The 144,179-nt window shown below is 37.7% G+C and overlaps 1 protein-coding gene across 1 annotated transcript; it reads left to right on the top strand.

Annotated features, from left to right (window-relative positions):
* Window positions 1–85,642: 85,642 nt before the first annotated feature.
* On the top strand, window positions 85,643–142,023 carry SLC38A11 (solute carrier family 38 member 11). Its single transcript, XM_065931672.1, has 13 exons — window positions 85,643–85,694; window positions 85,839–86,090; window positions 86,751–86,868; window positions 89,013–89,087; window positions 94,957–95,091; window positions 96,072–96,137; window positions 97,322–97,428; window positions 99,599–99,678; window positions 121,743–121,813; window positions 122,479–122,640; window positions 125,523–125,635; window positions 132,159–132,290; window positions 141,259–142,023. Exons 2-13 carry the CDS (start codon window positions 86,052–86,054, stop codon window positions 141,550–141,552), a joined length of 1,392 nt encoding a protein of 463 aa, XP_065787744.1. The 5' UTR covers window positions 85,643–85,694; window positions 85,839–86,051; the 3' UTR covers window positions 141,553–142,023.
* Window positions 142,024–144,179: the final 2,156 nt, after the last annotated feature.

Below are 144,179 nucleotides of genomic sequence, written 5' to 3'. Positions count from 1 at the left end.
CAGGACTGGTCTCCTTTAGGATGGACTGGTTGGACTTCCTTGCAGTCCAAGGGTCTCTCAAGAGTCTTCAACACCATAGTTCAAAAGTGTCAATTCTTGGACACTCAGCTTTCTTTATAGTACAACTCTCACATCCATACATGACCACTGGAAAAACCATAGCCTTGACTAGACAGACCTTTGTTGACAAAGTAATGTCTCTGCTTTTTAATATGCTGTCTAGGTTGGTCATAACTTTCCTTCCAAGGAGTAAGCGTCTTTTAATTTCATGGCTGCAATCACCATCTGCAGTGATCTTGGAGCCCATAAAAATAAAGTCTGACACAGTTTCCACCGTTTCCCAACTATTTGCCATGAAGTTATGGGACCAGATGCCATGATCATCGTTTTTTGAATGTTGAGCTTCAAGCCAACTTTTTCACTCTCCTCTTTCACTTTCATCAAGAGGCTCTTCAGTTCTTCTTCACTTTCTGCCATAAGGGTGGTGTCATCTGCATATCTGAGGTTATTGATATTTCTCCCGGCAATTTTGATTCCAGCTTGTACTCCCTCCAGCCCAGCGTTTCTCATGATGTGCTCTGTATATAAGTTAAATAAGCAGGGTGACAATATACAGCCTTGATGTACTCCTTTTCCTATTTGGAACCAGTCTGCTGTTCCATGTCCAGTTCTAACTGTTGCTTCCTAACCTGCATATAGGTTTCTCAAGAGCAGGTCAGGTGGTCTGGTATTCCCATCTCTCTCAGAATTTTCCACAGTTTATTGTGATTCACACAGTCAAAGGCTTTGGCATAGTCAATAAAGCAGAAATAGATGTTTTTCTGGAACTCTCTTGCTTTTTCAATGATCCAGCAGATATTGGCAATTTGACCCCTGGTTCCTCTACCTTTTCTAAAACCAGCTTGAATATCTGGAAGTTTACAGTTCATGTATTGCTGAAGCTTGGCTTGGAGAATTTTGAGTATTACTTTACTAGTGTGTGAGATGACTGCAATTGTGTGGTAGTTTGAGCATTCTTTGGGATTGCCTTTCTTTGGGATTGGAATGAAAGCCAACCTTTTCCAGTCCTGTGGCCACTGCTGAGTTTTCCAAACTTGCTGACATATTGCGTGCAGCACTTTCACAGCATCATCTTTCAGGGTTTGAAATAGCTCAACTATTCCACATATCAACTATGTGATGAAATTCCATCACATCCACTAGCTTTGTTCGTAGTGAGGTCCACTTGACTTCACATTCCAGGATGTTTGGCTCTAGGTGAGTGATCAAGCCATCGTGATTATCTGGGTCATGAAGATCTTTTTTGTACAGTTCTTTTGTGTATTCTTGCCACCTCTTCTTAATATCTTCTGCTTCTGTTACAGCCCTACCATTTCTGCCCTTTATTGAACCCATCTTTGTATGAAATGTTCCCTTGGTATCTCTAATATTCTTGAAGAGATCTCTAGTCTTTCCCATTCTATTGTTTTCCTCTATTTCTTTGCACTGATCATGTAGGAAGGCTTTCTTACCTCTCCTTGCTATTCTTTGGAACTCTGCATTCAAATGGGTGTATCTTTCCTTTTTTCTTTTGCTTTTTGCTTCCCTTGTTTTGACAGCTATTTGCAAGGCCTCCTCAGACAGTCGTTTTGCTTCTTTGTATTTCTTTTTGTTGGGGATGATCTTGATTCCTGTCTCCTGTACAATGTCATGAACCTCCATCCATAGTTCATCAGGCACTCTGTCTATCAGATCTAGTCCCTTAAATCTATTTCTCACTTCTACTGTATAGTCATAACGGATTTGATTTAGGTCATACCTGAATGGTCTAGTGGTTTTTCTCCACTTTCTTCAATTTAAGTCTGAATTTGGCAATAAAGAGTTCATGATCTGAGCCACAGTCAGCTCCCAGTCTTGTTTTTGCTGACTGTATAGAGCTTCTCCATCTTTGGCAGCAAAGAATATAATCAATCTGATTTCGGTGTTGACCATCTGGTGATGTCCACGTGTAGAGTCTTCTCTTGTGTTGTTGGAAGAGGGTGTTTGCTACGACCAGTGCGCTCTGTTGGCAAAACTCTTATTATCATTTGCCCTGCTTCGTTCCATACTCCAAGGCCAAATTTGCCTATTACTCCAGGTGTTTCTTGACTTCCTACTTTTGCATTCCAGTCTCCTATAATGAAAAGGACATCTTTTTTGGGTGTTAGTTCTAGAAGGTTGTAGGTCTTCATAGAACTATTCAACTTCAGCTTCTTCAGCATTACTGGTCAGGGCATAGACTTGGATTACCATGATATTGAATGGTTTGCCTTGGAAATGAACAGATATCATTCTGTCGTTTTAACCACCAGGCTAAAATTTATCTTTTGACTTTCCCACAATGCCATAAAATTTATTTCACATATATAAAGTATAAAAAACTATGCTTGGAAGTACATAGTTTATGCCTTCCAAGATAATCTCTGCTTTTATATCTGCATCTTAATGAATGTACCTTAAAATGATGCTAATTAGGGAATTCCCTAGTTATCCAGTGGTTAGTACTTCTAGATCCACTGCAGGGGTCACAGATTCAATCCTTGGATGGGGACCTAAGACCCCACATGCTGTGTTGCACAGCAAAACCGATGCTAACTAAATATGTGATTTTAAAGGGAAAATAAGATATGATTTAGCATTTTAAAACAAAGACTAAAATTCTGATTACATCAAGTTGATTCAATCAAAGTTGCCCTGTATGTTCAGTATGTACATGAGGTTACTATGCCAACAAAACAAGACTCTTTTCCTTGGTTGTTTTCAAGTACCAAGTCTTAGAAATATGAAGTCATCTGAGGTTTATTACATATTAAATAGAGACCAAATCATATTCTTAGAAGATAGTTGAGAAGATAGCTTACTAAGAAATAGAACCAATCTTCTAAAAGAATGCTTTCATTTGCTCAAGTTCATTACCCCTATTATCCTAATTAACAACTTGCCAAGTACAAGGGATCTCCTGGTAATACTTAAATGCCCCAGAGCATGAGATGGCAAGAGAAATGGAATACACGCCTACAGATGGTTTCTGGCTAATTGTGAATGTCGAAAGGTTAACATCTAAATAGGAAAAGATTTATTAGCTACTTTTCAAATAGTAGGAGGCAGTATTATAACTTAGACTTAAGAAGGTAAGACTTAAACAGGAATCTAAGATTATATATTCTGGAAAAATATTTTTTAAAGGGCTCTTTAACTGATAGGAAGGGTTGTTTTGGGTTTGGCTTTTCTTTTTCTTTCTTTTCTTTTTCTAAACAATTTCCATTATCTTTTACTACTCAAATAGATACACATTTAAAAATTAGAACTACTATTAATACTAATACATACAAATGACATTCTCATTAAAATTCTATTCTGGGAAAGAAAATTTTGCAGTAGAAGCTGAGTACTTCCTTGCCAGTTGGCAAAAAGTTAAAATTTTAGCCTCAGAAGTAAGTATGAAAGTACTTACTTATTAAAGTACTTACTTATTAGAATATTTAATACTTACCAAAAGTATTAAACAAGACCTAGAGAGGATGATGCTTGCTAAACCACATTCATCTCTACCATTTAGACCAAGGTTGATGACAATACACTGAAGCATATTTTTTAAAGGTGGAAATATACTTTTATTCAACATAGGTTCTTAATTGCTATTTTGTAAATTTATAAAATCTTAATTGGATTTTATAAATTTCAGCCTTTATACCGCTCCTTTGTCTCTTAATGAAAGAAAAGTTACAAACTTACTCTATTTAGAGATGAAGTACTCAAGTTTACCAAGTAAAGTAACAAGTGATTTATCTAGCAGAGACGGTTTAAATGGGTTATTTCCTATGTTCGGTCAGTTTGGGAAAACCATTTTAGCACATCTGACTTATTCACAGGTGGTACAAGATTTTTTTCCCATTTGATTTTCGAATTCTATTAAAGTTAAAAAGCAGAAAGGGACTGCTGATCTGTGACTTGTTAGCATCACATGGTAAAATGGCATGCTAATGAGTAAAGTAAAATTTAGGATGAAACAATAAGAGCATTCTTCAGAGGGTTATCCCAGGAGAGTAAGAGTCATCATTACAAGCTTCAACCATCTCGTCTACCAATATATAACAGAGTTTATGATTTGAGATCTGACCTGGACATTACATCCAACTCTGAGCAGTTTTTGGATGGAGACCCACTTGCTATTAAATGTTAATGCAAGCTCATCAACAGTGAAATACAGCCTGGAGCGAAGCCTGTTCTCTGACACTGCAGCACTCTCTGTCTTCACTGGAAAAACTCCTATAGAATGCTGATGACAAGCAAGCAAAACAAGCAAAGGGTTATTTCCCAGAAGTTCAAACTGGTGAAATTCTGAAAGGATAAGCTGAATTGAAACCATAGGGAACACTGGTTAATTTTTGCCTAACTATGAAATAACAGTATAAAATAAAAATCAAAATGAGTATACTAATAGTGAGCTCCACTGTTGGAGAGGCACCATGTTAAGGGCTGCACAATTAGGCCAACCAATGGTAAGAGGATGTAACAGAGGCGCTATTGTGATTTCCATTTTATAGACAAGATAACAGAGATGTGAAGAAGTCTGAAAATATGAGTTCTCCAAGATCACACTGTTTTTGGCAGATTAAATATGGTGACAGGGGCTTCCCTCATGGCCCAGTGGTAAAGAATCCACTTGTCAATACAGGAGATGTGGGTCTGATCCTGATCCAGGAAGATCCCACATGCTGCGCAGCAACTAAGCCCAAGCACCACAACAATTGAGCCTGCGCCCTGGAGCGCAGGAGCCCCATGAAGCGCCCATGCCCTTGAGCCCACGCTTCCAGAGAAGCCACCACATTGAGTCCATGCGCAGTGACTAGACAGGAGCCTCCACTCACCACAACTAAAGAAAAGCCCATGCAGCAACAAAGGCCCAGCACAGCCACAAATAAATTAAATTATTTTTTTAAGATAATGACAAATTCCTTTCATTTTTCCCATAGAGAATTGGGTCTATGTTCCCCACTTTTACATTTGGATGGGTTCTGTGACTGCTTTGACCACTAGATTTCAGCAGAAATGACATGATGCCAATTTCTGAACTGGCTGTCTCATTGCCATCTCTTAGAATACTCTCTCGGGGAGAAACCAGTCAGCATGTGAGAAAACCAACTACCCCAGGACCATCATGATATGAAGCCCAAGCTGGCCAAGTGGAAAGGCCACATTGAGAGATGCTCAGTCATCCCTCAGCTATTCCAGCCCTATCTTCACAAGCAAACATGTGAGGGCGTGTGATGGTTAATTTTATGTATCAACTTGACTGGGTTGAGGAATGACCAAGTAGCAGGTAAATGTTATTTCTCAATCTGTTTGTGAGAGTGTATCTGGAAGAGAATAGCATTGGAATGAGTAGACTGAGTAGTGAAGATTCCCTTACCCATTCAGGTGGGCATCATCCAATCCATTCAGGGCTTGAACAGAGTGAAAAGGTGAAGGTAAGATGAATTTGTTCTGTCTGTTTGAGCTCAGATAAGCATCTCCTCCTGCCCTCAGGCTTTGGTGCTTCTAATTCTCAGCCTTTTTGCTAGGACTGGGACATAGACCATCCTTCCCACCACCCTACACACACATCCCTTCCCTCTGATTTTCACAGTTTTGACTGAGTTACAACATTGATTTTCCTGGTTATCCAGTTTGCAGATGATAAATTATGGAATTTTCAGCCTCCCTAACCATGGCAGCCACTAATTTTCTCCTTTATATATTTATATTTAACTGTACATATTATAATGATTTCTCTGATGAACCCTGATGAATACTGGGAGGAAGGCTTTGGGTGATTCTGCCCTAGCCATTGACGTCAACTGCATTAGAAACCTTAAGTAAAAGTCAACCTTATGAAGTTAACTAATTCACAGAATTATGAGAGGAAATAAACTGCTGTTTCAAGCCAATAATTTTTTAGGTAGTTTATTGCCTGGCAATAGGTATGGAGAATGTGGTATTAAGTGGTAGAGCCAGGGTCTAGACAGTAGTATACAAAATCTCTTTGAGGGTCTACTATTTTCATTATAATACCAAGTCACCCATAATACAAGATGGTATCTGCCTTTTTCACTATGTTGACATTTGCATTGATGGTGCAAAAACATAGGTAGATAAACCTGGAGATGTCTTAGTCTGAGTCAAGGCAGTGACACCAAATGGTATGAGTAGGTATTATATTTTAAAAATTCAACTTTACTTAAAAACATGCTAGATGAAGCAGTAAAAAATATTAATTTTATAAAACTATGACCACTGTATACATGTATTTTGAGTATTGTGTAACAAAATGGAACTACACACACACAAAAAATCCTTCTGCTTTATATCTGCCATTTTGAGGAAAAGAAATAGGTGATTGAGTTTGGAGATAAACTAACTGCATTTTTCATGGAACAGCACTTTTACTTGAAAGAACAACTGACAGACAAGCTATGGTTATTCAGACTTCGGTATCTGACAGGCACTTTTTTGGAAGTGAAGGAAATAATCCTGTCACTTCAAGGAAAACAACTGACACTATTTTGCCAGTGGTGAAATTTGAACTTTCAAGCAAAAATAAAAATTTTAAAAACTGTATCTGCTGCAGCAAACCTGACAGCATCCCAATACTTAAAAACTTTTCTGATGAGTTCAGTAATGGTATTAACAAATGTATTTTTTTTGTGCTGTATAATGAAATGTGTTGATGGTAGGAAGATCAGCATAACTCGGTGAAGCCTTATTTTCCAACTGACCAATCTATGATGGTTAAAAAAAATCACATAGGAGTGAATATCCATTCCATGTGCAAGACAGAGCAATAGATTTTAAATGTCACAGAGTATCCAATGTTTACTGATTTAGATGGCATGTTGCAACTAATTTTTAAGAAATACCCTCTTGTTAAATTTTACTGTAGAATCAAAGAACAATTCCAACAACATATCCAAACATATTTGAAAAGTTATTAAAATGTTTCTTTCTTTTCCAGTTACATACCTAGGTGAGGCCACATTATGTTTATACAGTTCATCCAGAACAATATATTGTCATAGATTAAACATGGAAGCAGGTGTAGGAATCTAGCTATCTTCTATTAAATCAGGCGTGAAAGAGATTTGTCTGAGTTTAAAACTGTCACTTTTCTCACTAAATGTCTTTTGTTTTGGAAAATAGAGTTGTTTTTCACATACACACACAAATATGTTATTTATGTTACCAGTAATAATTTTGCTATTTTAAAATAAATTAGTAAATATTTTCAAATTTCTTAGTTTTAATTTCTAATGTGGTAAATAGTAATACATATAACTCACATAACCAAAAGTTCATTGGAGTCCTCAATAATTTTTCATTTAAGGGAATCCCGAGATCAAAAATTTGAAAGTAACTCCTCTAAAAAAACATTACTATACATACCACTCACAGAAGCATTGATCTGATTATACATTTATCATGATGTTAGAGATTATATGGTTCAGGCAGAGAAGAAGTAGGCCAGAATCAGAACATGTTTATCAAAAATCACCCCATATGCATCAAAAGTGAAATTATAAGTGTAGTCAATGTCGAATGGTCTGATGTCACATTTTAGAAACATCTATAGTAGTGCTTTTTATTAATTGCATTTAACAATGCTATTTAAGGGTGACAAGCTCTTATGCTAATTATATACAAAGACCTCACAATTCATACACAGAAACATATAGTATTATGTCATAGAGTTGTTACCAAAGTTAACATAGACATTTTATCTCTCGGGGTTTTATTATCACTAAGCAAGAAAGCTGGATAATAAACCCTTGCATCCCATTTACAGCAATATCATTCTTAGATTAACAGCATGTCTTCTAAAAAAATTTGTCACTGTTAGCACTGTGGATGGAAGTTGTTTTACTATTCCCTGGGTTCAGACACTTAATGCTCTGGACCATCTTGAGGACAATTTTACAATCTTATTATTATATGAGTGGCAGGAATAAGTCTACCAGGAATAGGTTGTATGAAAAAAAAAAAAAACAAATTAGAGAAAGATAATAAAAAATGTGCAATTCTGCATTATGCCTGCATTCTTCTTTAGGAAAATTTCAAACAAAAATTTTTCATTTTAAGGCTTTTCTGGAACAGGGCCCTTGCTGAGAATACTGTTGCTAACTCTGAAATTTATTTATAGTCTGAATTACAGATAACCCCTTTGTTCTGTTTACAGCCCACACACCCATGAAACATGAAACATTCCCTCTTCTCCTTACACAAGAATCAGTTGCTGCAGTGCTCAGGAAAGAGGCTCATGTTGTCACTACCAGACCATGACTCATTTCGATAAAAGGCCCAAAGCGCTTCATCAAGATAGCGTTGCCATGGCAAACAGATACAGGCTCTGGTTCTGTGTGAATCAGGAGGAATAGAATTAACACTTCAAGTGTATACTCAGTTATATGAGTATAAATGCATACATGCATGCTAATTCAATGCTACTGGAGTGATGTCTTCCTTCTCTGAGGGCCTTACAGGAAATGCTGTCAAATCTATTTCTTTTCTTTCTGGCTGGCTGAAGAGTATAAACTGGCTTCCAAAAAAAGATAAAATAACAATATTTTAAATATATGTTTTCCTAACTCCTTCTGGCAACTGTCTCACAAATGGCACTTTCACACATATGGGAGATGACATACCATTAATAATTTATGTAAAAAATTCTCATGACTATATCACCAATTCTGTTTCAAATATGTACTTACTTATAGAACCCATGGCTCTATGCCAAAGGCGATAATAATTTTAAAAATGATTTCCTTTTTTTTCTATAAATATGAGAATGATATTTATGAGAAAGTACTGATTAGGTTTATGCTCAAAAAGAATTGTATATTATTACAAAAACATTATTATTGTAACCTTAACGTTTCTCTGAGCTCACTGTAAGTATAAGCCTTCCCTTACATCTACTCATTCACATATATACACAGACACTGGAAACTGAATTTGGTTCTAAATGGGCTTCCCAGGTGGTGCACGGGGTAAATCCAACTGCAAGTGCAGGAGACATAAGAGGTAAAATTTTGATCCCTGGGTTGGGAAGATCCCCTGGAGGAGGGAAGGGCAAGCCACTCCTATTCTTGCCTGGAAATTTTCACAAACAGAGGAGCTTGATGGGCTACAGACCATGGGGTCACAAAGAGTTAAACTGAACACAGTTCAGTTCAGTCGCCTAGTCATGTCCGACTTTTTGCGACCCCATGGACTGTAGCACGCCAGGCCTCCCTGTCCATCACCAACTCCCAGAGTTTATTCAAACTCATGGCCATTGAGTCCGTGATGCCATCCAACCACCTCATCCTCTGTCACCCCCTTCTTCTCCCGCCTTCAATCTTTCTCAGCATCAGGATTGTTTCATATGAGTCAGTTCTTCGCATCAGGAGGCCAAAGTATTGGAGCTTCAGCTTCAGTATCAGTCATTCCAATGAATATTCAGGGCTGATCTCCTTTAGGATGGACTGGTTAGATCTCCTTGCAGTCCAAGGGACTCTCAAGAGTCTTCTCCGACACCACAGTTCAAAAGCATCAATTCTTCGGCGCTCAGCCTTCTTCACCAACCAACTCTCACATCCATATATGACCACTGGAAAAACCATAGACTTGACTAGATGGACATTTGTTGGCAAAGTAATGTCTCTGCTTTTAAATATGCTATCCAGGTTGGTCATAACTTTCCTTCCAAGGAGTAATTGTCTTTTAATTGCATGGTTGAAATCACCATCTGCAGTGATTTTTTTGGAGCCCCCAAAAATAAAGTCTGACACTGTTTCCACTGTTTCCCCATCTATTTCCCATGAAGTGATGGGACCAGATGCCATAATCTTAGTTTTCTGAATATTGACCTTTAAGCCAACTTTTTCACAGTATCACATAAACTACTTCAAAAATAGGCCAAAAGTTTACTATCTGACAAGAATATTCTGCCACCATTTTTCACTCTTAAGCTGTTGGTTTGGGGCTTTTTTTTGTTTTTTTCCTCATGAGTCCCACTTTAGTCTCAGGTAAATCCTCTTTCTCTAACCTTTTCTCAAGAGCCTAATCCCTCCACCAGGACTTTGCAGTGTTTGTATCTATAGCAACACAATCTCTCCTTTGCCTTCATCAGGCAGTTAGTCCAAGGGTCTCTCAGAAGGAATACTGGCAAAGAGCAGAAGCTACTGAAGTGCTAATATGGCATTGGTTGACCACTCTCTAGTTCCAGGTAAGTTACGTTTTGATTCATTGATGATTTTGGTTCTTGTGTATCCAGAATAGAGACCTCCTTGGCTGTCTGGTGTTGACTTTGCCTTCCAATGCAGGGATGGTGGGTTCTTTCTCTGTTCAGAAGCTAAGATCCCATATGACTCTCATCCAAAACACCAAAACAAAACAGAAGCAATAAAAATAATAGAATAGTAAGAGTATATTAATATCAATTTTTTTAGGAATTCTATTACTTTCTAGAAACAAGAGGATTAGCTAAACATAAACATCCCAATATAAGATCTAAGGAATGTGGCTCAAGTGAAATTTTCAAACTTTGATCATCATTCGTTTTTATTGAGTTCACATTTCACATTTATAAAATTCAATAACAGAAAATAAAAATAATAATTCAGTTAATCTTTCCTTAGAATATGTGCTATTCATATTAGTAATCCTAGTTTGGCACAGGCTGTCACATAGTAGATGTTCAATAAATTATTTCTAAATTGAGTTACTTGTACAAATTTAAATGATTTTTTAAAAAATCCCTTTAAAATACACTTAGCTAGCTAATTTATCATGCCCTACATCTTACTGAAATTCTCTCTAAAGTATGAAAGTTCAAACATATAAATAATAGTGCAACTTTCTAAAAAGATTTTTCCAGTAAACAGAGGACTCACATAAATCACACCCTTCAGCCACTGCTAATAAATAAAAGCAAACAGAGAAATATTTAAAACTAGTAAATAATAAAAATAATAGGCCATGTCTAGTTTGTTCTAATATGGATCACCAATAGAAACAACTTCCTTTGATTTTGTTCTCTTCTTGCTCCATAGATATTTATAAAAGAAAAATGATGAGCAGTCAAATTGGGTTTGCTTGATATAAAGCAGGAAGCTGTTGCCTTCTGCAATATAAGGGAAATGAGTCCAAAGTCTACATTGTAAATTAATAGCTCTAGCAATTATTCATGAAACCTGCTTTTAAAACCTCCTGAACCAAAACAAGCACCAAAAAGAAATCATCCATGGAATGTGATGAGCAGGATTAATCACTCAATCTAGCATGATAATTCTCTGAAATATTTTACTGACTTGCTGAGCAATAGGGAAAAAACTATTTAAATCTTGTTTTTTTTTTTTTGTAAACACTGTTGTATAATCTCAGAGATAGAGTTTGTGCACTACTATGACAACCTAGATTCTCATATCTGCAAATCTTGGCTACAAGCTTCTGGGTTTTTTCAAAATGCAATTAAAATTTAAACAAACATGTGGGAATATGCCCTTTTGCTTTTCACTTTCTGCAAAAGACTGTGATATGAACAGTCTAATATTCAATGTGCATTCATTTCACAATCTAAAATAACTAGATGCAATTAACTCTGGTATGCTTGGTGAAGTGTTCTCCCAGGAGAAACAAATCTCATCCTACAGATCAAGGGATGTAAAATGAACCACCAACCCTACAGAGAAATATGCTGATTGGATTTTTTTTTTTTAAAGTTTAATGGCATTTTATTGCAACACTAATCCTCATTCCTCTTATTACCTTTAAATATTTAACTGTCTCCCATCATGATCTCTCTGAGTTCCTCCAGTTTGGCTTCAGCACAGCTGGGCCACTCTAACCTTTAGATCCCAGTTGTATAACTAATGAATGAAGACCATGGGAACAATGATCTTGGGAGTATGCTGGGTTGCTGAAAAACCCAAGTGCAATCAGGAGCTAGTTTCAACCTCTCTAAAGTGGCTATTTCATGTCGATAGTACTTGCTGAGCTATAATAAGGAAGAAATTTAAGTTTGGAACATGGGGTTCAGAGCAACCCAGGGCAGGTCAGTGTCTTCAAAAGTCCCGTACTTTGTATCTATCTATCATATGCATTTATCATATGTCATCATCTATCTATCCATGCAACTATTCTACCATGAGAATTTCCATATTTAACACATTCTGGTACAATGAGAATGGCAGGTATTGGGAAGATACTAAAAAGTCTCTGCCGTACATGGCCAATGTCTAACAAAGAAACTAATTTTAAAAAATCACAATTCAATAGAGTAAATAATATAGAGTATGGAAATGTAACCTTTAAATTGTGTCCCTCTTTTTTCTCATTTTAAAAGCAAACAAAAACCTATCATCTGTGAAGTCTTTCTTGTAAGAAAAAAGTATGAATAAAAGTTCTCCCTGATCTATTGACCTATCCACTTCTCACCAAAATGTTAATCACTGATTAAACACATTTATACTCATGATTTTATTAGCTCAGCTTTTGGTTGTTTGGTTCTGTGTGTACTTTTATTATACTTTCTTTTTTGTCTCACTTGATAATTGCTGACTATGTACATGGGAGGTATAGTTTTGACATACCATTAAAAAACTGAATCTCTGAAGCTCTACTATCTGGTTTGAATCCAGCTTGACCACTAGTTGTGTTCCCTTGAGAAGGTTACTCTCCATGCCTCCATGTTCATCTGAAATTCTGCATAACAATTTTTACCTCAGGAGTTTGTGACTTAATCATGGGGTTTCCTTTTCCTGTTATTTTATGATGGTTTGACATCTGGGGACTTTGTGGACCCAAGTGGGGACTGAGCCTCCCAGGGTTAGCTAATTTTTAAAGATAGCAAACAGCTTACCTGTGAGCACAACTCTGCTATGCATATCATAGCCCATACCCGCCCGGAGTACATACTTGCACCCAGCTTCTTTTATCAGGCTCCCATAGTCAAGGAGGCTTCCCAGGTGGCTCAGTGGTAAAGAATCTGCCTGCCAATGCAGGAGACATGGGTTGATCCCTGGGCCAGGAAGATCCCCTAGAGCAGGAAATGGCAACCCACTCCAGTATTCTTGCCTGGGAAATCCCAAGCACAGAGGAGCCTGGCGGGCTCCATGGGGTTGCAATGCTTTGGACACGACTGAACACACAAGTGTAGTTGAGGACACGGTCTACCCTAGATCACTGAAGGATTGAGTGCTGAACAACTAGAAACCACCCCCATAGCCCTGAGCTTGCTGAAACTATTCAAACCATCCAATCCTAAACCTTCTTAGTTTGTTTATCCTGCCTCGTCCTTTCCTTCTGGTGAAAATCACAATGAAGCCTTTTGCACTTCCTTTCTCCTTAACCTGTTTGCCCCCGACTGACCCGGGTGCTGTCCCTATGGTCCTGAGTGATATGATGAACCCCCCCTTCTTGGGAACTGTGAGTAACAATCTATCTTCTCAATGATAGTCACCCCTGATCTGCTGGCCACACCATACCCGAATAATTCTAAAACTGACATTTCAAATAAATTTTATACATATTCATGTGTTTATACATATAAATATACCAGGGACAGTTCCTTATATTATAAATATTCAGATATCAACAAATCTGTTTGGTATTATAAAAATTTCCGTAGAAGGGTATACATGTGAGCACTAAATAACTAACACCTTCACTCATTCACTCAATTTATAATTCAGAATTTCCTATTTGCCAAAAACTATGTTAGGCATTCGGCTTCCCAGGTGCCTGCCTGCCAATGCAGAAGAGGTAAGAGACAATCAATAACTGCAATGATTCTTGGAAAGAGTCAGACACGACTGAAGTGGCTGAGCACGCATGCACACACATGTGAGGCACTGCGGCAATAACAGTGAAGCACAATAGGGACCTTGTGTTATGCGCTTAATTGCTCAGTCCTGTCTGACTCTTTCTGACCCCATGGACTGTATAGCCAGTCAGGCTTCTTTGTCCATGGGATTTTTCAGGCAAGAATAATGGAGTAGGTTGCCATTTCCTCCTCCAAGGTATCTTCCTGACCCAGGAATCGCACCCACGTCTCCCACGGCTCCTGCATTGTAGGAGGTTTCTTTACCCACTGAGCCATTAAGGAAAGCCCTCCAAATGATTATGACCTTGTTAATAATTGTAATGATTTAACCTTATTAGCAAAATGCCTGGCTAGATGAATCACAAGCCAGAATCAAGATTACTGGGAGAAATATCAACAACCTCAGATATGTGATACCACTTTAATGGCAGAAAGTGAAGAAGAACCAAAGAGCCTCTTGATGAAGGTGAAAGAGGACAGTAAGAAAACTGACTTAAAACTCAACAATCAAAAAACTAAGATCAGGGCATCCAGTCTCATCACTTCAAGGCAAACAGATGGGGAAAATGTAGAAAGTGTCAGATTTCATTTGCTTGGGTTCCAAAATCAATGCAGACAGTGACTGCAGCCACAAAATTGAAAGACACTTGCTCCTTGGAAGAATAGCTATGTCAAACCTAGACAGAGTTTTAAAAAGCAGAGATATCACTTTGCTGACAAAGGTCCACATAGTCAAAGCTATGGTTTTTTCAGTAGTCATGTATGGATATGAGAGTTGGACCATAAAGAAGGCTGAGCACTGAAGAATTGATGCTTTTGAACTGTGGTGTTGAAGACTCTTTGAGAGTCCCTTGAACTGCAAAGAGATCAAACCAGTCAATCCTAAAGGAAATCAACCCTGAATACTCATTGAAAGGACTGATACTAAAGCTGAAGCTCTAATACTTTGGCCACCTGATGCAAAGAACTGACTTATTGTAAAAGACCCTGATGCTGGGAAAAATTGAGGGCAAGAGGAAAAGGGGGCAACAGAGGATGAGATGATTGGATGGCATCACTGACTCAATGGATATGCATTTGAAGAAACTCAGGGAGATAGTGATGGACAGAGAAATCTGGTGTGCTGTAGTTCATGGGGTCGCAAAGAGTCAGACATAACTTAGCGACTGAACAACAACCTTATTCCTTCTTGTTTCTGAGTAGTAATTAAAAGTTAGATTAATATTTTATGACCAAGAACATTTTTTAAATCAAAACAATATTTCCTCAATATTCTTCTCTCTGGGTTATTCTAATAAGTCCAGTTTTCACAGTATTAATTTCTGTTATTCACCTTCACACTAGTCTTCTCTTCTACCATTCGTAGGTAAAGGAGAGAAGCTCAGAACCAATGCATTATGACAAATGACCAGTATGGGAGATAGTTACATAATATCCTCTTATTAACATATTTCAAATGACAGCATTATAGTCAGTGAATAGAATTCAAATAATTTTGAACCTACATTTTCGCCTGGTCAGTCATTCTCCATCTGTATAGTTTGCTTTCTGTTCTTAAATGTCCTCTGCATATCCATATATAAATTTCTCACCTCCTCTTATCTGGTTACTAACATATTAAATATACTTTGGGGTATCTGCCATGTCATGCCCAGTGTTATGAAATCTGCCAGTGCTCACAGCTCCTGCTGAGTGAGCATCACACATTGAATAATCTTGCCACCTTCAACCTCAGGTTAAAAAAAAAAGCTGATGGAAGGATGACTAAATCAATCAGAACCTTTCTCTTCTCTCTCCCTCTTACTCTGTCTCACAGATACAAAGACTTTGGTGCTGAGCGATAATGTTTTGTAGTCCATAGATGAATAACCATGTTCAATTATTCACAAATATTTACTGAGCACATAAGGCCCTGAAAACATAAACACAATCTAAAACCTTTCCAGGTGAAGGAGATGGACAATGAGCACACAATTGCATGAGTAATTATCTTCCAAGTCTAGGCTAGGCTTTCTTTTTATACAGCCTCACTCTGAAGGAGAGGACAAGGAGGAACATACAAGGACTAGGGTATGTATGTTTGTGCACAAGTACTTGTGTATTTTGAGAGAAAGGAACATAGGAGAGGAATCCTTCAAGGAAGTAACTCCAAGCTACAACGTAAAAAATAGTGAGCCTAACGGGGAGCTCAGGCTGGTGCTCTGTGGTGACATAGATGGGATGGGAGATGGGGGTGGGAGCCCCAAGAGGGAGGGCACACATGTGTACATATAATTCATTCACTTCATTATACAGCAGAAATCAACACAACATTGTAATGCAATGATATACTCAATAAAAGCATTAGTTGGCCTGGTCAAGGGGGAGAGTAAACAGTTGAGGCAGGAGTCACTAGATGCTGAGATTGGAAGGAGTTTGTAATATGAGTAAAATGGAAGGACACACAGCTCATTGGAGTTTGTTGAGAAATGGGAAGAGCAAGGTGGGTCAAGACTTGAAAGGCAGACAGGGGCCACATCATGACAAGTCTTGTAGTCTGTCTTAAGGAATCAAAATGATATATATGTCAAGTGAATCAGTAGAAAGAGAACAAGAGAGAATGAAGCTTATCTGAGAGACCATGAGGCCCCTCTCCTGAGTAACACCTTGTACCTTAAATCTCCTGGCTTTAATTCCCAGCAGCTGTAGTTTCTCCTTTCCAATCTACCCTGCATGTGGCCATGAGTGCTATCTTTGTAAACACAGATCTCATTATACCACTTCCCAAGCTTAAAAAAAATGACCACTTTCCATGTCTTAAGGATACATTTCCAGTGTACAATACACTTTTTTAGAATCATCTGTCACCTCATCCCATACACCCTGAACTTTAGTCATTCTGGGCTACTCACGGTTCCTTAGAAGTGGAACATAGCATCATGTCTCTGCTTTTACTGATGTCCTGTCTTGTCTTCCCTGTAAATTCTCAAAAACCTCAAATGTCATTTCATCCATGAGGTCTTCCTGGACTATATTTTCTGTATTCAATAGCATTTTATCTACATTGTTTATAAAATTATACCATTTTTACATTTTAATTGCGCATTTCTACCCTTGAAATAGGAGGATCTTATGGGCATTTGGTGTTCAACTTTTCACTATACCCAGTAACTAGAACAAAATATTTAGCGAATAAATAAACATATTATCTTTTCGCTAACAGCAAGACATTTTATAACACTCCCCAAACTAAATTTTACATATAATTATAACTAATGTTGGTTTTTTCCCCTCACTGAGTCATCCAGTCACTAGACATTAAGTGCAATAGACTAAAGAGAGCTCTAAACTATATATTACAGATAATTTTTATTAGCTATGGATTTTCTTTACCTAAAATATGACTTTATTGAAATTATTTATATGTTTAAAAAGGTGAGGTAATAGATGAGAAAGATATTACTAGATTATTTTCTCTTAAAAAAGTGGTTCAAGGAAAGGAGTGAAATGGAAGATGGGGAAGATTAAAAAATTATTTCCCTTTTATATTTAGGTGTTGGAAATAACAAAATATAATAGGGCTCTCTGAAGACAATAAAAAGCTACCTGCTCAAAACAATTTTAGGAAATCTCTATCCATGAGAAGTAAAATGAAATAAATAATCTTTAAGGGATCCTAGTAGGTCTCTGAGCTTCCTGGGTAGCTCAGCTAATAAAGAGTCTGCCTGCAATGCAAGAGACTCTGGTTTGATTTCTGGGTTGGGACGATCGCCTGGAGGAAGGCATGGGTACCCACTCCAGTATTCTTGCCTGGTGAATCCCCATGGACAGAGGAGCCAGGTGGGCTACAGTCCATGGGGTCACAAAGAGTCAGATACAACTGAGTGACTAAGCATAGCACAGCAGGTCTCTGATGCTCAGATTCTGAGCCCTTACTAAAATCAAATACCCCTTCTGGACACAGTTCTAGTACACATAAACTCCTGGACCTCAGAGCTCTCTCATCTTCCTTGGAACATTTATGTATTTGTTAAACAATGAGGTTGAATTTAGCAAAATTACTTCTAGATCTTACAGTCTATAATTACACATTAAAAAATATCTCTTTGTAAGAAGATCCAAATATAAACTACTCTCCAGTAAAATGCAGGTAAAAAATGATTTTTTGAATGTTTTGCTTTGCCTTTTCCATGCATATTTTAAGAGATTTTCACTTTTTATCTTTTGTTATTATCACTCCATACTCTGCTAATGCCCACTGGTGACCACTAAACAAACATTTTGGCACATACAGTCAGCTTGGGCAAGCAGCTTCCCTTAATAATGGCATTTGCACCAGGATTCTACCCCTTTTTGTAGAATTTCAATAGCAAAATTCTCCTTTAGACGTAGCAGCCGGCTGACCCAGTTTTTCACACAATACTGCCTGCAGCTCCAGACAGTCTGCTGAGATAATGATCGCACCTCTCTCACCTTTCCCCTACTGGGCAAGAAGCTCCCTTTCTGTGAGGATTGCTGTTAATGAAAGGTAAGGATGCCCATATGTCCTCTCACTTCAGTCATCCTTTACAGAGAGCTGGAGCAGATCTCACAGTTCTTAGCACAGCCTTACATACAGCCACTAATAATCAGTTAAGGTTGGCATCTGAGATGTAGCTTGCCACCCTGGGCCAGATAGTCTCAACATCTCCCTTCTAGATTTTTTCTGAAATAACCAGAGAATAGATTTTGGATTGGTTTTTAATACTCAAGTCCAGAAATATGAAGAAAAGGCTGAGTCCTTGAGTAGTAGCTCAAGTAGTCCTTGAGCTACTTTTCCTAGTTTCATTTAATGGGTGTAATTAGAGGACATTAAGAAATCTTTTTAAAGGTTATTGCTATTTTATTTTCATTTTCTAATAGGACTCAGTATCAGAGGAAGATAAAATCTAATTGCCTTCATTTCATTTTTTAATTATGATATTGTTCACTGTATAATCTATGTGGGGTCCATAAGACTAAGGCAGAGCATCTAAAATTTAGCAGTGGCTGAGAAAAGCCTTAAAAGTTTCTGAAATCCATTAGGGTAACAAAACAAATATCTCTTATGACCTGTTCATAGTTGTCTGGGGTGTAGACAACTGATATAAAAATTTGGAAGCATTAAACTTTAGCTACCATTGTTTTTGTATTTCTTATTTTGATTAATACTTTCTTAGGAAAAAATTATTTTCAGACCAAAAACTCCCAAATACTCAAGCTGCTCTCTAGCCCAGAATAATGTGGCTAAGTTTAAACCATGTAGAAATAAGTGAACAGTAAAATAGAATAAGCCACAGATTTTCCTGGCTTAATGCATTTTGGCCTGGTTCCTCTCAGAATGTAGTTGAATAAAATCTTTCAAATGTATCACGTTATTTATCAACACTGTGGATGATCCCGAATCAGAGATAAACTAACATCCTTTTATTTCACCATGTAACTACAATATCTGACTTCACAAGAGAACTTATAGATTTTGAGTATGTGAAATAAATTAGATGAGAAACTATCATCATCCTCTTGGTAGAAAGAAAAGAATCCAATCTGGAGGAGGTACCTATCTTCTTCAACTTATTCTAGCATTAGTATGAAGTTATATTGTCCAACATGGTAGCCACTAGCCATCTGTGGCTACTGAGCACTTAAAACATGGTGGGTATAGATTATGTCCTGTAAGTGTAAGATACACACTAGATTTTGAAGATTTACTACAAAAAGTATATAAATAATGGAAAATATTTACTGAATACTTATGTTTTAAGATCCTATTCTAAGCATGTGTGAGATCATAACAACCCTATAATAACATAACTACTGGTCCCAGTTTGTCTGGACTGAGTAGTTTTCTGAAGGTGGAACTTCAGGTATAGAATCTGGAAACATTCAGAGCAAGCCAGGATGTGCTAGACACCCTAACTCTACCTTAAATATTATTTACCCCATTATATAGACGAAAACATTCAAGGCTCAGAGAGACTCAGCAACTTGTGAAAATTCACACTACTAAAAAATGGCTGAGAAGAATTCATGTTACACCTGTTTGTATTACACCGTATAAGTAGTATATTTATACTATATTCTATTTCCATCAGAGAAGATTGTTGCTTTTTATTCATTTTTCCAATGTACACATGCAAAATACATAATAGAAAGTGTTACTCCAAAATATGAAATAATAATAGTGAACATCAATATATATTGATTCTTATAACTCCATAACACAGGTACTATTTTTGCTTCCATTTTACAGATAAGGAAACTAAGGCACATATAGGGCAGGTAACTTTCTCATGTAAACAACTTTCCAGCAACTGGCCTTAACCAAGACAGTTTGCTTTCAGCGTGGTTAAACTGTTGTTAAAACAGGTTTTCTGAACCACTTGTCAAAGAATGTTGGAAGAACTTCAGAATTCTTGTTGCTACAAAGGGGTTGTAAAGAGCTGGTAGAAATATGGAAAAGCTAAGGTGGTAACCTGGATTCCAAATCCACCTGTAAACACTTAATTCGATGAGATTACTAAATTTGAGGTTCATAGAAAGTAAGGGCAGGGCCCTAAATACTTTTTATATGACATTTCATTTTGGAATTTGTAATTTTTGTCTTTTGGTTCACTAATGTATACTTTCATGTTACTTTAAAAATATACAGATAGGGAGGTTTCTGAGAATTTGCTAATGTAAGAATTACTTTTACTGTCTTTATTCATAAAAGAATTGGTTCTATATAAAATGCTTGAATTGTAACATTTTTCCTTATAAATTTTATGGAAAATTAGTACCAACTGCTGGTTTCATTATCTTCCTACATAGCAGAGGAGTCTTTCTATAAAGCAGAGGAGTCATCTGATGCCATCAGGATTTTTATCTTGTTACAAAGAAGTTACTTTTTACGACCTCAATGATTTTGAATATTTTATAACTCTACTTGAATACTTTTAATTACCAAGATGTGCCTACCTATACATTTCTTAATACTGATTTTGTCTGGAATATATAGAGAGAACTCTTTCAACCAGCATTATCATCTGATGACATTTTTCATCAATTATCTTTGGTACTTCTGATTGTTCAAGTCTCCTCCTCAGAACATGTGTAGTTTTAAGACTGACTCTCCATTTTTTGACTCTTCATAAAGATTTGATTTGATTTTTCTTCTTATTTTGCCTCTTTCTTCTACATTCTGAGAGAGTTACTCACTGCTGTTCCCATTACTGCGTGAGAGTTAGTCACTCAGTCGTGTCCAACTCTGCGGGGCCCCAGAGACTATAGTCCACCAGCTCCTCTGCCCCTGGAATTCTCCAGGCAAGAATACTGGAGTAGGTTGTCATTTCCTTCTCCAGGGAAGCTTCCCAACCCAGGAGTGGAGACCACATCTTCTGCATTAGGTGGATTCTTTACCATCTGAGCCAGGAGAGAAACCCGTTGTTCACTGTGTTATTCAGTCGATAGGTTGTATCCACCTCTTTGCGACCCTATGGACTGTAGCCCACCAGGCTCCTCTGCCCATGGAATTCTCCAGGCAAGAATACTGAAGTGGGTTGCCATTCCCTTCTCCAAAAGTATATTATCTGCACCTTAAAAATCTCATCTATGGTTCTTGAAGTCATTTAAAACTTGTCTCAGATTAGACAAATAGGTTAAGTTTCAGCTTCAGGCTGCAGTTGCATTGTGAGAATTCCCATTTATCTGCATCTCCATTGGTTTTGAGAAGTCATGAGAGGCTGCGGTGAGAACTAGCTGGAGAAATTTTAAACACAAAGCTACTAGAATATCCCTACTTCAGCCGAGACATTATGCCTTACATTTTTCATGAGTTTCTGGTATTAAATATAAAATACACTTCCCTTAACTTTCTTCAGGATTTTCAATGAGTCTTTGAAGTTCAGTAGAATAACAACTAGCACTGCTTTTGATCTTTACTGTTGCTGCATAGTGACTCTTTGAAAATGCTGGGCTAGAAAATTTACATATCAACCTAAATAGCATCAAAGATCAGTGAAGCTCTCTGCGCATTGGACAGGCAGTTCATCAGACATAACAGGCTGCTTTCGGTTTTGACACTTCTGCTGAGTCACCTCCTATGCAACTGGGTTATCTGAAAATCATAGTGGTGATATTCAACTCTACTGCTGCCTTTTAACAGGACAGTCAAATCAGAATAACTACCTTTAACATTAGGATATATTTTCCCAACATTATTGAGTTTGATCCAACAGTGTTATAGCGGTGGGGACAAAGCCCTCATAACTCAGAAATCTATTTTGCATTGGCAGGAGATGATCTAACCGGACATTTTCATCTCTGCCATTACAAGTAAAAAATTTGCATTAGCAACATAAAGTAGGCAGATTCCAAAACAAATTCAATTTAAAGGTTCATCATAATCAGAGGCACTGTGCTATCAGCTACTGTCATTTCCTTTCCAGGCTCCCTATAATTCAGTCTACATGCTTCTTCTCAAATAACTGTGCATGCATGCTAAGTTGCCTCAATCATTTCTGACTCTTCGCAACGCCATGGACTGGAGACTGCCAGGCTCCTCTGTCCACAGGGTTCTCCAGCCAAGAATACTGGAGTGGACTGCCATGCCCTCCTCCAGGGCATCTTCCCGACCCAGAGATCAAATCCGTGTCTCTGCAGCTCTGGCATTGCAGGCAGATTCTTTATTGCTGAGTCACTGTGGAAGCCCCCTCAAATAACTGTACTTTTTCTAATTCACCTGCATGTATAGCACTGACATTCTAATGATCTTGTGATGAAATCTCCTTTTAGGAATCAAGTGAAACTTTGAGTATCATGATGCATTATGTAAAGATCCTTATTTCCTAATAATATTCCTATGTGGTACGACACTGGGAAGGTGGAAGCATTTTCTCCAACTTTTCATTTCACTAACGTGAAGCTTCCACTAACTGAGTTCCTAGTACCTGAACCAAATATGACATAAATTGTGATAATAATCCTATGATAAAGGTTTAATTCTCTTTTCTTTTAATTAAATGGATTGGTATATAAGTAAATTGTTTTTTAAAAAAAGAAAAAAAAGAAAAAGAGCAGAGAAAAGCTCATAGGTTAATTGTGGTCAAGAGATATAATCTTTGTAATAGGTAAATGGAACAAAAAAATTCAAATGGTTTTTGTTATGTGCTTAGTGATGCATATCTATTGCCAGTAAAAGTATTATAAACATCATAAATTCAGAACTTCTCTGGCTCTGCTTTAGAAAACTGACAAATTTCATATCTGTACCACTACGCCAAACAGACTTAGAAACTGAATAAATGAATTTTAAACAGCATAGTAAATGCAAACATCTGAGTTTAGTTCAAAGACCTATTTGTGTGGAACATTTCTCTGACTATATCTCTGTTTGATGTGTAAGATGGGTGTACTATTTAGAATATCTGAAAAATAATGGCACAATGAAAAATAAAATCACAGTAGGGAGGTAATGATGGCACATACTTAAACTGGAAATGGTAACAGGTAAGATTATATAAAAAGTGCCCATTACAGTGATGCATTTGTATTATTCACACGTTTTACTTCCATATATCTTTTTCAGCTGAATGTACTTACAGGACACAGCCTTCTCCTGATACCCCTACACCAGATCCCCAATTCCACTTCTACCACTAGCAGGGTAGGGCGCCATGTAGAGCTTTGTCCTAGCAAAGGGTGCCGGTGCCTTCACCTAGCTTCAGGGTCAGAGTCCAGCCCCGCACTTTCTCTAAGGCCCTCTCTCTACCCCATCCAGTTCCTGCCGTGGTGACAGAGGACGGTGCTGCTCTTCTGCTGGAGAAGGAAACGCCAGCGAGCATGTGCTCTGGTAAGGGAGATGCAATCATCTGTGTTTCCTAAAGAACTTTGTGTTTATAAAATTCCCTGTTGATTCAGTAAAGTGCCAAAAAAAATACAGTAAATTCCCTACATATGAGAGTTCCTTTCTGAGAGCGCATTTGTAAGTCCAATCTGTTTGTAAGTCCAACAAAGTTAGCCTAGGTATCCAACTAAATGGACTTTAGCATTGGCTAAATAGTATTGTATTGTATTGTATTGTATATTGTATTGTATTGTATATTGTATTGTATTGTATATGTATTGTATATTGTATTGTATTGTATATTGTATTGTATTGTATATTGTATTGAATACTGTATTGTATTGTATAGTATTATATTGTAAGGCTATATAGTATTGTACTGTAATAGGTTTACTTTTCACACAAATAATACATTCCTGAAAAAAAGACCAAAAAGCTAAGAAAACATTTTTAATCTTACTTAACGTACCTTGAAAAATACTGTAGCGCATGACAACAGCTGGTTCACAGGGGCTGGCATCAAGTGAACAGGCAAGAGGGGTCACTGACTGGAGACGGGAGAGGGGAAGGGTCATCCGCAACAGGAGATGCAGGGCAAGCTGCAGTTATGCTCATGCCTGAGGCTGATGGAATGCAAGTTCGCATCCTTGAAAGTTTACAACTTGAAGGTTCATATGTAGGGAACTTCATGAAAAATACATTTTTTAAATTAAAAAGAAAAAAGAACACCGAATAAGACATTTTGAAAGGTTTTAAGGGGTTGAACATTTCCCATCTCAATTTACTGCCATCAATGACTTTATCATTATTTCTACTTCCTGTCAAACAAGTGACTGCTACTCTAGATAAACCATGTCCCCACGCTAAGGCAGATCTCTGCACTAGAGTTCCTCAACTACTGTAGTGTGCAGCAAGTAGGTTACTGTCTGAGGAGATGGTTCTATCTCTTCACCCCTCACAGCTGATAGATGAAGGCCTAGAGCACCCAGGACTCCTGGCTGGTAACCCTGGCTAGAAACACCTTCCTAAAGCCAAGTGTTTGCTGTATAAATATTAATAGTTTCTATGTTTGCGGCATCTTGAAAAGATTGGAGGCAGTAATTTAAACCAATAATTATTTAGGTGTCTGTACTGTGGGGTCCACTTCCACATACATACCCCGAGGCAGGTTTAAAATGAGGACTTCAATGTCTTTTCCATTTTCATTTTAAATATTGTTCCACAATAATGTTTACTTACCTGAAGATCCCCTGGAGAAGGGATAGGCTACCCACTCCAGTATTCATAGGCGTCCCTGGTGGCTCAGATGGTAAAGAAAACACCTGCAATGAGGGAGACCTGATTCGATCCCTTGGTTGGAAAGATTCCCTGGAGGAGTCTTCTTGCCTGGAGAATTCCATGGACAGAGAAGCCTGGTGGGCTACAGTCCACAGGGTCACAAAGAGTCAGACATGACTGAGTGACTAACCCTCCCTGTCTCTAAAATCTCTCAGGGTTCTTTTTCACATACAAGATAAACTGAACACTTTATCATGGCCCCAAAGGCCCTTTGTGATACTGTTCCTGCTTCTTTATGCCAACATCTCCCAGCAAGTCCCAGTATTTACTCATTGCTTGATTCATACTGAATGGCTAACATTTCATAAATGCACCATGTTCTTCTTGTCTTTGCTGTTTCATTTGCCTTAATGTCCGCTTCCTTTGTTAACCTGGCATATTCTTAAACACTATTCAATACTGAAAATATAAATATAAGTATCATTGCAAAGGTGTAGTGTCTTTGGTAACAACCATCTCCACAGTTCACCAAGCATAGTTCTTACTTTGCAGCTCAGTATTCCTAGGCAAGCTGGTTCACCTTCTCTAAGATCCTAGAGAACCCTGTGAAAGCTTTAATTGTTGTATTAGTAACACTGCTTTAAAAGTATCAGCTTACAAACCTGCTATCCCATTAGCTGTTGAGCTTTTAAAAATCCAAGAGTATATCTAACCAATCTTTTTTCCTGAAGTACATGGCAAATGATGGGGTAGTGATTATTTTTAGTTTTCTTTGCTTAGCACTCCTCTCCTTGAAATCAACAGCACCATCATCTTCCCCTCAAACACTCCTCCTTTTCAAACATTTGGAGCTGTTGTTTTCTTTCATTTCTCTACTTTTATGGCCACACGATTTGGTTTTCTAGTAAGTATGTGACTCAAGATTACCTTCTTTGGTCTTTTCCTAGGATAAAATATTGGTAAATTGGAGGTCTTCCCTTTCTGTTTAAACTAGGAACATATTGTCCAGGAAGCTAACAAAAGTCATGGGAACAGATAAACTTAGTTTAAGAGCACAGTGAGAGAAGCAAAACTGAGAGAGGGAGAAAAAGCATTCTGATGGCACTGCAGACCCTAACATGGGGCTATTCAACTCTATGGTGAACAAATCCTTTTTATGATTAGTCTAGTTCAAGGTAGAGTTCCATCATGAGAAAAAATGTTAAAAGAGAAGAAGATCAACAAATGATAAGTGGACTGACACATGAAGCAAGATGGATAGGAAGAAAAGAAAGGAAGGGACGGAAGGAGGGAGAAGGAAGGAAGGAAATGGAGAGGGAGGGAGGGAAAGAGGAAGAGGGTAAAAAAGGGGAGGAAAAAATTGAAAAGTTAAATGGCACAGAAAAACCTTTCAACCTCACTAAACTCACTCAAGGATTCAAGTTTTCCAACTTCTAATCAGAATTATTCATGCTGGGTGGCAATCAAGTGTCAAACTGAAACTGAGGGTAGTCATCAGTTAGATCCATTAAACTATAACTTGCCTAATAAAAAATAAACAGCACAAGAGACAACATAGGAGACGATACACATGAACATCACCAGATTGTCAAAACCAAAATCAGACTGATTATATTCTTTGCAGGTGAAGATGGAGTAGCTCTATACAATCAGTAAAAATACCAGGAGCTGACTGTGGTTCAGATCATGAACTCCTTATTGCAAAATTCAGACTTAAACTGAAGAAAGTAGGGAAAACCACTAGGCCAGTCAGGTATGACTAAATCTAATCCTGTACGATTATACAGTGAAAGTGACAAATAGATTCAAGGGATTAGACCTAACAGACAGAGTGCCTGAGGAACTATGGACAGAGGTTCATAACATTGTACAGGAGGCGGTGATCAAAATCATCCCCAAGAAACAGAAAGGCAAAAAGGCAAAATGGTTGTCTGAGGAGGCCTTACAAATAGCTGAGAAATGAAGAGAAGTGAAAGGCAAAGGAAAAAAGGAAGGATATACCCATCTGAATGCAGAGTTCCAAAGAATAGCAAGGAGAGATAAGAAAGCCTTCCTAAGTGATCAGTGCAAAGAAATAGAGGAAAACAGTAGAATGGGAAAGACTAGAGATCTCTTCAAGAAAATTAGAGATACCAAGGAAACATTTCATGTAAAGATGGGCACAATAAAGGACAGACCTGGAATGGACCTGACAGAAGAAGAAGATATTAAGAGGTGGCAAGAAGAGATAGAAGAACTAGACACAAAAGATCTTAATGACCCAGAGAACCACAATGATGTGATCACTCGCCTAGAGCCAGACATCCTAGAGTGTGTAGTCCTGGATTATCAAGCTTCGAATGGGTCTTAGGAAATATCACTATGAACAAAACTAGTGAAGGTGATGGAATTCCAGCTGAACTATTTCAAATCCAAAACAATGATGCTGTTAAAGTGCTGCACTCAATATGGTGGCAAATTTGGAAAACTCAGCAGTTGGCAACAGGACTGGAAAACGTCAATTTTCATTCCAACCCCAAAGAAAAGCAATGCCAAAGAATGTTCAAACTACCACACAATTACACTCATCACACAGGCTGGCAAAGTATGCTCAAAATTCTTCAAGTGAGGCTTCAACAGTACATGAACTGAGAAATTTCAGATGTTCAAGCTGGATTTAGAAAAGGCAGAGGAACCAGACATCAAATTGCCAACAACCACTGGATAATAGAAAAAGCAAGAGAATTCTAGAGAAACATCTACTTCTGCTTCATTGACCATGCCAAAGCCACTGACTCTGTGAATCACAACAAACTGTGGAAAATTCTTCAAGAGATGGGAATATCAGACCACCTTACCTGTCTCCTGAGATACCTGCATGCAGGTCAAGAAGCAACAGTTAGAACTGGACATGAAACAATGGATTGGTTCCAAATTGGGAAAGGAGTATGTTAAGGCTGTATATTGTCACTCTGCTGATTTAACTTATATGCAGAGTACATCATGCGAAATGCTGGGCTGGATAAAGCACAAACTGGAGTCAAGATTGCTGGGAGCAATATCAATAACTTCAGATATGCAGATAACACCACCCTTACGGCAGAAAGTGAAGAGGAACTAAAGAGCCTCTTGATGAGGGTGAAAAGGAGAGTGAAAAAGTTGGCTTGAAACTCAGCATTCAAAAAACTACAATCATGGCATCCAATCCCATCACTTCATGGCAAATAGACGGAGAAACAATGGAAAGAGTGACAGACTTTATTTTCCTGGACTCCAAAAGCACTGTGGACAGGGACTGCAGCCATGAAGTTAAAAGACACTTGCTCCTTAGAAGAAAAGCTCTGACAAACCTAGACAGCATATTAAAAGGCAGAGACATTACTTTGCCAACAGAGGTCTGTCTAGTCAAAGCTATGATTTTTCCAGTAGTCATGTATGGATGTGAGAGTTGGACCATAAAGAAGGCTGAGCACCAAAGAATTGATGCTTTCGAACTGTGGTGTTCAAAAGACTCGTGAGACCCTTGGACTGCAAGGAGATCAGATCAATCAATCCTAAAGGAAATCAGTACTGAATGTTCATTGGAAGGACTGATGCTGAAGCTGAAGTTCCAATACTTTGGCCACGTGATGTGAAGAGCTGACTCATTAGAAAAGACCCTGATGTTGGGAAAGATTGAAAGCAGGAGGATGATGAGAGGACGAGATGGTTGGATGGCATCACCGACTCGATGGATATGAGTTTGAGCAAGCTCCGGGAGATGGTGAAGGACAGGGAACCCTGGCGTGCTGCAGTCCATGGGGTCGCAAAGAGTAGGACATGACTGAGGAACCTAACAACAATAAACAATACACTGTAACCTGCCTTCACTGTTCAGCTCACTTTAATTGTTTAGATGAAAACTTGCATATCCCCCAAGCACAGCAGAGCCTAAACAGTTAGTAAAAAGGTGCCTTTACTGCCCCTTAAAATAGCGTCTCTTACCCAAGTGTTTTAAGATGTTTGCTCAAGTTGTTTTTTTGGGACTTGTAGTCAGTTGTTGTCCAGTTTGAGCTCAAACCAGTTGAGACTGCTTGGGACCACCGACCCTTCAACTAGGCTTGCACAAGTATCTGATCAGTGGCCTTTTGATATCAGAGGGCCAAAAGCTCCACCCTTACAACATACTAATGCAACTATGTTCTGAACATGCTTCCCATGAAGAAGCATGTAGCTTAGCTGCATCTGCACAGACTGAGCACTACCTCACCTTTTTCTTATCTCTATTCATCTTTCCCCACTCACCAAGCCACCCTGATCTTTGCGTAAATATCCCAAGCCCTGCACCTTTCAGGAGGTGGATTTGAGACATATTCTCAATCTCCTCACATGGCTTTCTTGCAATAAACCCTTTCTTTTTAATTCACACAATAATTATTTGAAAAGAATTTTAAAACACCTTGCTTTTAAGTTAAAATATCTCTATTTATAAACTCAGAAGTCTTCCAGAATTAAAAAAAATATTATGTGGCTATGTCAGTTTGGCCACTAGCTTCCAAAAGTTTGTAACATTATCTTGAGATGAAAATAAAAGCAAATTGCAAATTTTGCTCTCTAAATTGACCAACAATTTGAAATATTGAAAGTTTAATACAAAAGGCTCTTAAGGTCTGATGGATATTTCACAATTCTCAACAAGGCAATTATTCTATATTGATTTTTGAAATTTTAGAGTCTAGTAAGCCACGTGTAGTTTTTTTAGATATTTACAAATAGCACTAACTTATTTACACTTCCTCTTAAAAACCGATTCTTTAAATATTGGCTCTTTGAATTGACAACCCATTATATCTTATCATAGTGTAATATGCACTAAAAGCAATATGCTAGGTGCTGGCTAGAAGCAGCAGATCTGAAGTAATTTTTCAAATGGAAATTAATTCAGCAGTCTAGGGAAATACTACCACAAAACAATGCCCTGCTGAATCTCATTAAATCAATTTGGAAAGGCATATGGGTGGAAAGGTAAAAATAAATCAATAAGATTAAAAAGGAAGTATATTGCTTTGCAACAAAAAGAGAAGAGTTATAGTATCTGGTTGCTAAGTAACAAGATTTTAAGTAGGAATTATTTATCTTCCTTATAGAATAAGGCAATTTTGAGGATTAGAGCAAAATACTGTTTGCATATGGCCCAATTTATACAAACTGCATTTCCCTCAACAAGACCTCACTCCATCTTTGAAGAGGGAGATGAGCTTTCACTGGCAGAGCTGTTGCCTAGCAACAAGATGCTAAGAAGGCAAGCTGAGTCTGCTCCAGAAAGAGCTCTCTCTCTCTCTCATCACACCGCAGTGACCTCTAGCACAAGCTGATGCCCTTGAGAGAAAGAACCACCTTAACAACCAGAAAGCTAAGGGAAGGGAGAAGTGTTTTGCTAAGATCACTACAAGGTCTAAGCTGCTGCTTTTGTTTTAAACAGATGACAGTGCTCGCTCTCCTAGGTGCTTAGCACGACACAAAGCATTTTCACAAACATGCTTTTATTTCTGTTTAACCCCAGCTCTCATCAGTACTGGGTCATATGACTCATACCGGACTAGTTGTAGGCCTTGGGTCTAGCCAATCATATCTGACTGCCAAATGTTTGCTGAAAAAAATTGATCTCCACCATCTTTGCTTTGGCCTCAAATGTTACATTCCCCATCCCCACCTACAATAGGCAGGGTAACAAATCCTCTTTTAACCTTTTCTTCACAGTAGAGAGTCCTCAGCTACTCTTACCCTTCATTTATGTTTCCTTGAAAGACTTGATAAAGATTCTTAAGGTTTTGGTGTTTTTTTTTTTTTAAGTTGGCTCCTACTAAGTACACAGTGCTAGGTGCTGAAGATAAAATTAGGAACAAGACGTAGTTCCCAGAGGGGCTTACAGGGCTCGGTGGGAGGAAAGGGGAGAGACACACAATAGCCAAGGAGGTTGGAAAGCAGTGGAGCTGGCCGCCTGGAGGAGACACCTCTGTTGTGACTTGAGGGGCCTGGAGAAATTCAGTTAGGCAACAGAAGGGAGAGGCTAGAAACAGGTGGGATGGAGGTGGGGAAAAGGCATCTGGCTATGAGAACAGAGATATTCTCAAGACACAGAAATCCTGAGGCAGGTGGAATAGGTTAACCTCTATCTTCATTGTTCAGTATTCATTACGTTTCAGTTATGAGCCAAACGTTCCCAATAACTTTCTGTGGCAACCTAGCATACAGTCAGAGACAGTTCACAAATCTAATACAAAACCTGGTACATTTCAGCAATCTTTTATACAAACTACATTTCAATAAAATGTGCTTCCACATGTCTCCAAACAGGAGATGGGGTTTAGACTGTGCTAGATCAAAATAACCATTCATTCTGATATAAGACGGTATAACTGAGCATTTACTAAGTAAATCTTTTGTCCTAGATTTAACTACCCAAGAAAAATCAGGAAGTACATTCTGTCTGGTGATTGCAAATGTCTGTATTCACAAGCATTTACCTATTCCTAGGTGCAGGTCCCCTTTTTCTTTTAAAAAGGAAAAGTAGGCAAACCGATTGATCACGATTATTTAAAAAGATAAAACATGCGATTTAATTTTTGAAAGGATGTTTCTGAAAACACTACGCCCAAAATTCGAGCCTCAGGTTTCTGAGATTTGCTCTTCAGGGCGGGTGTCTACCTGCCTCTCTGCTGCCCTCATGTGACGAGCCGGAGCATAGCAACACAGAAAACCTGGTCGAGAAACCTGCCAGCTCCTCAAGCAGGAATGACGTGACAAGCACATGTCTTTCTCACAGATTCCAGGAATCTGGATTTGTTGTGACTCAATCACTGTGCAAATGGGTTTCTATCGAATAATATTTTCAGAGCTTGTTTCAAATAGAGGAGTTTTTTCAACATCTCAAAATATATGTTTAGATAAAAGGATAAGGAAACCAAGATTTAAGTGGTGAATTAAGGTTCCAACTTTTACAACTACAGAACAATTATTGCCCAAACAAGAATTAAACCGTACTGGGGTTTTTTCCCACCTTAGAAGTATTTCATCATTCTTTGCTACTGGAATGGTATATATCATGGACTTTAACCTTCTTATTTTACTTGAGCTATTCTCTTTTTTAGGAAAAAGTGATTTTTATTACCTTGTATTATGCAGAAAATGTGAAAAATTCTTCTTGAGCTAACTTTCTTGGTATATCCTTCAAATATGCCAATTCTTTCTTCTTTCTTTCCATTCTATACCTCAGAGATTGTCAGTATTCTCAGAGCTTCATTCATATATGATACTTCTGCAGATGATTCTCAACTAGTCCTACAGATTCTCTTGTATACTAGACACTAATCTTTGAACACCTCATCACAGTCTTGAAATAAAAGGACAATTCCTCTTGCCTTAAAATCTGCTTGTGTCCTAATTGTCCTGTATTTTACTTGGGGGCATTCTTGCCATTTTTCCAGGCTTTTTTTTTTTTTCAATCCCCTTGTCTACTTAGATTGTATTCATTTTCCAACCACTCAATGCTAGAAATCCTGCCATAGGTTTGCTTACAACAGATAGAAGATTCCTGCTGAAAAGGAGATGTTTAGGAAGGATTTATAGAAAGGATGATTCAGTGGATAGATGGGTGGCTGGATGGGGAGGAAAAGATAGATATTAGATAATCATAATTTTGAAAAAAAAAATTCTAAGAGGATAAGTATGCTAGAACAGGGAGATGGAATCTAAGTTGGGAGTATAAAAGGAACAGACTTCCACGATGAAGTGATTTTTAAGTAATATATGTAAGGCAAGAAGTTGTTAATCAGGTAGAAGGAAGGAGGAAAGCATTCCAGGCAGAGGGAGTGGTCAGTTCTTAAACTCTGAGGCAGGAAGGAGCTTGACATCATGAAACTGCAAATGGGCAGGATGATGAAGACGTGACCAGAGTGAAGTGGTAGTCAAATTGCTTGTCCTCTCCTTCGGCATATTTCTAATTTACTAGGTCTTATATCTAATTGGATCTGAATACCTTTAAATAGGAGATACAGTGTCAGAAGCCCCGGGCCCCACCATTCGCTACAGTCTTATAGGCAAGTGGATTCCGCAAGCAGGCCCACTGCCCATTCCCTGAAAGCAGTGGCGACTGAAGTCGAGCCTTAGAACCCGTGTGATTATAGAGATTTTACTCTCAGAGGGGGAAAAAAAATCTGTGGAAAAATTTTAACAAGGGAAGTGACACATTCTGATTTCAGTTTATAAAAATTCACTAAAGCTTTTCCATGAAGTGTGGTCTGGGATTTTCCATGGCCATTAAACGTGGAAAACATACATTAAACAAACATACCATTTGTTATGGTTAGGTTAATGAAGTTCCTGGAGGAATGCTAGGACAGTAGGCTGTAGTCATGGGCGTGCAAAAAGATCTGTCCAAACCCCTCCAAGCCGGGTGGGGCCTCATCCCAGCCTCTGTTTGGCACCAGCTAGCGGCAGTTGTCCATTCGAGGTGAAATGCGGGTCAGGATGATGATGAGAAATCCTTAGGAAAGGATTTCTAAGACAGTAGCAGCAACATCAGAAAGCTTCTTTGGTTTTGAGGAGTTCATCCAGGGAAACTGGACTTGAGAAAACTGAGGGAGTGGAAGTTCCTCATCCGCTTTCCAAGATGGGCGTTCCTGAAGTTTCCTCGCGGGCCTCGCTAGCTCCCTCTGTTGCTACGCAGTCCCTGTCACGCCCCACTCTTTCTGACCGCGCGACTGCAGCGAGCCGGGTTTCTCTGCCCTTCACTGTCTTCCGGAATTTGCTCACAGTCAGGTCTGTTGAGTTGATGATGCCAGCTCCTTTGCACCTTTCCAATAAAAAATGAGAACTTTACCTCACTTCTGTCTGAGAATGGGGGGAAGGATGGGGAAGAGTAACCAGTCACAAATTACCTTATATCAAAATTCTCATCATTACCAGTGGCTGTCACAGGTTTTTATGGTAACATTCCAGCCATTATGTGAAAATGAATCAGAGGTGGAAGAGAGGCTTTTTAGTGAGCAAATCATAAGGAGGCGATTACAGTGGCTCAAGTGACTTATGAGGGTTTATTAAACCAATGTGGCAGCATCAGAAATGGAGTAAAGGGGCAGGATATTTAGGAAGGAATATTTAAGATATTTAGGAAGCAGAATCAGCTAGATGGAGTGACTGATAAGATGCCAGGGAATAGAGGAGGGAAAGTGTCAAGAAACATCTATGATTACCCAGGTTTCTAACATGAAAAAGTGGATTACATGGCTCAGTTGACTGAAATCGTTGGGAGAAAGAGATTTTCAGGTAAATAGTGTGAGTTCCATTGGGGAAATAGGTGTTTGAGGTCCTCTGAGACACTGGAGTGGATTTGTTGCTTAAGCAAATGGATATGCATGTCTCAGAGTCCAAAGGAAGGATCCTGGCTGGAGGTATAAATTGGTGGCCTATTGCTGTATGGATGATAATTGAAGTGGTTAGAAAGAATGTGATTCTGTGGGGAATCAAATAGAGTATCAAGAAAAGAAGGACTAGGACTCAAGAGTGAGGAAAATGAGGAGAATTCAGTGTTACAGAAACCAGAAGAGAAATTATCTCCAGATGGGATGAGCAGTCAACCAAGCAAAAGCTGTTCAGAGGGCATGCGAGTCAGGACAGAAAATAGTGTGCCTGGGTAGTAGCTTCAGGAGAGTACAGGTGACCTTAGCAGGAAGATTGTATGGAGGCCGCCGCCAAGTCGCTTCAGTCGTGTCCGACTCCTAGTGACCCCATGGACTGCAGCTCACCAGGATCCTCCGTCCATGGGATTTTCCAGGCAAGAGTACTGGAGTGATGTATGGAGGCAGTGGGAATCAAAACTGATGGGACTTATTTGTTAATTTATGAAAAAGCTAGCAAATGCAAAGTCATTGTGTGATTTTATGTAATTGAGCAGATGTAAGCATTGGCATCTTGACGGTTCTTTGAAACGTCAAAAAAGTTCATCAGTAAACAAAACTCTCTAGCCTTCTGGCAGGGCTAGAGTTGAGAAGAAATTTCATTTTTAAGATGAAAGAGATTTGACAATGTTAAAATGAAAGACCAATAATGAGGGGGGAAGTAGGATAGAAAAAAAGATAGAAAAGGAAAAGTTCTTGAGAAAATGGGAAAGAATAGCATTGAGAATACAGGAGAGACTGGCCTTTGATGAGAGGAGGAAGAAGTCCTCCATTGCTATAGGAGAGGAGGGAGGTGGACCGTGGGCGCCTCATGGATTCTGTGACTGGAGTTCCCACTGGCCTTAACACTTTGTGTTTAGACACTTTTGTTAACCTTCAAACTGGTCCCCATGCATCTGGACACACTCTCTTCCACAACCCTCAGCACAGTTTGGCAAATTACATGTCATAAAGAACGGCTTCAGTAACATCACTTCTCCACTTAAATATCTTCAGTGACTACAGAGAAGGATACTGAAGAAGAGATGCAGGATACTCGAAATTAGAATCAGGTCAGAATGGGGAATTTGCCTTTCCTTCAGCTGTACATCAAGCTAAATCTCTTGACGCCTCTGTCCCTGTCTAGCCAAGCTCTTCTCTTTACACATGCTGGCTTCCCTGAGCTACAGCTACATAAGTCATGACATATCATCAACTGTCAAGGTTTATTTCTTACTTTCTCCATAATTTACACTGATGACTCATAAGAAAGTCCAGCAACACCCATTTGATTCTTCCATGTACTCACTTAGATTTCAATTGAACTCAAGACTTTACCCAGTGACTCTAAAGGCAGGCACCATATTTCTATTGGTCATTGCACCTAAGAGAAACCAGCAGGTATGATTTGCATAACATGCACACACACAGATGTAAGCAGTATTTTGCAATAGTCAAAAAAAAGAAAAAGAAGAACAAGACAAGGGGTCTTCAAGCAGTCACTTCTGTTGCAGAATTGTGCTAAAACTCACAGCTGTATTTTTAGGGGACATTCAAAACATATTTCTTAATGGAAATATGCACAAAAGAAAAGTCAAAGGAATTAAACTGAGTCTAGTACTTGTGTAACTCTAATTAGTTGTTTGACTTTGGGTAAGTTACTTCCCTTCTGGGTCTCAGAGTCCTCATTTGTACAAAAATTTAGACTAAATAATCTCTTGTTTTTCTTCTAGTTACAACATTCTATGAACCTCTTTTTGAGAATGAGGCTGATTCTGGGTGATTAGGCATTTTATGATTTAGAGATGGCTAGACAGTGTATTAAAAAGCAGAGACATCACTTCACTAATAAAAAGTCTGTAAACTTAAAGCTATGGTTTCTCTAGTAGTCATGTGTGGCTGGGAGAGTTGGACCATAAAGGCCGAATGCTAAAAAATTGATGCTTTCGAACTGTGGTGCTGTAGAAGACACTTGAGTGTCCCTTGGACCGCAAGATCAAACCAGTCAATCCTAAAGAAATCAACTCTGAATATTCATTGGAAGGACTGATGTTGAAGCTCCAATACTTTGGCCACCTGATGCAAAGAGCTGACTCATTGGAAAAGACCCTGGTGCTGGGAAAGATAGAAGGCAAAAGAAGAGGGCAGCAGAGGATGATATGGTTATATAGTATCGCTGACTCAATGGACATTAATCTGATAAAACTCCGGGAGGTAGTGAAGGACAGGGGAGCCTGGCATGCTGTAGTCCATACAGTTGCAAAGGGTCAGACATGACTTAGTGACTGAACAAAAACAACAACTAGTGTGATGGTTCTTAAAAGTCATAGTCCTTTCTTTGCACTTGGAAGGGAAAAAAGTGCTGATGCTATTATTTTTTTCTGCAAGCCACATTATCTTTCTTAAGGAAATCTATTGCTACCTTGAGAATATTGGACATAAAACAGTGAAATCATGAATACTCCTGAATTGCTTGCTGAGAGGCAATGTTTGATGATGGTTTCATGGATATTTTCTCAGTACTACCTAATAGGGAAATCTGCTTTTAGATCAGACTCTAAGCATTAAACTCTTCCCATCAAAAAAGCAAAAAAAAAAAAAAAAAGCAAACCAACACCACATCATCAGACAGCAAATAACACCTCTAGTAAAAATAACAATTAGTTCACCTCTGCAACTTGCAGAAAACTGTATCTGTGTAAAATGATCAGTTAACATTTTACAGAATTTCTTGGAAAGATGCATACTGTCAACAAAATAAATAGCTAAGAGTTTATTGATTAAACGAAGGCTTGAACTCATGAATAAATAAAAAGAACTAAACCCTATTCATTAATAAATATTGAAGCAAAGACTGAGATTTGTAATTCTGTGGTTGGAAATTAAAGCTCTGGGCCAAGGTAGCTAGCTACTTCCCAGCTCAAAGAGCAGCAGCACTTGAAGGAAGAAGTTCATTATCAGAGTATGGTTGGCACAGCAATAGCCGCCCAAAGATGCCCACACTCTAATTCCCAGAATTTGTGACTGTGTTACCCTAAGTGATACAGGAGACTTTGCAGATGTGATTAAACTAAATATTTTGAGGTGGAGAGATTATCCCGGATTATCCTAGTGGATCAATATAACTACAGGGGCCCTTATAAAAGTGAGCCAGGAGGTTCAGACTCAAAGAAGGTGATGTGATGAAGAAACCAGAGGTCAGAGGGATTGTAGGCTCATGAGACAACCACAAACTTTTATTTTCCTTCTTCTGTGTCTATTCTTCATACAGCTTTAGGAAAGTGAAAAAGCAAATGCAGAATTATGTGAATATATTGGTCCTACTCTTTAAATAGTTCTGATAAGTCTTTTCATGGTTTATTTTTAGGTACAAAAAATTACCATCAACTTAGTGAATTATAAACACTGTTGAAGATTTTCATGCAAAGAGTTATCGTTTTTTTAATTTTTTATAGTGTGCAAGTGCACACATGTGTGTTTGTGCATATGTGCCTGCTAACTTGTACAGAAAATACCCAAAGCCTTAAAAGTGTGAGTTCAGTCCATCTCAACAAGTTCTTTCACAATCCTTACCCTGAATTAAATACCTCATTTAGATGCTATTAAATATAGGAACATGAACTGTTCATATCAATTTATCACCAATGAATATAAATGTGATTTTTTTCAAATGGAAATATTTTATAGCTATCAATATTTGATGGGTTCTATGTTGTGGGGAATTCAGAGACAAGGAAGGGCTCATGCCCTCAAAAAACTTGGGTCATCCTAGAGGAAAGGATGATTTCAACTGTTTTATATTTTTTTATGAGGATAGTATATCAGAATAATACTTTAAGTTCTTTTAAATCATTTCTAGACACATTGTACCTTTGAATAAAACATTGTAGTTCCTAATAAAGATACGCAATCTATAGAAAGTATTAATTTTGAAAACGCTTCCCGATAGCGCATGGCTTACTTGTATGACTAGACATGAAAAGCATATTAAAGCTTAGTTTAGTCTCCAAAGACAGTGGAGAATATTTATTTTACCTTTTGCACTGAAACAGGGGCTTCCCTGGTGGCTTAGATGGTAAATAATCTGACTGCAATGCAGGAGACCTGGGTTTGATCCCTGTGTGGGGAAGATCCCCGGAGAAGGGAATGGCAACCCACTCCAGTATTCTTGCCTGGAGAATTCCATGGACAGAGGAGCCTGGTGGGCTACAGTCTGTGGAGTTCCAAAAGGGTCGGACATAGCTGAGCAACTAATGACTTTCTCACTGAAACCACAAAACTAAGCAGTTAAATGGTAGCTGCTGAGAGTCCATGCAACAAGTCACTTGAAGGCAGGAGGTCCCTCTCATTTCCACAGGGCCAAGGACCCTATTCTGGAACCCACAACTCAATAGCAGAAGAGCTTCAACAAATTTGTTAACCCATCAAAACTGTAAGCAACTGTGTGTGTGTGCATGTGCACATATGTTCTTTTGGCTATAGGGTCAATAAATGCCATCAGTGCTTAAAGAGGTCTCCAAGGAGAAGGACACCCTACCATAGGCTAATTTCAGTAAGCAAAAGTTTAGGTACCTGAAGCAAGTTTCATTTTTATCTTAATCGCACCATCCTGGTTATACCTAGATCAAATTATTTCATCTTTTAGTATTACATTTTTACTTGCTAAAATAGGGCTAATGATGATTCTCTGATGCCCCATATTATCCAAGGCTCCATTTGGAGACAGACAGAGGGAATAAATACCCTGACCTCACTCTCTTTTCCTCTCTGATCTCATGCTAGAAGTTCCCATCAGCTGAACTGAATTGTAAGCCAAAGTGCAAAATTGCCTCTTGATGTGCTTCACACAGCCTGTCCTCCCATGACAAAAAGAAGGGTATAGAAGGCCAGAGAGTGGATCCCGGGCAAGTGAGTAAAAGAGAGTTATCTGGTACATGTCTTCAGCTATGAAGTTCTTAAAGTTAAATGTAAGATGTGGACTTCATTTGCTCTTCCATCTCCTTCAAGTTCTTGCTCAAATGTCATCTCTTTGGTGAGACTTTCTCTCATCACCCTATTGAAGTAAGAACACATGCCCCTGACTCTCCAACTCCCTTCCCTGATTGGAGTTTGATGGCAGGACGATCATTTTAGATGAGTTTCACATTTTCACTTGCTTATTTTTTTTTTTAATTGTCAGTCTCTACTCACTAGGATGAGATCCAAGAAAACAAGAATATTTTGTCTCCTCATCATGTATCCTCAACGCCTGTATCAGCAACATCTGGTACCCAGTAAATCTCCAAACTATGGTCTGAGGTTGCTGCAAGGGTTAAATAAAATGATACATTTAAGCCATTAGTGAATAAATACTCAAGCGTATCAATTACTAGCCTAGTGTGTGCTCAGTATTTATTAAACAAATGAATGGCTGTAGTAAGATATGAAAGAATAAAATTCATACAAGATATAATCTGATCATGTTCTTGCTTAGAGATGTATGAGGTGTCTTCAACGTGAAACAAAAAATAAATCTATATTAAAGTATAGGCTTTCGAGTCAGACTGCTCACAAACAAATCCGTCCCTTATTACCCGTATGACTCTGACCATGTATTAACTTTTCTACCCTTGAGTTTTCTTATCAGGCTAACCCAGAGAGAACAGAGCCTTGGCTTACTAAATGATCAATATCACTAATTACTATAGACATTGAAAGCCAAAGTGAAAAAACAAGTTTTCTTTTAATCTGACAGGCTGTCAGACATTCACCAATTTTAAGAATTTAGTTTGCATGCTAATAAGTAAAGAGCTATAATTAATCTTTTCAGAGCTTCTCATTGCCAAGGTCTTTTCAAGATAGGACTAAACCACAGACACTTAGGAAAAAAAAATTTCAAAACAAGCAATGTTCCAAAGAGGCAAAATATAACTTCAAAAATCCCTTTTATGTGTTTGTTAAGAGTAATCCTCAAAGCAGGTGTTATTAAAACTTTCTACTTCCTGTCATCCAACAGTGTTATTTCACAATCATTAATAATTAATCATAGGTCTCTGATTCATTCTTGCACACTCTAAAAATAGCAAACCATGAATAGGCTAAGATCCTTAGCAACAGAATATTGAATCCTCTATCAGCCTAACCTGGGTACCTATTCCCATTTTGCCAATAGATCTGTCTCAGAATTGCTAAATTAAAAGGTATCTCATGGCAAAGTCAGACAGTATGTTTTTCTTATGTGTATTTATTTCAAATTCATCTCACTAAAAGCTTCAACAGTTCTCAACCCTCAGTCAGAGAGAAGAGAGCTTGTGCTGTCATCTTGATACCTTGAACACAGAGGCCAAGCGTCAGATTTGAAGCCTGCCAAATTAGCACCCAACTGGCCAGCTACCTGATGGGAATTTTTGAGATCCATCATGGGGCATATATTTGTCACTGATAAGTGACAAAAGATCATTAGTACTGGTAGCATCTAATTTTTTATTTAAATTTTAGCTTGTTAAACAGTGAAAAGCAGTACTCTATACATTTTGCAAACATGAGTTAATTTAATCCTTATAACAACCCCATGGGAAAACCTATGGAAAAGTTTCAGTATGCCTCCAAGAGCTACCATAACAAATAGAGGGTCCATGATTGAAACCCAGGCAACCTGTATCCTGAATCCAAGAGCTTAAGCCTTAAGTAACCCAACAAACCAGTATACCCTGGATTTGCTTAACAAATTTCTATATAGCTCTTGGCTTAACAGCAGGACAAATGTGGGGACAGGTTGGGTGTGTACATGTATTTCTTAGCTTAGTATTCAAAATATTCAACTTAACAAGTGATCACCTATGTTAAGACTTCACTAACATGAAATAATAACCAGGGAATAATGCAGTTGAGCATAAAGACATATAACATAGCCTTGTATAAAACAGCAGTGTGATAGCTTAAGATTCTTGACACTTTGCCATAGGTAGTTCTGGGCTCACCCAGGAGTCAAAAACATCAATTCCTTTTTTTTTTTTTTTTTTTGCCCATAAAAAGTAGTCATTCTTTCTATCTAAAATAATGACAGACAGATAGAAGGACAGAGAGAATCAAGGAGGGAAAAAAAAGGGATGCCTGCCATATCAGTAAACAAAGGATGTTGCAGCCATCAAGTTATCAGATTACAGCTACCACCCACCCCTCAACAATGTACTCTGAGGGAACTCAGGATGTGTAAATACAGAATACTGGCCCCGGATAGCTAAGATGAATATCAGAGGAATGATTTCAGTGAGCCCAGACTCTTGCATCTTTCCATATATAGAAAAGCACAAAATATCTTATCCTGAGATATCAGGTTTACAGACAATCATTGTAAACCATAAGAAAGCACAAGAAAGTAATAAAAGCAGAAATTATTAGAATTAATAAATAAAATGTTGGGCTTTGTGGGAGAAACTACTTGCTATAATAACCCTTCTGTTGTTCAATCGCTAAGTCATGTCTGACTCTTTGTGACCCCATGTACTGCAGCACTCCAGGCTTCCCTGTCCTTCACCAACTCCTGAGTTTGCTCAGATTCCTGTACAGTGAGTTGATGATGCTATCTAACCATCTCGTCCTCTGTTGCCCCCTTCTCCTTCTGTCCTCAATCTTTCCCAGCATCAGGGTCTTTTCCAATGAGTTGGCTCCTCACATCAGGTGACCAAAGTATTGAAGCTTCAGCTCCAGCATCAGTGCTTCCAGTGAATGTTCAGGGTTGATTTCCTTGACTGGTTTGATCTCCTTGCAGTCCAAGGGACTCTCAAGAGTTTTGTCCAGTACCACAATCCAAATGCATAAATTCTTTGATGCTCAGCCTTCTTTATGGTCCAACTCTTACTGGAAAACCATAGCTTTGACTACACAGAACTTTGTCAGCAAAGTGATATCTCTGCTTTTTAATTTGCTGTCTAATTTGTCAAAGCTTTCCTTCCAAGGAGCAAGTGTCTTTTAATTTCAGGGCTGCGGTCACCATCCACAATGATTTTGGAGATCAAGAAAATAAAATCTGTCACAGCTTCTACTGTTTCCCCATCTATTTGCCATGAAGTGATGAGACTGCAAGCCATGATCTTAGTTTTTTGAATGTTGAGTTTCAAACCAACTTTTTCACTCTCCTTTTCACCCTCATCAGGAGGTTCTTTAGCTCCTCTTTACTTTCTTCTATTAAAGTGGTATCATCTACATATCTGAGGTTATTGATATTTCTCCCAGCAATCTTGACTCCAGCTTGTGATTCATCCAGCTTGACATTTCATTGCTAACTTAATTAGGAATAAAAAGGATAGGGGCATAAATACTGTAATAAGAAATAACCACTGAAAGAGAGGGAATTAAAATATTTAAGTACAACTAAATGCCAAAATACAGAGATGAAACAGACATTTCCTAGTAAGTTTAATTGATTCAAATTGACCCTGTTAAATAGAGGTAGCTCAAGTAGACTAATTTACATATAAAAAAGTAGGAAAGTAATCTTTTTAAAAATTACCCAGTTGAAAACGCAACAGGCCCAGATGGCTTCACAAGAGAATTCTACTAAGCACTCAAAGACCAGATAATTCTAATTATGCTTAAATTATTCCAGAACATAGAAGTAATACCTCCAAGATTTTTTCATAGAGCAGGTAGAACACTGCTAATTAAATCTAAGATGATACAGAAAACCACAGCAAATTACTGCTCACCTCCGAATGTAAGAGACTGTACTTCCCCAACCCCAAGGCCTAGGAAGGAATGAGTATGCAAAGTCCTGAAGTTTGCTTCTCAAAAGCATTAGGTGTCTACACTGCCTCACTTGCCCTGCTCGGAACCCCTGGATTGAGTTTGCAGGCACAGAGCTTGGTATCGCATCATACCAAAGAAACAGGGGGAGAAGGTTTTAACTGAGCCTCTTACAGATAGGCTGGGGCTTCCCAGGTGGCACTAGTGGTAAAAATAAATTAAAAAAACAACCTACCTGCCAATGTAGGAGACATTAAGAGATGTGGGTTCAAACCCTGGGTCAGGAAGATCCCCTGGAGTAAGGCATGGCAACCCACTCCAGTATTCCTGCCTGGAGAATTTCATGGACAGAAGAGCCTGGAAGGCTACAGTTCATAGGGTCACAGAGTTGGACACAGAAGTGACTCAGCATGCATACACACACAGACAGGCTGGGCTGCCTCTGTCCCCGTGCAAAGCTACCATCACACGTGAGTTCACAACATCTCCCTTTACCATGTCCCTCAAATCAGGGGGTTCCCCACGATTTCCTCTGTTTTTCTCGCCCTTTTCTTCTGGGGTGGATTTGGGTGGTGGGGGTCAAAGAGTCAGTAATCTTGCTAGATCCACCTGTTGGGTAGAACTAAAACTTTTGCAAAGACAGAAAATTTCACTCGTTTAATCAAAATGCAACATTTAAAAAATTTATGTATTTTGAATTGGAGGATAATTGCCTTACAATGCTGTGTTGGTTTCTGCCATGCATCAACATGAATCAGTCACAGGTATACATATGTCCCCTCCCTCTTGAGCCTCCCTCCCGCCTTCCCCCACAATCCCACCGCTCTAGGTTGTCACAAGCACTGGGTTTGAGTTTCCTGCGTCATATAGCAAATCCCCCCTGGCTATCTATTTACATATGGTAATGTATATGTTTCCATGCTGCTCTCTCAATTCGTCCTACCCTCTCCTTCCCCCACTGCGTCCACAAGTCTATTCTCTGTCTGCATCTCCTCTGTTACCCTGCAAACCGGTTCATCAACGTTCTTGAAACGGAGTGGTGGAGGATAAAGTTAGAAAGTTGGGGCAGAATTCTAAAGGGTGGCAAATGACTTCATTTCGGTTTTAAACTAGATTTGGTAGATCCAGCAATGAAAGGTTTTCCAACAATGAGAGAGTTTTTTAAAGTGCTACAGAAAGAGCAATCTTGTGATCCTCACATAGGAGGCCTTTGTAGTATCCTGGAGAGTCCTGCTTCTCAAAGTAGGACCCACAAGCCAACAGCACAGGCATCACTGAGAATTCATTAAAATGCACCCCCCCCCCTTCCCCACCCCAGACCTATAGAGTCAGAATCTGAATTTTAATAAAATCCTCGGGGAATTTATGTATACATTACAGTATGAGAAGCAATGCCTTAGTCATCATAAAACAGAACCTGAAAAAGGAAGGAATGGATGCAAGAGAAATGGTGCTTTAAAGAAATGATAAAGATCAGAGAAGACAATAAGATCAAGAAGGGGTTGCTGGAAACATGTGAAAACTAGCCCAAGAAGCAAATTCATAATCAGTCTGATTGTAGTTAATGGCTTACAACTGCATTGCTGCTTATTTTTAAAAGAATTCAAGTTGTTAAATCACAGTATTAATATATTTCAATTTGAAAAAACAATCAATGGAGATCTGGCTATTACTACTTTAACTCTCAAAGATTTTGGATGGCTTATGTTTTAAATGAAGCTATCCATCAGATTTTCCATTTTCTCTCTTACAATGTGGTAGATTTAGAGTCTTCCCCCAAATTTCCTTTGTCACTAACCTGGGCATTCCTCCAAGCCCAAAGATAGTAATGAAAATTATAGGCTCTTCCTACATACTTTTCTTTTTTAAGCAACTAGATCTGGGTTCCATATTAGCAAGCCTCAATCTTTCCCTATTTGTAGAGGCTTTTTTTTTTTTTTTAAACACAAGCACCTCCACACTCCTGTTCAAAACAAAAACCTTCAAAAGAAGCTAAGTTTATTAGTGTGCAATTAAGGGCATCTAATGTCTTACCAAACTGACTTGAAGTGTTATAAATATCATGATAGAAATACAGAAATGTGGAAGTATCTTAGACAGTCAAATGTTGAAAAAGCCAATCACTGATCTAGAGTGTTGTCACTGTGGTTAATATGATATAAATAACATAGTTAGAAATAGGAAAGTGAGCCCATCTGTATAACACAAATGTATCAACGCCACTCTTAAGATGTTTCACCTTCAAGATAAAGTTAAAATTAAGAAAATTTAGTTGATCTCAGTAACATCCTGGTTCACTCTCAAACACAACAGAAAACTTATCTACAGACATGTTGAGCAATAAAGTATATGATTACACTTAACACTGAATAATAAGAGAAAGAAACAACTTTAGAATGATCTCTGCAGTTTTCAACTGGAAATAGAACTGCCATATGACCCAGAAATCCCACTCCTGGGAATACACATTGAGGAAACCAGAATTGAAAGAGACACATGCACCCCAATGTTCATCGCAGCACTGTTTATAATAGCCAGGACACGGAAGCAACCTAGATGCCCATCAGCAGACAAATGGATAAGGAAGCTGTGGTACGTATACACCATGGAATATTACTCAGCCATTAAAAAGAATTCATTTGAATCAGTTTTAATGAGATGGATGAAACTGGAGCCCATTATACAGAGTGAAGTAAGCCAGAAAGAAAAACACCAATACAGTATACTAATGCATATATATGGAATTTAGAAAGACGGTAGTGATGACCTTATATGCAAGACAGAAAAAGAGACACAGATGTATAGAACAGATTTTTGAACTCTGTGGGAGAAGGCGAGGGTGGGATGATCTGAGAGAACAGCATTGAAACATGTATATTATCAAGTGTGAAACAGATCACCAGCCCAGGTTGGATGCATGAGACAGGGTGCTCAGGGCTGGTGCACTGGGATGACCCAGAGGGATGGGACAGGGAGGGAGGTGGGAGGGGGTTTCAGGATGGGGAACACATGTAAGTCCATGGCTGATTCATATCAATGGATGGCAAAAACCACTACAATATTGTAAAGTAATTAGCCTCCAACTAATATAAATAAATGAAAAAAAAAAGAACTATCTCTGCAGTTTTTTTAAAAAATGCCCCTCAGAAGACAGAAAAAGATATGTCTTACAAACTAATAATTTTTAAATTAACTTTCCATAATTACATATTCTCTTCCTTCAATCTCTTAATCTTTTTAAATTTCTATTCTTCTTCTCTGAGACTCACCTATCACTTCCACACTCATCTGAAGCCTCCCAGGTCTACATCTGTTTTCTTCTCATTCTACAGTCAAGATCTACAACAAATAAACTTTTATGTAATCTCTCCGAATAAAAAATTTATTGCCAGTATTTCCAGTTTCAAAAACTCAAAAACTGGTACACAGGGAGTGTTCAGGGATTTTTCTGGTCTCCATAATTCTACATAATTAGTTTTATTACATATCTAACCAATATAGGATACACAATCTTTTCTCCCTGAGCAGTTGACATGCACAAACTCTTTATTCTTCCCTTGCTCACAGATTTTTCCCAAAAGCATATATATGCACATTCCTTCACTATATACTGCTTCAGAGAAATTATGAAGCCTGTTATGAAATGTCTCACTTTTCCTTATGCTGACTGTTCAGACTTTGGCTTGTTGGACTATGATAACATCTTTACAAAATTTTTTGCTTCATATTATTAAAGAGAGGGACACTATCAGTTCAAACATTTGTTATTATAATTGCCTCATTCTTACACAATGACAGAGACTATTCAGGGGAAAAAAAATTGTTACCAGAATACACTTTGCTCCCGATTATGCAAAATAACTATTCACCATGTAAACATTTCAGTGGAATCCAGAAGTTTTCATTAGTCAAGGCAAAGGAAAAACTAAATGAAGCAGCATTTCCTGGATATGAGTCCTGGGACTTATAATTTTCAACTAAACAACAGGCAAAAGAAGTGCTACTGAAATCAAACTGGGTAAATAAGGAAAGGGAAACAAAATGTACATTTATACAGACACATACATAGTCTTAGAAAATGGGCCAGTTATGAGTGGGTCATTTTGTATAGTCAGTGATGTGGATATTTCATAAATAAATAACCTTTTATCCATCTCTGTGGAATGGACCTAGCTAGAAATCATTTTCACTGTCTACTCTTATCCCAGAGGAACTATTAGTATCTGCAACTCTGTGCTTATAATAACATATGCTTGGGTTTATCCTCATATTTGAACAACCTAAAACTTTCCCTATAGGCTTAATTTCCTTAGCTCCCCATTTTAAATATTTTTTTTTCAGTAAAGAGAATTATGGTGGTATGAATTGACTTCCTTTGGGTTATTATTATTCATTTTCCCCACAAAATTGCTTTCTGAGAATTGTCTGATGCTTAGAGCTTCCTTGGAATAAATAAGCAAGCTCCTTTTTATTCTCCCCTATATGCTTCTTGAGACAGAAGTAAAATTTGAAAAAAATTCTAGCAAATGTAGCATCCCTCTATATTCTTTTTAGCATGTTAAGACAATTTGATTCAAATAAGTCACATTTTAAAATCTTAAAAGATCCGATAAAAGCAGATAATCTGCTTTCCATATAAACTACTCCATAGTACAGAAAAGAAAGTTTTCCAATTTATTTTATGAAAATGTGATGAGCAAAATTTTTAAACCCTAGTAATATAGTTCTTAAATGGGTAGATCAGTGTCTCTAACAAATTTGGGTGCAAAATTATAAATGAAGTAATAACAAGTCAATGCAGCAATATGTTAAAAGATTGATATGATGATAGAGTAGAATTTCTATGAGAAATAAAACTATTGTTCATAATTTGAATATGTAACATCACATAAGTAAATACAAACAAAATATATACGACCTATAAAAAGTTAATTGGAAATTCCCACAGCTATTCCTGTGTAAAGAACTCTAGGTAAAATATGATTAAGAAGAAGGTAAATATGCTAAAGACTAACTAAAAGAAACAAAGAGAAAAAAGCAAAATCTTGTAACTGTTTTTATTAAAGTCCAGAACAATGTTGGAATGTTCGAATATCGACTAATATGATTATTTAAAATTTTCTTGGAATTTCCAACAACTGCAATAGTATAAAAAAGTAAAATATTTGCTATGGATTTTGGAAGAAAAAGAAACAAAATCATCTATACTTTCAGATAAGATTATTATGTAGCCAGAAAACTCAAATCTATTGAAAAGCAATTAAAATTAATAAGAGAATTTGACAAGGGGCATATAAAATAATTATGCTACAATCAATAGTTTTACCTTTTTAATCATTAATACATACAGAAATGAAAATTAAATCAAAACATACTCATAACAACAGAAGCATGAAGTTCCTAGGAAGGTACAAGAGCCCCATGAAAATAAAAAGAAAAATCATACACTATTAAATGAATAGGCATAAAAAGATATGAAATGAGAAGATACCATATTATATCCATGTTATAACCATTCCAAATTAACAAATACACTTAACATAATTCTACAGATGTTAAAGGGCTTCTCAGGTGGAGCAGTGGTAAAGAACCCTCCTGCCAATGCAGGAGACACAAGAGACGTGGGTTTGATCCCTGGGTCGGGAAGATCCCCTGAAGTAGGAAATGGCAACCCACTCCAGTATTCTTGCCTGGAGAATCCCATGCACAGAGGAGCCTGGCAGGCTACAGCCCATGGGGTTCCAAAAGAGTCAGACACAACTGAGCCGGCACAGACATTAAAACTTACTATGAAGCTACTATAATTAGGGAAGTAGTCCTATACTGTATTAGGGCTTCCCTGGTAGCTCAGCTGGTAAAGAAATCTGCCTGCAATGCAGAAGACCCCAGTCCAATTCCTGAGGTGGGAAGATCCGCTGAAGAAGGGATAGGCTACCAACTCCAATACTCTTGAGCTTCCCTGGTGCTTCAGCTGGTAAAAAATCTGCCAGCAATGCAGGAGACCTGGGTTCAATCCCTGGGTTGGGAAGATCCCCTGGAGAAGGGAACGGCTACTCACTCCAGAACTGGAATAAATTTGGAGAACAGAGAATCTACATTATATCCAAATATACCTAAGACCTTTATGTATGAAAAAACTGTCCTAATTCAGTACTACTCAATTAGAAACCCACATGAAACAGATACCAATTAAGACTCATATATTTTTTTAAATTCCAGGTTAATCAAATATTTTTAATATAATGCAGTAAAAACACCAGAAGAAAACTCCTGGTAAATATCTTCATAAGCAAGACAGAAAATCAACCATCCTTTAAAGAAAAAAGTATAGCTTGTTATATTACCATAATTTGTGGATAACCTATGGACTGTAGAAAATTTTAACCGTATATATAACAGCAAAACAAGTTCAAAGTTGATAAGAACTCAAAAACAGGGGAAAAGAAAAGCTATAAATTCATAGCAAAGAATATATAGACCAATCATTTGAAAAGATGTCATTGGAAACATTCTTGATTGTGGTATAAAACACATAACATGAAATCTACTTCCTTAAAAACTTCTAAGTGTATAGTATAGTATTGTTAATTATATGCACATCGTTGTACGGTAACTCCTTAGAACTTTCCATCTTGCATGGCTGAAACTCTCTACCTAATGAGCAGAAACTCCATTTCCTCTCAATAAAATTCATTTTTGTTATTCAACATCAATAAAATTTTTAAAAATTCAAGCTAAACAAAAATCGCATCATTTTTCAGTCTTCAGACTCACAATTTTTAAAAAGAAGGTAACCCCAGTGCCGGCAAGGATGCAGGGAAGTCAACAGTCTTTTACATCAATGCTGGGAGTCTAAATTATCACCAACATTTTAGAAAGAAATCAAGAATTATCTATTAAAATGAAAACTTCACATACTTTTGGCCCTAAAATCCTATAGAAAAATGCAAGATTTTATATATATCCTACCAAAAGGTGTTGGATTTTAACTGTATCCCACAGGAAAAAAAAACTTTAGTATGTAGTCATATTTCTATAATGATTTAATTAAAGTATTATTTATTGTGACAAAAATTAACACTGAAGATATTTATGTCTGTAAGTTAGGAAACACATCTAAGTGAAGTGTTTATCTACCTTTTTTGGGATAAAGAAATTTACATATATTTATATATGTTTATGGGTGCCAAGAACAATGCTGGAAGAATATACAGCTATATTAATTTGATTACCTTGGGGAGTGGGTAAGATTGGAGACCCTGGAATAGGGGGATACTAATTGTTTCCCTTTATTTATATTGAAAGTCCTACTTGCTAAAAGAACACATGCTAAAGAATCATAAAAATGTATGGCCAGAATAGACTTCAAAGATATCTTGTCCATTTCCCTCATTTTACAAATGGGTAAATAGATCCCAATGTTGAGGAGCCAGAAGTTACGCAGCTGCGGCTCTAAATGAGAGTTTTGACTCTCAGGTCTGCACTCCCCCAACTCAAAATATAAAACCAGGGACTTCCCTAGTGGTCCAGTGGCTAAGACTCCATGCTCCCAATGCAGGGGGCCTGGGTTCAATCCCTGGTCAGGGAACCAGATCCCACATACCACAAGTAAAGATCTTGCATGCAGCAGCTAAGGCCTGGCACACCCAAATAAAGAAATATTTTTAAAAACTCAAATTTTGAAATTAAGTTTCCGCTAACTCTTCCGCAAACTCTTTTATGAGCCCATTGCATAATACTTCTAATTGCTTGTCTTTTGATCTGCCTGTGTGATTTCTACACAACACACACACACATTTTCTATAGTGTATACTATGTTAAAATTCCAATAAGTTAATTTAAATATCAATACTCCTTTAGAAAAGTGAAGTTATCTGTGTTGTCAAAAGATAAAAGACAAAGGTGATATTCAAAATACTTACTAGTAGGTATAACACAGCCTTGAACAGTCAGCCCTCAGATACCAGCCCAGGCAAAACAGATGCCAGCGGTCCAGGTGGGAACATTTGTCAGAAACAGACATATCAGAACTCCTTAATTTTTTTTAATTGGAATATAATTGCTTTACAATGTCATGTTAGTTTCTGCTGTACCAGGAAGTGGATCAGCTGTATGTATGCATATGTCCCCTCCCTCTTGGACCTCAGAGCTGATAAATCTTAAATATGCTGACACATTACATCTTTAAAAGGATTAGAATATTTTATTTGAAAATCCCTTACCAGGCTAAATCCAATTTCCTACTAAAGAATCATTTTTGACAAACATTTTGGTTGTCACTAAGAACAGTTGCTAATGGATATGGCTTCATCATGTTATTTGACATAAATAATAACGGAATTTAACTGATTCACCTAACAAGGTTTTCCGTGCATAGAACAAGAAATGTAAACATCCACTCCACAAATATTTACTGAATGCATCCCATTTCCCAGGATCTCCCCTAGATACGGACATGCTCCAGAATAGATGTGATTGCTGCCTTCATGAGGTTCATTATCTGTGAGTAAGACAGACATCGATCAAGTAAACAAAGAGGTGAGTATACAATTACAAATATGAACAGGGTGCTGTAAAACAGAGTAATGAGGGAAGGGGTTCATTATGTAGATTGGCTGGTCAGGAACAGCCTGTCTAGAAAATGACATTTCATCCATTAAGATTAAGAAGAAGCCAGCCTTGCAAAAGGCACTTGGCTCTTGCCAAGGCCAAGTGTTCTGCTTTTTATTTATAAGACTGACTTATTTTTTTTTTAATAAATCACAATGCCTAATTGGCATATGTGTTTAACTAAAGGCTGCATATGTGTTTAACTATGGTATGATGGGGCACTTTAAGAAGAAAGAAAATATTTTGAAAGTACTGTAAGTTTCACAGAGAGTGACAATATAAACCAGGAAAAAAGTACATGAAAAATGTACTTTGAAAACAAATCACTCTGATGAGGCTCTGTAAAATTATGAATTTCGATTTTAATTGTCATGATAATTTCTCAACCATAAAGACTAACAACTCAGTCAAATGATTTGGTTTTCTGCCTAAGAGCCACATAGAATTGTTTCTTCTGCTTTTTACACATCCGTCAAGGAGTGGTGGGTTTCCTGCAAACATCTGATCTTCCAGCCCTCGAGATACAGCTCAGCATTTTGTAGGAGCAAACCTTAAAAGAAATAAAATGCTACCCTCTAGTGGTCAATGTACAAAACTGATGAAAACTCTATCCTGCACTCTCTTCAACAAGGGGCCAAGACCTAGGCACAGAGCAGTGTCCAAATTTTAAAAGGCTTAGCAATTTAAAGGACCAGAGCGCCTTGATACGATACAAGTAAACCCTTCAAGAAATGAAATTCTGAATCAGACAGGATTAAAGTGTTTTAAATAGGGCCTAGCACTCTAATTACCATGAGTCTGCATATAGGCACATTTTTCCTGCAAGGAGTTCAAAATTGGACTTAAAATCCAACTTATCTTAATTTCTGGTCCAATCCTTGCCATATACAGACCTATTTAGACTAACTGTTCAATAGAAAATTTATCAGAACCTATCTCTTCTTGTTCCCAGCTATATGTGTTCTTTCCCTGATCTAAATTCTAGTCAGACTTGATTCAACATTTGTACAGGTCTTGTGTCCTGTTGGCGAGGAATATTTTCAGGGCTTCTGTGTTCCCTTGGGTGGACATGGCATTTGGGGTGGGCCTAATAAATGTTCAAATGAATGAATGAATGAGAATTGAATAGAAAACGGACAGATGGATATGTCATCAGGGGTGACGTAAACACAATCACCCGTGTTTATAAGGAGAGAAAAATACTATTCATTGTGCAAATACCAAGGCTCACTGCATTGGCTCAGAGGTTACACAGCACAGGTATTTTTAAAAACCCAGAAAGGTAAAAACAAACCCAAATTAAGCTACTGCACTCTGTCTGTTGACACCAGGAACGGACACTGGCTCTGCCTGCTCCTTCTGTAGGACCTACAAGGATTATGCAGGTGCTTGAGCACAAAAGCAGAGAAAACTTGAGAAGATTAGAGCAGGTTCCTCCTGCCCTCATGGAATGCTCTTCAGTGGACTGTAGAACTAAATGTACAAGTCAAATAAATGCTTCCTGGGAGCTTTGTAGACGTGTCATAAACAATGGCTCCTGTACTTCTTGACCACAAAAGCAAGTCAATCCCTGAGTTCCTGGCTCTGACTCAGGTGATGATATGTGAACAGTCATTGATATTGGTGGTTGTGATATAATAACATGTAACAGTGGGTCAGGAAGACCTCCTGGTGAAGGAAATGGCAATCCATTGCAATATGCTTGCCTGGGAAATCCCAGTGGACAGAGGAGCCTAGAAGGACATAGTCTATGGGGTCGCAAAGAGTCAGACATGACAGCAACTAAGCAATAATATTAAAATCTTGCCCAGTTCACTGTTTAAATGGCCCCTGCTTGCCCTGAAAGGAGGCATCTGGGAAAGAGTAGACAGCAGGTATTTACACTTGGCTCCAGGGTTCTCCACACAAGACCCCACTTGTCCTCTCCACAGTGGGGTTGTTTGAAACCACTCCCATTTTCTAAAAAGCCCTTTTATAGATAACTTAACACAGCAGACTCCGGGGTAGTTTTCAGGATCTGCCTCTGACCTCCAGCACCACAGTGTCAGTAAAAAAGCTCCACGTTATGGTGCGCTCAGGCACTGTGACAACCAGACGACAGGCTTGCCTTTCAGCTGGGATTCCATTTTCCTAAAGAACAGGAAGTGCTGGCAGAGACAGGACAGAAGAGGCAAAATGAACAAGCTAAGGGAAAGTGCCCCCCCACACACACCACATACAAAACAAGCAACACACGTTCTAACTGTCCAACCCTCTTACAAAACGTGTTCGAGACTACTGCCATTTTCCTACCATCTGCTAATTCTTTGCCCTCCTTTTACCACAATACTGGGACCCCTCACCTAAGGCACTCCAGTGGTCGTGGTGAATACCACGATCCTTTCTCCGTCTTTACTCCCTTTGATGCCTCTTCAACATCTGACACTTCTGATATCTTTGATTACCCATTCCCAGAAGAGCCTCCTGATTTTCCTCCCAATATGACCATCGGTTAGGAGAAGTCCAAGCCACTTCCTTTTTTAATATTCCAAACACTTTGGTGTGTTTTAAGTGTCTACTGTTAGTAAACTAAGTGTGAATACATACAAAATACAGTGGTATGATCTCACTCAGAAATCACATCACAAATCTAAATTTGAAGTTACAAGGCCTACTGTGAGAGGTATGTGACAGGTGTGTCCTGCTTTTCTATCTGGCTTCTGCGTCTCCTTCAATAACTCTTCTTCCTTACTTTTGCTACAAGATTCAGTCTTCAGTTCCAATATCAGTTCATATATGTTCCATTGGGCTACTGATCCTGCCTTCTAAAGTCCATGATCATTTCCTACTATGACTACACAATTGACTTCCCAAACCTAACCTCTCACCTAAACTTCAATTCCAATCCCTCCACAGTAACCTCTCACCTAAGCCTCAATTCCAATCCCTCCACAGTAAATTAATCTCCCACCTAAGTCTCAATTCCAATTCCTTCACAATTGCCCACAGGCCATCTAAACCTTCCTATTTGCAAAGTGAAAACACCATCCTTCCTCTGAGTGACAAAGTAGCTTTCCTATTTCTCCTGTATTAAATCTCAGCTCAGTAAAACCCAAGGATTCCATATGCAGAGAAGACGGTACCTCTCCTATTTGATGAGCAAACAGGATGTTGAGACAGAGAAATTCAACTGGAGGAGCTTGAAACAGAGAAATCCATCTGAAGGAGACTGGTAGAAAAAGATGGTTATAATGTGATGGATTGTAAGCTGCTAAACCATTCTAGAACAAGAAAGTCCTCAAAATAAAAGACAGAACTTCGAGCTTTTAGATGGAAACAGGAGCATGGGGTGGGGTGGGTGCTTCCTTGGTCGATAAGATGGTAAAGAACCAGCCTGCCAATTCAGGAGATGTAACAGACACAGGTTCAATCTCTGGGTCAGGAAGATCCCCTGGAGAAGAAAATGGCAATCCACTCCAGTATTCTTGCCTGGAAAATTCCATGGACAGAAGAGCCTAGCAGACTACTGTCCATGGGGTCACAAAGAGTTGGACATGACTAAGTCAACACACACAGAGCAAAGTAGGAAGTTATCTCCTTTATGCCACAGAGCCAAGTGCTATTTATTAATTACATGCACATCATAGTAATAAGCTGCAAAATATAATTTTAAATGACATTTAACTTTTATTTATCCCTCCATAAATTATTTATTCTGTGAATTTCTATAAGCAGTTACTAATCCCAGGATTAAAATAATGTCTCAGGAAATCTCACTATAGTCAAAGATCATCCAGTGGTACCACGTACAGTCTGACTGTCTCATGGATGCACCAGAGTCGATCTTAAGCAAGTTACTACAGGCACTCGAGTGTCTTCACAGAAGATACACTGTGCATAATACTGCAAGGAAGGAGATCAGGTGATGTCGGCAACTTCCCTGTGAAAAACCCTTCTGAGATTAGACATCATGATTGCTAGCTTTCTGATGTCTTCATCAAACAGAAAAATGTGCTCCTCAGAGTCCTACTGAGTATTACCTTGAGGTAAGATAATCATGATTGGATATCACCACTGGCCACAATTTCTGCTCTGAGAAAAGTAGGAAAGCTTGAAACTTCCCATTTAAAAGAGCCTCCCGTTCTTACTGTTAGAAACTAAGCTGTAGAAGTGGACTTTTTCTGATAAAAAGCTGGACTGGCCCAGGTTACTCATCCAATTCTATATTTGCAAAGATACTGACTCCTCATGTCTTTCCTCAATTTCCATAGTTCCTTTAACCCCTGGTTTCCATTCCCACAACTCTTTTGAAATTTTCTCATGAAGACTGTCACGAATAACCAAATTCTTGAGTCCAGTACCCTTTTCTCCATCTTCATCTCCGTCTATTTGAATCAATATTTGACCCCGCTAATGCCTTCCTTTTCATTGAAACTGATTTTTTTAGCAGTTTTATTCTGGCTTATCTGCATTTCTTTAGGATAGTCCTCTTTCAGTTCCTACCTTTTCCACTCACTAAGAGATTTTCTTTGGTTCTCACTTCCGCTCTCATTTACAACCCCTAGTTCATAGAACCCCACTTTGTATCTCTCCCCTCTCATTTTCCCAGGCTTAAACACTTGCAGAATTTTCTCTCACCACTCCTCTCAAATATGAGTTTATCTGATGGAGATTTAATAAAGCAAATGCACTCTCCATAAAGATATCTTTGGACCTCTAAAACTTCAACACTGTTCCCAACTACATTTTCTCCATTTGTATTATTAATGGAAGTTAAACACACAGTTCTCCAAAATGACAGTTTTCACTCCCAGAATTGCTTAAGAAAATGAGCACATGTAGTCCCCTGAGCTCTAAGAGATGTTAATAACAGTGCACCTCTGTACTTCTTGAGGATATTGACAGCAGTTTTCATCTGGGTTCAGGGTAAAAGTTTAAGACATTTTAGTAGGACTATCCTTTTTTCATTGGCCAGGACAGTTGCAGACTCTGCTTACTTCTTCCCTGAATTCACCCACATAATACTGAACTAACACTATGATAAAGCAGGAATATACAAGAGTTTATACCTAATAATTAAGATCTGAGCAAAGCCTTGGTGGTATAACTTAAAGGGAAACCTAGTCATTTAATATGATTAGAGAGAAAAAAAAAATGCAAATCATAGTCAACCACAGATCTAGCCTTCGTTTCAGTTCTAAGTCATCAACAGCCCTGAAACCCAGAAGCAAAGATCACATGACTGACCCTACCTGAGAACTTCCGCGTAGCCCAGTCTCGATGCAATCTTGAATTCATCCAAAGTCAGCAGCAATGGGCCCCCTCTTAAAACAGCCTTTAACAGTCACCATCATTTCTCTTAAAGTTATTGCATTGGCTCATTGTGTACTTCATTTAGGAAGTCTTTGCTTGGGTCATGGCATCCGACCCATCACTTCATGGCAAATAGATGAAGAAACAGTGGAAACAGTAGATGACTTTATTTTTCTGGGCTCCAAAATCACTGCAAATGGTAACTGCAGCCATGAAATTAAAAGAGGCTTACTCCTTAGAAGGAAAGTTATGACCAACCTAGACAGCATATTAAAAAGTAGAGAGACATTAGTTTGTCAACAAAGGTCCATGTAGTCAAGGCTATGGTTTTTCCAGTGGACATGTATGGATGTGAGAGTTGGACTATAAAGAAAGCTGAGCGCCAAAGAATTGATGTTTTTGAACTGTGGTGTTGGAAACGACTCTTGAGAGTCCCTTGGCCTGCAAGGAGATCCAACCAGTCCATCCTGAAGGAGATCAGTCCTGGGTGTTCATTGGTAGGACTGATGTTTAAGCTGAAACTCCAAAACTTTGGCCACCTGATGCAAAGAGCCGACTCATTGGAAAAGATCCAGATGCAGGGAAACATTAAGGGCGGGAAGAGAAGGGGATGATGGAGGATGAGATGATTGGATGGCATCACCGACTCAATGCACATGGGTTTGGGTGGACTCTGGGAGTTGGTGATAGACAGGGAGGCCTGGCGTGCTGCGGTTCATGGGGTCAGAGAGAGTCGGATACGACTGAGTGACTGAACTGACTGAACTTGCTTGGGTCATGAATATCTTTCATCACTCCCAGTAGTTGCTTCTATTTTTCCTTTTCAGACATGCAAGTGTTCACTTGGGACTTGAATAATTTCATGCTCAGGACATGTATAAGATGAAGTGGACTTCTGGACAAAGGACTGGCTCCAGGAATCCCAGAAGTCTGTGGGTGATCATACCAAAGTTTTAATCTTCAAAGTGATGATGGCCAAACATTTTATAGCTAAATAATTGGTGTTCCTACGCCATAAGATCTTCTTAATAGATGATCATTTGACCAAAATGGGTTATTATTTAAGCCCATGAGCTCCTACAACTTATGCTTTCAGACTAGGAGTTCTGGTTCTGGCTCATTTACAAACAGCCACAATTTATGCTCTTATGATGATCCATTTATCTTCAACATGTTTTCATCAGGAAAAAAAATGCTCTAAATCCACATTTTAAAATGTCTCTATCATTGAAGCATTATTCACAACATATAAAAGGTAGAAACAATTCAAATGTCGATCTATGGATGAACGAATTAAAAAATGTGATCTATACATACAGTATAATATTATTCAGCCTTAAAAAGTGAGAATTCTGACATGCTGCAACACAGATGAAACTTTAGGACACTGTGCCCAGAGAAATAAGCCAGTCACAAAAAAGACAGCTACTACATGATTCTACTTATATGACTAATCTGGAGAAGTCAGACTCAGAGACAGAAAGAGTAGTGGTTGCCAGGGGCTGGCAGAGAGCAAAATGGGTGATACTGTTAAAAGGGTAAGTTTCCATTTTGTAAAATGAAAACTACTCTGGAGATGGATGGTGGTGATGTTTTAAGAGCAATATGAGTGTGCTTAATACCACTGAACTGCAAACTTTGAAATGGCAAATTTTATGTTACATGTATTTCACCACAATGAAAACATTGGAGGGAAAATGACTCTGGTAATGTATCACTATCCTAGGACAAGTGTGTATGTTTCCTTTCTACTGCAAGGTTTTCTCATAAAATATGAGAAATCTCATGAGATATTTTATGAGAAAACATTGCATCCTCTCAAACACCCCTATTCACACTGAGTACACCCAGGTTCTGATTTCAAATATAATCATTCCAGTCATGGATTATAGTTAATTCCAAGTGGTACAGATTGAAGAATGACTTACCAAGCCTTCAGATATAAAGACAAGCAACAGAGTTTTGAATAACCCAAGCTGGTGATAATTTGCCCACCTGGTGTTTATATTTACTCACCTCACTGAGTGGCCATCTGTCTTCTGTCTAGTGAACTTCAGTCTCATTAACCCTCTTAGCAGCAGATACGATCACAGCCAGCTTTGAGTAAAAGGTGTTCCAAATTTAACAAAGCACTACAGAGTAGTCTGAGTCCAGACCCATGCTTTTAAGACACTCTACAAATGCCTCGATGAAACATAAAAACACTTTAAAATTATAGTTTATATTATCAGCAACATATTCCTATTCCTTATAATTATTATATTACAAAGACTGGAGTCACTAAATCTATCTAAAGAGCAAAATTTAGGATCATTAACAGTATAATCTCATAAGGGCAAAAATGTGTGAGTCAAATTTAGAAAGCCAATAGAAATGAAAAAAAACAGCAAATTAATTCCTTTACAGTAGGAGGACCCCTCATGGATCACAGCCCTGTCATGGCAAAGGGGCTTGTGTAACTCAATGAAACTATGAGTCATGCCATGCAGGGCCACTCAAGATGGACAGGTCATAGTGAAGAGTTCTGACAAAAAGTGGTCCACTGGAGGAGGGAATGAAAAACCACTTCAGTATTCTAGCTGCAAGAATCCCATGAAGATTATGAAAAGGCAAAAAGATATGATACCGGAAGATAAGCACCCAGGTCAGAAGGTGTCTAATATGCTTCTGGAGAAGAGCAGAGGGCAATTACTAATAGATCCAGGAGAATGAAGTAGCTGGGCCAAAGTGCAAATGATGCTCAGCTGTGGATGTGTCTGGTGGTGAAAGTAAAGTCTGATGCTGTAAAGAACAGTATTGCATAGGATCCCGGAACGTTAGGTCTATGAATCAAGGCAAATTGGACAGGTCAAGCAGGAGATAGCAAGAGTGAAAATCAATATCTTAGGAATCAGTGAACTAAAATGGGACAGGAATGGGCAAATTTAATTCAGCTGACCATTATGACTACTATTGTGAGCAAGAATCCCTTAGAAGAAATGGAGTAGCTCTCATAGTCAACAAAAGACTCTGAAATGCAGTACTTGGGTGCAATCTCTAAAACAACAGAAAGACCTCTGGTTGTTTCCAAGGTACACCATTCAATATCACAGTAATCCAGGTTTATACGCCAGCCAGTAATGCTGAAGAAGTTGAAGTTGAACAGTTCTATGAAGACCTACAAGACCTTCTAGAACGAACATCAAGAAAAAAAAAAAAAAAAGTCCTTTTCATCATAGGGGACTGGAATGCAAAAGTAGGAAGTCAAGAGATACGTGGAGTAGCAGGCAAGCTTGGCCCTGGAGTTCAAAATGAAGCAGGGCAAAGACTAAGAACTCTGTCAAGGGAACACACTGATCATAGCAAACACCCTCTTCCAACAACACAAGAGACGACTCTACATATGAACATCACCAGATGGTCAATACCAAATCAGATTGATTATGTTCTTTTCAGTTGAAGATGGAAAAGCTCTATACCGTCAGCAAAAACAAGACCTGGAGCTGACTGTGACTCAGATCATGAACTCCTTATCATAAAACCGCAGAAAGTAGGGAAAACCACTAGACAATTAAGGTATGACCTAAATCAAATCTCTTATGATTATACAGTGGAGGTGATGAATAGATTCAAGGGATCATGTCTGGTACACAGAGTGCCTGAAAAACTATGGATATAGGTTCATAACATTGTAGGGGAGGCAGTGACCAAAACCATTCCAAAGAGAAAGAAATGCAAGAAAGCCAAGTGGTTGTTTAAGGAAGCTTTAAAAATAGCTGAGAGACATGAAAGGCAAGGGAGAAAGGAAAAGATATACTCAACTGAATGCAGAGTTCCAGAGACTAGCAAGAAGAGATAAAAGGGCCTTCTTAAGTGAAGCATGCAAAGAAAAAAAAAGGAAAGCAATAGAATGGGAAAGACTAGAGATCTCTTCAAGAAAACTGGAGACATCAAAGGAACATTTAATGCAAGGATGGGTATGATAAAGGACAGAAATGATAAGGACCTGACAGAAGCAGAAGAGATTAAGAAGAGGTGGCAAGAATACACAGTAGAACTACACACAAAAAAAGGTCTTAATGACCCAGATAACCACGACGGCATGGTCACCCACGTAGAGCCAGACATCCTGGAGTGAGAAGAGGGCCTTAGGAAGTACTACTATGAAAAAAGCTAGTGATGGAATTCCAGCTGAGCTATTTCAAATCCTAAAAGATGATGCTGTTAAAGTGCTGCACTCAATAATATGTCAGCAAATTTAGAAAACTCAGCAGTGGCCACAGGACTGGAACAGGTCAGTTTTCATTCCAATCCCAAAGAAGGGCAATACCAAAGAATGTTCAAACTATCACACAACTGGGCTCATTTCACATGCTAACAAGGTTATGCTCAAAATCCTTCAAGTCAGGCTTCAGCAATAAGTGAACCAAGAATTTCCAAATGTACAAGCTGGGTTTAGAAAAGGCAGAGAAACCAGAGATCAAATTGCCAACATCTATTGGATCATAGAAAAAGCAAGGGAATTCCAGAAAAACATCTACAATTGCTTCACTGACTACACTAAAGCCTTTGACTGTGTGGACCACAACAAATTGTGGAAAATTCTTAATGAGATGGGAGTACCAGACCACCTTACCTGTCTTCTGAGAAACCTGTATGCAGATCAACAAACAACATTTAGAACCAGACATGGAACAACTAACTGGTTCAAAATTGGGAAAGGTGTATGACAGGCTTTATGTGGTCACCCTACTTATTTAACTTATATGCAGAGTATATCCTGCAAAATGGGGGGCTGGATGAATCACAAGCTGGACAAGCTGCAATCAAGATTGCCAGGAGAAATTCAACAACCTCAGATACGCAGATGATACCACTCTAAATGACAGAAAGTAAAGAGGAACTAAAGAGCCTCTTGATGAGGGTGAAAGAGGAGAGTGAAAAAGCTGGCTTAAAAATCAACACTCAAAAAATGAAGATCATGGCATGTGGTCCCATCACTTCATGGAAAATAGAGGGGAAAAAGTGGAAACAATGACAGACTTTATTTATTCTTGGGCTCCAAAATCACTACAGATGGTGACTGCAACCATGAAATTAAAAGATGTTTGCCCCTCAGAAAGAAAGCTATGACAATCTAGACAGTATATTAAAAGGCAGAGACATCACTTTGCTGAAAAAGGTCCCTATAGTCAAAGCTGTGGCTTTCCAATAGTCATATATGGATGTGAGAGTTGGACCATAAAGAAGGCTGAGCACCAAAAAATTGATGCTTTCGAACCGTGGTGCTGGAGAAGATTCTTTAGAGTCTCTTGGGCAGAAAGGAGGTCAAATCAGTCAATCCTAAAGGAAATCAACTCTGAATATTCATTGGAAGGACTGATGCCGAAGTTGAAGCTCCAATACTTTGGTACCTGATGTGAACAGCTGACTCATTGGAAAAGATGCTGGTTTTGAGAAAGACTGAAGGCCAAGGAGAAGAGGGCAACCGAGGATGAGATGGTTAGATAGCATCAGCGATTCAATGGACAGGAACTTGAGCAACCTCCAGGAGATAGTGAAGGACAGGGTAATCTGGCATGCTGCAGTCCATGGAGTCATGAAGAATCAGATGTGACTGAACAACAATGAAAGTTATAATGCCCAATAAAAATATAGTAATCATTAACAATCCAGATAGCATAGAAATACATAAAATATAAACTGTTAAGAAGGAAAGAAGCCATTTACTTAAAAGTTAGCATAGTTTTTAAAAAATGGATCAAGGAGATGAAACAATTTCAAGAAGAATTATAAAATACAGTAATAGGCATAATTAAGCTGGACTTTATGCAGAGAATGCACACTTTTCCACAACATTCACAGAATATAAAATTGACTTTATTGGTTTTAATAAAGCAGCACTTTTACTCATCCACCCCATAGAATAAATTCTTTTCACACCCATCGTGCAACTCAGGATGTTAAGAATATTCTTCAATCCTTAAAAGATCTTAGTCCTGAAGACAGAAGTGTTTTGTTGCTATCCATGGGGTTGCACAGAGTCGGACATGACTGAAGCGACTTAGCATGCATGCATGCTTTGGAGAAGGAAATAGCAACCCACCCCAGTGTTCTTGCCTGAAAAGTCCCAGGGACAGAGAAACCTGGTGGGCTGCCATCTATAGGGTCACACAGAGTCAAACACGACTGAAGTGACTTAGCAGCAGCAGCAGCAGCATAAGACTCTTACAGACCACATATAAACAAAACTCACAAAAATCTCTTTACACACTTTATCTGGCTATACTAGACTGAATAAAGTTCTCAAGATATGTTCCAATCTTGACTCCTGAAGTTGTGAATGTTACCTTATGTGGCAAAAGGTTCTATACAGATGTGAGAAAAGATCTTGTGATATAAAGATTATCTTGGATTATCCAGGTGGACCTTAAATACAATCACAAGTTTTTATAAGAGGGAATTAGAAGGAAATTTTACTCCAGAAGAGAAGAAAGCAATAGGACCCTAGGGGCAGAAACTGAAGCAGTGCGGCCAGAAGCCAGGAATTCCAGCAACCACTAGAGTTAGACAAGACGAACAAATTCTCCTCTTTGACTTCAAGAGGGAATGTGGCCCTGCTGATACCCTGGCTTCAGTCCATTGATACTGATTTCAGACTTCTGGCCTCCACAATTGTGAAGGAATAAAACTATGTTGTTTTAAGCTATCAAGTGTGTGCTTTAAGTCACCTGCAACAGGAAATGAACACACTGACCTTCTGACAGGTATCCACTTAATTCCTCTCTGAGATTCTCAATGTATCAGCAGTGATACTATTACTTTCCTTGTCATCCAATCACCATGAATGTCTCTCCTTCTTTATAGCCAATGTTTGGTGGTGGGAGAGAAATAGAATGAATTTATATCCTATCTCTTTCTTTTTTGGTGAAAAAATTAAATTTTAAAAAATCTCCATAAGAGATAACTACATTATCATTTAAAAATGAAATCACCTCAGTTTGTATTCTGTCCTTTCCTGGTGAAACTGCCAAAAATAAAGAAGTATCTTAGCAACCTAAAAACAGTGGCGGCAATAAAAGAAATGCAAGAAAAGCACAGCACTTTAGCCAAGTCTATAAAACAATTTCTTACATCTCTTTGTTTTTACCAAAATTTTAGGTTGGTAATACATTTATCACTATAATTTTATCTTTCATTGACATTCTTGATGGAAAAGTGACATGCTCTATAGATGTAGAGGGTATAATAAATTCATTTTTATGTCTTAAGAGTCAAGAAGCACACACTCTAACGTAGTACTTCTTTAAAGATTTCCCCCAACATGATTTACATGGGCATTAATGTTCAAAAGATTCAAGCTGGTGACTTCAATTAAAAAAAGTAGATCCTGTATTTCTTTCAATAATTAACCAAAAGGGACATAAAGCAAACATTTCTTTTGATGTCAGTATTCACTGCAAGATCTAGTTTGGGTCAGCTCAGTGCATGTATCTATGTTTATATTTTTCTTCCTCAATTGTTAAGAGCACTTTCACTGCTAAAAAGTAAATAGAAAGTAAACACTGTGGATGAGTCATAGTCTAACCAGAAAAACAGAAACCATTTCCAGTGTTCACAATAGAAGGAATGGAAAATACACAGGTTCACGGGGAATGGTGAGGCTAAGAGTTAAACAGCCACTGTAATTAACCCTGGCGATGGGCAACAGCAGGAAGGTTTATCATTCTTAAACTGTAGGAACAACAGTAAAATGAGCAATACCTGGAACCAAGAGGCCAGGGTGGCCCTGCAGAAACTGGGATGGGTCTGGACACAGTAGAGACTGGGGCCACAAAGGAGCTAAAAATGACCAGAGAAGCCATGCAAAGCTGAGAGGAGCAAGGGGTGGTCTTGATTTCTTTCGCCTCCAAATCCACTTGTTACCCTGCCCTCCAGTCTTTCACCATTGACTTGAGCCTGCCTCCCCTTGACTCAATCCTACCAGAAGTCAGCTAACGCTGGAGCCTGGAAAAGTCACCCGCAGGGAATCACCTGCACCCCCAGGGGCAGAAGAGAGTGGAGCCAACAGCACTGATGGCAGTCAGGCCCAGCACAACTCTGGTAAAATGATTTTGTAACGTTAGATAGTGTAAAATATCATTTAACTCAACCCCTTCATTTTACAGAGAGGAAATGGGATCCAGGGAGATTAAATCATTTACCCAAATACAAGCTTTTAAATCCCAGCACACAGTATGCTTTTATTAGGATCTACTATTTACTATAAAAACGTCTTCTGTTTAATTGAAGCCACATGGTGAAGAGCTTGGTAGCTGGGCCAATTTCCCATTCATCCCTAGTATCTGATTCAGCACCCACTGCACAGAAAACACTCAAGAAAATATTCACCAAACTAATATAAATTAAAAGAGAAACCATAGCCCATTGGCCAACTTAAGGTAGTTTTAAATATTTTCCAATTAATACGGGTTCCTGTGCAAGATAAACAAAAGAGACTGCCAAAGCCACACCTCTTATATGTTTTAAAGAAAGCACACATTCTCATTGGCCTGTGATGGTTTAAGCTCTCTGCCATTCAAAACAAGGGCAAGAATATGATCTTCTCTGAACTATCAAACTCATCTTTTATCTGAAATCAGTGATAAACAAGAATGTCAGCAATGAAAAACTATATAGATTGCGTAGGACAGAGATATACAAATAAAAAACTAATAAACATTTACGTGGTCATGTGTGTGAGGCGTTGCCTTGAGTGTTTCCCCCCACAGCCATGACCACGGAGTAGAAAAAACAATGTAGGGAAAAGTATGTCCCAAGAGGGATATTTAAATAGCATGGTGGGTGGGGGGGAGCGATGAGTAATTCTGCTGTTAGTAGTGGTTTGGAAACAGAAGAGACAAGTCTGCTAGAGATCTGATTTCTTCTGTTACTGTTCCTCTTTAAAGCTAATGCTGGAAATAAGGAAGGAAGTGGGAGGCGAGCAGAGAGGAAGGAAAGAATAGAGAGAAGAGAGGAGGGGAGAAACCAAGGAAGGGTAGACACTGGAGAGAATGCAAGTTGAAAACCCATTTCCTGCCTTTGGCCAAACAGTAATAAACATATTTAAGAACTCATTTTGCTGGGAACCCAACTTAGGTCAAATGAGTGCAACTCCAGCACTATCTAAAATATTAAACTTGTTCCCTTCTTTATTCATAAAAACTTGCATTGAATCAAAATACTAACACCCAACAGAAGTCAAAGAAACTACAGTTCAATATTTAGGGAAAAAGAAAATACCATTTAATTTGAAGTGAAGAGAACTGGAAAGATAAAGAGAGGATGGCTAAATAAAAAGTGTTTTATTTGAAATTACAATTATTGGGGGATTTTTTTTTTTTTTTTTTAGGAAGCATCCTAGGCATTGGAAGAGAATTTCTGATCCTCAGATCAGTCATCAGTCACCTACCACCTACTATTTATTTAGGGCTGAGAGGAAAGGAGATCAAACACATCAAACACGTAAGAAAGAAGGAGGAGAAGGTAGGAGATGGGGAGGAACTATTCTGTTTCAACTGAACTATGCAAAGGCAAGTTCTGTTCAAAATTGTTATGAGAAGTCACGTTAGGGATAGATGAAATGGTAGGTTTGCCCTTCTGTAAACAATTTTAAAATATTAAATTATTTTTAAATTTAGGAATTTTTCCAGATTACTGAAATAAAATGAAATTTTAAGTAGTTGATATGTTAAATAAGTTTGTTTTCAACAACTGATGTTAGTGGATTTAGATCAGGAGAATATATGTAACAGATTTAAGCTGAAAAAAAATTAATATCAGACCTCAGAGTAAGTGTAGTGTGTGCTCGGTTGTATCTGACTCTGTGACCTCACGCACTGTAGCCCACCAGTCCCCTCTGCATGGGATGTGCCAGGCAAGAATAAAGTGGGCTGCCATTTCCTTCTCCAGGGGATCTTCCTGACCCAGGGATCGAACTCAAGCCTCTTGCATTTCCTGCATTGGCAGGCAGATTCTTTACCACTGAGCCCCCTGGGAAGCCCAAAGGTGAGTAACTTAAGGTAATTTCAGCTACATCAGGGTTTTCCCTTTCTTATCTTATTAATAAAACTATAATTAATAATTAATTGTATTACTCTGCAAGTAAGTAAACAAACTAGGAAAAATCAGGAGAGGAAACTCAAAATGCAGAAAACAGGATAAATTCAATTTAAAAAGTCATGTTCCTATTTTATTTGAGTGCTGGCCAAAAGACATCATTTCTTAGAAGAAAGGCAATATCAGAATTTAAACATTTTACAGTCTGTATTAGAAAGATACAGCATCATCTATCTAGTATGCTTGCCAAAAATATTCTGTCTAAATATAATCATGAAGAAATAGTCAGGCAAAGCCAAGTTAAGAATAATCTGTGAATGGAATAACTTGGACTCTGTTAACATAAAAACATGAAGGAAATTACGAAGGCAGAGAAATTGTTCTTCCTCTCTTACATGCATAGGGCAGGACTGTACTTCCCGGGCCCTGGGGGTGGGTGGGCCCACCAGCTGAAGATAGCGATGAGTGGTGAGTAAATACTCCGGGCCAGACTATTTAACTTTAATGAGAAATCCACCACCATTTTCTCTTTTCTTCAGCACAGCAGGTGAGCAATTTTCTAGGTAGTAGCTGCCCTATAAAATTAGTTTCTGAATGATCACCATAGGTAGAGATTTCCTACCTACCCATGAAGGGTCATATGAGCATGCACGAGCACCGGGATGAGCAAGAAACACACATTTGTTATTTAAGCACTGAGGTTTATGGATTTTTATTTTTTCTACCAGAGAATTAGCTATCCTATCCTGACAGATAAATTAATCAGATTGAAGAATATGCTTGTGAAAGGTGTGCGCTTCAGTCGTTTGGCACAGTATACAGCAAGGGAATGGCTGCTGCGTGTATTGCTTACATGTGTAACCCAAAACTTCCAGTTTAGATGAACTCCTGAGTTCATTGTCCATTAACATTATAAGCTGCATATTTGTATAACTGTCTTTCTGTAAGCAAGATATTTCTACAGTTCTTTACAGAATTATTCTAACATTATATAGATCATTCTTCATTTATCTTTAGAACTTCCCTGGGGGAAGGCTTGAGACTTTGCTTCTCAATGCAGTGGGCATGAGTTCGAGCCCTGGTCTGGGAGCAAAATACCTCCCACATTCCTCGGGGCCAAAATGCCAAAACATTAAACTAAGAAAAGCAATACTGTAGTAAATTCAATAAAGATTTTTAAAACATGGCCCACTTTATTTCTCTTTATTGGTTCTGAGTAACTGGAATAAGAAAGAGTTACTAGGAGAACACACAAATATAGTCTCTTGAAAGGAAAAGGAAAAGTTCTATTTTGTAGTAACGTTAGTCCCTTTACCAATTAAATGAAGATAAACTATTAAAATTTAATCTTATGGGATCCAAGGACTAGAAGCTAATGGACAACATGTGGCTAAAGAATACATTCAGTTCAGTTCAGTGCAGTCACTCAGTCGTGTCTGATTCTTTGCAACCCCATGAATCGCAGCACACCAGGCCTCCCTGTCCATCACCAACTCCCGGAGTTTACTCAAACTCATGCCCATCGAGTCCGTGACGCCATCCAGCCATCTCATCCTCTGTCGTCCCCTTCTCCTCCTGCCCCCAATCCGTCCCAGCATCAGGGTCTTTTCCAATGAGTCAACTCTTTGCATGAGGTGGCTAAAGTATTAGAGTTTCAGCTTCAGCATCAGTCCTTCCAATGAACACCCAGGACTGATCTCCTTTAGGATGGACTGGTTGGATCTCCTTGCAGTCCAAGGGACTCTCAAGAGTCTTCTCCAACACCACAGTTCAAAAGCATCAATTTTTCAGCACTCAGCTTTCTTCACAGTCCAACTCTCACATCCATACATGACCACTGGAAAAAACATAGCCTTGACCAGACGGACCTTTGTTGGCAAAGTAATGTCTCTGCTTCTTAATATGCTATCTAGATTGGTCATAGCTTTCCTTCCAAAGAGTAAGCGTCCTTTAACTTCATGGCTGCAGTCACCATCTACAGTGATTTTGGAGCCCAGAAAAATAGAGTCAGCCACTGTTTCCACTGTTTCCCCATCTATTTTCCATGAAGTGATGGGACTGGATGGGATCTTAGTTTTCTGAATGTTAAGCTTTAAGTCAACTTTTTCACTCTCCTCTTCCACTTTCATCAAGAGGCTTTTTAGTTCCTCTCCACTTTCTGCCATAAGGGTGGTGTCATCTGCATATCTGAGGTTATTGATATTTTTCCTGGCAATCTTGATTCCAGCTTGTGCTTCTTCCAGCCCAGGATTTCTCATGATGTATTCTGCATATACGTTAAATAAGCAGGGTGACAATATGCAGTCTTGACGTACTCCTTTTCCGATTTGGAACCAGTCTGTTGTTCCATGTCCAGTTCTAACTGTTGCTTCCTGACCTGCATGTAGGTTTCTCAAGAGGCAGGTCAGGTGGTCTGGTATTCCCATCTCTTTCAGAATTTTCCACAGTTTATTGTGATCCACACAGTCGAATTAGCTGAACTTTATTCCGAGAGTTGCCACCATAAACTGTGTGATTGTAGACAAATTACTCAACTATGCTGAATTTCTTTCATATATGTTCAAGCTTACTTCAGGCCAACCAGGCCTAAAAGAAAAATCAAACTCTTATCAATCCTTTTGCTTAAAGAATAAAATACCATATGTGGATTTTATTTATACCTCCACTTTTTTTCAAAAAGGATTTAAAGCAGATTCCATAGTATTATTTAACATGGGAAAAAATTCTCAAGTAAACCCATCTAGCTTAGTCTACAGACAGATTCTAAGAATACCAAAATTAGACATTATTTTTATCTCTAAATTTCAAGGCAGTTGTTAACAGCTGTGATTAAACTACCAGAGTAAGGAATCTCAGAGCAATAACGAATATTGACTACAAATTAAGCTGATGCTCACATATTCTGTCTGTTGATTTGAGAGGGTACTTCTCCTTGTACACTATAATTCAGTGGAAAAAATAGCATACACAAAGCAAGTACTTCAGAATAAGGAAAATTCAGACTTAAAATGAGCTGTCGATGTAATGTGTCATGTTCGAGAGGAATAATAATTAAAATACGCCTTAAGGGCTAAGTACACTTTTTCTGTTGAAGAATACCACAAAAAAGAGGGCTTCAGGGAAAACAATTTCGTCAAAATGGACAAATCAATGATGCTTACAGGAGTTTCCTGTTCTTGACATCTGAGTCTTATTATAATGCTCTATTTCTTATATTTCTTTGCCTAAATAGAATCTTGCTTCAGGCAAATTTTTGTCTGAACTTCTATGTGTAAAACCAGGGACTTTTATCAAATTGTTTCTCACTGGCTACTTAATGATAACAAAGCAATGAAACAGACTGATGCCCTGGGTTGTGCAGTGGATTGTCCCAGCCTATCAGTTAGCTATGGGCTTCCCTGGTGGCTCAGATGGTAAAGAGACTGCCTGCAATGCGGGAAACCTGGGTCAGGAAGACCCCCTGGAGAAGGAAATGGCAACCCATTCCAGTATCCTTGCCTGGAAAATCCTATGGTCAGAGGAGCCTGGCAGTCTACAGTCCATGGGGTTGCAAAGAGTCGGACACGACTGAGCAACTTCACCATCAGTGAGTAACACACGGTACAAATACAGCTGATTTAAAGGCAATTGCAGAACTCAGAGCTAACACACAAAGCGCTGTCTTTTTTAGGCAACTCACCCTGAAATGCTCATAAAATAATTGCTTAAAAATAATAATAAAATATGGAATTTAGAAAGATGGTAATGATAACCCTATATGCAAAACAGAAAAAGAGACACAGATGTACAGAACAGACTTTTGGACTCTGTGGGAGAAGGCGAGGGTGGGATGTTTCGAGAGAACAGCATGTATATTATCTATGGTGAAACAGATCACCGGCCTAGGTGGGATGCACGAGACAGGTGCTCGGGCCTGGTGCACTGGGAGGACCCAGGGGAATCAGGTGGGGGGGAGGTGGGAGGGGGGATCGGGATGGGGAATACATGTAACTCCATGGCTGATTCATGTCAATGTATGACAAAACTCACAGCAATGTTGTGAAGTAATTAGCCTCCAACTAATAAAAATAATTGAAAAAAAAAAAAAATAAAGTAGGAAGCAAAGTTACTACCTAATATGTATGTGTATTCTCAGTTGCTCGGTGGTATTCAACTCTGCTATCCCATGGATTTATGTCTCCCTAATACATCAGTTTAGAGATTAATTTTTAATAAGTTATCTGAAACCTGAAATACATTTTTACAAAGGGCAATAAATTCTGAGTAATAGTAAGATTTTTATCACAGACCTAAACTTTACAGTGATGAAGAAATAAAGTGGCAAAACAGTAATTGAATAAAACATAAATTCAATAAAGTGGTATAAAAAACCAATGCTTTAAATTTATTCTGATTTAAATATAAAGATAATTAAATTGAGAATGAAGAAAATGTGGTTTTCAATCTTTGTTCTGATATAGCTATGCGGCTGTGAGCAAATTGCCTGGAGATGATATTTGATAGGCAGAAGAAAATGTACAGTTTCTTTTAACTTCTTGAGAATTAGTTTTATCCTTCTCCTTTGATAACTTGCTCAGTGACTCAAAAATACCAGAGAATTATTTAAACTTGACTCAATTCCTTAAATGAGTGACATTTTCTGTATTCAGTTATTATAAGCTCAACAAAAATTTATTGAGGGTCTTTTGAATTGTGGATACTGTGTCTGAACAAACTATTTTAAAAGATGTGCTTGTGAAAAGTCCTTTCGGTCATGTCCGACTCTGTGCGACCCTATGAACTGTAGCCCACCAGGCTCCTCTGTCCATGGGATTATCCAGGCAAGAATACTGGAATGAGTTTTCATTCCCTTCTCCAGGGAATCTTCCTGATCCAGGGATTGAACCTGTGTCTCCTATATTTACTTCATAAAATAAGATATATGATGTTCAATTCATTAGCCATCAGTAAAATGCAAATCAAAATCAAAATGAGGTATCACTATATATATCTACTATATTGTCTAATATTTTAAAGCTGCCTATATCAAGAATTGGGAAGGATGCAGAGCAACTAGAACATTCATACACTGCTGATGGGAGAGAAAATTGTGCATCAGTTATGAAGCTAAACATACAATTATCATGTTACCCCAAAATACTCCTCAGTGTTCACCAAGAGAAAACAACTGCCCATACAAAGACTTGTACATGAGTGTTTACAGTAGCTTTATTCATAACAGCTGAAAACTGGATGCAAATATACAAGTAAACTGATAAACAAATTATGTTGTATCAATTAGTGGAATACCATTGAGCAGTAAAAAGGAATGAACTGATGATATACTCATTGACATGAATGAATCTCAAAATCATTATCCTTAGTTGGTGAACCCAAACACAAATAAATATGTACAATATGATTTTATTTGCATGAAGCTTTATAATGGAAAATCTAACCTATAATGACAGAAAGCAGATTAGGGGTTGCCTGAGTTCAGGAGTGGAAGAGGATCAACTGTAAAAATGCACAAGGAAATTCACTGGGGTGATGGGAATATTCTATATCCTGATTGGCAAAATGGTTACAAGGATGTATGTCTTTTTCAAAACTCAGAGCATACACTTAAAATATGGATTGCCAGATTGCCAGGATCTTCTGAGGGAATAAACGACCCTTAGGGTAAACTTACAGGAACTTCAATAGAGAGACCACCAGTAATATAAGAGGAATTTTCAGAACCTATGAAATCAACCTACAAGAGAAAGAGAAAACTTTAATCATTTAAGTCTAAAGAGCAGAAGCCTGTTTAAAGGACACCAGTCAAGAACTTGAAAGAGAAACATTTTTTTAGACTCTCAAATGCCAGAGATACCAAAATCTGTTTGACAAAATGAAGTCTCCATAATGATCCCAGGTCCTATGCCTCCTACCTGGAGGACTAGATCACTGGATCTTGAAAAATGAATTATGAATAATTTAACCACCAAACACCATGTTTGACTGTGAATATTTTTATTATAACTGGAATCAGTGGAGAGGTTGCCTCTCTCAAATCTTATCAGCAGACACAAAAAGATGTTAGTTGTGGCTTTACCAGAAAAGTGGCTAGGGATCATACAAACCAACAGAGAAACCTATCACAAATGGAATATGGCATGACAATAATTTCAGTTTGTTGTGTTTTACATTTTGTTTTTTAACATTATTTTTAATCTTATCCTTACCTATAAATACGTGGGAAGTATATAAATGAGACATAATAAAATAAGTACACAAAGTCACGTAAGTCTTTAAATAGAAAATTATTTCAAAAGGAATTTCTAAAAGGGAAATAGATCTTCTAACTAGGGTATAGAAAAATAAACAAACAAACAAATGTGGTTTTCCCTCTCGCTGAATCAGTGAAGAGGTATGGTGCCTGACAACCACTGGGTTAGGTTCCAATCCTTCACCCAGTCCATGACCAGCTACGTTGGCTTCCCTGCCAAGAACTGGGGCACAGGGCTGAGGAAAGCAGTTTGAGCTAAAGCTGAGCCTGAGTATGGCCTGAACCGTGATCAGTATAAATGGAAACACTACAGAGTTCTCAGTTTCCTCTGGAACTCGTAATTCCCCAATTACACAGTGCAAAGTAGGGCTGGAGCTAGACCTTGATCATTAAAAGTAAGATAAAGATGCAGTTGTGGCAATTCCCCACAAGGAAAATAAGAGCAAAAGTATACATGATTTATTTTCAGTTTCCCCATTTAATTTGTGAGGGGGAGGGGAGAAGGGGTACATTAAACTTATCAGATTGCTCTTATTTTTCCCTAGACCCCATTAATGGAGAAAATGTAGAGGTTTTCTAGTAGGACACACTCCATACCAAAAAACGTTCTCTGATTTTTACATTAAATTTCAAAACATGCACACAGCCTTTTTATGGTCTTCTTACTCTGGCTGAAGCTACTATTTCACATTTTCAATCATCAAGTCCGTGGGTTCTTCCTTTTAGATAATTCTCATTTTGGTTGCAGCACGATTCACATTATTCAGTTACCATTTTTTTCTACCTTTGTAGTGGGGACACTCAAGTCCAGGGCAGCATCACACATACAAAAATTCACTAAGGACTTCGCTGTCCTGTGTTTCTCACAACATCTGGGTCAGGTCTCAGCAAAGCAAGGTCGTGAGAATGTGACCGCCTTCTGTGCTGCTCTTTTTCTGGCCCTTAGGGAAATGTGGGTCCTTTTGGACATTAAGTTGAAGAAGGTAGTAGTGTTTATAACAAACATACAGAGATTCTTATCATTCTTGCCCATACTATTTTAAAACTGGCCTGAGTTCCTGCCTGGCCATGTGGTAAGAGATTACTTTGTTTACACTGACATTTTTCTAGAAAACATCTTAAGAGTCTCATGTCCGCCTGCCAATGCAGGAGGTGTGAGTTCGATCCCTGGGTCGGGAAGATGCCCTGGAGAAGGGAATGGCAACCCACTCCAGTATCCTCGCCTGGAGAATCCCATGTACAGAGAAGCCTGGTGGGCTACAGTCCATGGGGTCACAAAAGAGTCGGACATGACTCAGTGACTATTAGTAACTAAAGAACAACAATTAAGGAGACAGGTTGGAATAGTTGTGAGAAAAAACACAGCTGAGGAAAGGAAAATTAGAGCAAAATGAACTGAAATTAAAAACAAGTGCCTTAAAAAAAAAAAGATCAATTTTTAAAAATGCTCTGTTTCTTCGGGCTTTCACTTCGTTTTCCCATACGGCTTCAATATAGAAAAATGATGAAGCCACTGAATATAATATGTGGTTTTTAACTTTACGAAATACATTGTTTCATGTTTTTAAAAAATATTTTATATCTTAACAAAGTGCATACCTTCTTCACTTTTTGTTCAGCAGTATATACATGGTACCTCCACCGTTAACAGGAGGAAAGTATTTAGTAAAGATCAATATTGTGAGAGAAAGCTGCTCAGTCGTGTCCAACTCTTTGCAACCGTATGGACTATACAGTCCATGGAACTCTCCAGGCCAGAATACTGGAGTAGGTAGCCTTTCCCTTCTCCAGAGAACCTTCCTAACCCAGGGACCGAACTCAGGTATCCCGCATTGCAGACAGATTCTTTTTTTTTTTTAATTAAAAAAAATTTTTTTTTCATTTATTTTTATTAGTTGGAGGCTAATTACTTCACAACATTTCAGTGGGTTTTGTCATACATTGACATGAATCAGCCATAGAGTTACACGTATTCTCCATCCCGATCCCCCCTCCCACCTCCCTCTCCACCCAATCCCTCTGGGTCTTCCCAGTGCACCAGGCCCGAGCACTTGTCTCATGCCTCCCACCTGGGCTGGTGATCTGTTTCACCATAGATAATATACGTGCTGTTCTCTCAAAACATCCCACCCTCGCCTTCTCCCACAGAGTCTAAAAGTCTGTTCTGTACTTCTGTGTCTCTTTTTCTGTTTTGCATATAGGGTTATCATTACCATCTTTCTAAATTCCATATATATGTGTTAGTATGCTGTAATGTTCTTTATCTTTTTGGCTTACTTCAGTCTGTATAATGGGCTCCAGTTTCATCCATCTCATTAGAACTGATTCAAATGAATTCTTTTTAATGGCTGAGTAATATTCCATGGTGTATATGTACCACAGCTTCTTTATCCATTCGTCTGCTGATGGGCATCTAGGTTGCTTCCATGTCCTGGCTATTATAAACAGTGCTGCGATGAACATTGGGGTGCACGTGTGCAGACAGATTCTTTACCAGCTGACCCACCAGGGAAGCCCAAAGATCAAACTGAGAAGTAATGAGAAACAACAATAAAACAAACTAAAATCTGCTTTTATCTAGTTCCAAATACCGCTTTTTTCTTTCTTATATTATTTATTCCAATAATACATGTTTCCACCTTATTCTTTATATTACCATAACCTAGTCTTATATTTAATGATAAATGTCCAACTCTAATTCTACCTTGCATCACAGAATTGGGAAATTACAAGTTCCAGAGGAAACTGAAAACTATGAGGTGTTTCCATGTATATTGGATCATGGTTCAGGTCATGTCTCAGGTCCAACTTTAGCTCAAGCTGTTTTTCTCAGCTCTGTTCCCCAGTGCTTGGCAAGAAAGCCATAATAGCTGGTAAAATGGTCTGGCCATTGACTGGATAAGGGATTGGAACCTAACCCAAAGAAAACTCATCTCTAGGCTGGCAACTTGCCAGGAGGAGTTATGGTTCAAAAGGCTATGCTCAACAGAGGTGAAAATATTTAGCTGAACCTGGAAATATGCCAGGAAAATTGAGTGACTAACTAGTCAGCTGCAAGAGAGGAATGGGTAGATCCATAGAAAAAAGCCAAAATTCATGAAATAAAGATCATGATGGCCATAATAAACAGAAAGCAACCATCCAGGGCTATTTAGAACACAGCCAAGTTTTCTAGTCCTCAATCCACTGTGTAAATTCTAATAACCACCTCTCATCATTCCTAAAGAAGCTCAAGTAAGTTTCTCTGACTTGCAAGCAAAGAACATCCAACATCCTTCCTATTCTTCCTCATCCCCCATAGCACTCCATTATACAACATCTCTGCCTAGTGGTCATGCCCATGTTTAAATATTTCCTGTAGAAATTTACCACTCAAGTTAGCCCAGTATATTTCTAGGTAATTCGGCTATAAAGCCATTTCTTATACTGAGTAAACTTTTATTCCCCTGAATCTTACATTCTCCAGCTATCTAAAGTTTCGTGGAACTATTCATCATCCTGATTACTCTCTTCTGAAAATGTGGCAGCTTATTTTTCAGTTCCCCATATTGTGACTTCCATAGCTGAAGACATCTGTCCATGTGTGGTATGACCAACACAGGGTGGCCTGAACCATCACATTCCTTGTTCTGTGTAATATATCTCAAGTACTATTGGTTAAGATTATTTTCAATCACATTGTTGAATGATTTTAAATTTATTGTTAACCAACAGCACTAAAAACTTATTTTGAAATGAGTTTCAGATAACTCACATATCCCCCTCCATGGACCTATGTAGTTGGTTTTCAGATCCAAGATTAGGATATTAAATTTATGAGTTAAATTTTATCTTTGCTGGGCTAAAATTTTACCAGTTTCCAATTTCCAACAAATGTCCCTGACCACCTATCCCAGTCACTTATGATGATTTAATCCTCTTTACTGCTATAGAAAATACGTCTATTTCATTCACTTAAGGTTGACTTCAAGGTACAGAGCTGCTTCATCTTATTTTCTGTATCTAGCAAGTACTATACTCAAAAACTTTAGTTGTAGCTAATAATGATCAAAAAATTAATATTTTGAGCATATCCAGTGGGTCTTAACTTGTTTATCTGGTCAAGGCCTGTGGGTTTACATATATGTGACAGAGAGGGCTTATGCATTGAAGACTTGTACATTATTTCTCCTCATTATGAAGGATGAGTGTATAATTCTTTTGAAACATGAGTGGATGATTTTTACTTTCAACTGCTAGTATTTTGGATATGCTTTGCATCTATTTAAAACATTTCTAGTGAACATTTGTAAGACGGAGCTTGTCACAATGGCTGAAAGGGTCATTTGGCTTGTGTTTTCAGTTTTTGAAAATTTTCAGACTTAGACATCACTTTTAAATGAAATTGTATACACAGTTACAGAGATACACAAAGTGGTTAAATTATGTCACTCAATAAAGTTTGAAACACCACTTCATTTTCATGCATTAAGGATGAATGTATTTTAATATAACCTACTTCCCAGGTGGCTCAGTGGTAAAGAATCCACCTGCCAATGCAGGTGATGCAGGAGATGTGGGTTTGAGCCCTGGGTTGGGCAGATACCTTGGAGAAGGCAATGGCAACCCACTCCAGTATTCTTGCCTGGAAAATCCCATGGACAGAGGAGCCTGGCAGGCTGCAGTCCATGGGGTCGCAAAGAGTTGGGCATGACTGAGCACGCACACTCCTAACTATTGTATGAATCACAGAATGATAATGCACTGTATTTTGGAGTTAAAGAAAAATCATGAATTTGTTAAACAGAAATATTTAAGACTACATCACAACTTTGTGTCACCCTGTCCCATAACTTATTTATATTTTCTAATATCCTGGTTGCATTAATAAATGGAGATGAGCCAGGCCTTTCTCAGTTTCACAGAGGCCCTCGAGGCAAATGAGCATCATAATCTCATTATTGAAATATTCTCCTGATGGCCCTTGTTTCTGGCCACATTAAACTTATTCTCACTTAAGAGCAAGGCTTTTAACAAGCTGATTCCTCTCGAGGTTGTTTCTTCCCTTTGGTACATTTTTAATAAGATGCAGTAATTGTACAAATCACTGTGCTAGGTTCAGTGAAGGAAAAACAATGTCATCAACAGAACAAAATAAATGTGATCCTTTCTCTCAAGGAGCTTATCATTCTCATAGATGGGTCCACAATTACCAACAGCACAAAGTAAAGGACTAGGTATTGTAGTTCAGGAATAAACAAAATTACCTGAGACCAGAGAGAAAGAGACAGAAATCAGATTGAGAGATTTGGGGAAACTTCCATATTTGGCCAGCTCCATCTACTATGGGCAGTCCTGCCTCTACTCATAAAGTTCTTTTGGTCCTTTTGTTCCCACTTCCTGATTTTCACCCTATATGCCATTCTTGGTGAGAAAAAGTATTTTTGGCCCACATCATGGGGAGAAGGCAGTGCCCCATAGCACTTTGTAGATTTTTTATCTAACGGTGTTCAAGCTGAGGAGGGATGGAAGACTTAAAAAGCATGGGTTCTTGTTTATTCTTTAGTTAGTATAGCAAATTAGGAGTCGAGGGTCTGGAATTGGCAAAACCTAGGAGGCATTCAAAACTCAAGGAATCTTGGCTAGCTGCTTAACTTTTTAAGTCTTGATTTCTTTATTTGTAAAAAGGGATATCCTTTTCATAACAATGGTTATGGGAATTAAATGAAATAACCTATTAGTTTTCTATAGCTACTGTAACAAAGTGCCATAAACCAGGTAACTTAAAACAAGAGAAATTTATTTTTACTGTTCTGGAGGCTAGAAGTCCAAAATCAAGATTATCACTAGGGTTATGTTCTGTCTAAAACATGTAGAGGAATCCCTTCTTGCCTCTTCGTAGCTTTTTGTGGTTTCTTGACAGTTTTTGGTGTTCCTTGACTAGTAGGCGCATCACTCAGCACTTCATCCTCTCATGGTATTTCCTCTGTGCCTCTTCACTTACTCTTCCCTCTGTGCATGTCTGTGTCTGTGTGGGCTTTCCTGGTGGCTCACGTGGTAAAGAATCTGCCTGCCATGCAGGAGACACTGGTTCGATCCCTGGGTCAGGAAGATCCTCTGGAAAAGAAAATGGCAACCCGCTCCAGTATTCTTGCCTGGAAAATCCCATGGACAGAGGAGCCTGGCAGGTTATAGACGATGGGGTTGCAAAAGAGTCAGACACAACTTAGCAACTAAAATGACAACAAGGTGCGTTTGTAGCAAGATTCTCCAAACTTATTTTCCGAACTGAGATACTTTGAAGAATGAAAATGATGCTATTCATATTACAGTGAAACAAGAAGCCTAAACCAGGTCTATCTTGGGCAAACCAGGTCTTACAGTTACACTAATTTTAGCTCACTCCTGAGTACCTCATCCAATCTGACTACAAACCAAAAATATCATTTTAGTGGTTTTATGGAATTCTAAGAATTATGTTAGAAAGCATCAAAACACACTAATTATGGAGTCACAGGAACAAGGTTCCATAATATTCCTCAATAATGAGCAATATGGTGATAATAGAATAAAACTGTAAGAATTGTTTTGGAAGATGATAAATCCTATTTTAAAAAGAACACATATTTTGTTTACTTAGCCAAAAGTATCTGAGCAGTCCTTCCAGACCTCTAAAGACTGAGTATCCCCATCTCTGGAAAGTTAAAAAGCAAGAAGAAAAGTTTATCTTGTTTTAGACTGCACATTAAGCCTCTACCAATGCTAGCAGAATTAGCAATCTAATACTGTGGAAATCACTTTTATTAAAAAAGAAAAAGCATCCATTTTTATTTTTTTTTAAATTACTCATCTTCTAGACTCCTTTCCAAAATTGAGGAAAATGTAACTTCCCTAGAGATGAGGGTTGAAAATTATTGTCTTTAGTCATAACCAAACTTGGACCTTAATGTCAGAAAGAAATCAGGTAGATTTCTTCAGGAAAAGCTTTGTAAGTTCAGATTTCTGCCAAGATAAAGCATTCTCTGATTATTTCTAAGATAACTAGGTGCTCTTAGAGGTCAGGGCTGCAATGCATGGGGTCGCAAAGAGTTGTATACGAATGAGCAACTGAACAATAACAAGAAGTCTGGACTGTAACCAAATAATGAAGAAAAGTAATAATTCTACATGAGCATAGTATACTATTTACATGATTATAGAATCTGATAAAAAAAAAAAAAACCTCAAATTTAGGCTCTCTACATTCCTGAAAGTCTGACACCCACAGCCTTTATCTGGGCTAAGAGAGATTCAAAAAACTGTCTACATGTATGTGAATATGCACACTTCCTCTACATCAAACACTGTCTAATCTGAGTAAACTGTAGGGTCCTAAAACACTAACTGCATTTACCTCTGCATGGAGGGATTTCAAGTGATTTTGTTCTATTCTTTCTTCTTCAGGTGTTTTCACTGATAATATAGTATTTTTGAAATTAAACAAATAATACTTTTGAAACTAGAACAGAAAGAGGCTATAGGAAATATCATTAAAATAAGTATGAAGACATTTCAGTTTCCAGTCCAGCATATGAGAAGCTGGAATATGCCACTTGGTCTTAAAAAGAAAAAAAATAACCAAATTGAAAAATCAACAATTTTTCTGAGAACCTTCAGAGAAGTGAGGTCACAGGGCAAACTACTGTCCCTGAAATGAGACAGGCCAACATACAGGGAATCACAAAAGTCCATGGGAACCAGTGCCAGGAAGGGAAATCTGAGCTATAACTGATGCATTTCTGAAGGATTAGCATCTGAGAGATAAAAACTCCAGAGGACCCCAGTCAACAGGGGCCCCCACACTTTTGTGAATTTTACCTCCAGAAACTCAACCAAGTTCTCATAGTAAATGCTGGAGAAAAATCTCCTCTTGCTTCTTGCAGGAGGAGGGAGAAAGAATCACTCCAGAGCATTAAACACTCCAAGCATCTTCTTAACAAGGTCTGCTATCAAGATAAACTGTTTATCCAGAGCCTAAACTGCTAGGGTTTTAATAGAGCTTAACTGACCTGAGGGAAGAAAATACATATCTCCAGCCTACAATAACCACCCTGTTTCCCCTAAGGAGGAGGGAAGTACTAAGCAGTGTGTGTGGAGTTCCCAATCCAGAGGTATGCTGCTTCTACTGCTGCTAAGTTGCTTCAGTCGTGTCCGACTCTGTGTGACCCCATAGAAGGCAGCCCACCAGGCTCCCATCCCTGGGATTCTCCAGGCAAGAACACTGGAGTGGGTTGCCATTTCCTTCTCCAATGCATGAAAGGAAAAGTGAAAGTGAAGTCATTCAGTCATGTCCAACCTTAGTGACCCCGTGGACTGCAGCCCACCAGGCTCCTCCATCCATGGGATTTTCCAGGCGAGAGTACTGGAGCGGGTTGCCATTGCCTTCTCCGAATCCAGAGGTATAGGCTTACTAAAAGACTGAGACCTACTCATAGGACCACAGAATGCTTCACCTCCCCCATCTTCACCATCATATTACTAAATGTCTATTTACAAGAGTTCCTTTTACCCAATATATCATGTCCAGCTATCAAAAACAACTGTAAGACATACTAATGAGTAAAAAATAATCTGAAGAAACAGAGCAAGTCTTAGAACCAGATTCCAATATGGGAGGAATGTTGGAATTATCAGACCAGGAATTTTAAACCACAATTGAGATGCTAACTATTCTAAATGGATAAAGTAGACAACATGCAAGTACAGATGGGCAAGCAGACAGATGGAAATTCTAAGAAAGAACCAAAATAAAATGTAACAGAAATGAAGAACGTCTTGATGGGCTTATTTGTAGATCAGATGTGGCTGAGGAGTCTCTGAGTTTGAGAATATCTAAATAGAAACCTCCAAAATTGAAAAGAGAAAAAAAAACTGAAAAAATATTTCACCCCAGAATAGAATACTCCAAAAAAGTGGGACAACTATGAAAGGTGTAAGATATGCACAATAGCAATAACAGAAGGAATAGAAGAGGAATAGAAGAAATGTTTGTAAAAACAATGACTGAAAATTTCTCCCAAATTAATATCAGACACCAAATCACAGAAACAGCAAGCTCAGAGAACACCAAAGAGGATGAATGCAAAAAACTACTACACTTAACAAATATCATTTTCAAACTACAGAAAATCAAAGATAAAGAAAAAAACTCTGAAAAAAAAAAAAATAGGAGGGGGAAAACACCTGGCCTATAGAAGGAAAACGTAAGAATATACCCAACTTCTCCTCAGAGACAATTCAGTCAAGAAGAAAGTGAAGTGAAACCTTTGAAGGGCTGAGAGGAAAAAAAAAAAAACCTTACCTAGAACTCGGTACCCTGTAAAAATATCCTTCGAAAGTGAAGGAAAAATAAAGATTCTCAGACAAACAAAAATGGAGGGATTCTGTTACCAGCAGACCTGCCTCAAGAAGCTTTTAAAAATTAGTTATTTAGGGAGAAGAAAAATGATATGTTGGAAACTTGGATCTGTAAAAACAAGAGAGGAGCACTGGAGAAGTGAATACTTTTATTTTTTTTATTCTTAATGGATCTAACAGATGACAGTTTGTTCAAAATAATAATTGCAATGATGTAGTCAATCATATATGCTAATTTTCATCCTATCAGAATGGCCATAATGTAGAACACAGACAATTCCAAGTACTCACAGGAACTCATTCATTCATTGTACCATACTTGGAGAATACTCAACATGGTCAGGATATTGTTAACTTTGTCATACAGTGTTGGATTCAATTTACTAATATTTTATTGAAGATTTTGAATCTATATTTTTTAGTGAAAAGGTTGTAATTTTCTTTCTTTTAATGTGCTTACATCCAAATTAGGATTATTAATTCTGAGTATCTCAAAACTGAAAATGTTGCACTTAAAAATTCCACAATTTTAAAAGAAAGAAGCTGGGAGAAGATATGTGCAAAATATTGTTGGCACCCCAGATATATAAGTAACTCTCACAATAAGAAAAAGACTAACAATCAAAATCAAATGGGCAAAGGATGAAAAAATGAGATTAACAAAGGACAACCAAAATATTTAATTATATTCATTAAACATTATAAAAAGATTCACATCACTATATATTAAGATAATACAAATCTATACAATAATTACATTGCATTTTAAAACTCACAAGAACATCAAAATTTTAAAAAGAAACCAAGTCCTGATGTTAACAATGCAGAACAGGAATTCCGTCTCTGCTGGTGGAAGTGTAATTGGGGCTATCAGTTTCTAGAGCAGTTTGGAAATATTTAAGGAAGTTAAAAATATGCAAGAACTACTTCCTAACAACTCTACTTCTAGAGAAATGGTCATGTAATATGCTCCACAAGAGCGCAAAATTAGAAATAATCTTAAGGGCTTCCCTGGTGACAAGACGATAAAGAATCCACCCGCAAGGCAGGAGACCTGGGTTCGATCCTTGGGCTGGGACGACCCCTGGAGGTGGGCCTAGCAACCCACTCCAGTATTCTTGCCTGGAGAATCCCTACAGACAGAGGAGCCTGGTGGGCCACAGGCCATAGGGCCACAAAGAGACGGACACAACTGAGTGAATAAGTACACAGCACAGGAGGATGGCTAATTGAACTGGTGAGACAGATAAAATGAATACGCTGTATCTACATATAACATAATAATATTGAAAAAAGTATACTGGGTAGACAAACAATAATGCTAACAGGAAAATAATATGCAGGATGGTTTTTGGGTCCATCTTTGTAAATCTTGAAAATATGCTTATCGTTATATATGTTTGGGCTTCCCTGGTGGCTCAGCTGGTAAAGAATCAGCTGCAATGTGGGAGACCTGGGTTCGATCCCTGGGTTGGGAAGATCGCCTGGTGAAGGGAAAGGCTAACCACTACAGTATTCTGGCCTGGAGAATTCCATGGACTGTATAGTCCATGGGGTCGCAAAGAGTCGGACACAACTGAGTGACTTTCACTTCACTTCATATGTTGTTTACGGCTGCAAATGAATTAAAATATAAAGCATGGCTACAAAAGATGCATGAATTAGTTGAGTCTAGGAATGAAGGGAAAGGAATGGGGAAGGGCAAAGGGATGTCTATTGTGGCATTAAATGCTTATTGTTGCAATTTGAAAAAATATGACAAAATATTAATGCTTGTTACATTGATAGTGGAGAATATATGAAGTTTATAATTCTCTTTAGGTTTTTCTACGTTTTTAAAATGTTTCATAGTTTTAAATAAATATTTATGAAAAAGAACCTCTTTAATTATTTGATAAGTAGATTACTTATAAGTAGATAAGTAGTTAAAGAACATCTTTAACTATTTGATAAGTTATATTACCATTCTTACTGTCCCTGAAACTGTTCTCTATGTATTCTCTTTGTGACTGAATATTCTCTGGGCCTGTTTCCTCATCTGAGGGTAAGAGGGGTGAAAGAGGGTTATTTAAGATTCCTTGTGTATATACCATGGAATATTACTCAGCCATTAAAAAGAATTCATTTGAATCAGTTCTAATGAGATGGATGAAACTGGAGCCCATTGTACAGAGTGAAGTAAGCCAGAAAGATAAAGACCAATACAGTATACTAACGCATATATATGGAATTTAGAAAGATGGTAACGATAACCCTATATGCAAAACAGAAAAAAGAGACACAGATGTACAGAACAGACTTTTGGACTCTGTGGGAGAAGGCGAGAGTGGGATGTTTGGAGAGAAGGGCATCGAAACATGTATATTATCTAGGCTGAAACTGATCACCAGCCCAGGCTGGATGCATGAGACAAGTGCTCGGGCCTGGTGCACTGGGAAGACCCAGAGGGATGGGTGGAGAGGAAGGTGGGAGGGGATCGGGATGGGGAATACATGTAAATCCACGGCTGATTCATGTCAATGTATGACAAAAACCACTACAATATTGTAAAGTAATTAGCCTCCAACTAATAAAAATAAATGGGGGGAAAAAAAAGATTCTTTGTGGCTCAGATACTCCAAGTGCCTTTTCTTTCCCATCCCCTGACACTCCTCCTTACCCCCTTTTTATGGTTCATTACCTGACTCCACTATCCTTTCATCTTCCTTTCCTTTCTGTAAGTCATCTATTCTGAAAAGTCACCCAGCAACATCTGACAAAAGCATGCCTAGTAAACAAGTTTGCTAAAACTTTAGAAAAGTTTTTTATTTTCCATTTAAAACTCTCAGCTTTTCATGAGTCATCACTGACATAAAAGAAGTACAAGGAACAGGAGAAGGTGGCAATAGAAAACACGCTCCATGGGAGTCAGGATAAGTGCCTTCTTACCTGGGTATCAGATGCCAGCCAAGGAGCAGCTAATGTGGGAATGGACTAGAATGAGGCCATCTTAACTCTGTGCCATCTGGGCAGGTCAGCGTGGGCACAATAAACTGTACTTGGTAACTGGAGGTCGGGTGGGAGGGTTAAAAAAAAAAAGAGGGAGGGGCGAAATACGGGGAGAGAGGGCTGCCCTCTCTCAGAAACAAACACCCTGTCGCATCTCCGCCTCTGCAGGAAGGTGCATTTGTCCGGGCAAACCCGGAGGGGAAAGCGCCTCGCCTGCAGCGGCCGAGTGAGTCGGGGCGGCAGCCCGCGGGAGGTGGGGCGAATTGCTCCGCAGAGCCTCAGCCCGACTCTCCCGGCGCGCTGACGCCGGGCTCGGAGGCCGCGGAGGAGTCGAGGTCCGGCGCCCGCGAACTTCCACCTGCCCGAGACCCGGGTGCAGCCATGGGCTACCCGGGGCAGCGGCCCGCCATCCCGCCGCAGGTAAAACTGGAGCTGGGACAGGTTCTGAAGGCAGGACCGTTCAAGTTTCCTTCACCTGCAGGAGTTCGGCTGCCTTCACCTGGGTCTTGATTTAGCACCAAGATTGGGGGCAGGAGGAGAAGGGGGCGGCAGAGGATGAGATGATTAGGTAACATCACCGACTCAATGGACGTGAGTTTGAGCAAACTCCGGGAGCTCGTGGAGGGCAGGGAAGCCCGGCGGGCTGCTGTCCAAGGGATGGCAGAGTCAGACTCGACAGCGACTGAACAGCAAGGTTCTCCAGGAGAAAAAAATTTGCCTTCATCTTTTTTTTTTTTTTTTTTTTTTAGTCAGGCACTTTTCAATATAACCCCTTTCATTTAACACACACACACACAAAATCACATTTGCTTCCTGGGAGATCCTGTACCCTAGGAGTTCATGCAGCAGTCCACGAACTTGACACACCTGTAATCAGCACAGTTTAGGAGAAGAGTGTGTTCACAAGCTCTGAATCACTAGATATTATTGTTACTTTTTCTTATTATCTTCATCTTCTTATTGTTATTGACATTTATTATTACTAATATCGTGTTAGTCTCCTACATTGCGTATTTATCTTAAAATTTTCCAAATTTTATCTAAGTCTTTATTTAATCGCATTTTTATATACTGAAATAGAGCCATCGAGATGACAGAGAAACCCTGGTTTCTGAACATAAGCACAAAGGGAAAACTTGTCGTCAGTCTGCTGCCGTTTTTAATGTTGTCAACTCGATTATAGGGTCTGGTGTAATAGGTAAGTGTTTGATTTTTTTTTTTAATTTTTCAGTGAGAAGGCCAAATTGAAGACATTTATTATGTTGCTAGTATTTACAGATTATTTTTAAAGGAAAAAAATTTATAAAGTTGGTAATTTTTCTTTCATAAAAGCCTCCCTGTTTCCCAGTGTACACACCATCAGTCTCTTATACTAAAGATGGGGTGGTGATTCATACACTTTTTCTGCATTTGAAAGTATCCTCCCTGTGTGGTAGATTAAGGTGAAGCTGCAGATGGAAGATAACTAAAAAAATTTTTTCATGGGCTGTATGTCAGTTGATAATGTTACCAAGTTTACTTTTTTCCCTGTTTCTGGAATGTCTACTGTTACTTGAATCATCTTTCTATAACCTTTTGGAGGTGTAAAACCTCCAGATATTTGGATATATTGCAGATACAAAAGTTTAATGTGAAAACATAGCAATCTTGTGAAAAATCAAATCCATGTAATATTTCCTTACCCATTTATATATTATTAAAATTTAAAGTACAGTCTTATTGTGAGATATTTAACTGTAATCAATAAATAGAAATTGTTTTTAAATGGATTTTTAAGACAAAGGAGCCAAGTAATCAGAATTGCAAGAAATGAGCAGCTCATATTTTCCCAGTCTGAAGCCAGGGGTAAATTTCTGGCAAAATTAAGTGTGTTGCACTATAATAATAAAGGCAGCTTTCTTTTTCCCAGTGCTTATTATTCTTTTTGTTATTTGAAAACATCCAATTTAAGGAAAAGCTGAGACAAATCAAAATCCTGCAGATGCTCCTTGAGACTATTGCTTTTTCCCTATAAAGTTTTGACCTCTTAGTCACAGTCATCTGGATTGAGTTACTTCTCTTAACTTTCTCAAATTGATGTGTTTCTTGATTTTACTTTCCATATATAGACAATTTTTTTCATATGGTAGATAAAATGTAGGAACTGACGCAAAGTAATAGCAAGCAGGGGCAAAGACTTGTTTGAAATTCTGCCTCCATGTGCCGTGGAGGTGCAGGCAGAATTCCAGAGTTAATTCCTAATATGAATACTTTAAGCTGATCCATGTCAGCAGTCTTGAAAAGTACCTATTAATTAGGCTCAACAGATTTTTTTAAAGGGAAAGGTTTTCAGGGAATAAAGCATTCTAAGTGGAAATAGTTTATGTACATTTTATTTTAAATGTTTCATTATACATAATTTAAAATTGCCCATCCCCCCCAAAAAAGTTCATAATAAATAATGTTATATACTCACTTCAGCTTTATAAAAAATACCTTTGCCTTCTTATTTTCCTCTCCTTTCCTACAGAGTTGCCCATCTTGGCCCCAGAGTTAGTCTTTCCTAGAATCTCATAACTTTTCTATTCTCTCTTTTTTTCCCTAAGATTTTTTTTGGTGTGGACCATTTTTAAAGTTTTTATTGAATTTGTTACAGTATTGCTTTTGTTTTATATTTTGGTGTTTTGGCTGGGGGGTATGTGGAATCTTAGTTCCCTGACCAGGGATCAAACCCACACCCTCTGCATTGAAAGGTGCAGTCTTAACCACTGGACTGTTGGAGAAGTCCCCCAAACCTTCTATACTCATCATTGTCTCTGTTTTCCCAGCCAGCCTGTAAGGAGAGCTCTGGGTCACTACTCCCCACATATTCTAGGTCATGTGTCCCCGAACCCTGAAAGTGAAAGTTGCTCAGTCATGTCCAACTCTTTGCGACCCCTTGGACTATACGGTCCATGGAATTCTCCAGGCCAGAATACAGGAGTGGGTAACCTTTCCCTTCTCCAGGGGGTCTTCCCAACCCAGGAACTGAAGTCAGGTCTCCCACATTGCAGGCGGATTCTGGTAAAACCCTAAAGTGAACATTATTTGTGTGAACTGGCATCTGTTTTTCATTTGATGCTTTCTTATCATATTCTTCTACCTCATAAACTCACTCTATTGACATGTCCTTAACTTACAACATTTTATCCTGAAATAAGTATTAATATGCTAACATTTAACTTTAGTATTCAAATGCACTGTTTACAACTATCTCATATAAATATGTTAATATTCTTAACCTATTATATATGGTAATTGGGGAAAAATCTCTCTATTTGTATATTTTATTAATGTGATGGGTGGCGCATATTTTTTTTCCAGGTTTGCCTTATTCAATGAAGCAAGCTGGCTTTCCTCTGGGAATATTGCTTTTATTCTGGGTTTCATATGTTACAGGTAAAAATTACTATATAATTGCTTATTCCTACAACTTAAATTATGCAATGATTGTTTTACACAAACACACACACACATACACATCCCCTGTAATTGAATTTCCTAACTAAAAAGTACATCAAGGAATCCTAAACAATTTAGACATTTATGACTGAGGAGATTTACTTTTCTTGCTAATCCTCTGAACAGATTAGAAGAATGTTGTATATTACTAGGCCTAAATCCTTTTCATGTGCCGTTTTCACTTTTTGCCAATAGTGGTAGGTGGAGGAGTCATTTTAAAGACTGATTAAGGCTGAGACTGTACTCTGCAAATATAGATGTCAGGAATTCCTTTCCCACAAAAAGTATGGACAGGTGCACATGAATGAACAACCTTTTCAAGCTCTGTTCTTGCAGGTGGCACCAGGAGCCCAGGTTCTCAGCCAGTGGGGGTCCCCACCCCACCACCGCCACCACCCCTGCCAGTCTCCAAGGGCAGCTGCAAGGCGCTTCTGTATCCCTTTTGTCCTGCTTCCCACTTTGCATGTGATAAGTTCATTTACACCTATGTTTGGCCACTTCCCCATCCAAGTACAGGTTTTACAACTAGTCATCTTATCTCACTGTTGTTCGCACCCCTGCCCTGTCATCCCCCCAGTTCCCCTCATGACAAACACAAAGGCTTTCCTCTGCCTTGGAGTCTCTGACACAGATGATCCTCCCCATCTCTGCTGTGGGCTGCTATGTGTGATCACCTTTTACCAGGTGATGCAAAACACCTCAGCGGTCCCCTTCTGCAGAGAGGCAACCTGGGCCTCAAGAGTGTCACCTTCCTGTGAGGCTATCAGTCCCAGTCATCATTTCCCCAAATGACTGCTGGAAACCCCGAAGCTGGCCGCCTTGCCTCCAGGAGGGACCCACGTGTGGTGCAGCTGGAGCTGCAGAGCGCCACCCCCGCAGGGCTGGGCTGCCTCCCGTCTCCACCGAGACGGTGTCCTTTTGAGCTATGCCCCTGGCTTATCTTTTCACTCGCCATCTCCTGAGAGCGCTGCCTCAAATCCCATGCCTAGAGTCTCTGTCTTAGCTCTCCTTCCGAAGACTCTAAGATGCCATTCCCTATAAAATCGCATTCTTCCAAAACCAGCCTGTAACTCAGCCATCTTTCCTGAGGCTGAGGAATAAAGTGAAGATTGCTGCAGAACCTACACTCCCTTTCTCCCTGCTGTCTTCTCACTACTCCCAACCCCCAAACCTAAGCTGCTTTTAGCTTCTACAGCTCTTAATTTGTAGCTTAAGTAATAGGAAATCTGTAACTTGGTGCTTATTCAGAGTTGCTGGTATTTAATTTTTATTTTATTCAAGAGAACGTTTAGCATACTAAAAAAATCGCATTCAAGGATTTACCCTTGTTGTTTTTAATTTCCTGTTTCCCAGTCAATCAGTATGAACAAATAATTAATTTCCTCCCAAGCATAATAACCATGGCTTATTTAAATGCACTGTGAACATTTGCACACGTCGTAAACCAGAAGGTAGAAAAAAAAATTAAATATATATCACCTAAAATCTCAACCAACACTTGAGGAGAATGAATAGTTTCTTAAAGCAAAGTCACATTATACATACACAGATCATGATGTGAATGTTTTTCAACTGATGCTGTATAAAAACCTACAGCAGTGTCTATGAGCAGGCCTTTCCCAAGTCATATATTATGAAATTACTAATCAGTGGAAATTAGTTACTCTTATTAATTTAGTTGCATGATGAAAATCCTTGTATAGTTTTGATAAATAAAGGATGACTATGCAGAAGCAAAAAAAAAAAATTGTAGACTATGATTCTTTTTTGTTTCTTAATTAGGATTTTAAGAGCAAAATCTACAAATAGGGTTATAATATTGAGTTGTTCTTTAAATTGACACTGCAATTATACAACTGTTTTTCTCTACAATTATTCTTTTGTCTTTTTAAGGCCTTTGTCTTTTTAATGAGATATGTCCAGTTCAACAAGTGGTGTTTCTAAGTTCTGTTTTCATGTTTGTGAAATGTTGGGGAAAAAGAAAGAATTGTAAATATTTACAGAAAATGATTTTTAATTTGCTTTAAGGTTCTCATATTTGTTGATTAGAGAAAAGTAATTTTTATTGTCTAAGCCTGTGTAATGATGTAAAAGAAAATTCACCTGTTGAGTAACATAGATTCATTCATGGTTTATCTGTGATTTGCATATAATATATCTAAAGCGAGATCAAAATGTTATAATGAAAGGAAATGTTATAATGATTGATATTTGAGATTCCTAAAACTTTTGAGAGATTTGTTTATAGCCTGTGTTTTACATGTAAATGAAAGCATCTGTTATTTACTAAACTCTTAGCAAATTGTTACTTTTAAGCAATACATTTTGAACTTTTGTAAAATTCAGCAGTCTCATTCCAAGCACACAGTTCTTCATCAAAACTTTACAGCATCTGTGAAATTGGTTACCTCCTATTACCAGTCCTCATTGATTCTCTTCCTTGGCCAGTAAGTTGCTGTTTAATTTTCCTGCCTTTAGCCTATATCTTTAACTTTCTGGTCTCTCCTTCATATTACTGAAAGAGTTATCTTTATAAAACCTCAGCCTGATCTGTTATTTCCCAAGTCAAAATGTTTCAAGACTTTGTTATGACCACAGGAAAAAAAAATTCATTTAAATTCTTCTGTGGTTCAGCGCAGTCTGCACTTTTAGTCTCAACCCCTACTAATCTGACCTCTCTTTTCACCCTGTCACTGTCACCGCCTTGTGTGGGACTTGGATTTTAGCCATTCTGTATGATCCCATTACCCACATATAGACTATGCCTTCACACTGACTACCTATGAGTAGTCCCCCTGCTTGACATTATTTTTTCTTCTCTACCTAGTAAAAGCCTGTTTATCCTCAGGACACTACTCAGCTCTTATGTGAAGCTTTTCCTACTGTTAAACAAAGGATATAGGATGAATTACTTTGTCACTGGTGCTTGTAGAATATTTTTAAATTTATATATTAGGTCGCTTATCATATTAAATTTCTATCAGATATGTAGACATCTAGCAATCTTGCTTTGCTGATCATTGATTCATTCACTAGAGTTTTACTAACCCTGCTGCCATTATAGCAATAAAGAACATTTTTCCTGCCACATGAAGCTTACAATGTAGTATGTTAGGCAGAAAAAAAAGCACATAGTTGTGATACTTCATAAAAAATACCATAATATAAATATGTACGTGACAATAAGGATTCTGGCATTTAACCTAGCCTGGAAGGAACAGTCATGTTTTGGGGAGGAAAAGACCCCTTCACTGACTGTTTATGAAAAAATGTGAGTGAGCAAAGAAAATAGAAGGATGCTTTAAGCTGATGGAAATGTGGAAATACAAAAGAGAATGTGTAAGTCATTCTGTCTGCTTAAAGTATAGGGTTGATGTTGGTAAGAGGGAATATACAGAGTTAGAGAGGTTTGCAGAGGCATTTGTGAAGCCTCCCTTGTAATGATAATCATTACCATTTCCTGATGACAAGCTAGATACTAAGCATGATGCAGCCACTATAGTTAATCTTTCTGACTCCATGAAGTAGGTGTGCATGTTCTACTTTTTATGAAGGTGGAAATTGAGACTTTGGCAGGTTAAAATGATTTGCCTATGGTCAGCGGTTACTGGCAACAGAGTTGAGATTTTGGTTAAATGCATGTATGGATTCTGGGGCTAGACTACCAGAGTCTGAGTCCTGTCTCTTCCTTATGAGCCCTGTGATGTTTAGCAGTTTGCTTAAGCTTCTGTGCCTCACTTTTCTCTTCTGTCAAATGGAGGATTGTGATAGCACCTACATAGGGTTTTAGTGAAGGTTAAACATGTCAATAAGTATAAAGCATTTAGGAAAAGTCTTACCTACAGAAAGTGTTGTTAAGTATTTGCTAGTGTTTTTGTGGTTATCATCATTACTGTCACTCTCATCAGATTCCAAATGCAATGCTTTTTCTCACAAAACATGCAGCCTATAGAAAATAACTAAAAATAGCACAAGTTTTCATTCCGTTAGCATCTGTAGCATGCCAGGCATTGTGGTAGGCATTTAAACATCATCACATCATCCTCATAGACTCTTCAAGTTTAGGGTATTGCCTTACTTTTCAGATGAGACTCAGACTTTCATTCAAGATTCCACAGCTAGTAAACATTTTTTTTCTGAGAAAAATTATGGAAAAGAGTTTATTTTTATTCAAAATCATTAGAGGATTTTCCTGGAGGATTTTAAGCAGAAGACATGGTCGAATTTATGCTATGGTCATATTTATCTGGCAAGAGAGAAAACGTCTGGAAAGTAGATAAGGAGAGGGTGATGAATGAGAGAACTATTAGGAGTGTTTGCAGTAATCCAGGCAAGAAGTAATAGAGGTATAAACCCTTAAAGCAGGTTAGAGATTAGACATGAGGAGATACAGTTGAATAATCTATGATGCAGTAGTTAATGGATTTAGTGGCCAAAGGAAAATAGAAGGTGGTGGATAATGAGAACTATAGTGTGACTCTCAAGTTTCTCTTGATACTATTCACAGTTTGGAGAAATATGAATGCAGAAGCAGGCTCCAGGACAAATATATAAATTAGAATTTGGACACCTAAATCAAGATGCCTACAAGATCTTCAAGGTAAAATATTTACTAGACAGCAAGATACAGAAATCTGGAGTTTTGGGAAATTCCTGACTGGAGATACAAATTCAGGAGTTACTAACATCTGTGTGAAAATTGAAGTCATGGCATGAATAAGATCATAGTAGGACATCTGGAAGAGTAAGGAAAAAATAATCCCAGAATCCAGGATTTGGAAGAGTTAAAGAAACTGGTGAAAAAACTAAGTGTAAATGGCTCAAAAGGTAGAAGGAAATCCAAGAGAAACTGGTGTCAGAAAGGAAAATGCTACTGAAAAGGCAAATACAATTAATGTTTAAGAGGTTTCCATTGGATTTATCAACTTGGAGCTCATTGATGAACTTGTTAAAAGAAATTTCAAAGACGTGAGAGAATCAAGGTGGAAATGATATTGCGATGATTTGTATTTTCTTCTTTGTACTCTAATACATTTCCGAATAACTTAAAGGACAAAAAAAAAAATCACTTGTAATAGAAACATGAGCAAGACTAAAAAGTAAGAATCATACCTTTTGCATAGTTGTGTACCCAGTACAGCTGCAGCGTTGCTCTCTAGGTATTCAAAAAGCATTGAGTTAAATGAGAGAGAGAGTAACTTTTCATTATACATTTTTCTATATATCTGTATCTACAATTTCAACTCTAAAATTGGAACTTAAATCTCTAAACAGTAAATTTCAAAAAAATTCTTAGAGTAGCTTGCTAACCATAATGATGATAAAGTAAAGATATTAATTGTATTCTGTTATAAAGCAAATTATCTGATTCTCCTCAATCTACTTTTTTTTGGAATGTTTGACAGCATGTTTTATTCTCAGTCTTCACACATTGAAATATTGGATAATCTACCTTCTGTTGCTTGGACATTTGAGCCACATCCTATTAATAGTTGTTGCATTGGTTATGTTAGGAAAGTGAAATGGAAAACTGAAGCTTTAACTTTAGTCTGCATACCCTCTTCTGTCTAGTTCACTACATGGATATGTTAAGACTCTTTGCATCTTAATTAAAAAATATATAACTGGAAGCAGTATAGTTTCATGAAAGATAATGTTTTATGAAAATAAAGTAAGCCTTACCATGGTAATTTGCTTTAGCACTGAACTCTTCTTTGAAACTTGTATTTTTAAGTCAAAATATTTTTTAAAAAACCTTTATATTAAATCTAATCTGACATTTGTTTAATGGTTATTTTTGCCACAGATTTCTCCCTCATTTTATTGATAAAAGGAGCTGCCCTTTCTGGAACAGACACTTACCAGTCTTTGGTCAATAGAACTTTTGGCTTTCCAGGATATCTCTTACTCTCTGTTCTACAATTTTTGTATCCTTTCATTGGTAAGGATGAATATGAGCATGAATATTATAATTACTTTCATAAATGCACAACCATTTCTGAATAAAATAATTTGAATAGTTGTTAGTCATTAAAGAATACAAATAGTTGAAATATTTTCCACACTGAGTGTTTAGCTATTTTTTTATTGTTTTCTGTTCCTTTTGGTCTGTTTTCTAAGTATTTCATTGAAATAATGTGAGGGTGACTTTCACTGGATTAATGCATGCGATTCCCTAGTTTGGTGAAGAATATTAGGTTGGCCAAAAAATTCATTTGGATTTTTCCATAAGCTTTTATAGAAAAACCCAAACAAATGTTTTTGGCCAACCCTATAGAATAATCTGGGAATAAAAGTAAATGAGAGAAATAATAGATTTCTTCTAAGCTAAAATTTTTTTGAAAAGCTAAGGATTTGTGGAAGTCATGTCCAAGGCCAACATTCTACTTTAAGTTTGCACCCAATACTTCTAAAATAAGTAATAAGTTAACATTCACCAATGGCTGAATTGACTTCATTTTAAAAATTAATAACACAGAAGCTGTTATTCAAACCACAAGTTCCTTATGTCTCTACAGAAGGCTAAGAATATATTCCCCCCATATTATTGCTTTTCAAGTCTTCATGATTTTCTATTGTTTTTCCTCACTTTGAGCAATGCATGTGTTCCTAAAGAGTATTTGGACACTTAACTTTAATAACACAACATATTGCATTTTAGATGCCTACCAAAATTCACTATTATTTAAAGATATTCTGAAAAGAATCAAAGTGAAAATCTTTGTAATACAAATTGATATTCTCTCACAAATCTGCTGTCTAGTTATTTTTAAAGTCTTAACATATTTGTAATCAAAATAAATATTTGAAAGTAAGCTTATGCCAATATTATAGAAATAATAACTGATTACTTTCAAAATATTCAAGGTGAAATATATGATGACTTATTGTTGGTGACTGTTGTTTTAATTATGCTTTTAGCTATGATAAGTTACAACATAATAACTGGAGATACTCTGAGCAAAGTTTTCCAAAGAATCCCTGGAGGTACGTCAATATATTAATATTAATTAATTATTTTATATAGTTATTCATAATTAATCATAGTAATTTGAAAGTAAAGTATTTGCAAGTGGAGGAATTGGATGACTTCAGATATCCAGTGATATCTATGATCCAATCTGATTCTAAAGTATTAATCCACCTTTATGTATAGTTTAGTTCTAATTTAGCTATTTAAATATTATTATTTATGCTACATAAATGCTACATATCACCAACTCTCTGTATATCATTTTTCATGTACTATTTATTCTACACCATTTCTTTAAAAAGCAAACTAACTTTTGTCCCCATTATTTGTATTACAATATAATTTAATGTAGTAAACCTAACCCTTTTTCATGCATAGTTTTGTAAGTTTTGGCAAATTATACAGTCATACAACCACAGCCATAATCAAAATACAGAACAATTCTATTATCTCCCCAAATTTTCCTCATTCCCCTTTGTTGTCAAACTTTCCCTCATCTCCAACTACCGATCTGACTTCTTGTCCTGCTTTTCCTTTTCCCAGAATGCCAAAGAGAAGGCATCTTGTAGTAGCTAGCCTTTAGGGGTCTGGTCTCTTTCACTTAGTATATTAAATTTGTTTGGGGGTTTGTTAGTGATATACTCTTTTATTTTTTTGCTGAGGAGTTTTCTGTTATATAGATATAAACAGCTTATCTGTCATTCAGTTGAGGGGCATTTGGGTTGTTTCCTGTTTGACTTGATTATGAAAAAGTCTCTGTGAACATTTTAACAGACCTTTTCAAAATTTACCACAGCTCCACTCCCCGTTCATCCTTTCACTATATCATGGCTGTTTGAGTAATTCAGAGATTGTGAGTCTTTTTGTTTTGAAAGTTCCTCTTCTAAGTCACATACTCTCCAGTAGGAAATATACCCTTAAGGAACAAAGGAAGGTAGAAGCAGGAAACCTGATTTGGGGGCTACTAAAATAATGTGAATGCAAAATACTGTAACACTATTTGAGTTATAAGTTAATCCTTGATGTTATTATTTCATAGAACCATGAATAAGTTTCACGGTTCTATGAAACTTATTCAAAATTGTCATTTGTGTATCACTTTATAGTAATTGTCATTTTTATAATTAAATATTTGACTACTTGGGTCACTGGTGTTACTCATATCTATAAACACTCTATAATCATTATTGTATTTCAGTTGATCCTGAAAACTTGCTTATTGGTCGCCATTTCATTATTGTGCTTTCCACGGTTGTCTTTACTCTGCCTTTGTCCTTGTATCGAGATATAGCGAAGCTTGGAAAGGTAATTTTTACATTTTAAATAGGCAAAGAGATGCACTACGTTACCTGCATTAACTTTGTAAAACTACTGCCTATATGACCAAATTCTTAATTACAGTATTCATCTTTAGTTTCTTTTAGTTTACGTATACTTGTATTAGAGTAAACTTTGTTTGATAGTTTATCTTATTTGGGAGAACTGATAATTAAATACTTGATGAATATGAAATGAATAGGTCCCTTTCTTTTTCCTTTTTTAAGGAAGATATTCTGATATCAGACAGAACACTCTAATTTTAGAAAATATAAAGAACTGTATTTAAACCAAGTCTATTTACTGAAAAAAAATATCATTTTTTGTAGATAATTTAGACAATTTAAAAGTAAATTAACTTTAATGAAGTAAGAATGAATCAGTTAATTTTTTTGTTGTAAATTGGCTTTATAAACGGCTTAATTATTTTTTTTAAATTACAATGTTCTGCATATTTTTTATCCAGTGAATTTAAATATCAGTATATTGATTGAATAAGAATCTGGCCAATATTTATGATTCTTACTGTTAAAGAAAAATGGTGATTTATTTGTAATAAAACCAATCAAATAAGTATTCAACTCACTACATATGCTTATCTGTATACATTAGCCTTTATCTGGCTGTATTTTTCTCCCTCACTCTCATAAAATGTTTGTATTTTACCCAAAATGTTGCTGGTGTTGCATCTACATTATGCCAAGCATTCTGAGGAAAGCAAAATTTTTTTAAGAGTGAGTCATATATTTTTTCAATCTATTTTGAAAAATCCAGCAGTTGATTAATTTACTTTTCACTGTGATGTTGGTGTGTATACACAGTGGTGAAGCCCCTCCTTCCAGGCAGAGCTGAGAGTGGGGATGATATTCCAGTTTTCTGCCCATGCTGTCTTCTTTACATAACAGGGATCCAGAAGTAAATAAAAATGTATTAAAAGGGACTTTTTTGGTGAATTATCTGAAATTTGTGAACTATTTCCCATTTCTCATGTTCAGTATAGACATAAATGCTTTCTTCTGAGAGCAAAAGGCAAGGCATTTATGAGAAGAAAGCTAATATTCTATCATATTGATAACACTTGAACATTTTGTCCCGAAATGTCCCTTGCAAATATCATATTGAAGTATCTAAATAGATCTCCCAATGCAAAGCAGAGTAGTTAAGAACACTCATCTGGAGTCAGGCTGCGTATCTGAATCCCCTCCGGCCACTTTCTTGCTGTGTGACCTTGGGATTTTTTTCTTAATATCTCAGTGGATCAGAGGACTCGTAATAAAACCTGCTCTAGTTTAAAACTAACAGCCCAAGAAATAAGATTAATGACAATCTAGTGAAATAAAGAAATTTTATATTTTTCTTATCAGATAAAAATCCTAAAATGTGTTTATTCATTATAAAAAAATGAGTAGAAACACAAATTTAATGTAATGAGCGAACAGAACACATACATACACAGGCCGGTTTATATTTTAACCTGTTGAAATAGTAACAGAAGAGAGAGAAAGTAGCAAAGAAGACTCTGGAAGCACAGCTGCTGCTACTCAGTCATGTCCAGCTCTTTGCGACCCCACAAACTGCAGCCCACCAGGCTCCTCTGTCCATGGGATTTTCCCGACAAGAATACTGGTGTGAGTTGGACCCATGTCTCCTGAGTCTCCTGCACTGCAAGTGAATTCTTTACCACTGAGCCGCTGGGACAGACCAAAGGGCAAAACTCCCTAGGAAAAATGGACTAGTAGAGCTGGAAAGCAGAAAGGAAGAAGCAGACGCATCCCAAAATGTGTGTGAGTGGGTGGGTGTGGGGGGATGTTGTGTAGGAAGGGCCAGGGTAAGATAAAGACAGTAGCAAGAAAGCGATTATAGATAGAAAAAAAGCACAGGTCAGCACTAAAAACCTGACAAAAAGTGAAAACGTAACTTCACTTTGTGAAACAGTCTTATCTGGTACTTGTTCTATTTGTGGGAAAAAAAAGAGTATGATCTGATAAAAATTTACATGCCTGAGATTATCAACAACAATTGGTAAGAATAAACTACTAAAGAATTGTATTCTAAAGGCTACATAAATTTAGTCAAGTAAAAAGTAAGTCACCTAATATTTTCAATTAAATTATCTCTATTCTAAACTGAAGCTATATCTTTACATTTTCTTTTGCAGATTTCTCTTATTTCTACAGTTTTAACAACTCTGATTCTTGGAATTGTAGTGGCAAGGGTGGTTTCACTGGGTCCACACATGTAAGTTTCTTTGCTTTTTTGGTTGATATTTGATTTATACCCATCATTTAGGCTTTCAGATGATATACTATAAATGCAGAAATACAAAGTTATGATAGTACCAGAAGCATCATTTAACTTTAGTATTTGATGAAATGCAAGAACAATTACATTAATGTAGACCTACATTTTCCCTTGGGCCCTGCATGACTGATGAGATTAAACCATGTTTACTTATTTTAATAACCTGCTCAAAAAATTAAAATAAGGAAGGGATTTTGAATAGTGAGAAATAGGAACAAGGTACTGCAGTGGCACTAAGCAGAAGGAGGGGGTGATAGAGGGTAGAAATTTCTGTGTCTGTCCCAGAGTTGAATCTGTTCTTAACAAAATTTTCACCAGTCTAGGCTGAAATGAGAATGATAAAGTATATAGTAGATGTTTTCTCTATTAAATGAAATATAGTCACCTTGAAAATCACTTTTTTCTCTGCTCAGATTGTGTTCTTTTCTTGTATTAAAATGCTTTATCATTTGTGAAGTGATAGTGATACTTGGTAGTAATATTTGTTTTTTTATATTATTTGGCCACATAAAGTGCTGGCAACTCGGCATTGGTCCTCCAAATTTTAAAAATGTCACTTATCAGTAAAATTTGAAGTATAAGTTCTACTGATCTAAACCACACAGTTTTTATGTTTTGATTATAGAATAGATTTATCAGATGATAACTGGATAGTTTATGTCTGTAGTCCCAAGAGAATGCGAGAATGAAACTAGCTTAAATTGACTTTAAACACAAAATTGGGTTCCCACAATGCACAATAAATATTTGCTGAATAAATTAGTAAATAATACATTGTGGAGTTGCTGTGATACCTTAAATATTTTCTTTATCCTAAATAAAACAAAATTAATTTTAAGACATAATGTCTAACACAGTACAAGGAACATGCTGGGTCTTCAATTAATGTTACCTATTAAGAAAAAAAGCCTGGTGAATAGCTATAATTGATAAATGCCATCCTCAAGGTAACATTTTTTTCCTACTGATCATTGTTCTGCAAAATCACTTCATTTTCCACTATATATGCTTATGTCAGGCTTCTTAGTTTACCAGGAATTATCAAAAATTATGCCTTAAATTTATTTGAAAAAAGTATGAAGTATCTGAACTAACTTTATTTCATATGGTCTTTACAAAAAGCAATTATTTTTTAAGGATTTCAATAAAAGGGAAGAGTACAAATATCTGTAATATTTATATTAATCTTCTCTTCAAATAACTTAGTCCTAGGTTATAGTTGTATTAGTCACTTTGGGCTGCTAGAACAAAATACTATAGACTGGGTAACTTGAATAGCAGATATTTATTCCCCCCTACTTCTGGAGACTGGCAGCTTTTTGGAATCTTCCTGACTTGCAGACGCCTGCCTTCCTGCTATGTCCTCAGTGGCAGACCATGAGAGAGACAGCAAGTTCTCTGGTGTCTCCTCTTATAAAGACACTAATTCTAAACCTAATTATCTCCCTAAGTCCCGCATCTTCAGACACCATTGCACTGGAGGTTAGGGCTTCAGCATACAATTTTGTGGGCGACACAATTCAGTCAATAGCAATAGTGTTTTTGAACTGTACCTGGTTCACTTCAATGTGGTCATATATTCTTTCATCTAATAAGCACTTGTTGAGTGCCTATTGCTTCTGTCTTGCTGTGCCATGCCTACTGCATGTTGTTCATGATCAGCTATGGAGAAGGGATTTATTTTAAAGAGATAAAATGACAGTGTAGTATTAGAAGTGAAAAATGGAAGCATGAATGAGGGGCAGTGGCAGTGCTGGAGAGTCCTTAATAGTCCGAATTAAGGAAGGCTTCCTAGAGAAAGAAAAATATGATCTGGGAGTTTTGAAAGAGGAATCTGAATTTTCCAGATAGATAAGAGTATAAAAGGAATTACACGCCTTGGAAATGTAAGCATAAAGGCACAAAAGCACATATTAAATTCTACTAGATATACTTAGCATCTATTATTTGTGATTGCAGCTGTTTAGTCACTAAGTTGTATCCAACTCTTTTGCAACCTCATGCACTGTAGCCCGCCAAGATCCTCTGGCCATGGGATTTCCCAGGCAAGGATATTGGAGTGGCTGTCATTTCCTCCTCCAGGGGATCTTCCCAGCCCAAGGATCAAACCCACATCTTATGCTTTGCTGGCAGTTTCCTGTATTTCAGGCTGATTTGTTACCAACTGAGCCACCAGGGAAACCCATAACATCTGTTATCTTGGTACTGTACTGGTGTCTGGTTTTCAAAAGCTGAATTCAGAGCCATAAAATGCTAATAGCAATATCAAACAAAATACAATAATAATTTTTGGTTAAAATGTTAAATTGTATAAGACAGCTATTTTATTTGAAGCTTTTTATCATGAAAAGGAATTCTAGAGAATAAATCAAGTTATAATAAAAGGTGTTCTAGGTTTGATAAATAGAGTACTACGGGGCAATTTTGAAGGGGAAAAAAACAAGTAGCTAAAAGGTGGAAGTAAATAAATGTCATTAGTTGAGCCCCAGCAGAACATTTTAAAACAATGATGTTCAACTCTGCTTCATATTAGAATTACTTGAGTAGCTTTAAAAAATGCAGATACCAGACGCCCACTTGCAGAGATTCTGAAGAAATTGATGTAGGGGCCATGCAATTGGGTTTATTCCTTAATGATTGTGAGCCTGTGAACGAAGATCTAGAGCTTCTTGAGTTGAAGAGATGAAAATCACGACTACACGTTTAAACTGACACGTTTCTAAAAATAGACCAGAGATTTTGTGTTATTTATTTTAGTGACTGTTATGTCATTATTTTTCATGATTCATCCTTCACTTTTTTTTTTTCATTTTCTTCTGCATACACAATGTGTGAGATACTGTTGTGAACACAAAGAGAAAATCTCTCTGCTCTGAGGGACTCACAGTTTAGGGGGGGGAATAAGATGAAATAACTGTCATATGTGCATTGTATCTTGATAGAAAGGAAGGAGGAAGGAGAAGCCACTTCCTGGTGGCACTAAATGAATTGATTTTTTTATGGCCAAAGAGCTATTTATTTCTGTTGTAAACAATATGTGACCTGTATGTTTTAACCTTCCTCTAATGCTAATATCATATTTTATCTGAGTCTTTGAAATTTTCCTAATAACAGGGATTATTTACTTAACTATTCCAATATCTAAATGTTAAAGAAGGGTGTTTTTAATACTGTGCTGCCTTTTATTTCTGTTTAAATACTACTGCAAACAATTTCTGTTTATCCAGATTTACAGTCAGGCTAATCAAATCCTGTGTTCAGGGGCTGGCCTAGTAGCTAGTCAGGCAGGCTTCTTTCTGAAAATGTGACCGCCTAGAATGCCTATAATCCATAAAACATGAGAAATTCAATACTCTATGTGTGTTTTTCCTCATTTTTGTTCAGATGAATGATCAGAAATGCTGTACTTTTTCATAGGACTTTTAAAGTGGTATTTGAAAAAGATCTTTAAACCTGCTATCAGAAAAAGAGGAAGGTCTGCAGTGGCTAGTGCTATTGACCTTGTTACTATGGAAACACCTTTTTAGTGGTCATGTTTTAAAAATAAAACACACAATTCAATTTCCTTTCTCATAACTCATAGGGCCATAAATTCTGCTTTTTGATATGATTTCAAATATCTCACAGTCCAACGGCTTTCGGTTCTTTTTGGAAATAATGTTCAGTTTTATTGTATTTTCTAACCTTTTGCTTTCTAAAAACTGAGGTGCCAAAGCTATTTAATTGCTTTCCAGAAAGTGTGCTAGTATCAAAATGCAATAACACAGTTTTCCTATTTTTTTTTCCCAAACTACAATCAGAAGCATTATCACTGTGAAAACCTTCATTCTGTGCCTCACTAATATTCAATTCTTTACATTCAGGATGGAAGTAATAGTATGCAGGCCAAATTTACATCTATTTTCTCTTCATAAACCATCTGTTTTACAACAGTTTAATCAATAGTGCAGTGTTCCAAACATAATTTCCTACAAATATATCTGCACTTTTAATAGGTATTTATGCATATAAAATATGTGTTTTCCAAGGATCTCAATACACTTTAGTTTTGTTAACGCCTTATTCATTCAAACCCTGAAATTCCACAATTAAATCTACATAAAAAGAGGAATTACAGGAGGGATTAAAGAAGGATCAGAAAAAAATCATAAAGACAGAAGAGTATCACATATTTGAAAAGGAAATGATTCGTTCTGGCAAATACCACTGATATTTTTTGATGATGCATAAATTATTGCCTTTTTCATTACAAATGAAAAACCATAGAACTGGTTGAAGCAAAAGAGAATTTATCCCTTCATACAGCTATAAAGTTCAACGCTGTTTCTATTGTTAGATTTCGTTGTATTTAGGAGTTCAATCAATAGAATCATAGTTTTTCTTTTTTCATCTTTTGGCTTTGTTTCCGACTTTGGCTCTAGTTTCTGAAGAATTTCCCCTCCTTGTGACAAGACGGCAATGCAGTCTTAGCCTACATCTATTCAAGTCCAACCCCATAAAAAGAAAAGGAACTTTCTCTCTCTCTCTCTTTTTTTTTTTAACCTCAAACCTCACTTCAAGTATTAGTGTGAATTGGTTCTAATAAGAACCCATGATGACCATGCCCTGTGTTGAATTGCTAATGTTTATGTTACGTATTTACCCTTGAAACTAAGGCTAGGATCAGCTCAACTAAAGCACATAGGCTATGGGTAGAAGAAAAGGTACCCCAAAGGAATTATAGGCAATGATGCCAGGAGAAGAGTAATCTTGGGACTTCTCTGGTGGTCCAGTGGTTAAAAATCTGTGGGTTTGATCCCTGGCTGGGAAATTAAGATCCCACATGCTGCAGAGCAACTAAGCTCATGCACTATAACTAGAGAGTCCATGCCACAATGAAAGATCCCACATGCCACAACTAAGACTCAAGGCAGCCAGATAAAGAAATAAATAATTTTCTTAAGAAAGAGTAGCCTTTGCATAGTGCAAACTATAGATGTTCACTTTAAGTGGTAGGAGGTTACTGGTAGGAGTTTCAATCAAATGATATAAGTGGAAGATAACTTAGAGAAAATTAAGATATAAGTTAATTTGTCCAAAAACAAAACCTTTTGTCTTTTAAGAACATCACTGTATGAAAATCTGCTGACAAATGAGTGGGTTAAGTTATTAAGAAGTCTGAAAAATATCTTTTTACCATAGCAGATTTTGAACATGTTATAGACCAAGCCAAAAGATGGAGCCAGAGTTCCCCAGGAGATCTTGCAAAGTTGGAACTCATATTATAAAGTGATCCTTGGAGAAGATGGAAGTAATGGAATAATAAAAATGATCTTGGGACAATAAAAATTTCATACAAAAACACTTTCTGGCCAAGAAAATTTTCCTAAGGCTACTTCCATACTAGCCAAATGTGCTCACTTATTTGTTAAAATACCATTTGACTCCAGGTTCAGGAGTACTAGTGTTAAGTGTTCTCAGACCAAATGCCAACATGAAGCAACAAATAGAACCATCATTTGACTTGAGTCTGCATGAAAATAGGAAAAAAGACAGCTGCAAGGCTATCTATTCTCAAAGAAGATGAGTCTAGTCCCTGTCACAGTGGACCTGGGGGAGCGGCCTAGTCTGGTCAATATTAAGAACTCATTATATTCGCTATCAATTGTTTTTTATAAATGGCTGCCTTAGTGAAGTTTGTCCCCTGTGTGTTATTTCCAGTTAGAACCCAGACTGGTCTCTGGTATAGATCAACAACCAAAGAGCAAAAAAAAGAATAGCCTGTTCTTTCACTTAATAAACATTTATTAAATATCATAACTGATACCAGTCACTCTTCTAGGTATTGAGGCTACAAAGACGAGAAAGCACTGTCTCTGACCCCAGATATTTATAGTTTGTGGATGGAGAGAACAGACATTTAATCTCAATACAATATTTAATATAATTATTACACAGTGCAATGGAAACAGGAAGAGCCCTTAGCCCAAGCTGGGCAGGCAGAAAATATGTCAAGATAAGGCAGCATGTGATCATCTGCCTTTAAAACAATTATTTGGGTCAAAGAAGGAGAGGAGGGAGGGGTAGGAAGCTAATGCTGGCAGAAGTGAGTGTGGCCCAGAGGTGTGATGTATATAGTCAGCTAAAGTTTTTTAAGATTTATTTATTTTTAATCGGAGCATAACTGTTTTACAGTGTCGTGTTGGTGTCTGCCATGCAGCAACATAAATCATCCATAGGTACACAAATGTTCCTTCCCTCAGGAACCTCCTCCCATCTCCCACTCCTCTAGGTTTGTGACCTAAAGTTCTAATATTGGGAGGTACATTGGAAGGACACTGTCATTGGTTAGGGGAGCAGTCCTATAAAATAAAGTTGCCCCTCTTGAGAATTTTCTCAAAAACTCTATCTTTATTTTATGTTTTTCCTGAGATATGTATTTTATCATAGGTTTAACAATGGTCATGTCTGCATATCATCTCTTTTGAAAAACTACCAAGTGTGGTACTTTCCCAGTCTACTGACCTCTGTTCTCCCATCCCCAGCCACTGTACAGCTTCTGTATTTGGTGATTCTGAAAGTCTGGCTAGAGTATACAAAGAAATGATCATAGAAACCAACATGGAAGGAAAGCTTTACGTGTAGTGCTGAGAAGGTAGGATTTGTTCTTTAATGATGGGGCAGTTAAAGTTCTTCAGCAGGGCAGTAACCAGAGCAAGTCTCCATGCTGAACTTCTCTTGCAGCAGAAGTGAGGAAAGATGCGGGTATAAAGACCTGAGAGGAGGCTATCTATAGCAAAGGCATTCAGGCCAAAGGCATCTGGATCAGTATGAGACAAGGCTTATAGAAAAGAGGAGGAAAAAGAGGAGGGTATTGCCAAGGTTTTCAATTTGGATAACCGAAATGGCAGATGGTCCAGAACTCAATACCAAAGGAAGGAAATGGAAGAGTTGTTCATTCAGTCACCATTTACTAAATGCTTACTGGGTCAGTCACTTTTTCTGGTGCTGGGGATGTGAAGATCAGTATTGCCCAGTCCCTTTCTGCAAGTCTCTTGTAACTTATTGGTGGTGCAGTGGGGTGGATAAACATGCAAAAGATAACCTCAATAGACTGACAGAATTAAGAACAGGGTGCCGATGGGAACATGGAAGAAAAACCCCAGCTTCTTTTAAGTTGTTAGCCAGGATAAAAAAAAAGAAACAAGTCTGGAAAAACACAGAAGTTTTTTGTTTGTTTGTTTTTTAATATCAATTTTGAGTAACCGTTGGGGTGGAGAGGAAGGAAGAAGAAGTTTTGGAAATGCAAGTCTGGAGTTTAGGGAGATTGTATAGAGACAAGATTGTATAGAGACCGCACGTAACAATAAGGTGAAGAGAGGTATGACTCATGTAGAACTCCAGAGGTAAACCAGTTTTCCCTTGAACAACACAGGTTTGAATTGCTTGGGTCCATTCATATACAAAGTTCTTTCAGTAGGAAATAATACTACAGGATCACAATGGATCGAATCCAAGAACACAGAACTCAGAAAGGGAGGATCAACTGACTATAAGTTATACCTAGGTTTTTGACTGCTCTGAGGGTCAGTGCCCCTAAGCCTTGCATTATTCAAAGGTCAGATGTCTTAATCTGGAGCTTACACATCTGAAATTACATTTATTTTCATGGAAACCTTGAGCACTTGCATTTAAAAACATAAGAATAAGTTTTGATGTTCCGAGTGATACCCGGGAAGAATGTTCCTGGACGGCTGCATGTGTTCACGCAGACTGCAGTTGTCTGCAGGACTGACTCAGAAGAAAAGTGAGCTAGGGAGCGCGGAAATGACAAAGTGCTGTCAGCTGATGCGGAGCTGGGGAAGTGGGCAGAACTGCTCATGTCACTAATAGCTTGTGGTGTGACAGGAAACACGGAGCCTTTGTTTGTGTGCCCGCCAGAGCACTTCACTCCCGGATGCGGCCGGTTGAAGAGGTTAATATGGAAAGCTCTCTTAAAAACGCAGGCTCTGCTGAGATTGTATGATTTGGAAGGTGCCTGTGTTTAGCTGAAAAGGGTTTTTGCAGGTACAACATGTGATGTCCCACCCTCCTGATTGGAGGTCTGATGGTCTGGTGATCAGAAGCAGTCCCTCTGCAGCTTGCTTTCTCCAATCTTTGAAGACTAGAGAGGTATTTGGTAGGACTTGCTGTCTACTGCTTTACCTTATTATTCCTCAGCTGCTATAATGATAAGGACAAATATGTTTTTTAAAATAGGGTGCAAAGCTTGAATCCAAGAATCCAAACTGAGATAATTTTGTAAAATGAATTTAGCCCCCCACCCCCAAACCACCCCACACAGAAAGAAAAGGCTTCTAAAAATTTTATAACATCTCTCTGGATTTTTCAGACTAAGAGAAACAGTCATTCTTGTAAAAGTATTTACAAACTGCTACAAGCGAGTCTCTATTTCTGTTAATATTAAAATATGCTAAAACACTAGAAGCACTGCTCCTCAAACAATCTGAACCTTATAATAGGCCTTCATTATGTTGCCATGTTGTATTTGAAGCTCTAGAAGATGTTTTAAAAGAACTTGTTTTAAAAGAACTTGTTTTAAAAGAACTCTTCCCAATATTGCTTTCATTTGGATTATTTTTCTCAAAAGAATATTCACATAGTTTTACAACATCAAATATTATAAATTGCTTTTAATTAAATAGAACTGCCTCCTAACCAAATTCTTTCCTATTTCAGCTGCTCTTTTGGCATTTACATTTTTATGTCTAGGTAATGTGCTTATAACTGCTGTTTAAGGATTCTCACTGTTGTCCTATGGTAGATGAAGACTGAGCTCTTTTGAATAATTTTTCTTCTTCTACCATATCATAATGTGTGAATCAACATAATTTTCAAAATTAAAAAAGCAAGAAATTTCAGAAAATCATCTATTTCTGCTTTACTGACTATGCCAAAGCCTTTGACTGTGTGGATCACAATAAACTGTGGAAAATTCTGAAGGAGATGGGAACACCAGACCACCTGACCTGCCTCTTAAGAAACCTGTATGCAGGTCAGGAAGCAACAGTTAGAACTGGACATGGAACAACAGACTGGTTCCAAATAGGAAAAGGAGTACATCAAGGCTGTATATTGTCACCCTGCTTATTTAACTTATATGCAGAGTACTTCATGAGAAACCCTGGGCTGGAGGAAGCAGAAGCTGGAATCAAGATTGCTGGGAGAAATATCAATAACCTCAGATATGCAGATGACACCACCATTATGGCAGAAAGTGAAAAAGAACTGAAGAGCCTCTTGATGAAAGTGAAAGAGGAGAGTTAAAAAGTTGGCTTAAAGCTCAACATTCAGAAAACTAAGATCATGGCATCCGGTCCCATCACTTCATGGCAAATAGATGGGGAGACAGTGGAAACAGTGGCTGACTTTATTTTTCTGGGCTCCAAAATCACCGCAGATGGTGACTGCAGCCATGAAATTAAAAGACTCTTACTCCTTGGAAGGAATGTTATTACCAACCTAGACAGCATATTAAAGAGCAGAGACATTAGTTTGTCAACAAAGGCCTGTCTAGTCAAGGCTATGGTTTTTCCAGTGGTCGTGTATGGATGTGAGAGTTGCACTGTGAAGAAAGCTGAGCACCAAAGAATTGATGCTTTTGAACTGTGGTGTTGGAGACGACTCTTGAGAGTCCCTTGGCCTGCAAGGAGATCCAACCAGTCCATCCTAAAGGAGATCAGTCCTGGGTGTTCATTGGAAGGACTGATGTTGAAGCTGAAACTCCGATACTTTGGCCACCTGATGCGAAGAACTGACTCATTGGAAAAGACCCTGATGCTGGGAAAGATTGAGGGTGGGAGGAGAAGGGGACAACAGAGGAAGAGATGGTTGGATGGCATCACCGACTCAATGGACATGGGTTTGGGTGGATTCCGGGAGTTGGTGATGGACAGGGAGGCCTGGTGTGCTGCGGTTCATGGGTCTCGAAGAGTTAGACATGACTGAGCGACTGAACTGAACTGATTTCTTTTCTTGTAATTTTTTTTCTAGAACCAAGACTTGTTTTTGGTTCTGTTTTGAATCATGTTTCATTGGGTATTCAGTTTAGCTTTAAAAATTTTTTTTTTTTTTTAAGCAGTTTTTAGGTTACAACAAATTTAAGAGGAAGGTACAGAGATTTCTCACAAACCTTCTAGTCTCACACATGCATAACCTCGCCCATTATCAGCATCCTCTACTAGGATGGTACATGGGTTACAATTGATGAATCTAGGTTAGCACATCATAATTACCCAAAATCCATAGTTTACATTAGAGTTCACTCTTGGTATTGCACATTTTATAGGTTTGGACTAATGTATAATGATATGTATTCATCATTATATAAACATGCAGTGTATTTCACTTCCCCAAAATTCCTGTGTGTTTCCTCTATTTGCCCCTTTCCTCCACCCCTAACCACTGGAAACTGCTGATCTTTTTACTGTCTCTACAATTTTGCCTTTTCCAGTTGCCTTTTCAACTACAGTTGAAGTCGTAGACTAAATAGCCTTTTCAACATGGCTTCTTGTTCAAGTAATATGTATGTAAGGTTTGTTCATATTTATTCGTAGCTTGATAGCTCATCTCTTTCTCGTACTGAGTAATATTCTATCATCTGGATATACCAGAGTTTATCCATCAACCTCCAGAAGGATTATCTTGGTTGTTTCCATGTTTGGCAATTAGGAATAAAGCTGTATTGTATTGGTGTGGCAGGTTTGTGTGTGGAATATGTCTTCGAATTCTTTGGGTGAATACTAAGCAATGTGATTGCTGGATCCTCTGATAAGAATGTGTTTAGTTTTGTTAGAAACCATCAAACTGTCTCCCAAAGTAGCTGTACCAGTTTGCATTTCCGCTGAAAATGAATGAGAGCTCCTATTGCTCCACATTCTCACCAACATTTGGAGTTGTCAGTGTTCTAGATTCTGGCCAGACTAATAAATATACTTTTTTCTCTTGTAAGGGGTACAGTGGTATCTCAGTGTTGTTTTAATCAGCATTTCCCTGGTGATATATGGTTTGGAGCATCTTTGCATATGCCTGTTTGCTCTCAAGATACCTTCTTCAATGAGGTGTCTGTTAGGGGATCAGGGGATCTTTGGGCATTTTTAAATTGGGTTGTTTGTGTTTTTATTGTTGAGTTTTATGTGCTCTTTGTATATTTTGGAGATAATGAGTCCTTTGTAAGATGTCTTTTAAAAATATTTTCTCCTCGTTTAGCTTTTGATTTGGCTTAATATTGTTATTCCTTTTCCAGATGCTCAAACATATAAGATCATCCGCCAATCTTGTTATTTTTCACTAGAGACCTCCTTTCAGAACCTTTGTCTTCTTTCTTTTCTGGAGAGAGTAATTTCTCAGTTTGTTGTCCCACTGTCTTTCTGGGACTTCCTTTCACCTCTATTTTGTGTTAGACACCCTACATTCAGTTTCTCAAATCCTTCTTTTTTCTTTGTGTTGTTCTTTTGCTAGAGCATCCTGAGTAGCGTCCTGGTGTGTCTGGGTCCTGCACACACAGGGCTTTAGCAGAGATATTCAGCTCTCTCACGTCATTAGCTCCCTCTGTGTTGTGCCTTTTTCCATTCTCAGCAGTTATGAGTGACTTTCTAAGCACCCACTTCCCTTTTTTCAAAATATCTTCTCTCATTGATGTCTCTTCTTCTGCCATCCCCTCCCCTGGAGACTTGTCTTCCATTTAAATTCCTTTAGTATCATTCTAGTGAGGTCTGAGACAAGAAATTAAGTTCATGTGTCCCATCCACTGAGTTTAATTGGATGTCCAGGTTTAACACTTGATTATTAATTTGCCTGCAGATTTAAGTATAAATCCAAGCATTTTATTTAAAATGCATTTTCCTCTTTAGGAAAGTTATTCCATTGTTTGTGAGACTTGCACTGCAACATGAAAAACAGCAGACAGAGAGACTGGGGGGGGGGGGGCGGGGATAAAAGAAGTACTATTAGTACTTAATTGAAAGTTTTGGGAAGAGATTTCTGTGTAAAATAAGGGCTAAAATAAGATTTTGTATTACTTTGCTAAATATTTCTTTAGCACCACCCCCTCCCCACCCAGCAAAACTGGGAATCAATTACCTCTGCCTGTTATTTGTGCATTCAGTGAAATTACTGCATCTTCAATTTGGTAAAGATTAATTTTCCATTGCTTCCAAAGACTGTTCAACACACACACACACACACCCCTGAAGATTTTATAGTATGTGCAAGGCCATATAACCTTATTGAAATAAAACATAGGTCCTCCAAATAATTCCTGAAAGTGAAACTTTCAGTTTCCTAACATAACAAGATAAGATAGCTTCTCTCTCTCTATGGAAAGGTAGGGCTAAGAGCTCAAGAAATGAACTTAAGTGTCCCTGTACTTATTTATATATTTAATGATGCTAATGATGAAATGCATAAATATTCTCTCATAGTGTTTCCCCATGGTGAAATACAAAAGAAAAACATTTTGCTTTTGCAACATGGACAGAATAAAATGCTTTCTATAATCAGAAAATTGTATAACAAAAAAATAAGAGTAACCCTTAATTTATGTGTGCATATATAGATAGAATCTTAAAATTTTTAAAGTTAATGTTATACTTTTTTCCCTCTCAAGTGATAAGTCCAAGATGCTATCCGAGTGATGATTAAATAATCAGGCAATTTGCCTCTCTATCCATTTTCAATGTCAAATATCTTAAGGTTCAATGAGTGCCCTCTTTTATTCAAATGTTTAATTATCTTCCACTGGTGGTGGTCACACCACTGTAGCAAAATTTATGTCACTACAGAGCAGCTCCCCAGCTTAGCTTGGGAAACTGACTCTGGAGCTCAGGTATAAACCCTGGAATGAGGTGAACAACTCCGAGGACCCTGAACTCGAGTGGCCTTCTGCAGCTGGAAGTTCTGCAGGCCCGGTTGTGCAGAACATTTTGGGGGTATGGTGGGTGGGAGAGAACACTGAATATTTACTGTGACTATCCAAAGCATAAATGAGCCTTTCATCTTTTTCATCATTATCAAAACAAGTTAGAGATATATCATCTGTTATCAAGACTAATCATTCACTTATTTAAAATAAGAATCACTCGCCTTTCTCATAGTCCCTTCATTTTCAACAAGAGTGTGAATACCATGGTAGACATTGCATTTCATGCACTTGCAGGTCCTTCCACCCAGACTAAGACATGTCTTATTACTTTAGTGGCAACATGAAGAAAGGGGAAAAGAGCGGAAGGAGCCCCATCTAACGCTGGTTGTCCACTAGATACTGCACTTTTATTCATTTTCTCATAGCCCTTTTAAAAAATACTTATTTAGTGGGCTGCATGAGATCTTAGTTGTGGGGCACGGGCTTAGTTACCCTGCGGCATGTGGAATCTTAGGTCCCCAACCAGGGATTAAACCCAAGTCCCCTGCATTGGAAGATGGATTCTTAACCACTGGACCACTAGAAAAGTCAGATATATAAAATAGAATTAATACTGTCTCTGTTCTACAGCAGAGAAAACTGAAACCAGTGTCATTAAGTAATCTGCTGAGAGTCAGCCTGCTAGTATATCATAAAGGTAAAATTTAAATCCAAGTCTGTCTGACCCCAAAGCTCATTTTTTTTTCCATTTCAACTTGCTGTAATTATGTTTTTTCTTAGTCTAGAGAAACTTCTTTCACAATGGGAATTAAGTTCACTATTGTTCTAGTTTTCCCTTATTAATAGTATTAACCACAATTTTATCTATAGCCAGCAGGAATGAAAGAAGCAGGCAGGAGCCAAATGGGGATTAAAAGCTGGTTTATTCATCATTAGGTAACACTGACACTTGCTGAAAAGATGCTGTTGACGTCAGTGGGCTAATTTCAAAGCTGTTGGCTTCCATTGCAGACTCTAGAAATACACCGGTAAATGTGGTTGGTTTCAGCTCTCAAGGAAATGAATCTTTATGGCACCAACAGAAGAATCTAAACCAAAAAGAAATCAGAGAGCAGTTCTATTTGGAGGATTCTTCAGAAGAAAATTAGCCTCTTTGTGCAAAAGAAATACTCCCGAAGAGTTGTATGTTAACTAATGTTAATTTCATTTTGAAAAATCATTTGAAAACCATTTCTACTTTACAGGTAACTTATTGTGAATTATTCTTTAAAATTAAAAAAGGGAAGTGCTCATCCTATAACGTAATCACTTTGTAAAAACAGATTGTCTTCACTTGATTCACACTTAATAATATTTCAATATGACTACTATGTACTGTGTTTTCCCTCTATCCCTATTCATAATGACAATTTTGATTTGTTTCTCAGTATTTTTTTTGCTTTTTTGTTCTTTTTTCAAAGTTTTTGGTAGCCATGGTTCTTTATAAGTTAACAAAATATTCTTGTTTATTGTTACATTCATCTCCTCCATTCTTCTACCTGCCTCTCAGAAAGTTCAAGTGGCTGAAATTTATGACGTAAGCTACAATACAAGAAAAATGACCCCTCTTGAAGTAATTTCTTTAACTCTTTTAGACCATTAGAAGGTAATTATGTTTTCTGCAACAGAAAATATCTATAGAACTCCATTTAGATCTCTGTTGTCCAACACAGTAGCAAACAGCCACATGTGACTATTTTTTTATTTAAGAATTTTTTTATTGAAATAGAATTAATTTACAGTGTTGTGTTAGGTGCAGGTATACGGACAAGTGATTCAGTTTTACATATAAATGTCTGTGTGTCAGAAGTACAGAACAGACTTTTGAACTCTGTGGGAGAAGGTGAGGGTGGGATGTTTGTAAAGAACAGCATGTATATTATCTATGGTGAAACAGATCACCAGCCCAGGTGGGATGCATGAGTCAAGCGCTCGGGCCTGGTGCACTGGGAGGACCCAGAGGAATCGGGTGGAGAGGGAGGTGGGAGGGGGGATCGGGATGGGGAATACGTGTAACTCTATGGCTGATTCATATCAATGTATGACAAAACCCACTGGAAAAAAAAAATGTCTGTGTGTGTATGTATATATATGTGTGTGTGTGTGTGCGTGTGTGTGTGTATTCTCTTTAAGACTCTTTTCCATGGTAGGTTATTATAAGATACTGACTAGATTTCCCTGTGCTATACAGTGGGTCCTTATTGTTTACTCTTTTATGTATAAAAGTGTATATGTTAATCCCAAACTCCTAATTTATCTTCCTTCACGTGTGACTATTTAGATAAAATAAAATTAAATTAAAAATTAGTTTGCCCTAGCCATAATTTTAAAAGCTCAGCAGCCACATGCGTCTAGTGGTCATCATGTTGGACAGCACAGATGTAGAACATTTCCATCAGTGTAGAAAGCAATTGTAAGGGAGCGAAATTTGCCACCCCAAAATATGTTTCTTTGGTCAGCGGATTATTTCAAACTGAAAACAGTCAAGACCTGGAAGACTCAGGAAGTACCTTTGACCTTCTTCCTCACTGCTTAAGAGAATTTAGACAGAGGGACATTCCTGAAATAGAGCTATCCCCAGAGATACCAGCAAAGAGTATGTACTAGGTGTGGAGGAGAAACTGGGCAGGGGCTAGAGATCAGAGTCCACTGTGTGTGCTGTGTCTCCTCAAGGCCCAGCAAACATTTGTTTACCAAATATTTACTTTTCCATCTCCATGTGAATTGCCTTCCTCACTTTTGAAGTCCCAAACCATTGCCCCCAGCATCCTCTTTTATTTTTAACTGAAGATGATATTTAAGGTAAGGTTTTTGGCCATCTGGGCAGTTTCCCCTGGGTCCCTCCTTTGTACAGCTGTCATTAATCTTTTGCTTCATTTTCTCCTGTTAGTCTATCTCCTGTCAATTTAATTCTTAGAGCAGCCAGAAGAACCTAGAAGAGTGGAGGAAATTTTTTTCCTCCCCAACACCCATTGTATGATGCTATTCTAGATTACCATACAGAATAAAAGATATTTGACCTCTTTGTTTTGTCTTTTTCCCTGCAGCATTTCCAGTGGTCATAACAGTGATTGCCACACTAGTAGTGTTCAGCAAATTAATATTTGTTGAAAATTGAATGAATCGAATGACTTTCCAGCAGGAGGAACATAATTTCAGTCATAGAATGTGGAAATTTAAGGTTAAAAACTAGGTTCAAATTCAAAAAGCTTTCATTAGAAAATATTGTATAATTATATAAAGTTCAGAAAGCAGCACATTGAGCTAGATCTTTTTGAAACAGTTTTCTATATTTGGTTACAGTCTTTATCAGCAATGAACTATCATATTTAAAAGTCAGTTTATTTCTCTTTCCCCAGAGGTTAACCATTATCCTTAAGTTGGATTAATATCTCTTTTCCCAGACATAACTATTATTCTTAAGTTGGTTTGAATCATTCCTGTTCATGCCTTTGTACTTATGCTATGCATTTCTGTATTGGCAATTGTATTTACTTTTTGATTAGAATGTTTGTAAAATATACGTAAATAATCATGATGGTAAAAGAAAAATGTACGTTCTCTAAAATAATCACTATTTTCTCCTCAATATTGTATTCAGTATATTGGGCTGGACAAAACATTTGTTCGGGTTTTTCCATTAGATATTACGGAAATCTCCGAATGAACTTTTTGGCCAACACAATATTTCCATTTTGATAAAATTAGCGCTGGGTGACTCTTTTTAATTGCTCTATAGCACACATCTGATGCTTTAGGAATTTAAATTGTCTACTTATAAGCTCTGATTGCCTTCAACTCTACTGGATATTGCCAAGTTCGTCTCCATAGTGTTTACAGTTTTTGGTTCCTTCCGTGATAATTGTATCTTGTTCTTTTCTAGCAATTTCTTAACATTGCTATTATTGAACTAGGTGTAAAATGATTTTTTTGAAGTGTATTTCATTTGAATTTCTCTAATAATTAAGGAGGGTGAGCAACATATAGCATATTTGTTGCCATTCTCAATTCTTTTTCTATCAATTAACAGTTGTCTATTGTTCATTGGAACATTTTTACTTATGTTATGCAAGAGCATTTAATGTACACTGGATAATAACCCTTTGTTGGCTATATGCAAGACAAATTTCATCTCTCAGTTTTTAGCTTTTCTTTACTTTTTAACTTTGAATATGGGTTATTTTACTATACATTTTATGCATGTTCTGGATGTGTGCTCAGTCCTACAGTTGTATCCAACTCTCTGCGGGGCTCATGAACTGTAGCCTGTCTGTCCATGGGATTTTTCAGACAAGAATACTGGAGCAGATTGCCGTTTCCTTCTCCAGGGGATCTTCCTGATCCAGGGCTCAAACCCACATCTCTTGCATCTCCTGTATTGGCAGACAGATTTCTTTACCACTAGCGGCACCTGGGAAGCCCCTATACATTTTATGTTTACCTTCTATTAATTTAACCAGGTTTATCAATTTTTATCTTTATAGTTTTTGCTTTTATAGATTTAAAACAAGCTCTGTTCCATCAAAAAATATTATGTTTTATTCTTTGAAATTAAATATTAGTTTGGAGGGAATTGACATTACATGATGTCAGTTGAGTCTTCCCATTCATAGATATGGTATATCTCTCCATTTGTTTGTCTTTCAATAAAATTATATCATACTATTAACATTATGCATATTTTTTAGTTTTTTATCATTGCCATTTAAAAAATGTTTTTATTTGTATACATCAATCCTATTGATTTTTGTGTATCGAGCTTGTGTCCAGCGAAATTGCTGAATGTTTTTATTAATTCCAATTGCTTATCAGTAGATTCCCCTGAATTTTCTGTGTACATAATTATATTGTGTCCAAATTTATCACTTCCCAGTGATTACATATCTTATCACTATGTGTTATTTTATTGCATGAGCTAGGAAATCCAGTAGTATATTCTGAAAGCAGTGATACGAACATCATCTAGTGCCTGTCTTTAATTGTAATATTTCTAAATTTTCACTTTTAAATATGTTATTTGCTATAGGTTTTGGTATACATTCTCTATTAGGTCAAGAAAGTTCTTCTTTAATAATAACTTGCTTAATATTCTTGTCAGAATAAATACTAGATTGTGGGCTTTTCTACATGTTTTGAAATGGTCAGTCATAAGCTTTATATTCTCCATTAATCTGTTAATGTGATGAATTATACTAATAGATTTTTCTATTACTGAACTACTCTTGCACTTATTGGAAAAACTCCTCTTAGACATGGTTCTTTCTCTTATACATTGCTTGATTGCATTTGATAATATTTCATCTTCCCTTTTCAGCATCTAAAATCAGAGCCATCTATGTTTTACATTCTTATCCACACTGGGTATCAAGATATCACAAAATATATCAAGAAACTTTCTCTTTTTTTGTGTGTGGAACTATTTTTCTGGCCTTCCCATGACTCAAACGGTAAAGAATCTGCCTGCAGTGCAGGAGACCAGGGTTCAATATCTCTGTCGGGAAGATCCTCTGGAGAAGGGGATGGCATTCCACTCCAGTGTTCTTGCCTGGAGAATCCTATGGACAGAGAAGCCTGGTGGGCTACAGTCCTTGGGGTCACAAAGAGTCAGACATGACTGAGCAACTAACACACACATTTTTCTGGAACTCAATCCCAGGCTAATTTATAAAAGATTGGAAAACCATATTCAGTGTCTCCTTCTCTTTCTAGATTTGGACATATTTTTCCCTATATGTAACATGTTTTTGGTATTTTTTCCTCTTATGAAATCAGCATCGTTAAGATGAACACAGAGAATCCAAAATTATTGTAGTTACTATTTCTCCATCTTATCTAGGAATTTCAAGGAACCATATGGACTAGGAAAAGCATTTTAAACTTAAATGAATGAAGAAAAATAAAACTCGTACTTTTTTATTACTCATATAAGAGCCAAAAAATAGGGTACCACCACAATCTGTACTGAAAGGAAAAATTAATATCACTAACATGCAAAAACCCTAACAGGAGAAGTAGATCATTTAAAATATTAGAAAGCTAAAAATCTTCAAGCTTCTACAGTTATTAATGCTGCCTTTTCGAAAAAAAACCTTTTTAAGGACTATGGGCCAAGTTTATATTTTTCCACATTAGCATGGGAATTTGACAGGTATGCTGCTATGGGTAATGTTCACTGCAGTCAGATCAGTGGAGGCAGCAGGTGGCAGCAGCTCCCACTCAAAAATCTCTGAGACTCAGCAAGCCTTGTAACAGCAGGAGGCCTCACTTGTATGCTACCTAGTTCTTTTGAGTTTGTAAGTGCTCATTCCAAATATGCAAAGCAGTGACATAATGCATAAATCGCGCTAACTCTGACCAAACAAATGAGACATTTTTTTTGTCTGCGTTGAGAATGAATCACAGACTTACGAAATTGATGGTTTTACACCTGGTGCCTTTCTACTTTCTAGGACCCTTCTTTCTTGTCCTTCTCTTCCGTCTTTATGCATTTTGGGGGTCTCACTCAAGGCTTTCCTTTTCAGGGAAGCTGGCCATACTTTTGGACCTTTGCTATCTTCTATTAAATGACACTGTATAATAATAATGTTCAGACATAAGCTGATAGTACTATTAACCATTTATGGAATACTTACCATATGCTAAGTTCTCTCCCAGATTTTGCATATTTTTCTCATTTAATTTATATAATAACTCAGTGAATTAGGCATTATTATTATTGTCCGCATTTTATAGATATCAAAATTGAAGCACGGGGACTTCCCTGGTGGTCCAGTGGTTAAGAATCCACCTTGCAATGCAGAGGACGTGGTTTCGATCCCTGGTCGAGGAGCTAAGCTCCCACATGCTGCAGAGTGGCTGAGCCCAAGCTCCACAACTATTGAGCTCAGGTACCCCAGCAAAGAGCCGGTGCACCGCAAACGAAAGATCCCGCGTGCTGCAACTAAGAGCTGACACAGGCAAATTAATACAGTTGTAACTAAATTAAAAAAAAAACAAAACTGAAGCACAGAAAGTATTTGTCTAAGATCACTAATAAGTACATAGGGCCAGAAGATCAATACAGACTGGAGCCTATGTTCTTCACTGTTCATCAAGGAGACCAATCTGTGACTATAGCCAGGGTGGCAGATAGTTTAATGACACCAGGAAAGAGGGTTATTCAGGCAGTTGCAAGTGCATATATTTCTAAAACCTCTTTGAGAAGTGTATACACAGGCGGGAATTGGAAGTGACTGACAGCTCAGTAAAGAAGAGATGGACAGACCAAAGAGGGAAAGCTCAGCTTCTTTACTGACTGTGGAAGCTTGACCAGATGTGTCATCATCCAGAGCTTGACTTTCCTAATGCTTTCAATGGTGATAAGAATACTTCAAGTAAGGTGAAAAGACAGCCCTCAGATTGGGAGAAGATAATAGCAAATGAAGCAACAGACAAAGGATTAATCTCAAAAATATACAAGCAACTCCTGCAGCTCAAGTCCAGAAAAATAAATGACCCAATCAAAAAATGGGCCAAAGAACTAAACAGACATTTCTCCAAAGAAGACATACAGATGGCTAACAAACACATGAAAAGATGCTCAACATCACTCATTATCAGAGAAATGCAAATCAAAACCACAATGAGGTACCATTACACGCCAGTCGGGATGGCTGCTATCCAAAAGTCTACAAGCAATAAATGCTGGAGAGGGTGTGGAGAAAAGGGAACCCTCTTACACTATTGGTGGGAATGCAAACTAGTACAGCCACTATGGAAAACAGTGTGGAGATTTTTTAAAAAACTGGAACTAGAACTGCCATATGACCCAGCGATCCCACTTCTGGGCATACACACTGAGGAATCCAGATCTGAAAGAGACACGTGCACCCCAATGTTCATCGCAGCACTGTTTATAATAGCCAGGACATGGAAGCAACCTAGATGCCCATCAGCAGACGAATGAATAAGGAAGCTGTGGTACATATACACCATGGAATATTACTCAGCCGTTAAAAAGAATTCATTTGAATCAGTTCTAATGAGGTGGATGAAACTGGAGCCCATTATACAGAGTGAAGTAAGCCAGAAAGATAAAGAACATTACAGTGTACTAACACATATATATGGAATTTAGAAAGATGGTAACAATAACTCTATATGCAAAACAGAAAAAGAGACACGGAAGTACAGAACAGACTTTTGAACTCTGTGGGAGAAGGTGAGGGTGGGATGTTTCGAGAGAACAGCATGTATATTATCTATAGTGAAACAGATCACCAGCCCAGGTTGGATGCATGAGACAAGTGTTTGGTCCTGGTGCACTGGGAAGACCCAGAGGAATCGGGTGGAGAGGGCGGTGGGAGGGGGGATTGGGATGGGGAATACATGTAACTCCATGGCTGATTCATGTCAATGTATGACAAAACCCACTGCAATATTGTGAAGTAATTAGCCTCCAACTAATAAAAATAAATGAAAAAAATAAATAAATAAAACTGGACATAGAAGTAGCAAAAAAAAAAAAAAAAAAGAATACTTCAGTGTTGCTGTGAAGATTGAGATAGCATAGGATGGTTCCTGGAACATCGTTAAGGACCTTTTCAATTAATAGTAGTTCAGTCCACCTTTCTCAATAAAGTGTAGTGCCAGCTGTGAATTTTCTTTGGGTAGGATGAGCCTGGAAGAATGAGTTAGAAGGAAATGAAGGGCAGCATTGATTAATTGAGGAAGAATTTTGCTTTATTAATGTTATCTTCTTCATTGAGTATCTCAAATGTGCATAACAAATGTTTCTTATTAAATTGACAAACACAGTGACAGTATTAAGTAATCTATTTTAAATATGTGAAACTAGATTCTTTCTAAGTATATTTAGCGTACATGTTCAAGGAGCAAGGTTAACAGATTACATCAATATTCCTGGGGAATGTATTTACAATTCAAAAAGATGAATGAGGACTCCTTATAAATTTCTGACTTGAAGATGTTCAGCTTATAGCGTGACATCATTTCTTGTTTTCTTGTATGCTTATGCCTGTGTTTGTTTAATCATTCTTCAAATTAACCGATTCTCTTCTAGACCAAAAACAGAAGATGCTTGGATATTTGCAAAGCCCAATGCCATTCAGGCTGTTGGTGTGATGTCGTTTGGTGAGTACATGGTTTCCAAGGTCCTTTCTCAATGTGGGGTCTTCTGTACCATGAAAAAGTGCTTTGCCTCATATTTGTGTCTGGAAAGCAGATGTCTTAAGTTTTAGACTTCCTATTAGCAGCGTATGATTCAGTTTGTGCCAGCATAAAATTAGGCGCAAACCATTCTCACTCATCACTAAAATTTGCTTCAATTTTAACAAATCTTTTTCTCATGCAGAAAACTCATTAAAGTCTTCTTGTTTCTTAACTTGAAAATCTAGCAAGTGTTAACAGACTTCCTCCTTGAATACAAAGTATTGTGAATTGGCCAGGCGTCTAGAGTGACTCTGTTATATCCCAGATGGGAAAGGAAGCCCTGGGCTGAAAATATGGTGTTGTTTAGATTTCCTTTAAGATTGGAAAGGCCACTAGGAAATGGGAGAGAAAGTTGGATAGGCCTGGTTTATATCAAGAGTGACATGAAAAGATCACATGAGCCTAATACAAATGAAATTTCTCATTCCTACAGCTGTTAGAAAGATTATTTCTGGCATTTCTAGTAAATTAGTATATTTGAACTTCAATTCATTAGTATTTCAAAGTAGCATATGTCTCTGAATTTTCCAAGGGAAAAGAACTATGTGATTTGCTTTAATAATGCTTTTTCCCCCCTTGTATTGCAGCATTTATTTGCCACCATAACTGCTTCTTAGTTTATGGTTCTTTGGAAGAACCTACAGTAGCTAAGTGGTCTCACATCATCCATGTGTCCACCTTGATTTCTGTATTTATCAGTATTCTCTTTGCTACGTGTGGATACTTGACATTTACTGGCTACACCCAAGGTAAAAAGAGAAATTCTATCTTAACATATTTTGGTGTTCATATGGAGTGGTGCTATCACTTCTCATTTATTATACCCAAGGCTCTACTTCAAAGTAGAATGCATTCTCTCCTCTACCAGCCTCCCTTTCCTAATTTTCTCATTTTTAAACTGCTAAGCTTTTTCTGTAGTCCATTCTCCTTCCTTTGATAGTTTCACTTCAAAGCACATGAATTCTGGCTTCCCTCTCTACTAGTCCACTGCAGTTTCACTTTCAAAGACAACAGTATCCTCTCAACTCATCAGGGCTAACAGTCTTCTTGGTTCTGATTCTCATGGACCTCTCTGAATTACTTAATAGTTCTGAGGACTCCCTGTAGAGAAAAGAGTCCAACCATATCATCATTCACTCCATTCATGTTTTTTTTTTCCCTCTGCGTGCTTCCACTTTGCTTTCAAATCCTATCTCCTCTCCTTCTTTTCTTCTGTTCATCCAACAACCAAGGACATTTCTACTAAGTTGTTCTACTCTTGCTTTAAAAATGCAAAATACCACCTTTCCCACAAAACCAGCCCATTTCCTCCCACCTCCATTCTCACCCCAGGGCACTGAATTCACTTCTTTTCTTCTGTTCATCCATCTGAGTGGTCATCTCTTGTGTGTCCATGACTCTTACATTCACTCATCTATGCAGTGTGCTAGTTAGGGTAGTCTGGCAGCCAGCTAAATGCCGTGATTCATGCATTCCATGGCTTTTGCAGGTCTATTATTGCATTTGACCTTCAGACAACCCTAGGAAGGTAAGTGGAATAACTAGTTTTACCCCCTGCTTAGAACACAAAGAGGCAGAGTAACTTGCCCAAGCTGGCTGGTGACAAAGTGGAAAACACGGCTCCTGACTCTCAGTCCCATTTTCTTTTCATTCCATCTTGCTGTCTACCCCATTTTGGCCACATATAACCCACTAATAGCTGTCTCTTAGCCTCTAGTTCTTCTTGGCTTACTTTTCGAATGCCTTTGAGGTACTCTTGGGTGAATGGTGCATTGTTCCAAATTTAGGTTACGGGTGACTATGATTATAAGGGGAGATTTCTCAAGAAACAAAGAAAGATGACTTCAAAAAAGAGTGATTAATACCATAATCCCAGTGCTATCAATAATATAATACCTGTGTGTGCCATTACAGTATAATAATGAAGTGACCTTGAAAGTCTTGATAAAAATTGTTTCAAAACATTGCCATATATCACTAAAGCTGCACAGTTTGAAAGACAAATGGCCCTTAGTCTCCAATCTCCACAGAATCTTGGCTTCAAAATGCCTTTTCTCTAAGACATAAACCCTTTCTCTTAGTCACACCTTCCTGGTGTTTTTATCAGTAGTAATTGTTCAGATATAATTATAATTAAGTCTTACATAACAAAGCTGACAGGTTGATTTTGGTCTTTTTTTTTTTTTTCCTTTTCTAGCTATAATTCCCTAAAATACACTTACAGTCAAGCTAGAATAAGCTGACACTGTTTCTTTAGGCCATTTTGCCTTAGGCAAATCCAGTCTGGTTTGTGCACACTGCAGGCTTCTTTTCACTCTCATGACACAAACTCCAGCTTATGGGGCAGTGAGAACTCTACATTGTTCTTGAGTTTTCCAGTGACTTTTGAAAAGATGCAGGGCCCGTAGTTTAGTGGAAGTTAGAGAACCGGGAGCTTGATTCCTTTTTCCTAGAGTGTTGGAATCTTTTCTGTCAACCTTGAACTAACCACGACTGCCAATCTTGCTTTGTGATTTAATCTCCTTCTGCCCAAAAGGGACACTAGAAATTTATGTACATTTACTCCAGTTAAAAGGAAGGTGGGGAAAATAAGATTTAAAGAAGTCTTGGGAAGAAGCAAGTCATTCAATCTTTTAATGAAAGAGAAGTATACAGAGGATTATTATTAATTTTTTAAATATATAAACAGTGTGGTAGTGTGTGACTTTTATCTAATTTTCTATTCAGTTTAATTGAAAACTGTGACAAACGTTTTAAAATGTAAGTATTTTATTTAGGAAATAAATAACCCCAAATATTTGTTTCTATATTGGGAAACTTTTCGTTGACATGATCTGTGCTCTCATTAGATCCTGTATTTCTTCACATGTGTCTAAGAAAATAGTCTCTAAATAAGAATTGGTTCCAAGGTATATATGGTCCATCATTTAGTTTGGAACTAATTAAATATAATACTTTGCCTGGGAACTAACCATATTTTCACCGTTTTCAGTCAGCGCATTTATACTTGGACTCATCAGACACCATGAAAGGTAGTGTGTGTTTAGAATTCCTTGCTGTAGCCCTGGGTTTGTGATTAAACTCTATAGAGTGATATACAGGAAATTCAGCTCCTTACATGTACTAGTCTACTGTTCCTTTCAGGATTGTCCTTGATCTAAGAATAACATTTCAAAAGGAAATTTGTTTATTTTAACAGACTTTTTTTTTTTTTTTTTAATAATGAAGTCACTTACTTACTAGAAACAAAGACCAGAAGCAAGTTTATAAAACCAGTACACAAGAATTTAGGGAGTTGATTCTGGTATAAGAAGACAATGGATAAAAGTATTTTTCAGACGTTGATACAAATTTAAGGCTAATCTTCTGAAAACAAACAATGAGAGTAAGAGAAAAAGCATTAGTGATAAATTTTCTTTCAAGTGGAGCATGTGCTAGTTTTAATACCCAGCAGTAATTATGTAGCTTTTGAATGTAAAATTTATATTTAGACTTAACTGTCTGTTGTATTAATTAGAGGATGTTTATATACCTTTACTTATACAATAAATATACAATTATCTCATTTATTAGGTATTTATCTCAAATATCCAGTATCTATTAAGTAAATCTATTTTATATTGTTCTCTAGGAGACTTGTTTGAAAATTATTGCAGAAATGATGACTTGGTAACATTTGGGAGGTTTTGTTATGGAGTCACTGTCATTTTGACATACCCAATTGAATGCTTTGTGACTAGAGAGGTAAGCACAGTCTCTTTTAAAACTTCAGCTAGGTCATTTCTCTACTGCATTAATTTAGTACAATTTATAAATCATTTGATTCTGCAAATTCCCAAGTGCATGACAAGAAATATAATTCATGAAATTTTCTCTTTTAATCAGTTTAAAGATAATTCATATTCAAATGTTTATGAGATGTTTTTTCAAAAGTTGGTTTTGAAAATCATGTTTGGTGGTTTAGTTTATATTAGCATAAACATAAATATTTATACAACTGCATTCCAAAATGAATGTCAGCCTTTAATAGAGTCAAACCAAGATTTTCTTTTACTCATTCTTACAAACAAATTAAGCACTAAGGTTTAAAACATGTTTTACAAAATTGTCTTTTGGCTAAAATGTTTTATAAGTCAACATGTATTAAAAGCACCATAGGACAGATATGATCAATTGTATTATCTTTTAAAAGACTAAAATATTTTATCTTTCATGAAAACTTAAAATTTATTCTAAACCATAAGTTTTAGAGATAATTTTATGTATATATTTACTAAGTTTATAAATATTTTATATAAATATAAAACAAGCATGTATTTATGCATAAATTTATAAATTTTGTTATGAATTTTTACCTATATCTGTATATTGATATATTTCACTTATAAAGTCATCTCCAAGTTATATTATATCATCTACCTGGATTCGTAGAGGAAGATTAAGTAAAAGAGAACTGATTCCTTTTGCAGAAAGTTGGATAATGTGGCTTTGTCAGGAATCCCTTATACAGTAAGCTAAAAATCCACTGTACCATTTAGCAGAAAAACATGATCCTGTTTCATAGTGGTTCTTTCAGGAATCCCACTGAAAAGGCTTAGTCTTAGGATCTATTCCTAGAGGCTGTTTACACAGTACACTGTCAATGGATCTAATGTGTGAAGTGAAATGCGTGCAAAGCTTCAGATACACTAACTGATGGGCAGGCTTCTAGAGGCAGACCAGTGCTTGCCTTATGCTGATTCTGTGTAAGGAACAGCACAGGGAAACGGAGTGAAGACATGGTCAGCACGATGTGTGTCCCTTACAGTTAGCATTTGTCCTCACTTACAAATATATAACCCACAGACCAGCTCACCTCCTTGAATACAGGGAACAGTAGATTGAACTTGATGAATAATTTTAAATCAAAGAGCTAACTATTGTTGGATGCAGGAAATGGTTTTATTTTAGTTTCCACCCAGTACTTTAGGTTCACATCTGATCTCTAGATCAGCAGTGACAGATGGTATATTCTCATGTGGTTTCTGGTGAGCTGCTCATGGACTTCTGAGTCATTGCACCTGCACAGCTTATGTCTTCAGTGCTTGAGACTTGTGTTTCCTTTCTAGCTGCCCTGACAGGAAGACAGAACTAAATCAAGATCTCTGCCACGGTAGCAGATAGTGGGCAGAGGAACTTTGTATATTCCTCACCCATTCACTTCCTTTTTCTTTCTCTCGTTTCTGCATGTGCACACACACACACACACACACACACACACACACACACACACATGCACACACAAATATACGATTGGCATTAATATAATCAAAGTGATTTCTACTCACAGGTAAAGTAGCTGGCCATGTCCAAGGATGACACAAAACCAGTCTACCCCTAATAAATATCTGCACTAGTTTGCCCCACTGAGTGAACGTCATCATTAAGAATGCACTCAAAATGAGATAATATTTGGAAGGACATTACCAATTACCAAAAACCAAAATGAGTAAAAGTGATTAGTGAAAGTGAAAGTCACTCAGTCGTGTCCAACTCTTTGTGACCCCATGAACTAGAGAGTCCATGGAATTGGAGTGGGTAGCCTTTTCCTTCTCCAGGGGATCTTCCCAACCCAGAGACTGAACCCAGGTCTCCCACACTGTGGGCAGATTCTTTACCAGCTGAGCCCCAAGGGAAGTCCAAGCATACTGAAGTGGGTAGCCTATCCCTTCTCCAGCAGATCATCCCAAGCTAGGAATCAAACCAGGGTCTCCTGCATTGTGGGCGGATTCTTTACCAACTGAGCTATCAGGGAAGCACAGTGATTAGTATCCCCATTTAATTATTAGCAGTTATGTCAGTATCCACTCAATGGGGCACTGTTACTTACCTAGAAATGTTACTTATCACAGCTTGGGGAATTGACTTCCTTAAGGTCCCCAGCATCTGATCCAGTCCTACCATTTCCGACTCTTTTCTCGTGGTTCTTTTGCAGTTACCACCCTGTTTAGACTGTCTCCTCCTTGCCCCCCATATGTATCTTTCCTATTCTCTTTGCTCTTTTTCACACTCTTGCCTTGGTCTATAATTCTGCTGTAAATCCCATCTGTGTTTCAAGCTCTTCCTCAAGCCAAAGTAAGACGAGGACATTTCAGGAATACGATAAAGCCAGTTACTCACATGGAGACAGAACTAGATAGCTAAGTTCAGTTCAGTTCACTTGCTCAGTGTCCGACTCTCTGCAACCCCATGAATTGCACCATGCCAGGCCTCCCTGTCCATCACCAACTCCTGGAGTTTACCCAAACTTATGTCCATTAGTCGGTGATACCATCTAACTATCTCATCCTCTGTCGTCCCCTTCTCCTGCCCCCAGTCTTTCCCAACATCAGGGACTTTTCAAATGAGTCAGCTCTTCAGCTTCAACATCAGTCCTTCCAATGAACACCCAGGACTGATCTCCTTTCCATGGACTGATTGGATCTCCTTGCAATCCAAGGGGCTCTCAACAGTCTTCTCCAACACCACAGTTCAAAAGCATCAATTCTTTGGTGCTCAGCTTTCTTTATAGTTTGACTCTCACATCCATATATGAATACTGGAAAAACCATAGCCTTGACTAGATAGACCTTTGTTGACAAAGTAATGTCTCTGCTTTTTAATATGCTGTCTAGGTTGGTCATAACTTTCCTTCCAAGGAGTAAGCGTCTTTTAATTTCAAGGCTGCAGTCACCATCTGCAGTGATTTTGGAGCCCAAAAAAATAGTCAGCCACTGTTTCCACTGTTTCCACATCGATTTGCCATGAAGTGATGGGACCAAATGACATGATCTTAGGTTTCTGAATGTTGAGCTTTAAGCCAACTTTTTAACTCTCCTCTTTCACTTTCATCAAGAGGCTGTTTAGTTCTTCACGTTCTGCCATAAGGGTGGTGTCACCTGCATTGTCTGAGGTTATTGATATTTCTCCTGGCAATCTTGATTCCAGCTTGTGCTTCTTCCAGCCCAGCGTTTCTTATGATGTACTCTGCATACAAGTTAAATAAGCAGGGTGACAACATACAGCCTTGATGTACTCCTTTTCCTATTTGGAACCAGTCTGTTGTTCCATGTCCAGTTCTAACTGTTGCTTCCTGACCTGCATACAGGTTTCTTAAGAGGCAGGTCAGGTGGTCTGATATTCCCATCTCTTTCAGAATTTTCCACAGTTCATTGTGATCCACACAGTCAAAGGCTTTGGCATAGTCAGTAAGGCAGAAATAGATGTTTTTCTGGAACTCTCTTGCTTTCTCTATGATCCAGCAAATGTTGGCAGTTTGATCTCTGGTTCCTCTGCCTTTTCTAAAACCAGCTTGAACATCTGGAAGTTCATGATTCATGTATTGCTGAAGCGTGGCTTGGAGAATTTTGAGCCTTACTTTACTAGTGTGTGAGATGACTGCAATTGTGCAGTAGTTTGAGCACTCTTTGGCATTGCCTTTCTTTGGGATTGGAATGAAAACTGACCTTTTCCAGTCCTGTGGCCACTGATGAGTTTTCCAAATTGCTGGCATATTGAGTGCAGCATTTTCACAGCGTCATCTTTCAGGATTTGAAATAGCTCAACTTGTATTCCATCACCTCCACTAGCTTTGTTCATAATGATGCTTCCTAAGGTCCACTTGAATTCACATTCTAGTATATCTGGCTCTAGGTGAGTGATCATACCATCATGTTTATCTGGGTCGTGAAGATCTTTTTTGTACAGTTCTTCTGTGTATTCTTGCCACATCTTAATGTCTTCTGCTTCTATTAGGTCCATACCATTTCTGTCCTTTATCGAACCCATCTTTGCATGAAATGTTCCCTTGGTATCTCTAATTTTCTTGAAGAGATCTCTAGTCTTTCCCATTCTATTGTTTTCCTCTATTTCTTTACATTGATTGCTGAGGAAGGCTTTCTTATCTCTCCTCGCTATTCTTTGGAGCTCTGCATTCATATGGGAATATCTTTCCTTTTCGCCTTTGCTTTTGCTTCTCTTCTTTTCACAGCTATTTGTAAGGCCTCTGCAGACAGCTATTTTGCTTTTTTGCATTTCTTTTACTTGGGGATGGTCTTGATCCCTGTCTCCTGTACAATGTCATGAACCTCCGTCCATAGTTCATCAGGCACTCTATCAGATCTAGTCCCTTAAATCTATTTCTCACTTCCACTGTATAATCATAAGGGATTTGATTTAGGTCATACCGGAAAGGTCTAGTGGTTTTCCCTACTTTCTTCAATTTCAGTCTGAATTTGGCAATAAGGAGTTCATGATCTGAGCCACAGTCAGCTCCCGGTCTTGTTTTTGCTGACTGTATAGAGCTTCTCCATCTTTGGCTACAAAGAATATAATCAATCTGATTTCAGCATTGACCATCTGGTGATGTCCATGTGTAGGGTCTTCTCTTGTGTTGTTGGAAGACGGTGTTTGCTGTGACCAGTGTGTTCTCTTGGCAAAACTCTATTAGCCTTTGCCCTGCTTCATTCTGTACTCCAAGGCCAAATTTGCCTGTTACTCCAGGTATATCTTTACTTCCTGCTTTTGTATTCTAGTCTCCTATAATGAAAGGGACATCTTTTTTGGGTATTAGTTCTAAAAGGTTTTGTAGGTCTACATAGAACTGTTCAACTTCAGCTTCTTCAGCATTTCTGGTCAGGGCATAGGCTTGGATTACCGTGATATTGAATGGCTTGCCTTGGAAACGAACAGTGATCTTCCTGTCGTTTTTGAGATTTCATCCAAATACTGCATTTTGTTGACTATAATGGCTACTCCATTTCTTCTAAGGGATTCTTGCCAGCAGTAGTAGATATAATGGTCATCTGAGTTAAATTCACCCATTCCAGTCCATTTTAGTTTGCTGATTCCTAGAATGTCAACATTCACCCTTGCCATCTCCTGTTGACCACTTTCAATTTGCCATGATTCATGGACCTAACATTTCAGGTTCCTATGCAATATTGCTCTTTACAGCACTGGACCTTGTTTCTATCACCAGTCCCATCCACAACTGGGTGTTGTTTTTGCTTTGGCTCCAACCCTTCATTCTTTCTGGAGTTATTTCTTCACTGATCTCCATTAGCATATTGGGCACCTACTGACCTGGGGAGTTCCTCTTTCAGTGTCCTATCATTTTGCCTTTTCATACTGTTCATGGGGTTCTCAAGGCAAGAGTACTGAAGTGGTTTGCCATTCCCATCTCCAGTGGACCACATTCTGTCAGACCTCTCCACTATGACCCATCCATCTTGGGTGGCACTGTCTAGTTCTAAATTATATTTGATTTTTTTTCTGTCCTGTCAAAAATTGATTACTATTTGTTTCACTGGATTGTTTGAATCTCTCTAATTAGGATGTTAATTCCTCAGAATAGGAATCATCTCCTAGACATTTTCTCTTAGTATTATACAGTGTAGGACACATTAAATAGGTATTAAATAGGTAACTGGGCTTACCAGGTGGTGATAGTGTTGAAGAACCTGCATGCCAGGTCAGGAGATGTAAGAGACACAGGTTTGATCCTCAGGTCAGGAAGGTCCCCTGGAGGAGGGCATGACAACCCACTCCAGCTTTCTTGCCTGGGGAATCCCATGGACAGAGGAGCCTGGTGGGCTACAGTCCATGGGGTCTCAAAGAGTCGGACACGACTAAAGCAAGTTAGCACACACACAAATAGGTAACTGTTGAGTGATTTCCTAATCTGAGTATCAGTGGAAAATGGTAATCAACTCTTCTCCATTTTTGCTAAGGAAAAGCAAGATAAAATAGACTTAACTTGTACTAGATAGGATTTAGATTATATGAAGTTAGTTTCCTGTTAGTAAAGGATATTAAACATGCATTATTATTAAAATATATCATGCTAACTCTTTCCTTAGAGGTCCTCCAGATAATCTAAATAGCATCTGTAGTTTGTGTTAATGGTAACTTTATTGGACTCAAGGAAGAAGAATAAGGTAACTTCTCAAGGTCTCTCTTACACTTCAGAAATATGTTTGTTCCCTCAGTAGTATGCCATGTTCTGAGTCTGGAATGTAAGCCACTGCCTGTTTAACGGTTCAACAAAGAATACTTGTTATTGATGTGTGTGTTTGTCTGTGTGTAAATAGTTTGGAAAAGATACAACATTCATTCATATGACTTAAGATTTGATTGATTGCCTTACTGAATTTTATATAGTCCCAACTACTATAATATAAAATTCTCTTTTAAATCTCCTGCACTGCTCTGAGAGTCCCTCTCTAAATAATCTGTTTATATTTGGCAGGTAATTGCCAATGTGTTTTTTGGTGGGGATCTTTCATCAGTTTTCCACATTATCATAACTGTGGTTATCATCACTGTGGCCACACTCGTGTCACTGCTGATTGATTGCCTTGGAATAGTTTTAGAGCTCAATGTAAGTACATTTGAAGATTATAAAAATCTCTTTTAAAGTTATGTTTGCATTTAACATGAGACGTATTTTTCCTTAATAAAGGTGTCATTTTCTGAATTGGAATGAAAATGTGCTTGTTATATTACAGTAAATATTTGTATGGATGATATTATGTGGTTTTCAGGACTCTATATTTTTAGAGCAGTGGTTCTTCACTGGGGGAAATGCCCTTCTATCCCCACCCCCAGAGGACACTTAGCAGTGTCTACAGATGCTTTTAGTTGCCACAACTGGGTAGGCTGATGCTAGTGGTAACTAGTGGGTAGAGGACAGCATCTCACAATGTGCAGGGCAACCCTTACCACAAAGAATTATGCAGTCCGAAATGTCAGTAGTGCTGGAACTGAAATACTAGTTTAAGCAGTTTTTCCATATTTTATTTTCTATAGGGCATAGATAATTGAAAATAACCATAAACTAAACAAATCTAGGGGAAATTCCTTTGCAGAGTAAAGACAGGTCTAGAGAAACTCATTAAAATATGTAATGAAGGAAGTTATATCCACACCCCACATTCACTTACCCTGGCACATTTTCTTTAAGTATTTCTCTCTCTCTCTCTCTCTCTCATCTCCTTTGTAATCTCTACTGCTGATTTCCAAATCTATGTCCTCATCATATCACATTTGAATTAATATTGGGGTTTTGCTTCAACTAGCACATACTTAAGTTCTGCTTCCAATTTATCACCATCCTGTTTAAAAACTCTACTTTTCTCTCAACAAGCATAAAATTTGTTGCCTTTATCATCTGACCCCAAGCTATCTATGGAAAGTTATTTACCATTAACTTCCCAAAATATACCCACAGCTCTAGTTGATCTTATTTTTGACCTATGAGTAATCCATATTAATTCTGTCTTTTATCCTTTGGCTTATGTTTATTCTTTCTTGTAATTATTTTTTTCTTTCATTTCTCTCCAAATCTTACAAAGATTTAAAGTCTAGTGCAGCTTTAATATGTTTATTTGTTGATCAGATATATATTAAATAATTACAATTGATCTTTGAACAACATGGGTTTGAAATATGGAATTTACTTTTACACAGATACTTTTCGATAAATATGCACTACATGAACCTCAGTTGGTTGACCTGCAGATATGGAGAAACAGAGTATGCAGAAATATATATGTTATATATGAGCTTCCAACTGCTCAGTAACCCCCTAATTCCCATGTTATTCAAGGGTCAGTGATACAGTATGCCACAAAAGCAGAGATACAAGGATGGGAGGAAATCAGAAAGGATCTGTGCTTCCGTGGAGCTTACAATCTCACAAGGAAACTTAAAAGTTCAGCTACTATATAGGCAGTGAAGAAAAGAAAAGAAAAGGATGTTGGTGGACTCCTAAAAGACACTTTTTAGAAAAGATTGACAGAATTTGGTAACCAATTCAATTGGGAGGTCAGGGTGATAGAGGGGCGCATCAAGAATGACTTCTGGGGACCCAGCAATTCCTCTTCTGGGGATTTATCCAAAGAATACAGAAACACTAATTTGGAAATGTGTATGTACTGTGAAGTTCTTGACAACAACAGCCAAGATACAGAAGCAACCTAAGTGTCCATCAAGAGACGAATGAATAAAGAATATGTGGTATGTATATACAATAAAACACTACTCAGGCATAAAAAATAAAATCTTTCCATTTGTAGCATCATGGTTGGATACTGAGGATATTATGCTAAAGTGAAATAAGTCACACAGAGAAAGACAAATACTGTATTGTCTTACTTAAATCAATATGTGGAATCTAGAAGAGATTAAACAGAACAAAATGGAAACAGACTCATAGATACAGAGAACAAATGACATACAGAGAGGAGGGGCAGGGGTGAAATTGGTCAAGGAAACTGAGATACAAATTTCCAGTTATATGATAAATAAGTCATGTGTATGTAATATACAGCATAAGGAATATCTATAATATTGTAATAATTTGTATGGGGACAGATTGTTCTTAGGGTTGTTCTGATGTTCATTTCATTATGTATGTAAATGTTAAATCACTATTTAGTGCAACTAAAACTCACATAATATCATATGTCAACTGTATTTCAATTTTTTTTTCATTTATTTTTATTAGTTGGAGGCTAATTACATGTATTTCAATTTTTAAAAGTGACCAAAAAAAAAGTGACTCCTTGATTCTACTTTGTGGAAGTAGGATAATGAGATCATTTGGTGAAACATGAATGATTCTCCTGCTTTAGAGTCTTTCCTCTTCCCCTTCTACTATTCTTCTGGAATTTCTACTCAGAACCACACCACTTAGCATTGATCAATCATGTCCCACTGGGAGGGTGGGCTTTTATAGATAGAATGTCAAGTTATCTTTTACTCACTTCATTGAGAGTTAAGGGGGAGGTGAAGGTAATATTCCTTCCAGGTGCCATTTGGATTTGAAATCCCAGACAAAGGTAGTGGAAGATTCAGCCAGGAACACACTGTTGGGAGTCTTCCTGTATCAGATCATGTGGAAAGCAGAGAGCAGGCAACTCCCCCAACCTTCAGATGACTGGGGAAACATCTGTTCCACCAGCAGTGGAAAAGAAGTTCATAGGAAACATGGACAATTATCCAAGGTAACTTTTACCTACTTCCTGATTTTGCATAGGCTAAAAGCTAATAGGTTCACTGAAAGTCATTTCATGTTCCAACCTTGATCTATGTAAATGGATGACTGCAACCTAAACATAACTTAATTTAAGTACTACCTTATGTCATGTATGGTCTGGACTGTCCGTAAGCTTGCTTTTACTATCAAAGTAAAGTTCTTTGGAGACAAGAATGGTACTTAATTGCCTTCTTCATCTCCCACAGTACATACAGCACAGTGCTAAGAACACGGCACTCAAATTACTGCATGGGCCACTGTCCATTGGGAGCACAGTGGAGGACCTATGTCTACAAATGCTCCTGGACACAGAAGGCATTCTTTAGTGTGCATGACCAGTCCCATCTGACTCTTTGTGACCTACGGGCTATAGCCCACCCGGCTCCTCTGTCCATGGGATTTCCCAGTGAAGAATACTGGACTGGATTGCCATCTCCTACTCCAGGGGATCTTCCCAACCCAGGGACTGAGCCCGCATCTCCTGCATCTCCTGCATTGACAGGTGGATTCTTCAACACTGAGCCACCTGGGAAGTCCATTCTCTAGTTGTGGCATCAAGCAATTAAGTGTTACAAAAAATTGTTGGGGCTGACAGTAATAGTAATCCTTTAATTATGCTGAGGAGATAATCAGCGCAATTCCCAGCTCTGTTATTGCCTGTTTTGTGAAATGTCTCATTTGGGGTCGCATGTTTGTTTGAATATTGTAGGATTGTGATATGAGAGAACTATGTTTATCAACTGCCTTACTACTCTCTATTTTGATAGCCTAACAGTTTTTGTTCCCTTTAAGTTAACCAAGCATATACATATGGCTTATTTTTCAGAAATGATATATTTATGTAAATTTGACCATTACTTTCTATTAATTCCAAATCTCCCTGACACTTGGCACAACAAAATTATAAGCACATAATGGTGGGATACAGTCCATGGGGTTGCAAAGAGTCAGAAATGACTGAGAAACTGAACACAATCACATTAAATATTCCCAGTTGTGCCTATGTTTAAATTTTTTGTGGTTAAGACAGAATTCTGGTGTTGTAATAAAATAATAATATTTCAGGAATATCTGTGATGAAGTCAAGATCTGAACTGAGTTTGAGGACTATTTTTAAAAATTTAAAACATGATTCTAGATCCTTAGATTTTTTTTAAAAAAAAGAAAAACCTGGCTATATAGACATTTAAGAAGAGTGCCAAATTGTCATGATCTAAGAACTCAATTACGCTAGTTTTAAGAAATCTGAGATCTTCATTCACTTCCAGACCATCTGAGTGTGTATTTTTTTAATCAGTGAAAGTCTTTTTGTAAGTGCAATGTCCCAGTCAGGTCTTTTGTGGGTATTTGTTATGTTTTACAACATCAGATCAAGCAGCAGGTCACAAGCACTTTAGAAGCAACTAACGCATGTGATGTTTCCCCTCCAAACAACAGTGTGAGCTAACACGTAGGGAGCATTTACTCTGAGTCAAGTGTTTTGCGTACATTATCATCATTAATCTATATAAATTTCACACATGAAGATACTGAGGCACAGAACGATTGACACCATTAACAGGCCACACTGGGTTTTTTTTAATTGAAGTATAGTTGATCTATGTGGGCTTCCCAGGTGGCCCCAGTGGTAAAGAACCCACCTGCCAATGCAGAAGACAGAAGAGGCACGAGTCCGATTCCTGGGTCAGGAAGATCCTCTGGAGGAGGGCATGGCAGCCCACTCCAGTATTCTTGTCTGGAGAATCCCATGGCCAGAGGAACCAGGAGGGTTACAGTCCATGGAGTCTCAAAGAGTTGGACATGACTGAAGCAACTTAGTACCCACTCACGCATAGTTGATTTAGAACATTATATTACTTTCAGGCGTACAACTTAGTGATTCAATATTTTTATAGATTATACTCCATTTAAAGTTATTATTAATATGAAGCAATAGCTATATTTTCCTATGCTATACAATACATCCTTGTAGCCCATCTATCTTATACATAGCAGTTCATATCTCTCATCTCCTTCCCTTATCCTATCCTCCTACCTTACTCCCTCTCCACTGTAGCCACTAGTTTGTTCTCTATATCTGTGAGTTTGTTTCTTTTTTGTTATATTCACTAGTTTGTTTTGTTTTTTAGATTCTACCTATAAGTGATGATATAGCATTTGTCTGTCTGACTTACTTCACTAATCATAATGTTCTCTTGGTCCATCCACATTGCTGGAGATGGCAGAATTTCATTCTTTTTTGACTGAGTAGTATTCCAGTGTATATATGTGTGTGTGTACATATACCATATCTTCTTTATTCATTCATCTGTCAGTAGACACTTAAATAGGTCACACTAGTTTTAAGTGGTAGAAAGTGAACACAAGCTTTCAAACCCTGCTGCCCATGTTTTTAATCATTATGCTAGTCAGAGATTTACTATGTATAAGGCTTTAAATCATGCAAAATAAATGTATTCATGTCTCCTTCCATTTTTTAAGTTAAAAATCTATGCATTGAGTTTACCTGTAAGTGAGGTTAAGAGTAATTCAGAATATACATAGATAGACTTTAGTAAAGTGTTAAATACAAAAAAATGAAATTAAAAGTTGTTCATCTAAGCTGATAATGTTTAGCTAATAGCCTTTACCTTAGTTAATAAGGTAGTACCTTAGAAATTATTTTCCTATTGTGACTTCTGAATCATCATTAAATAGAGAAGGATCTTTACAGGTGATGATATAAAAGAATCAGACCTTCAATTTGCAAAGTTAAGGAAATGATATTACTTAGTATAACTAAAATAATATAGAATAAAATTATCCAGGCTTACATTAGCTATTTAAGAAAAAGCAAAACCCCATTTAGAACTTAGTTTCCTTTTATTTTATTGTTTTCATGGCAGTAGAACAAAATGACTTATTTTCCAAGGCAAATGCACCCTCAATTTTAAAGGATTCATTTTAGAAACAAAATAAGTTCCATTCTTGTTAATAAGAATCCAACATCTTGGCACTAGTGTTGCTGTTAGAGAAAGGAGGCGTCTGCAGTAATTGGGTCCTCTGGGTTTCTACTTGCAGCAGAACAAAGAGAAAAGATGAAGCAGCTGGTGCCTGTGGCCAGGCTAACCAGCCCAACAAGCAGTGTGCGGCGTACAGTGGAGGGAAGAAAGCAAACCTCTTACCCAGCAAGCGCACACAGGCTGAGCGGGCTGTAGTCCAAGCTGCCGAAGACCTCTGAGCTAGAATTTCTCTTTAAGGCATAGGAACATGTTTCATGAGTCCAGACTGATTACAAAATAGAAATTTTAAGGATGTTTAAGCACTCTTTTCTTTAGTTTTCAGCCTCCTTGCATCAGGTGAGAGGTTTCTGTTCAGGTAGGAGAATTCAAATACTTTTCTAATCTGTACTGCCAGTAAAAATAATCAACACCCTCTGTTATTTCCCACCTGCAAACTGCAAAATGCCCTGGCATCAGTAGTGTTTTTTATCAAAGGATAGTGCTTTCCCCTTTTATAAACAGGCTATATATTTTCTTGTCTCTTGATAAACAGTTACAGCATTTATGTGGTGTCAGGAAATTTCAAAAATTATTACTAAGCCAATGGTGTATCCTATGACAAGGCTATATTAGATAGATGAAATTAGTTGGACTAATTTATAGGGAATGGGCTTCCCAGGTGGCTCAGTGGTAAAGAATCTTCCTGCCAATGCAGGAGACACAGGAGATGTAGGTTTGATCCCTGGGTTGGGAAGATCCCCTGGAGGAGGAAATGGCAACCCAGCCCAGTACTGTTGCTTGGAAAATCCCACGGACAGAGGAGCCTGGCGGGCTACAGTCCATGGGGTCGTGAGGAGTCAGACACAACTGAGCAACTGAGCACACACATACACACAGTTTGTAGGGACTAGAGCAGATGTTTTTATCATTTTACTGATAATCTTGGGTCCTAGCAACAATCTCTACCAAGACGGAGCTTTCAAATATTAGGGAAGTAACTGCTATCTAGACAAGATACTCAACTGGACTTCTTCCAGTACAAACATCAGCTATAAAGTTTTCCCACTAATTGCTACTTTCTCAACCTTTAAGAATTATGACATAAACAGAACACCCATTGCTTTGTGCTGCCCAGCAAGTTAGGTTTGGAAGAGTCCCAAAATGCTGACTGATGACAGCTTCTGAGCCGCAGCTGGTTGCAGTTTCCATCCGGATAGCACTTTCACACTCCACAGTTCTTGATGAAGTTGCTTCATGTGTTCCTATGAACGGCCTTTTATCACTCTTTCTCTACACACACGTAGACACACACACACGTGCACGTAATCACAAATGCATGCATACACAAGCATATTGTTGTTTAGTCACTAAGTTGTGTCTGACTCTTTTGCGAGCCCACACTATAGCCTGCCAGGCGCCTATGTCCATGGGGTTCTCCAGGCAAGAACACTGGAGTGGGTAGCCATTCCCTTCTTCAGGGGATCTATCTGAGCTAGGGATCGAACCCAGGTCTCATGCACTGGCAGGCGGACTCTCTACTACTGAGCCACTAGGGTACCCCTCCTGTGTTTGTATTTTTTATTTTCAAAAATTATTTCATAGAAATCAAAGGATAATTATTATAAGCATGGATTAAGTATTTTTTATAATTCAAAAAACATCAGTTTCAAGTGTCATAATGGAGCCTAAGAAATACACAATTCATTTAACTCTAGCCATATGAAAATTAATCCTTTATATGCTGTGTACTTTTGTAGGTATTCATCTGTATTCAGATACTATGAATAGCAAAATTATGTTGTTCATATATTTCAAATTAGAAAATGACACCTCTTAGTATTTTCTCATTCTTATGCCTGTGACTATAGAAATATTTTCCATGAAGTGTGGTTCCTCCTATTCTTTCCCAAATTTTTAGCTGCTACCTGGCTAGTCTGAGTTCATGTGTTCCTCTTAATTGATATTTCTCCTGACTTGCTGTTTTTGTTAAAAACTTGTATTTTTGAAATCATATGATGTATATTTTTGGTATGAGAGTAGCACTTAGTATAAAGCAAAGTAAATTCAGTAAATGGTAATACTGAAAAAAATCTTTCTTTTAAAAATATTTTAGGGTATAATCTGTTCTTTTACATCATCCAATTTCAAAATCAGTTTTCTATGATTTTCCCCTGGGGTTACTTTACCAAAATAATGTCAAAAAGCTTTCAAACCATAGGTGATAGGTGTATAGGGTTTTGTTATATGATTCTTTCTACTTTTCTGTATATTTACAAATTTCCATAATAACTTTTCAAGTTTGGAAAATATATATTTTGTGGAATATTTCTTTTTCATTCTTAACCTAACCATATTTACTGAGTGCCTGTTTAAAAAAAAAGCTGGTGTTTTATGACTTAAGAAAGTACCATTTGTCATATGATTATATTTAATATATTTTAATAATATGTATATTTTATTTAATATATAAATAATTTTAACATAATCAGAAAAATATATTGCCTAAAATGCACTTAATTTTAGCATTATTTCATTTGCAGAATTCCTTACAGATTTGGCCTCCACAAATGGAAAGCCTCTTTCCTTTGAAGTCAGTAACTTGTGGTCTTTTTTATAACAGATAGCAATATTCCCTGTAATTTTCAATCTGACATTCCCCCTCAGGTTGGACTTATCCATAAACTAATGTGGGGGCGAGAGGATGAGTCATAGCTATTTAGTTCTGCTGTCAATTTTCTAGGATAGTTAATGTGAGTAGTTTTACTTGAAAGAGGATTTAGAAATGCTATTTCATGCTAAGTACCCTGAGGGGTGCAGTTTTCCCTTCTCATACAGACAGGCGCCTACTTTCTTACAAGGTCACGAAGAGAGGAGAGATAAGACGCATGCCCTCTGTACACCTCCGAATATTCCCCATCTGCACGCAGTTGACAAATAGACCTCTCAGTTTTAAAATGGCAGAGTAGGTACACAGCAATTTGAGATGAAGAGTATAAGGAAATATGATGTGACTGAAAATGAGGGAACTTTTAAGTGTTTGCCAGGAATCAGTCATGCCATCTGCTTTATTTTTTTATATTATTTTCTGATTATTATTTCTTAAGCCTGATATACCATTATATTATTTTACTTTTCTCATCTGTAAATGTACCCTCAGAAAAAGAAAGTCTTTCTTGGAATTATTTTTCTTTCCTTTGTTTGATTTAACTGAAGCTGTCAAACTTGCAACATGCACGATGACAGATAGATTTTCTAGGTGTTTTTTTCCAAACTGTCCCAGAAAGGCTCCACTCAGTAACATTATCTTCTTTCTTGTTTTCAATCTGCAGGGCGTGCTCTGTGCAGCTCCCTTAATTTTTATCATTCCATCGGCATGTTATCTGAAACTGTCTGAAGAACCAAGGACACACTCAGATAAGATTATGTCCTGTGTCGTGCTTCCCACTGGTGCTGTGGTGATGGCTGTTGGATTCGTCATGGCCGTCACCAATCCTCAAGACTGCAGCCATGGGCAGGAAATGTTCTACTGCTCCCCGGACAATTTCTCCCTCACAAACATTTCAATTTCTCATTTTCAACTGACAACACAACTTTCAATTTTAAACGTCAGTATCTTTCAGTGAGTTGCCTCCTTTAAAAAAATATGCATTTTTATAGACTTCTAAATTGCATAATAGCATTCACACATGTTTTAATCTCCATATTATAAAATTACTACTTTGGCATTTATGAGAATTTGGTTTCTTTACTCTTACTCCAATGTAAAAGATAAAAAGGAAAAGAAAGTTGAATGTATTTTATCTTAAACTGGAGAAAATATAAATGTTTTAATGACTGTACTACACAAATCTTAAAGGCAGAAGGAAAAGTGAGGCCTTTGACATTTGCTGCCATCCTCTCAAAGCACTTTTCTCTTTTTAAACCAATATATTGTGCTCTAAAATGAGTAGATGATTGTGGGTTTAAAGTTTGTGTGTCTCCTTTAAGAAAAACATAGAGGGCTTTTTGTTTTTTAAAGTCTAAGGAAAACTCAAGACTGTTAAAGAGACTAGATTTCCCAGGAACTAAATGAAGCTCTCCATTGTCATTAGCATCCCTTGTTGAGAGGGAAGTGACTCCCTGGCGTAATGAGTAAAGTCCTGTCCATGTTAGGAAGCATAATTCATAGACTGGGCGTACAGGGCAAGGTGTGTGAGGAATCAAAATTGCCTCGCAAGTTTTGATCCTGTGAGAATATAATGGTAGTGCCATTAAATAAAGTATAAAATGGGGAAAAACCACAAGTTCTTCTGAGGCACAAGCTCAAGGGATCAGTTCTGCAGCAGCTTTGCAGCTGTTGAATGCGAAGAGCAGGTGGGAAGCTGAATTTTCAGACTAGAACCTCAAGAGAAGAATCAGGGCTACACAAGAGGTATTCTCATTACTCTGGGGGTCCTCAGAGAGACTCTTGTATGCTCTTGTTGGCTAGATTCTCCAGAAGGAGACAGAAAGATGGAGTGTGCCGTATGGGGTATTCAGCTTCCGTGGTGGCTCAGACAGTGAAGAATTTGCCTGCATTGCAGGAGACTCGGATTCTATCCCTGTCAGAAAGATTCCCTGGAGAAGGAAATGGCAACCCACTTCAGTATTCTTGCCTGGAGCATTCCATGGACAGAGAAGCCTGGTGGGCTGCAGTCCATAGGGGTCCCAAAGAGTCGGGCATGACTGAGTGACTCACATACATAACTAATGGAAGAGAGGGGGAAAGCAAGATCAGGTGTGTTAAATGGACCTGTAGTACAGGCTGACAGAACCTCAGCCAGGTCCACAAGGAATCTGGAGCACATATGGCCCATCAGAGTTGTCTCAACTCAAATGAAATGGCCAAGTTTGAACACCCCTACCTCCATCAGTCCTTGCACATGGGATCAGTTGCAGCTGAGCAGACCCTGAAGGAACTGAGAGCTGGCAGTGGTTGGCTGATGGCTGGGTCACCAATGCTTCCTTGTGGGTGGGTGGGGGTGTAGGGATCTGTGTTTGTCACAGCTGGCCTCAGTTTTTAATGAGAATTTTTTAATATCTCAGTGAATATTTCATGTTTTCATACCCATGACAATCTTTTAAAAAAACAAGAAAATTTGGGCCCATTTGGATGGCTAGCTTAAGTCATGTATCACCCATGATTTCATTTCTCACCTTTTCATTTATATTTCAGTCAAGTTATCAAGTTGACAGTCTATAGTATTATATTAATTGTTGTCGAATAGTGAGAAAATATGACACAGTTAATACACACCTGATGTGTTTGTACAAATCACAGCCAAAAAAAAAAAAAAAAACCCCACAAGAAGTATATAATGAATAGTTTCACAGCAGTTTGAATACAAAAGTGGTGAAAGCTGAGTTGTCATGTGACTTATAATAAGAAAGGCCTATTGAAAGCTAAGAAAACTGCCTCTTAGCCAGCAGGGCCATGCTCAGGCTTTGAGTGGTAGTATTCACTCCAACAAAACATCATCCATGCCGCTAAATTAATACAAATTATTTTGGCTATATAGCTTTTCTGTGTTTCATTTATACAGTTGGTTTTTGTAGTTGGTTAAAAGTCATAAAGTTAGGTGATTTATATCCATTCTTATATTGATACATGTTTTGGTGACATACTAATAAAAATACTAATACTAGTGCTAAAAAATACTAGTAAAAATGCTTTCATTCCTAACTGAGAGAATGTGAGAAAATTTTGCAGCAGTTCATCCCTACATTACTCAGGACTGAGAAACACTGACCTACATAGTTATTAGATAAAGTCATAGGAGATGAGATTTCCAAGGGTGTACAAAGAAAAATACGTCAAGGATAAACGTAATTTAATGCGTAACCTTCCTATTATCTTGTACTTTTGCTATTGCTTCAGATACATTAACCTTGGCTCAAGCTGGTGAAAAGTTCCAGATAGGAACTGAGTGCTGCATTAATGCCTAACAAATATTTGTTCTGGTTTTGTGTTTTCCAAATCAGCTGTAGAAAAAGACTACCTTGGACCCAGTTATTAGCTGCAAAGTTTACCAACATCTTTCAAATTATGGTTGAATAAGTGTTAGAAACACTTATTCTATTTCACACGAATACTTACTAATATTTTGCCAACATTCAGAACTTCGAGAACCACCCCTTCTATGTTCTGCCTTAAATTAATGAGGTTTCCACTGAAACTTATTCCCAGTGCCTGCTACCTCTTACCCCTAACAAAACAACTTGAATATTTAAT

This window comes from Muntiacus reevesi, chromosome 3 (genome assembly GCF_963930625.1).
Source record: "Muntiacus reevesi chromosome 3, mMunRee1.1, whole genome shotgun sequence".
NCBI classification, from domain to species: Eukaryota; Metazoa; Chordata; class Mammalia; order Artiodactyla; family Cervidae; genus Muntiacus; species Muntiacus reevesi.
This window is presented reverse-complemented; position numbering and strand designations above follow the sequence as displayed.

Bases quoted from the DNA above. Each gene is read 5' to 3' on its own strand.
- SLC38A11 (XM_065931672.1), top strand. From the start codon at position 86,052: ATGGGCTACCCGGGGCAGCGGCCCGCCATCCCGCCGCAG. The intron at 96,138-97,321 runs GTACGTCAATAT...ATTGTATTTCAG, and splicing joins TTTCCAAAGAATCCCTGGAG to TTGATCCTGAAAACTTGCTT. The intron at 121,814-122,478 runs GTGAGTACATGG...CTTGTATTGCAG, and splicing joins TGTTGGTGTGATGTCGTTTG to CATTTATTTGCCACCATAAC.